General features: G+C 42.0%; 5 protein-coding genes and 1 long non-coding RNA gene across 10 annotated transcripts; 1 reads left to right on the top strand and 5 right to left on the bottom strand.

Moving 5' to 3' along the window:
• Positions 1-24,544: 24,544 nt before the first annotated feature.
• LOC116785447 lies at positions 24,545-27,413 on the bottom strand. Its single transcript, XR_004356543.1, has 3 exons — positions 27,350-27,413; positions 26,503-26,669; positions 24,545-25,366 (listed from the first exon to the last, which is right to left on the bottom strand). It is a non-coding gene; the product is annotated as an uncharacterized LOC116785447 (long non-coding RNA).
• Positions 27,414-27,768: 355 nt separating this feature from the next.
• On the bottom strand, positions 27,769-69,714 carry ANXA5 (annexin A5). 3 transcript variants are annotated; one of them, XM_032684972.1, is made up of 14 exons: positions 69,620-69,714; positions 50,189-50,269; positions 46,833-46,874; positions 40,105-40,189; positions 38,983-39,077; positions 38,491-38,604; positions 36,302-36,392; positions 35,285-35,364; positions 34,819-34,875; positions 32,526-32,619; positions 32,115-32,210; positions 31,563-31,621; positions 29,384-29,506; positions 27,769-28,303 (listed from the first exon to the last, which is right to left on the bottom strand). In XM_032684972.1, the coding sequence occupies exons 3-14, from the start codon at positions 46,839-46,841 to the stop codon at positions 28,241-28,243; spliced, it is 966 nt and encodes a 321-aa protein (XP_032540863.1). In that variant the 5' UTR covers positions 46,842-46,874; positions 50,189-50,269; positions 69,620-69,714; the 3' UTR covers positions 27,769-28,240. The 3 variants fall into 3 exon arrangements, with proteins under 3 accessions (XP_032540863.1, XP_032540861.1, XP_032540862.1); XM_032684970.1 differs by lacking the exon at positions 69,620-69,714 and adding an exon at positions 65,408-65,452; XM_032684971.1 differs by lacking the exons at positions 50,189-50,269; positions 69,620-69,714 and adding an exon at positions 46,978-47,090.
• Positions 69,715-70,320: 606 nt separating this feature from the next.
• Positions 70,321-75,426, top strand: EXOSC9 (exosome component 9). Of its 2 annotated transcripts, none has more exons than XM_032686566.1 (12): positions 70,321-70,489; positions 70,674-70,768; positions 71,384-71,503; positions 71,596-71,698; positions 72,135-72,272; positions 72,377-72,459; positions 72,772-72,904; positions 73,337-73,425; positions 73,615-73,761; positions 74,120-74,310; positions 74,630-74,708; positions 75,172-75,426. In XM_032686566.1, exons 1-12 carry the CDS (start codon positions 70,424-70,426, stop codon positions 75,251-75,253), a joined length of 1,326 nt encoding a protein of 441 aa, XP_032542457.1. In that variant the 5' UTR covers positions 70,321-70,423; the 3' UTR covers positions 75,254-75,426. The 2 variants fall into 2 exon arrangements, with proteins under 2 accessions (XP_032542457.1, XP_032542458.1); XM_032686567.1 differs by lacking the exon at positions 70,321-70,489 and adding an exon at positions 71,200-71,299 and having other exon boundaries at positions 70,672-70,768.
• A 1,643-nt stretch (positions 75,427-77,069) lies between these two features.
• CCNA2 (cyclin A2) lies at positions 77,070-83,300 on the bottom strand. The gene is made up of 8 exons (XM_032686568.1): positions 83,127-83,300; positions 82,812-83,031; positions 81,802-81,917; positions 81,261-81,484; positions 80,518-80,722; positions 79,684-79,797; positions 79,285-79,418; positions 77,070-78,852 (listed from the first exon to the last, which is right to left on the bottom strand). The coding sequence occupies exons 1-8, from the start codon at positions 83,253-83,255 to the stop codon at positions 78,801-78,803; spliced, it is 1,194 nt and encodes a 397-aa protein (XP_032542459.1). The 5' UTR covers positions 83,256-83,300; the 3' UTR covers positions 77,070-78,800.
• A 1,107-nt stretch (positions 83,301-84,407) lies between these two features.
• On the bottom strand, positions 84,408-101,871 carry BBS7 (Bardet-Biedl syndrome 7). Its single transcript, XM_032686579.1, has 19 exons — positions 101,764-101,871; positions 101,533-101,598; positions 100,298-100,360; positions 99,286-99,461; positions 98,524-98,710; positions 97,804-97,876; positions 96,800-96,916; positions 95,807-95,937; positions 95,002-95,086; positions 93,506-93,608; positions 92,756-92,948; positions 91,818-91,892; positions 90,709-90,774; positions 89,315-89,454; positions 88,283-88,447; positions 87,734-87,843; positions 87,526-87,629; positions 85,935-86,058; positions 84,408-85,099 (listed from the first exon to the last, which is right to left on the bottom strand). The coding sequence occupies exons 1-19, from the start codon at positions 101,797-101,799 to the stop codon at positions 84,963-84,965; spliced, it is 2,151 nt and encodes a 716-aa protein (XP_032542470.1). The 5' UTR covers positions 101,800-101,871; the 3' UTR covers positions 84,408-84,962.
• A 636-nt stretch (positions 101,872-102,507) lies between these two features.
• TRPC3 (transient receptor potential cation channel subfamily C member 3) lies at positions 102,508-139,314 on the bottom strand. Of its 2 annotated transcripts, none has more exons than XM_032686848.1 (12): positions 139,269-139,314; positions 129,209-129,980; positions 119,621-119,806; positions 114,951-115,115; positions 112,662-112,878; positions 111,754-111,987; positions 110,153-110,417; positions 109,250-109,445; positions 107,259-107,468; positions 105,932-106,015; positions 105,381-105,456; positions 102,508-103,065 (listed from the first exon to the last, which is right to left on the bottom strand). In XM_032686848.1, exons 2-12 carry the CDS (start codon positions 129,947-129,949, stop codon positions 102,923-102,925), a joined length of 2,517 nt encoding a protein of 838 aa, XP_032542739.1. In that variant the 5' UTR covers positions 129,950-129,980; positions 139,269-139,314; the 3' UTR covers positions 102,508-102,922. The 2 variants fall into 2 exon arrangements, with proteins under 2 accessions (XP_032542739.1, XP_032542738.1); XM_032686847.1 differs by lacking the exon at positions 139,269-139,314 and adding an exon at positions 138,170-138,843.
• Between the last annotated feature and the right edge of the window lie 4,111 nt (positions 139,315-143,425).

Raw genomic sequence — 143,425 nt, 5'->3', positions numbered from 1 at the left:
ACCAATTAGCTGCATCAGACAGCAAGCAATTTATTCCCATTGATATCCATGTGACACTCCAAGTCTCAATTCATGTTTCATGGGTTTCTCTGCCTCTTCTGCTCTGCTGTGTTTCAGAAATAAATAGCTTTTAAGTGTCAGGCAGGAAATTACAAAGCCACGCCACCGTAATGAGAGACAATTTCAGCTTCCCTTGATTGGAATTGCAGCCACCAGCCCTGGTAGCACCAGTTTCACTGCTCCCATGGTGAAAGTCTGCGAGCAGGACAGTAAATTCCCAGTGTTACAGCACAGTTTCTAGGCTATATTCCTCTCATCCTGAAGCACATGTGCATAACACACAAAGTCATGCCCTAAACATGCCTGTTTCTCAGGGTGATGTGCTCAGGTAAAGCCATTCCGAGTCACACCGGGGTGAAGGACTCACACAAGAGCTGACAAGCAACAAGCATCAATATTGATGGACAAATCTGAAGCAAATGCCTCCCTTGACTAAAACTAAGGGGAAAAAAAAAAAAGGCCAAGGTGTATAAAGGCAAAAGGAAGGTTTCTTCAGAACTCTGTATAAAAATCTACACAGTGGACAAGGGAAAAAAAAACCCACAGGAGAGAAGATGAAACACACTCCCCCTAAGAAAGATAATTGTAAACATTGTTCTCTCTGCAATTATTTCTCTCAGCACCTGCTACCCATTTAAAAAGTGCCTTTCATTTTTTATTCCTACTACTGCATTTTCAAGAACAACCAAACATATTTACAGGAAGCAGCCTGGTCTCATGGTTGGTTCTCTAATGTCTCAGAAGTACCTTTTTCTACCTCTGGTTACTGAATTCTGGACATAGAAACATCAGCCCAGAAACCAGTCACTCCAGCAAATTATTTTCTTCTTTCTTTTTTTTTTTTTTTTTTTTAATTCCAAGTGGATAACTGTCTCTGACTTCAGGCAAACTAAAATTTGAGTATCTAATTAAAGTGATAACATTGCACAACCATACCATGAAGACAGGGCAAGGAAGTTGTGATACACCTTCCTTTAGTGCTTAATGGTTTGGGGTAATACAGAAGGTTTCTGCTGGTCTCTAGCTCTGACTGGAGCTCCACTTTTACAGAAACAGAAACCCAAACACATAATTCCTATACAATGCCAAGGCTTTTCGAAGCTTTGACAGGATTTTGACTTCCAACTCTGCACGCCAGAACACTTCAATCTCATAAAAGTGCCTTCAGTTTACTATTAAAAAAAAATCCAAACCCTGTACAAAATTGAGACAAGAAGTGGCAGAAATCTATCCTGTGTCTGACTGTGTTTTATGGCAACTGACAGTCTGGCTGGAAATCAATTCCTTGAAATTGGATGCTGCATCTGAATTATTACTTATGAATCTCTCGCATAACTTGAAATTGAGAATTTTGTTTTATCTTCTTGCAAACATTAAAACATGTCAGGAGAATGAGATTTGATTGTACTGAAATGTATAGTTCATCTCACTTTGCACCTTCCAGCTCTTCATTCTCAGAAGCAATGCTAGTTTTTCATGCTACTGAAAGCCTTACATAGTGCTTCCATCATTCAACACTACTTTTTAGAAAGCAAAAATGAGGTGACTGGAGTTAATTCTGGAGATGCATCACTTTATCCAGAGAAAGCAGATGAAATTACATATATAAAACATGTTTCAGTGGCCGTTCCTTAGTTCTTTGGGAAGATGAATCTCTTATTCCTCATTATCTCAGAAGTTAAATGACAGAGCCTGCCATTTCCAAGGTTGCCTTTAAGTGATAAACACAAGGCTGTCAGTAAACAGTAGCTGGAGATGCTTGCAGTTACCACAGGCTGCTGCTCACATAGTTATCACAGGCTACTAAATTAATATCAGCAACCTAGAATGATTTCTAATCTATCAGAATTTACACACGATCTTTCTTACTAGAGCTAGACAAAAACTTTTTAAGTGTTCTCCAGAGTAGGCATAGAGTTTGCATTAAGTTCTTAAAAAGAGATTTTAGGCTAAACAATAACAAACATAAGATACAATTACACTTAGAAATCTCTCTGGGGCCTGCAAATTGATTTCTGTCTTTTCTTGCATTCCTTCCACTTGGCCCCAAAGCTCAGAAGGAGCAGTAGGTTGCCATTACTCTGCACTCTGAAAATCTTCATGCACCCATGTCCAAGGCACTGGATTGAGTCAGAAGAGCCAATTCCCTCTTCTGCAGCCCACTCAGGACCACATTTGTGCAGATGCACGTTGAGAACACAGTTACTGAGATCCCAATCCCACGCTTTTCGCTGGAAGGAGGCTCGCTGCTCACCTCTGCATGGAGCTGAACTGGGCCACCTCAAGGAACCAAGGCATTACACTGAACCAGGCAGGAAGGAACAGCCAAGAATTCCTGGTATCGCTCCCTCCTGCACCTCCATACCCACAAAGCCTCAGGAATGCAAACCCACAGAAAATAATTAGGAACTCCTGTTTATTGTGTAGCACTAGGGATGCTACATCCAGAAGTTACCCTGCTGTGCTGAGCAATGGGGTTTTTCTGTCAGACCACTGTCCCTGCTTGAAATACCAGCCTTCGCTGACAAAAATGACTTTTTAAGACAGGTATCACTTTAATTTGAACCACCAGGAGACAGGTAACAACATGAAATCAAACCCTGGGAGCCACATAGCCCCTGTTTTCACAGCCTCTGCCAACACCCCCACATTTATCTCCAGGTTTAGCCACAACCCTGCAGCCCACTCATACTGTGGGCATTTTGCTCTCCAGCTTCCACTCCTCGAAAGCTAATTCCAGCTCTTGGCAGCACTGGGACTGGGGGCTGCTGGACCCCCTGATGAGCAAAACGTGAGCTCTGTGTCAGCCAAGCACACGGTGCACATCCTCTGAAAAGTGGCATCCTGCCACTGGAGTAAATCGTTCAGTGTCTTTAAAGCTGAGAGTTAATAATGCAAAATGTAAATTGAGACTAAACCAGCCTACCTACAGGGTGTAAACGGGAAATACAGATATTAACATCAAATTCCTGCACATCTTAGTGACAGAACTACACCAGAGGGGGGAGAGAGCGAGCTGTGGGCTGACAAATAGTAATTAGCGAATGAAAACCAACCATCCCAGTCCCCGGGTGGGACCAGCAGCATTTCCAGCAGCTGGTTCTGTGGTACACAGAGCAGGCAGAGATGCCAAGGCCTGGGAGACTGGGGTAGAACTTCCCTCTAAAACTCCCTCAGTGGTTAAACACTCACTTCTGCTCAGCCCAGTGTTCCCACCAATTCCCACTGCCTGTGCATTAACTGCCACAAGAAACCATTTCTCCCTTGGAAACATGTCATCAGAAAATATCTCCCTGCTGAAGACAGTACTTAATTTTCCTCCAAGAAATTAATGCCAGTGAAAAGAACAGGCTAGTAGCGTGGAATTACAAAAGCTAAGGGAAAGGAACTTTGTATTTCCAACACCACAGACTAACAGATCACACAGAAAGCACAGAAGAGACTCATCTTACAGAAGATTAGTAGCAAAACTAGAACCGAAAATGGTAATGTTGACCTCAATCATTAAGTATCTAGTTAAATACTTAATGAGCAACTTTTAGCATTAATATTGGTTATACTAATATTGATTTCCAATATACTATATTAATACTGATTACAGTAGGCACTCCAGCCTACTGCTGTTAAATCCTGCAATACTTGCATGTCACTGAAGGCAAAGCTTGAACGTGCTGTAAAGAAAAAGCACCACATAACATTAAAGCATTTAGGTTGTAAGTATTTTTATATTTTTATATTTGTATTTAAATAGCACATCAGCTATTTATATTTATGCCAAAATTACAGAACCCACTACATGTGTATTAGGCAGCATTTTACTGCCTCTTTTTGAAAATATAAACAATTGCATGATGCAAAATGATGAACTAGTAGATGAGACTCCCCAGCCCTTCTGTGGGGCTACACCTTTTCTAAATAAGATGTTCCAGTTGGAATAAGATATTCTGCTCAGAATAAAATAATGAAGGCGGGGGGGGGGGGGGGGGGGAAAGGCTCTATAAAGAAAACAATGAAGATTTGAAATAGCAAGAAGTAAAGACTTCAGCATACGGAGAAAAAACCTGAAAGCAATGGCAGAGCAGCCCCTGCTGTGCCATGAGAGGACTCTGCCATCCCTCAGCAGTTTGTCACCTCCCGCTAATGGGTTTCACTGCTTTCCTTGCCAAAGCACCTGCTAACCTGGATTTGGCTCTGAGCAAATGGCAGCCTTGGGGAGGGTACTTAATTGTGCCTTCATGTAGGGGCTTCCAAAGAAATTTCAATTAAAATGTGACTGAGAGGATCCACATGATCCATTTTTAAAAAACATACACCACCATCAAAGCTGAGCTTTGCAATTGATACCTACAGCAATCCAAGAGTCTGAACTGGAAGGCTGACTAGTTGAGCTGTTTAAAAGGCTGGATCTTCTGCCAGATGGGAAATCTCAATAGCAATTTTTTTTTTCCTATTTTGAATGAAAATGTCAACAACAGCAGCCAAATAAACAAACAAAAAACTCCATCTCAAAACAAACAAAAAGGAAAAACCCTAGACTTTTTTTCAGAAGTACTGAACTACTAGTTCAGTTCAGAACTGCAAATGGCTTTCAATTTACTAGCGAGGAAAAAATGGTTTATTGAAGTGGATACAAAGTCATTGAAAACTATTTAAGGTTAAATAGAATAGAAACAATAAAACAGAAAAAGGCTATTTCAACATAATTTAAATGGGACCAGGTTGTATTAAGCTGCTTCTGAGACTGACAGGTTCCACAAAATATTTTGCTTGTTTTTACAACACTAAGAGTTAGCACAGAATCTGTTCCACTGATTTATTTTTCCATCGTGTTTCACTACAAATGCAGGACAAAAAGCAATAAAAGCAGAGACAGAAGTATAGCAATTAAATTCAGAGGAAGACTACAAGTACCAAAGTCTGGGTTAACTATGACAGAGGTGAAAGGTCTTATTCCTACACTCACAAATGTTTCCCTCAGGTTTCTCTCCCTAACTTTGTAGCACCAGCACAGCGGGAGGAAGAACACTCATTTTGTCCCAGTTCCCCACTGCTCTGTACCCTGTGGAATTACTTGCAAGTGCACAACTACACACCATAAAGAGCTGAGGTATTTTACAGCCACACTGCACAAGTGTAAATCAGTGCACAAACTACGGAGCGGTGACTAATGGGGCCCAGAGTGATACCCAAGGCACAGAACATGAGAGCTGTATTTTTGGGTGATGTCAGCTCAGAGAGGCAGAGCACTGGGATGCGGCGGTTGCCCAGCTCTCAGCAGGGCACTCAGGGCAGCACTGGTGTGTGCCCTCAGCCAGCCCTGCTTCTGCCACCTGCCGAGCTTAACTCTTGCTCTCCTAAGATATACAGCAGATCCAAGTCTTTAATAATTCTAAAAAGATAAGAAAACCCATAAACTGCAGCCTCTGGAGCAGATCCTGCTCTGTGTCAGTCAAATCCTGACAGATGGTGAGCCATTAGATTCCCATCCCTGGAAGTTCAGCAGCCCCTGGAACAAGCCCTGACTGAGCACCAGAGGCTTTAAGTGAACATGCATTCAATACTTTTTATTTAACTGAACTCATTGCTAATGAAGGAACATTTAGGGAATGAGCTAATTTATATGTTTATTGCAGCACTGAGCAGAGCGAAAAGCCCGGGATTTATCACAGCAACCCATGAGTTCATTTGAACTAAGAGAACAAAACCTAAACAGCTGTTTTGAAACCAGGGTAAATCTAACCCCATGCCTGCTTTCCTGAATGCTCATTAGCTTCCTTTCTTTAGTCTAACACAGTGTAGGTAAAGCTTGCTCTCCTCCCCTGCCTCCTGTGTGAAAGCTCTGGAAAAGGAACTGCCTCTCACTTGCAGGGAAAGTATATCTGTTCCTGTCTTACTGTAAAACCAGGCTGCTCTGAAATCCCTTGTACATCCCCCACAAAACCCAAATATTCTCTGCCACTTAAGCTGCCATCCCAACTCAGTAGGCAGCCTCGAACACACCCAGAGAGGTTTTTGAGGAATTTTTAGCCACTGGAAGAAAACACCCAATTTGTTTCTTTTCACATAAATTATGTATTATTTATCTAAATATTTCAATCACCCACACTCCTAAAACTCCCCCCTTCTTCCACAGCTCACCATTCCCACTCAAAAATTGGTGATTACATTTTCCCTACTTTAAATTCTCTCCCTGTTCTCAGTGAGCACCATCTCTTGCTTCCCCTTCAAGCACTCTCAGGCAGAATTGTTAATGCCCCATGACAACATCCCATGCCAGAAGCAGCACTGGGGTTTTGTACATATCCCAACACCTGGCTCCATCAGCTTGATGGAAGGATATAACAATTTACAAACTCCCTATAACTAATCAAATCCTGTAAGGCAGATTGAATCTGCTGAGAAATGCTCATCAGGAAGCCCCTCTCCTTCCTGTGTATTTGGCACATCAGTAGGAGGGCTAAACCTGAGGAGATGAATGAGTGTCATGTAGCTATTTTGCATTCCATATTCAGGCTTCCTGTACACAGGAGATACTCCTGAAGTCTGACCTGAAGGCAGCAGGGGTCACACACTTCCCTTTCCCATTCCAGATCTGGCTTTAGCAGGGTCACACTTCCCTTTCCCATCCCAGATCTGGCTTTAGCAGGGTCCATAACCTTTAACGTGGGGTCTGTAACTCCAGCACTGACTGAGGGAAATGCTGTTCATCCCACTGTGAGAAAACTCTCTGTTACCTGTCTGAACAGGGCAGAAAAGTGCTGGGACAAAGCTGCATGGCAGGATCCGGGTCAGCTCCAGCCACAGTGTGTCCTTGGGGCTGGGTAAAGTCCTCACATAAACAGTCTTGGTTAATCCCTTATCAGACCGTTACAGCAATGCCAAAGAAGAGCTCCCTATGGCTTCCAGAAAAATGCTTTAATTATCTTTGGCTTGTACCTTTGAATGCCTTTTGGGCAATCACTAAAAGTTTGTGGCCCCCTTCAGGTGAGGTCCATGTGCCGAACCACGGCAGCCGTCCCTAACCCCTAACGAGGGAGAGCTGAGCAGGCCTTCCTCTGCTCATCCTCCCTCAGTATTTACAGCAGAGGGGACAAAAGGGACACTTGCTCTGTGAGATGCACATTGACACTGGAGGGAAGTCCAAGCCAGGAAAGCTACCCTGTGGCAGCTGGACAGGCAGAAATCCCTGCCTGGTGCAGGCTCCACGCCACAGTGATTCACTCTCTCCACTCCTGTCAGCAGGATGGGATGCCCAAGGCACAACTATGCCCCAGTCAGATCCACCTCTTCCTTCTGTGGCTCATGCAGATCACAAACCAAGCTTAACTATTACAAACTAATGAGCTGTTTCTTTTGCTATATCCAAATCCCTCTACTCTGCTGTGGTGAGACTCTGCCTGGAGTGCTGTATCCTGCTCTGGTGTCCCCAGCACAGGAAGGGCACTGACTGTTGGAGTGAGTCCGGAGGAGGGTCACCAAGATAATCAGAGGGAGCACCTTTACAATGAGGAAAGGCTGAGAGAATTGGGATTATTCAACTTGGAGAAGTCTCCAGGATGACTCAATTGTGGCCTTCCAGTACCTGAAAGGAACCTACAAGAAAGATGGAGAGAGACTGTTTACAAGGACTTGACTGACAGAACATAGGGGAATGGCTTAAAATTGAAAAAGAGTAGGTTTAGATAGATATTAGTGAGAAATGCTTCCCTGTGAGGGTGGTGAGGCCCTGGCACATGTTGCCCAGAGAAGCTGTGGTTGCACCATCCTTGGGAGTGTCCAAGGCCAGGCTGGATGGGGCTCTGAGCAACCTGGTCTAGTGGAAGGTGTCCCTGCCCACAGGGGCTGGAACAAGCTGATCTTCAAGGTCTCGACCAACCCAAACCAACCTATGATTCAAGTGTATCAAAGATGACATCAGAGAAAAAACAGAAGAGAGGGATAGGCAGGGCAAGAATACCAAACCTATGCCTAGAACTGCTGTTTGAAAAAGAAAACCAGAGATTCACTTTATTTTTAAGTTTGCAAGCTGGTATGCCCACTATTAAATTAAACATGGACTTGAATTAAAAATACACTTCTTTGAGTGTGTTCCTTCTCAAAAATAGAATATCCCAGAGTAAGTATACAAGTAAGTATACAAGTATATAAGATTATACAAACAGTTTTCTGCAAAGCAAAACAAGTATAACGTATTCAGCAAAATGCTGTAAGATGCAATAGGAGCTATGTTCAGAGATTCCTGGATCTTCCCAAGTGGGGCGAGAAAGGAAAAGGAGAAGTACATAACATCCTAATGACTGCTCACATCACACCCCTGCAGCACTGTGAGAACATCCCAGCTTACAGAACTGAAGCAGAGGGGCTGTTTACATTCCTGCATCAGGTACAGGCTGATGGATAGTCAGAACAAAGGAAAATATTGTTTCTGTGAAAGAGAATAACCCTTCAGCATGCTGGGAACAAAATCCCGGTTTGGAAGGACTGTCACTTCACCCTAGGGCAAAGCTGTTTGTGAGGTTCAAGTCAGCTCTGTAAAATTCCATATAATTAAGCATAGGATTGATTTAATTGGTGGAATAGCCACTTGTCCCTACCAGCAGAGCTTGCCAGGGGGAAACTTACCCCATGGCCATGTTCACTGGATGTTAAACACAGGCTTTCAAGTAACAGTATAATAAGCACAATCACGAGTTTGAAGTGAAATCCAGTAACGAGGGTACAAATTTTAATGACAGTCCTTTTTAGAGCTGCATAAAGAAGCTTCACCTGTTGAGATGTCCAGCAGTCCCTGTTAGTTTGGCCTTAGGCTGCTGGCACCTCCCAGGGCTCTTCCTCAGGTGTTCTGGTAGCTCCAGAGCTGTCACTGCTTGTGGTTTTCCTGCTACAGACTTCTCCAAAAAGGAAGGGATGGAGCAATGAAGGAATAAGACTGAAGCAGTAAAGCACTCCTTGTTTAGGCTACTGGAAAGCTCCTCACTGGTCCTAAGCAGGGGAAAGTCCTCACAATGGAGCTACAGCATCTCTCTCTCTATACAAAGGTTGGTTTTCTTTATTGTACTTTATCAGCTTTTCATCCCTATGGGTTCTAAATTGCCCAGCAAAGAGTTCAGTGCTTCCCAGGAATCCATTTACAGAGACAGTAGTTCTCACCATGAGCAAATTTTATCCAAAATGCTGTACCTGGCTTGATTTCATCCCATTATTTTGGCTGTAGCCAAATAAATCAATCCTTTATCTCTATTCCACACATAGGTTCTTTCATTACCTTCCAATTTGTGTCAGACTCCACCCTGTTTGCAAAAAATCTGTCTTAATGACATCTGCAATCCAGTCTTCTAAATTATAAAGATGTACCAGTAGAAAAAGAGGTTAGTAACTTGTCCCTGTTCAGTAACAAGGATCTCAGACTACCCAGAACAGCTTTTGTTGCTGTGACAAGACACTGTACCTGCCATCTACTCCCCTGTCCTTGAGTTTTTATTTTACAAGTCTCTGCCCCAAATCAATCTCCTCACTTGGATTATTTTTTTTTTTCTTTTCACGTGGTAGTTTGCACTTTCCCAAGTTAATATAAAGTTTTCTGACCACATAGCCAGACCTCCGGCCCTGAGCTATTACTCTTGTCTCTAGCAGTGACTCTCTTACACATAAATTAGCTTTGCAAACTGGCAGTCCCCCCAGGGCCACAAGCATATACACATCTCTTATCAGTAAGCAGTAAATTAGACAGTCAAAAGTTTCGTATTTTTAATATCAAAAGTAGAGTTTTTTATATTTCACTGAGTCAACCAAATAGAGACGATGATTCTTTCTCATTAAAAAAGTGAAGTACTTCTTGCTGAGACAACGTCTTTCATTTCAAAGTTCCTCACGTTTCTCTAACACATTAAATGAGACAGTAAAGTAGGATAAGAAGATCCCAACATGTAAGGAAATACTGAATATTGTACATCTCACTGCAATTTAAGCATGTGTGAGTGGGTACTAGAGGACTCCTTACCTGCTCCCCAAATCATTCCTCCAAACCAAGAACACACTCACTCTGACTCAGTGACATGGCAGCAGGCTGCTCTCTAGTCACAAAGGACTTCATTATTTCTTTTCACTAAAGAAAATCCCCCCATCCCATCTGAATTCAGAAAGCCTGGGAGATCCTGAGGAACCTGTATTTATCCACTCTGATAATCAGAGACGTTTTCTTGCAAGAGCAGAACAGCTGAGGAGAATAAACTCAATTGTCCCTCCAGCCCTTATGACAGCTGGGAGCCTGAAATAATTGCTAAACATGATCAAATGCCTTTAGATATACAAAACCAAAAGAAAATCCACCAGCCTCCTGCAGCCTGATAACAGTAGGGAAATTAAGCTTCTTTACACTTACACCTTTCTTCCATGCACTACACAGTTTATTCACTCTCAGGACACATTAGCTGTTCTGTGTGGATACACCAGTCATTTATCATAATCACTGAATTCAGAGATTATGAAAATAATCCTGAAAAAGATCTTACGAAGCCAACTGGTCCATTCCCCAGCTTCAGGGCAGGACCAGCTAAAATGTCTCATTTCTGATATATTTTAAGCTATTGTTAAAAACCCTCAGTCATGCAGGCTGGGCCCACGACCTTCCTGTTGGTCACATATGCCAGTAGGTTCTCCCTCCCACCACCAGTAGGGCTTAGACAGCCCAGTTAAAAACAGAACTGGCTTTCTACTGGAAATAGAGTGAGATCTGCAGTTCAAGGAAACATAAAATGCATTGGGGAAGAAGAGTAACACACTCTGGTAGAAAGTGTCAGTTCAATTTCTTTGTTGTAAGTCACAGCACAATGTTCCTTTAAAACACTGTCAATGGGCAGCAAAATAAGCTGTGCTTTGCCCAGCCCTGGCTAAAGCTGTGGATCCTCCAGAAGGAACTGGGATTACACACATGGCTTTTGGCGGCATCTGGGAAAGTACTGGAGAGAAAAGGTTGTAAAGACCAGAACAGGCTGGGAAAGAGACTGAAATCCAGCCATCAGCACAAGTGGAACCTGGGAAACAGAGAGGCACACACAGGATCAGGGTCTGAAGGGACAGAGGTTACAGGGAGCAGAAGGGGACTGGGTGGGGTTTGTCAGCAAAAAAGGCTCAGAGCAAGCCCAGAACCGCCACTGTGGTAGGACACAGGGAAGACTGTACTGTAATTCTTGTTCTGTTCTGTTTTACCTGCCACTGAACTTTTCCAGGTCTCATTCCACATGCACAAACACAGCCCCAGAGCACACTGTGATGTGCCAGCACTACATCCAAGCAATCATTCCAGTACGGCAGAACATGGCTGCAAGAAAAGCTGTTTGTTGTGCAGAGCCTGTAACTCCAGGGCTGCACGTCCACTTGAGCAGCAGTGATCACTCGGCTCCCTCCACCCAGATCCTCAGTGTGCTGCACTTGGTTTCCCAAAGGCTGGAGGAAAACTTGCTGTGTTTTCCTATTGTTCTCCAAAGGGATGGCAGCCCGGAGGTCACAAACCAGAATGAAAACCGAAGCCCACTTCAGAGTGTTACACAGGAGGACATCTTGCAGCTCAGCTTCCAGGTGTATCGTTGCAGAGCTTTCCTGAGGCTCAAACATTAGATCCCAAATCCTGCTAAGTGACACTCACCAGAGTGCCAAGGGTCACTGATCCCTGAGCAGCTGCTGGAGGAATGGCAAAGGAGCAGGTTAAAGGATATGTAGATCATGACAATCTAACACTTTGGCCAGGCCAGGTAATTCCAGAGCAGACAGCTGCTAGGGATGGCATGGCAACAAGTTACCCAGAGCACATTCATGCCAAGCTCATTTAAACCTGCACAGGCACAAGAGAGAGAGTGATGCAGATCATAAAGCTGAAAAGGGACCTGCATCCATATTCTGATTGCCACTGTACATGAAAATCTGTAATGTACCTTCTCTTGCTTTGTGGGCATCCCTTAATAGGATGGGTTACTGGGTACGGCTTTAGTGCCACACTGACATTCAGGTGGGAGAGAAATCTCACCTCTAACTAAGATACACAGGTAGGAACAGTTGGGATTATTTTTCTTTATGTAAGCCAGTCTAAAATGGCACCACTGCTTTACACCAAAGCACTTTTGCTCCATTGTGCATGACAACAGATAATTAGAGCCACAGGGCAAGAAACAAAATCTTTGTTTACAATACAAAGCATCTGCAGCTTAAATCACACCCAGGGGACAGTGATTTGTGCAATCATTAGGATTTTGAATGTTGCTCTGACAGATGTTTCAAGGACAATAGTTTGAAAAATCCTGGAAAGATGTTTAAGCAATAAAGCTTATGCCCATTTTTTTCCCACCTTATAACTGTTCCTTGAAGGCATAAGAACTTGTCTCCATGAGCCTGGAGCTTGGCCTCTAATGCCATGCTTCACTGCCAGGGCCTTTAAAGAGTAATAAACACGCAAAATACTCCAAAATTCAGACTTTCCATTAGGTTAATCTCTCATGAGCCCAAGTTTCATCCTATTTTGCAAAGTTTTATGCCTGGAGTGTTTTTAAACAAGCAATCTCATAACCAACCCTGTGACTTTGTTCTCATTAGACCATGGATCTCCACGATGCTGGTGTCATTGGGAAAGGGATCTCAGCCAGGGTATGACCTTCTAAAATGTGCAGAGTTACATTTTTGTATTGCTCCTGGTCTGCACTGCTTTCTCTAAGGCACAGAGCAGTTGAGAACTGCTGTACTAGACCTCTGTAGGACAATACAGTTTCTGGTACAAATAATTCCTTAGTTTTGACTGCTTTTGTTCAGATCTTTGCTTGTTCTTAATACCTTCAAATACCCCATTTCTCTGCAACATTTCTCACTGTCTCTCAATCCCTTGATCCTCACAAGATTAAACAGAGACAGGTAACACTGTGAGATTATTCCAGCCAATGTCCCCAGGAGCCAGAAGGTCATTTTGCCAGACGCCAGGTGTTTCCATGCAGAGAAGCTCAGTCTCCTGGAGCCACTTCCCTGAACACAGCAAGCTGACATCATTTATCCTTTCAGAAACCAGCAGTTCCCACCTATGGATGTCTGCCTGCTTCCAACGTTCTGCTCTCCTTCAGAGATTTACTCAGACTGTTCCGGGAGGTAACTGAGCCATGTAAGTCATTTATCAAATTACAGAAGGAGCTCAGGAGTGCTCTGATGCAAACTCCAGGGGCCCACTTAAACTGCAGAGCCACTCTCCTTTCCTTCTGTGGTGCTGACAAACCAGTTGTCTTTGTAACGTTTGATCACAGCTTACTAAAGGCTCAGGAAATACCCTCACTTTATAATGCAGCCAGTAAATCATTTATTGCAGTCTTATTTTTAACCATATACAAAACAGAGGCCTGCCAGAGATCCAAAAGTCTCTTCTTTCCATGTTAGAAAGCAAGATTAGGATACAGAAAGCATCTAAATTATCAAGAGGCAGTTGACTCCCCAGTAGTTTCACACCAGCTGGGGTGACATTTTCAGTAAGCCAGCAAGGCCAACAGAACATGCTCTCCAGAAAATCGCTTTGCTTAAATAACTCTGTTCCACATCATCTTTCTTTAAAATCATGCCCCAGAATACAAATGCCAGGGAAAACAAAAACCCCCGTGTATATTGGGGTTTGCTGATTGAGAATCAAAGAAATGCACACGGTGTGTAGGACTTAAGCCAATGTTGTCTTTGTGCAAAACTGAAACAGCTTCTACCCAAAGCCTGTGGCACGGGACAGGAGCAGCAGAGAAAACCTGCACTTCTCCCAGCAGGTGTGAGCACACAGATAACTGCTCAGGCTGCTCCTTGCTCTGGGGAATGTTGGGAGTTTGTGTGACATCCTTTCATGACATTAAATCCTGCAGACTCCCCCAGACCTCTTCTGTTCTCAGCCTGTCCTACGCCAGCCATCGAATTCCAAAATTAATTCCCTACAGTGTCTTCCTGAACTGAACCACCAAAACAGCTGCCTTTACACAAAGATGTCTTTGCCTGGAATTTAATTTTGGATTATTCATTACAATCCAGGCAGGAGTTGCCAGCAGCATGCCAAGGGAAAAGAGAACTGGGCATGGCATGGCATGACATGCTGCTGGGGGACACCTACAGAAAAGAAAACCAGCGGGTAGCTCTTTTGCAGCTGTCCTTGGAATTTGAGTGATACAGGTTTGAAAGGACAGCTCGAGAAATAACCTGGAATTCCAAAAATTGTTGTTAGGGCACAGTGTCTGTCTGTTAGAGCCATATGGTGGTTACTGCCCTTACACCCTCCACATTGGCAGCCTGCATTATGATCCCTAAGAATTTGGGTTCAGTTTCATTATAGGAATCAGCACAAATCTGTGAAAAGTTGTTTAATGAAACTTGAGTGGAAAAAAATAAAATAAAATGCTCCCCATTATTTACAATCTGCTTTGGACACACACCAAGCAGGAAGTCATGTCTCCCTATTCATCAGGAAGGCTCACTGAAGCTTGGCTTAGAACTAGCGGTGACATGAGGCAATAGAAACAACTTACTGACATTCATGTGTTTGACATCTTTGTTCACACAGATTAAAATAAAGAGACAGCCAGGCCTTTTTGAAGATGGCAAAAACACAGCTTTTTCCCTTCTTACAGTGAGAGCTTTTTCAGAATTCACATTAAATTGTTACCACCATACCTCTCAGCACTTTCTCCTACTCTGCCATTACCACAATATTACTCATTCCTTTATGTGGCATCCCTGATGCTGAGACAGCTGAGAAACCCAGGGGTAGGTTATTACAGTAAAGAGTATAGAGTGCTTTGTCTTCCTCTAAGCATTTACAAAAAAAAACTCCTCACAGCAGCAGGGAGAACACTGGAGAAATGGGATGGATTCCCTTTTCTTCAGTTTTAAGCTCTCCCTGTTTCAAAATTCAGAATTACCCGGCCTGATTATCTTAAACTTTTGCCAGAATCCATTCTCTTTCAGAAACCTTGGAGTCAAAACCACCTTGAAGACAACTCAAAGCTACCATTTAAAGTGACTTTAGATGTAAATTATTTGAAGACTATGCATCATAACCCAACCCAAAGGGCCAGAGATGAGAGCAGTGGAGACAGAGCGTGTAAATGTGAGTACAGGATGGTACCTCACAGACCTCATCCCAGTTTTACAGCCTCATTTCCTACTCTTCCTTAATCAAATCTATCTGCTTATGCATTTTTAAGCAAAACACTCAGATTGTTTCACTTTTGACTAGAAACAAGCCATTTTTTTTCTGAGCATTTGCTCACAGCCAATGAAGTATTTTTACGTTCCTATTTGTCATTGCATAATAAAGAATCCAAAGTTAGAGCTGGCTCTCCTGCCCTTCATCTGTTTCTGCTTGGAATGTAATTACGGGTTTGGGAGTAAAAGAGATTAATAGTAATTGGCACAAGCTGCAGAGAGGAAATCTTTGACTAGCAATAAGAAAAGGAAATATTTACAGCAACAGCAGCTCAGCACTGGGACAGACTGTTCAGCAAAGCTGTAGGATATTCCTGGAGATACTCAAAACTCAGCTGGACAAGTCACTTATCAACTGGACCTAACTTTAAAGCTAGTATTGAGTTCGACTATGACCTCCACTACAACAGTATTTCTAAATGTTTCAAAATAAATACAAACATTGACACACACAGAGCAGTCCCACAGCTGGAAGCAACCAGGGCACACAGTTTGTAGATGGCTCTGCCATCAAACATTTTACAGCATTCCTCGCTCCCTGCCTGAGGGCTCCATCCCGAATGAAAAGCAGCCATAAAGGGACTGGCAGAGCAAGTCGGCTGCAGCACTGAGGGGAAATGTGAGACAAAGAGGGTAAGAGTTTACCTGAGTGTGTCAAAGGAGTCCAAGGGAAAATATGAGGCAGAAGAAGGTGGATTTAGTCCATGTATATATGCTGATTTGAATCCTCACGTGTCAACTTCCCTTACGACTCCCTATGTTTCGGTAAAGCCTAATATTTTATAAAACAGAAAAAAAACACTTTAGAAAGAGCCCTTCCCAATGGAATAAGAAAAACAAATAACTCTGCAATGCACCTACGACCTGTCAGCAGGACAGGTCCCTCCTCATCATCAGGAGGGTCACACCTGGTGGGCTATTGCTGATTTTCTGTGTGCTCCAGACTGGAGACAGAAACAGTACTTCAAACAAGATGTCTAAAAGGAAGTCTTCAGGGTTCCTGCTCCTTCGTGAGACACTCATTCATTCAATAGGGGGCCACAGTGCAGGTCACTGAAACAGCAACTGAAAAGCAGCTCGGGAGCACATTAGAGATGCAAGGAGCACAGACAAAAGGCATTTACTGTGCCTCTGCTTTTAAAGCTCCAAAACCTGAAGTGTTTCTGATGTTGCGTCCAACAGCCAATTTTTTTTACAGAATATACTGTCAGAATGCAAAAGCTTCAGGAGTCTTTAGCCCACATGTAGCTGCAGGAAGCATTTTCCACAGGAAACAAGAGAGTCCCACATAAATCAAACAGCCAGACCCTTTTCACTGCTGTTGAGAAGAGAGATGCTCTGGGGTTCACACCTTACAAAACAAATATATCTGCACAAACAAGAAACTGAGCAAAGGTTTGCCTTCTGCTGCACAAAATTTTTAAGTACTTCAAGGTCATATAAATGAGAAATCTTCTTTCAAACACAGGGATTTGTCTGGTTTTCAACAAAACTGTGACTGGAGTCCCCACTTGAAAGGGGGGTTCCAAGGTGTGCGTGGTACTTCAGTGGTGAGATGTGGGCAATTTTAGATGCATTTTCTCCTGGTTTTTCTGCTTAATTATTCCATTTTCAGCATTTTGGACTCTCAAATCATAATCTTGTGAACCAGCTGGTATGGAATAGCTCTGCTAAAGGTCATAAAGTCATTTTGCATTTATGCCATTACCACAAGCAAGTTCTTACTGTGCAAAATGATTGCCTGAAGTCTTCTTTTACAGAGACTGTGAGCTCAGCCTTCAGCAAGTGTTAACAACTAATTAACTCGGCAGTAGTTTACCAAACAGTCAGGTCAAAAATATCTAGGAATTGTCCGTTCAGATATATGCAAACTAACAAACTAATTTGCTCTGGTCTACTGAGTGCCTAATTCACCAGTTACATTCTGCTTCAGACTAATTTGAGCCAGCAACAGAGTTCTGGTTTTATTTCCATGTGACTTCTATTTGTCTCATCTAAACTGAGGGAAGAAAAAAACATCACCCTCCAACATCCAGCCCCACAAAACATCCCCACCACTTTCTTTAAGGAATGTAAATTAAGACAGGCCAAAAAAATGGCAAACAAAAAAAAAGGTCTTTTCTCAAACCTCAGTAGAAAGAAGAAATTAAATAGCCCAAGGATACCATGTTCTGTCTTTTTTTAACATTATGAAAGAAAATTTCAGTTCTTGATTTCCAGGGGCTTTCTTAATATATACTGCATTAATTCATCCAAGTTTAATCACAAAATCTAATTTAATCTCACTTATTATACCAGCATGTTAGCATTTCACTTTCTGAGTGCTTGTTTCAGCTGGTTTTATGAAACCATCTAGAAAAACCAATACCTCCTAACATTTTCCTAACACTTCTCATTCAAAACACCATCACATTTCCTTAGTCCCCCACTGAAGTCTCCCTCTCAATTTTCTCTGGACTTATTTATTGAGCCAGGCTAAATATCTGTCACTCATTAAATCATTTATTTTTTTTTCAAAGTTCCAGAGGGTTGTGAGCTAAAGAGTGTAAGTCTCTTGTGGTACCACCACACAGCCTCATGTATTTCACTGGGACTTGTAGAGATTACTAGGGTGGAAAATATATTACAAATATCAAAACAAACAAACAAAAGACAATTTTAATTTATTGCTCCACCATGTCATGTAAACGCATTAAGGTTTTGCTACCTGTTCACCAGAAAGCTTTTTACCTCTGCTCTCAAAATAATTCAACCACCAGCCAAGAAAGGCCTCACTGATTATCTGCATTTACCTTTTCAAGAAAAGCCAGCCTTGCATTTCATGGGATTATTTAAATGTAAATTCACCATGATGAGGGTCTCTCAGGCTAAATCAGGAGGAACTGCACCTGCTACAGGCTAAATTCCTGCCCTAAGTTACTGTGAGGAAGCCACTGGTGCAAACAGCCACAGATTCACACAGATCTTAAAACTCGTCATCGCTTTTGAGATCATTTGTCTGGCTGTTCAGTGCTCTGATACCAAAAACTACCCAAAGCAGGAAGTACTGTCCCTGAACTCACAGTAGGCAAAGTAAAATAGAGAGTGCGATTCTGGGCAGAGAGGAAGGTCCCACATACCCTACAGAGCAGAGATGGCTCCAGAGTGGGAAGGACAAGGCTGGGAGACTCAGTGCAGCCCTGAAGGAGGAGCCAAGAGGCAACCCCTGGGTGGGACTGAGTGGAAGAAGTAGAAGGAAAGCGGCAGGTATTTTTAATTCTGGAACAAAATCCATACCCAAATGGCCACACTATCTAATGACAGAGTAATTCTAAGACAGTTTGCAAAAAGGCTTTACTGAAGTGGCCTGTTCAAGCCTGTTAGAAGCCACACATTTATCCCACACGATCCCAAGGTCCCAGCAATCTCCATGCCATTAAAAGGGTGCATAATCTTGTTAGATGGGATCTCTCAGAGTCCACACCTGAACAGGTCCCTGTGTAACGCACAGTATTCATATAAGGCATCTGGTGCTCTGTCCAGGTCTGATTTCCAGCTGTCAGTGCACAACTGAAATCTCCTGGGAGATCTTCTGGCAATTTCTGAAGCCTGAAAAGTTGAAGTGCCAGATTTCTTGTTGGACCACACCTGTCTTACAGCTTCAGAGCTCACTATCAATCCCAAATCCAAGAGAACCTTTACCCTCCGTGCAGGCAGTGACCCTGCAGTGGTGCAGGTCCAAGGAAGGCTCTTCTCTGCCTCTCTGCTATTTCGCCACATTAAGCACAGAGGGACTTCTACCAATCAGCAATTCCCTAAGGAAACTGTCACTATGCCAGTGCCCTGTTTTCAATACCCCCCTCTGAAAATGTGAGCATGTACAGAATTTGCTGTTGGGGGATTTGAGTCTATTCAACACTCAGCTAAGATCTCTCTCCAGTTGTACTCAGCTGAGATCCATAAAGCACAGTATCCATTTAGCTTTATCAAGTACATTACACGGAAGGAGCTAAATTACATATAATAATAAAGCCAGATGAACTGATGACAAAAGTGAGTCAGTAGCTCAATTTGGCTTCATGGAGAAAAATTATCAGTTCATTGTATTTTCCAGCTCAGTAGGTTTGGTTTTTTTCTCAACTATGTATAAGTGTTGCCATTAAAATGATGGATAAGACAACAAAACTTTCCATCTTCCATATATCCAATCAGAATTCCCACGTGGCACATGACCTTCAGCAAGTCACAGGCAATACTGGCATGCCAGGAGTCAGCAATTAACATTCCTGGAGCTCTCTGAGCATTCTGTTGGTTTAATAACAGTGATGCCAGAAAAGGAGAAACCATCACTGACTTGCTGTGTTGAACCTGGGCAAGATACTTCAGCTTTTGCTTCCACTTTCACACCCTCAAAAATGTCAAAATTCAATTTTCATTTGTGAAAGGCTGGCTCATGGGTTATGCAGGCGGATAATGAACCAGCTCAGAATCTTGGCTGCCTATTCCATCTGGGTTTTGGTGGGAGAGCTAACAGCTCTGACAGTGCCTTCCTGGGCATGCTCTAACTCAGATATTAAGCACACCAGTAAACCAGTACTTTTCCAAAGGATTGACATTTGGGAATGGATGTTGTTTCTCTCTGTTCCCATCTGTGAACTTCTATAACATACCCTCTGTTACTATGACTCATGCTAGGAAAAAAAAAACAAGATGAGGAAAAAAAAATAAGCTTGCACAGTCTGAGACTGAAAGCAATTTTTTTAGGTCAGCCATGGAGTTCTGCAAGGTTTTCCTTACATGAGCATTGAATGAGACTGAAAGGCAATCAAAAACTGCTCTGAAAGTGCTACAAAGTCTTGATTTGCTCCCAAGGAACTTGCCCACACTGCAGTTTTTAGTGGTTGACTTGACACTGTTTAACGCTAATCACATTTCTCTCCCTGTAAGCCCTTTGCCACAACACTTTCCCCAGGACCAACAGCGTGTTTATGGAATAAAACCCACCTCCCTTCATCTGACCCAGCTCTCCATGCAAACCAGCAAGGAATGGTCACACTGCTCCTTGGAGTGGAGACATCAGGGAAGGAATGAAATGTCACCAAGTCAGTGTTCCCCAGGACAACTTCAGGGCACCACAATACCCTGAATACCTTGATTGCTCTAAGGTCCAAATCAAATCATACCCCTAGAATTTAGAGACGGATAATCCTTTACTACATATTGCTCTGTTCATTCAACTTCTCACAAATAGCTGGTCAACCACTGACAGTATTGGAAGTGATGTTCTTTTTATATATAAAACCTCATCTCCCAGGAAATGTTAGGGGAAAAAAGAGTGTAGTTAAGCATGTTCAAAGGTCCTTTCATGGACAAAGGCCACTTCTGAATCTGCAGAAAAGGTTTAGACTTTCCTATTGCCAGAGGAGCAAAGAGCAAAATTTCTGAAAAGCAAATTGGCAAGTCACTTCTTTCTTGCCTCCCCACCTGTAACTGCTGTGAAAGCCAGTTACACTTGCACTCAGGGAATGCAGAGCCTACAGCTCCCATGGAAAAGAACATCCAGACATTTTCAAATGGAATAAATGTAACAATTACAGTCTCTCTCTGTAGAGGTCATCAATCGATTGCAGTTGCACTCAGAGTCTCCAGAGCCTCTCTGGCAGAGTGCTCTCACCAAAGCTCAAACTGGTCCATGCTATATGTTTCATCCTAACTACTATTTCTAATATGGGACTCTCTAACAAGGTGCCTTAAAGCCTAAACCACATCCAAGTCTTCCAGTGTAGTTCTTGTGTGCTTAAATCCACCAGGACTACAAGCCAGACAGCATAAGTACAGGTTTTGTGAAAGTTCCCTCAGCCAGTGTTACTCCTCTTACACGAGTCTCATGTGTGGCAGTTTAATGTCCCCATTTTAAAAAGAACAACTCCTCCAATGAGGTTTGGAAAGCTCTGTGCTGGGGACTATCTGACCTTTCCCTCACTGTTGCTGGGGAAGTTGAGTTGACAAACTTGAAGAAGGGAGTTCAAAACCCAAACTGTTCAATTGTCAGGCCTTCAAAAAAAGGAAATTTGTCCCGAGCAAGCAACCTCTGGAGAAAGAAGGGAATGCAGCTGGAGAGGAGGAGTTGCAGCTTTTTGCATGTCTGGACAGAACTAAATGCAGCTGTTCCCATTGGCAGCTGCAAATAGAATTTAGCCTGCTCATTTCTCACCCCAATGTGGTTGGTACAGGTCAGCCCACGAGATGCTGGGCAGGTTCAGTGTTGGGCACTGAGAGCTGTGGGCACCCTGAAATGTGTTAACAGGAACAAAGGGACAGACCTGCTTCTCTCATGTCAGATCTTCGTCCGTTGGCTTGGCATTGCTCCAGGCAAGTGCAAGCCTGGGAAACCTCTCCTCATCCATCATTTCCAAGACTAGGAACTGGCAGGAATCTGCTGAAAACAAAACTCCTTAAGAACACAGTCTAACAAACCATTTCAAGCACTTACTACAAAGGTCTTGTTCACCTACATACACACACAAACCTCATGCGAATAAATGAAACGAAAGAGGATCAGGGAAAAACAGGTGCATGTTCCAAGCTTTCCTTCATTTTTGTTAATTTGTTTTTCAAATAGGTTTAGGTGAGTCTTCAACTAAAATAGGTTGAGAAACACTGTCCTCTCTTCTCCCCTCCCCAAGGCAGGAACAGCCACATCTCCAGCACTCCTTCCAAACTGTTGTCTCCTGAATCGCTTCAGCTCAGCTCAGAATTCATCAAGGTCACTCCCCAGAGGCTATAAATTAACAACCTCATAATGCAGCACTTTCTTGTGTGGAGAAAGTCTTATAGGAATATTTTAACATTTTTAACACATGACTTAGCAGGCAGTCAAGGGGAAGATAAATTAATTGCTAGCCAAGCATTAAGAGGGGAAAAATAAAACCTGGTACCTGTCTCAGAGGGTGGGCAATTTAATCCAAGAACTGGCTGTCAGCAGCGACAGGGCTCCCTGCTACATCCCAGAAAAAGCAGCTGGGAACAGTGTGAGCTACACACTGTATCTGCTGTAAAACCCACCAAAGGACCTGTTTGCATGAACTGGTCTTTTTATCTTATCAGTGTCACTTGTAGTCACTGTCTCCATAGTGCCATGTAACAGCAGGGTCTATAATTTAATCACGTCGTGACGCACTTTTCCTTTCATTTTGTTTCCAAGCTTCCTACCTGGCAGTGTTGCTGGGGGGTCCTGGTTTTTCTAGTCTGAGAGCAGTAAATTACTCTCCTCTTCTCCTGGTTATTCATCAATTCCAAGCCTTCTCTCCTCCCTTCTTCCTACCAGTCAACTCCCCGTCCCTGAGCAGCTCATAGGTCACAGTAACACCAGGGCTCTGCCTGCACAAGGACTGAAGCAAATTGTGAGGACGGATCTTTGGTGTAAATGTGTTGTTAACCATGAGTGCTGTGAGGGCTGCTTGGATCCCACCCTGCAACACAAGAGCCCGGTAAGACAGACTGAGACAAACAGCAAGAGGCTTCAGATAAGTCCACATCATGATCCATCAGCCTCGAGTGGAGGTGACACAGTGGGTCCTGAGTCAAGGCAAACCACAAAGTAAACAGGTTAAATAATCAGGCAATCATTTTGCCTGGGTTTTGTTTCCTGTAGCCAGAGGATGTCTTTGATGGATGGCAGTGTGTTTTTACCCACTGTAAATGGCACTACAGGGTGGTTGCTGTATTATACCCTTAAGGTTAACAGATGTTTTATACCAGCTGTGTGGGAGAATCACTGTGATGCTCTTCATGGAGCAGCAAGTTACATTACCTGGAGATAAGATTTTAAAACATTTTATAGATCCTGTTAACATAAAGCATGAAGGAAAAGGAGAGGGAGTGTACGTAAAAAAACCCCACAGGAGCAAAAAAACCAGTCTCATTCTTCCTTCCAAGTCTGTATCATCTGGTACCATGTCTGTATCATCATTAAAAGAAAATTTTGGCTGTGTCCAGTAAGGAACAACCTGGGAGAGACCTGTTCCAAGTGAAGCCCACATGGGGGTCTGCATGTAATATATAATGCAAGCACTGCTACTAAGATGGTGAATACAATAGAAGTGTAAGCTGTGACTGAACACTGGCTCACCTCTTTGTTAGCAGCAGTGGATGGCAACGGTGGAAAGTCTGTTTTAAACACTAAGCTACCATTGCTGAAACACACCAAAAATGAATGCACTTCTTTTCCTTTTATTTTAGCATTCATAGTCACTTGGTGCCAGCACAATCATGATCTATAAACTCTTAATTTCCTCCATTCATCCTTATCATCAGAGAATTGTTTTCTGAAAGTAAACATAAAGTGCCAGAAGGATGAGCACAGATAAACAGGCAAAATAACTAATGAAGTTTTAGAGGCATCCAGAGTAAATTCCCTGATTTAATATTTCTGCATCAAAAGACAAAGCAGTCAGCACGAAAGAACACAACATGTGCTGAATACACAGAGTAAGGCTTCTAATGACATTTTCACTGGATTTCAGAGGTACTGTTGTGCCTTTTAGGCCTCATATGCAGCTTGTAGCCTGCTATTGAAGAAGGCTTTGAGAATAGGAAGGGTAAGAGGGAAGCACATTTACTGCAAAGTGTGTGGAAATAAAAAGCCAACCAGTGTAGGTGGGACTTTTTTCCTTCATAGATGTGTGTAAAAGGAAGACCAAGACCAGGACCTCTTGTTTTACCATTGTGCTACTTACTGAAATTAAGCCTAGAAGTAGCCAAAAGTTAAAACCATGAGAGTACTCTGTGGATGGAATTCTATGTGCATATACTCTAGATCCGGGAGGATTGATGAGTCCACTTCCCACAGACACCAATGGAAGATTACTTTGGCCCTTTCCTCTTGTAGTAGCAGACTAGATTAGTGTCTTACACCATCCTTCCTCTTTCCTGCTCTCAGTTTGTTATCACATCATACACAACTGGTTGAAATAAAAAAAAAAATTAAAAATATCATCTGTCCTTTCTGCTCCATGAGAGTGATGAGTTTTTCCTGCTAATTACACAGTTACTTCCTAAAATATCAGATCCTCCACAGCCTTTCCATTTCTTTACACAGTCCAGGGCAGTCATGCTGTTGCTTGAATAATATGAAATAACCTCCCAGGCTCACTAAAATATGGCAATAATTCAGGGTCTGCAGGTGAGAAATCTCTGTATATGAAATAATACTGGCACAGAAAAATCTGTTCCACTAAACTCACAAGTTGTAAATGCATGAGTTTAACAAAAACAGATTTTCTAATTTTTCCTAACTGTGACTGGGGTGGAATACTGGAGGTTGTCTGTGCTCAGACTGCAGAAGGGAAATGCTTAACATTAATAAAAATGTCATGTGTGTAAACCCAGCTTCTGTTTCCAATAAAGTTCACTAGTCTCTCTCATTTCATAGTGCACACAAAATTATATTAAAGGATCCTGAAAATATAATAAAAAATTCAATTGTTTGACTCACGCTTTAGGTTGAGGAAAGCAATCTGAAAGAGGTGCAAAAAACCCCCAAAATATTAAGCAAGTGATTCGAGAGAGAAGGGAAATCTTGAGCAGCACCACGACCTGCACAAGGTTACTTGGAACAACAGCACCATCCCCTGCCTGCACGGCGAATGGCACAGGCACTCTCTGGAGAACGGGACTCCTGTCCCATTTGGGAAATGGGAATTCCACTCACTCTCACTCACCCCATCGACACCCAGAGGAACTCGAGCTGTAACTACAGACACTAAAAGACTGGAAGTAAACCTCTCCACTCAGCTCTTTTTGCTGATTACAGCAAAGCTTCTTGAAGGCACGACTAGAAAAAACCCTTGTGGTTTGTTTGCAGCCACTCTGTGGGGTTGCAACGTTTCTGTAGATGCTTTGTTGGACAGGGACAAAACAACTACGTGACTGGAAGCTTTACTGAGACAAAGAGATAAAGTCAGAAATGCAACATCAGGAGCAATGACCTGCAGATACCTGACAGGTGACTTACCTACAAAGTGCTTTTGAGTCACATACCCACTCCAGGCTCCAGATTCTTTTTCAACAACATCATTTTTGATACCATAGTCTTTCTGAGGAATTGTTTTTTCATTTCAAACTTGCAAGACACGGAACGGGTTAATTACAGAGGAGAAAGTTACTATTTGTGATGAAAGCCATCCAGGGCAGCTCCATGTTCTGCACCAGCCACCTCACCTCTCCTTGAATGCCAAATGGAGGCAGACCAGAGCTTGCCTGTTACAAATGTATAGCTATGGATATATGTGGATAAGTTGGCTGATGTTTGACTTTTAGATGTATTGAACACTAAATCAAAAAGGAGTTACTGCTTAGAGCTCCTCATGCATAATATTGCCTTGTTCATAAATTATTGCTTTCAAGACAGGTTTGAGTAAATAAATGCCCACAGCAATTCCAGCTGTCAGAGTGTGGAAGTGCGATAAAGAAACAATAAGAAAATAGCACTTCTCAGGAATATAAATAAAGCAAAATCATAATTTCATATGCATCAGTAGAAAACTGAGGGAAAAATCAAGTAAAGAAGTTAATAAAGATCACTTTTCCCCCCCAATACACTATGTCTGCAATAGTGCAAAGATAAAGGTGTGATGAAAGCAAATAAAGAGTTTAATATTTCTCATGGTAAAATAGTAGGTCCTAAAACACTTTCTCCTGTGGGAGGAAGAAGGACAAAGAAGGAAGGGCAGCAGGCTCTTCAGGTAAAACAATATTTGATTTACTGAAGTTTGCTTTAAAACAGATTCTTCATGGATAGCAAGGGCTGATTTTAGTGCTCATGCTCCAATTGGCTCCTGACTTAGCAAAGAGCTTGATAGGATTTCTCAACACAAAGTTGTGCCAGAAACCAACAGAACACAGATTTTCATGAATCAAAATCAGAAGATGGAGAGGGAAAAAAAACCCCAAACACACCAATGATTAACTATTGCCAAAGGAAGTAATTAATTAATTGGCAGCTGTAGCTTAAAGCTCTCTTAGGAATGTGCTGTACTGGAAATACCAAATTCTGTATTCATAAAAGGGTGTGACATACTAGATACTAGAAATATTATAATTCAATAACATTCCTTCCATTGTAATTAGACTTGTTAAAGAAAGTTTAATTACTTCAAAAGGGAATTTCAAACACTTCTGCCCACTTGCATCCTAAAACTTTCTGCAGATGTCTGATATTATACTGACCCCAACAACTTCTGTTCAGTTACTACTTACAAATTCTGGTAGTAATTCAGATCATTCCATTCAAGCTGTAAGCATCAGGTTTGTGACAATGTTCAACCCTTGCTGGAAGAGCTTCACCAAAATCTACAAGAGGACTGATAACAAATCATGAAGATCAGATGCTACCTTCCTAAGACTTCCATAGGACCTGAAAGAAGCTGAAAAAATAAATACAGTGCCTAATCTCTGAAGCAGTAGAAAGCAGTGCCTTAGCAAAGATTTCTGTGCATGATTTTGCCTTGGCAAATATTAAATCACTTTAAAAAATTACTAAAAAAAAGTAACCCACAAAACCCCAAATCCATAAGTCTTGAATTTGGACAAAAAGAAGCAGGGTGGAGAAAGAATGAAAGTGAGAGTGCATGAGCAGGAAAGAGGGAGTGCATGTCTGTGACAGAATGGAAAACAGAGAAACTTTGGCCTTGGTTGACATATTTACTTCTAAAAAGAGCTTTCATATTATACATTGAAAACCAAGTACTTCAGTAGCAGGAGATCATGACAGTACTAATTCAGAATTACAATACAAAAATTAAAACTTTAAGTTTATTCAATAGGAAAGTTTTAAAGGCCTTAATAACCTGTGAAGAATCAATTTGAACAGGACTATTAGAACGTGCAGTTTTCACAGCTGATGTATGGGACTAACTGATAAGCTGTTTAGAACCAGGGTGTTCAGCCCTTATAAAGCATGAGACAGAAGCCTCTTTCTTCTCCTTCACACGTGTCAATTTAATTTTCAGTGCCAGTCACAGACGACGAACTAAAGCAGAGAATTTAAGGCAGCCCATGTCACAGGCTGGTGCTTCTCTGAGCCTGTGCTTTGCTCCCTGCTAACCTGATGAGAGTGGTGCTGCAGCCATCCTCTTGTCATCTAAGATCCCTGAAGGACTCATCACTATCTTCCCATCTCTTCTTCACTTGCTTCCATCCCAGAAATCTTTGGCTGGTCCTACAATGCAGCATCTGCTCTACTCTGGCACTGCGCAACAGCTTCCCTTTCTTCCCCCAGCTTCAGAGAAGAGAGAGACAAAGCAGCACAAAATGAGAACGCAATGACCAGCAAGCACCAGTAATTTGGTTTCCCAGCTACACTGAACAGCAGCACCACCATATACTAGGCTAGACAGGAAGATGAAGAGCTGCAAAACATCATATATGTCCTTAGAAGCCTGAAAAACAGTAGGAAATACTTACCAACAATTTGTAGCAGTGATATCATATGAAAGGGAAAATAGATTCAAAACCACATACAACTGTGATAAGAGGGGAAAAATTTATTGGTCCTTTAGATTTCCAATGATTGCTCGTATTATGTTCAGCAAACTCATTCAGACATTACATACAAAGGATATTTTTGCTTTGTTTGTCATGTTAGAACCGGCTTAACATTTGGTGGAAATGTATGCAAAAAAGGATAATCTTCAAACGATTAGTGCAATACATGATTACTTTTTCCTATTTCAGCAAAAACACTTGCAAAGAACTTGGTCCTCAGCATCCATCTTCCATGAAGATGACTCTCATATCACCGAAGGCACTTGAAACTCCTGTAACTTGGGATGTGGGGAAGAAGAAGGGATCACTTGGCTAACAATATGCTCATTCCTAATAAGTGCAATGCCAGTATAAATTCAAGCAGCCACAAAGCATTAAGGTATAAAAACTTAGGTAGACATGCCAACTATGGGGTACAAAGCTGGAGTACAAGAGATCCTGGGTGTCCCCGTTACTCATCGTCGCCACCACAGAGCAGCAGCAGGGCTTTTCTGTAGTCCCCAGACGTGTCTTTCTGTGAACACACAGAGCAGTCACTGTGAGTCATCAACACACACACCAGCCAAGGAGGGCCCCAGCACAGCACACCCACAGGAAATCCACAGGGATGACTCCCCACTCAGGAATGACACGAGGAAATCCTCTGCCTCTTGTACATTTACACAGACGGACTTTCAGAAACATAAAAACCTCCAAAAGCTTTACTGTGATTGAGCTGCCCAGGGTTTATTCAAATACATTTATCTGCAGGGAGGAAGTCCAAAGGAGAAGCCTCAAAGCAGCACCAAAAGCAACACATTTGATGAGCAAAGTGCACCTGCCACGGCTTCGAAAGGTCCCAGCCCTGCTCCCGGCAATCAGTTGGAAGCTCTGATACAAAATCCACAGGACAGCTGTGTGGGCAGGACTGGCAGTGCCAAAAGCAACTCCACCCAGCCTAATCAAGGGAGCATAATGTCAGGAATGATAACAGAAAATTGTAAAAAGTAGCATTTAAACATAAAACAAGAAGAAAATCCTAGGGGAAAAATAGCATTTTGGCTTCAACTGTGCAGCAACAGCTGGCTCTGGACTCCTCGCTGGCTCTTTCCCTTCCTGCCCCTTTCCATCATTCAAAGGAGATTATGATTCAGACTGGTTCCACAGTGAAATGCTTTCCACTTTGAAATGGTGTCAAAGGTTCCACACCACAACCCAAGATTTTAACTTCAACCTCACAATAATTCAGACTCCCAGCCCCAGTGCCATTTCTCTGGAGCCAGCACCCTCTCTGAAGCACTGACTACAAGGCACCCATGCAAGAAAAAGGAAGTGAAGCAGTAGCTAAAAAGGGTGTATGAATAATTGTCATTTCAGAAACCCACAGCATCTGTCCTAGTGAACACTGGAAGGAAACCTTTAGCTTCCCATAGGAAGTGTCCCCTGCTTAAACAATGCAATGCAGTGCTTGCCAAAAGTGCAGACCCACCACATCACTCCGAGTTTAATGTCATCCAGCTCTACTCAAATCCACCTCCTCCCAAGAAAATACACTGTGACAACAATGCCACCTCAATCACCCCTGTGTTCCCTGACAACAGAACAGTCATTTTACCTGAATCATTTGATACAAGGATTTTGCAAAGTTCTTCCTGAATTCCCGCCTAATATCCAACAGATCGATTTCACTCCTGGAAACCATGACTCTGATCAGGGTGTCATCATCAGTGCCAGCCCCCTGCAGAGAAGAGATTCAAGAAGATTCAAATATGAGTTTGCTCTGGACAGCGGCTGCAACAAAACAACAAATACAAACAACCAGGGTACAACAAGAAAGCAACAAGTGGCATCTCAAATCAAACCTGTATTACATTCCAACTCCAAAACAGAGAATACTGGGACAGTATCACAAGACATTCACACTGCAATGTGGAGAACAGAGGACTGACCCTGCAGGGTGCTCTAATCCCTGCACTTCTGTCAAGTGCCATGTGGTCAGACCTCTCATTTCATGTTTCATCTCACAGGTTTCAACTGTGAATGCTCAGATACATGCCAAATAACCCAGTTCCACGGTTACACAGCAGGAGAACTGATCACCACAATCAGCATCACATAAATCAGCCTTCCAATGTACTCTGAGACTGCAGAACCACAGCCAGTTCTGCAGTGGGGCACAGAAATCCTAACAGTGACTAATGCAAAACATGTAGCATTGTACAGCAAGACACAGCAGAGCAACTTGTTCCACGGACCATTCAGCTGTTTATTATGAAGGCAAACTTTATAAACCTTTTCCAACCACACAAACATGCTCCACTCTTTTATTCATCTTGATTACTTCAAGCATTTGAAGTTCCTGTGCTGGCAGTCTGGGCAGACTAAAGCCTGACCTCTGTGCTCAGACAAGGCAGACTCCACACAAGCTGAAGCGATACAAATGTCCATGTGCTGACCTGCTCATGCACCTCAGGGAAGGACCTGGCAGAGCCCCCACGATCATCTTCAGGGTCACTCAATCCTTGGACTGGGTGCAACATTCTTGGATTACACCTAAAAATGCCCTAAGGCTGCTCAGAAGTTATGCCATGAGTCCAGTGGTTTCTGAGTAGGATTTGACATTAGAATCCTGTAAAAGCCGAGCTCTGCCCCACCTAATCATGAAAGCAAACTCTGCTCAGTGTTGAACTTTGTCATGCCAAACCGATAAATTAGAAGTGCAAATCCTCCGCCAAAGTAATAATTGATGAAGAGCTTTCTTATCTGAAGTGCTTAATGATTTTTATTCATTTTAAAAAAATTAATTGGGGATCTCACCAGCACACGTTCTTCAGGCTCCTCATAATAAAAGTGTACAAAAATCTAAACCCTCCAGAAAAATAGCATTCTTTAAAAAATAAAAATTAATAAATAAGAAAAAAGCAATCCTCCTCATACAGTTCAGCATACTGGTATAATAGTTTGTATTTTTCACCTGAACCCTATTTTACATTGGTATCTATAAAAGCAGTAAAGCAACTTTTAAAAATTAAGCCATCGTTTTGTGTCTTATCACTAATTCTCATGCTGACACCTCATCAGCACAACCATCTGGTGACAAACATACCTCAAGGCTTTCCAGCAAGGGGAAGGGAGGAATTCTTCAGGGGAGCTGGGAACTTGCCTGAAAACAACAGACTACCTACCTTAGCTTTAATTAATATTATCCACTAGGAGTTAAAAATACAGTTTTCCCTGCTTATCTCTTCCCACCCAAGAGAAGGCAAAGCCAACAGAAACACAGATGTGTTGCTAATGTGATTCCCCTGCATAAACTCTTGTAGCTGTTTAAGCCTCTTTCCTTTTCCCCGATGAGTTTTTTTGCCTTCTCATGTTTCAAAGCTAACTCTGCCTTCAGTCTGTAACTACCTCCAAACCAAACAGCACTAATTTGCACAGTTTACAGTTCAGGTTTTGGTTGTCTTTACTTCCTCAGTACATCCACCTGAAGACATTGTAGACTTTATTCAGCTGAAAGTGCCAGTGATGTCACCAGATATTTTCTAATGTAACAGCATCAAGTCAAGAAACAGCTGATGAGACCATAAATGATTTACAGTCTGACAAACCCATGAAGAATTCAAAGAAAACCTTATGAATTGTTTGTATCCTCTCTCAGATCTGCATGCCCTGAACCTTTTGCAGATACTTAGTTGCCAACAGCATCCTGTTGGCACTTACAGTGAAAGAAGAAGCTAAGAACAAGCAAAAGGGAGAGGAATTGTAGCTGGAGGAGATGGAAAACATGTACATACCTTCATGGAGTAATACAGAGTCTCAGCAAAATAGGCAGGCACACTTCGGATGCATTTCACTGAGAAAAAGGCAAATGATTGAATTACTGACTGTTATTCAATACAGGACAACCCTCCATTGCCAAGGCAAGGTGTGTGTTACTGGGTCATTCTCTGCAGTGTGGACAATTAAGTGTCCAGTTGTCACCTGCTCTGTTCCTCTGTTACAACTCTTTGGGTTCTGGGAGTTAGAATATACCATTTATTTGTAATGGAAAAGATACTTTCATAGTCAAATTCTACTCCCAGATACAAATTACCACCACACTGTCCTAGATGAGCTGCCAGGAATCCTAAATTTTTGTCTCACATGCAGTTCACCATCTCCTCTCCAGCCCCCCCCTCTGATAAAGGAAGAATAAAGGTCTATTCCCTAGATACCAAAATAGACGCCAGGTGATTAACTTCCAAAAGGAACCGTGTTTTCATGCCAATTCCTGTAACAACTGCCATTTAAAGAGGCCTGGCAGTAGGCAAAGAAGGCCAGTTCTAGATCTATTAAGACTTAATTACCAACTGCCAAAAGGAGCTTCTCCAAGTCACCAGAGGTTTCTCGGTCAATGGTCTCTTCAATTTGGAAGCCAGAAATAGTCATGTACTTGTCAAACACTGCAAAACACAAAGTGTCCTCAGTCAGGTGGATGGCCAGCATTCTCCCCTGTCCCTCCCCAGTGCAGGATAATGCCATCTGGGTGTCATTCTTCCCTCTGCCCCACCTTCCTACTAGATGGTTACCACGCAATACATCCCTCCACCTTTATTTCCAACGGCCTAAACATCCCAGTCAAACAGACTTATGAATGGATAAGGAGCAGGGGAAAAAAAAGTATTGTCTCTTTCTTAACAGCTAATAGAACTATGCACTTATACATGAGCTGGCTTTCAGGCAGAATTTTCCAGGCACACAGGAACCACACCACCTACCCCTCCTGAGGTGGGAAACGCTGCGGGTTCCCAAGATGGTGATGAACTTTTCTTCATCTGTTCCCCATTTCAGCTCCCCAGCTCTAAACAAGACCTGTTGGGAATCCAAGAGATCAAAACTGCAGCATTTGTCATGTGTCCACACACCCTGTGAAAAAGCTCCATTTGTCTCACTCTAAGGAGCATTAAACTTACTAACAAGCTATAGCTGGAGGGGATAAAAAACAAAATAAAATTGCCAAGCACTGAACTCATCTTAGAAATAAAAGAAATAATCTGGAATCGACTGTGAAAGCATTTACATGAGTAATGCTGCTTAAGGCCCTCAAACCGACTGCACAAAGCCCTTTCATAACCCTGAAGTTTTCTGGAATTAGCATAATACAGCAAATAAAATCTATTCCCAATACTGCTTTTTCTGCCCTTTTTTTCCTTCCCTTGTTCAAATCAGACTAGGAAAACTTTGTCACACATGGACTCTTCAATGGCAGATCCATGCTAACTTGGCCTAGGAGGAAGTTTTCCAACACAGAGGGGAAGATGGATTTAGAAACAGATTCGTGGGCTGATAATTCTTAGTCATATGAAGCCAGATTTTTATCATTTAATCATTTTAGCACGTTCATTGCTCTGCAGGCAAGTAATTCTTGATGCAAAGACCAACCCTATTCAAACCACATTTGTGACTCTCCATGCTCTTTTTAATACTGATTGTACAGAGTAAAATACGGTTGGAGAGGAAAAAGCTATTAAAGCCCTCACTGCAAGGATGTTTAATTAAAAAAAATATGTGCTAAGTTCTCCAAATGAATACCAGCACTCTCCATCCAGTAGCAAATGAGCAGTCCCAGCACAGCATTTAGAAATGTCAGGAAAACATTTATTTAGAGATACTACAAGTTGTAAATGATATTTTATGCGAGCTTTAGGTTTTTACCTGCCTTGCTGCTGGGCAATACCCAAAGGGTACCTCAACTGCATAACTTTAAAGAAGTTATGGAAAATCTTTTCCAAAAAGTTAAACTTTCTCCTTCAGGCATTCTCAGAAAAGTCCCCCAACTGCTTTGAATTAATATTTATTAATCACAGATCCAAAAAATTAAAAATCATCACTGAGCAAAAATTTTGCCTTCTAATGTATCAATCCTTTCCAGAATATCACGTGAGTCAAGAAAAACACTGGAAAGTCAAAAACAGTCTAACATTTGCATAGTCAAGCACCTCAATTCTGACCATCTGTACCAACAGTAATTATAAAAGTACTGAACTCGTTCCAGCTCTGTTGGATGGTGAATGTAAAGTCCATTGACTCAAGGTCTCAGCTCAAGCCAAATGTACACAGCAAACCACAGAGACCTTTTAGAAACCCAGGACTTTTTCAACATTTAGGTGTGGTGCTCCCTAAATTTAGATGCTCATTTCAACTCAGTTAAAGAGGCCAAAAGGAATCTGCCTCCCAAGACTGACACTTTCATGAAGCAGTCTAGTTCATGATTCAAACACTTGCCCCACTAATTTTCAAGCTGCAATTTCCACAAGAAATTAACTTTAATAGCAGGAGAACAAGGCTTTCTGAATTTAAGTAACAAAGGACAGGCCTGTGCCAGCTCCATCTTGCTGTGCTATCAGGGGAATGCTTTATTGATCTGATATTCTGCTTTTACTCCTTGTCACCTTGAATAACCTGCGTATTTTCTTCCACTTCAACAGTCAATCTATGAGAGCAAAATGTCCACCCCAGAAATAACTGAGAAGAAATGTGCATTAAGGGAGTTGTAACCAAATGGGTGAAATATTGACCATCACTACAACTAACAATAAACCAAGTGGCACCCAGCAAGAGACTGCACCAAGGACACCAATTAGCTGCTGATGTTCCTTTTCATCCAGAGCACAGGTTTGGAGAGCAGTCATGGACAGTGGATTAAATTCAGAGAGCAGCTCAAGTCAGATACTAAGGAATGAGCTGTTCATGGCTCTGAGTTTTCCAGCAGTGGATCCCTCAGCATCACAAAAGCTCAGCAGTTATAACTCTCCCTTTCCAGTGACATAATCACTGTTTCATTCAGGTATCTCTTTAAATAGTAAGCAGAACAAGATGTGCCAAAAATTTTGACCCCATTGTTTCAGATTTTCACACTTCTTTTATCCAGAACTTATAAAAGCACAGGAAAACATATTAACAAACACACACAGAGAACCTTAATTTCTCTCTCACATTTGAATTCTAGTTGTATACCCTCTTTGCAAGATAACTTGTACAAATGCCCCAAAATTGAAGTCATTCACCCACCTGAGCATCCTGCTCAACAAGACTCTCATCAACTCCAACATCAGGATCTCTGTTTGCCTGAAGAGAAATTTTAAAAGGTGTTAAACTGAGGAATTGAAAGTTAAGTCAGAAGCACACTTATCTGTTATATCCAAACTGTAAGAGTTACTGTGAGAAGCCAACCCCTAATCCAAAATCCTCTTATTTCTCCCTTCTGCGTGCAAATGGGTCTGTATGGAATAAATGTTCTCTTCCCATTTTGCCTTCAAAACCCCACGTAGCAGCGTCTGCTACACCCGTGGGCATCAGTTCAATTCTGTGGCATGGAAATGACTCATAACAGAGCTCAAGACTGACGCTGCGAGTCAGAGGAAGTGACTCAGCTCCAACCCTGCCTATCACCAGGCCTATCTAGAACCCAGCTTAGAAAGCACAAAGTGACATGTGTCCACACAAGTGACAGTCACACACACAGCAAGACACTGACCTGCAGCAGGACCACCAGCATCCTCTGGAAATGGCCTGATGTTTCTCCTGTGATCTTGTCCTCCAGGTTGGCCTCATACTCTGCAAAAGAGCAATACCCATTCACCACCTCACAGGCTTCCTCGCTGTTTTGAGGAGACAGCAAGGAAAACCAAAAAGTTCATCTGACTCACAGCTTGTAGAATCATCTATCAGAAACATCTTTAACAGCCAGGACATATTCTGCTTTCACCTACAACCTTACTGTATCAGAGGTGAAAATAGAGCACCGTAGCCCTAGTATCAGGAGCAGATTACTCAAAATATTTTAAAGTACAAGGTGACATGCATAGATTCAGCTCTTGAGGATACAGATCTGAATTTAGGTCAATATATGGCTGTCTCAACTGTACAAAAACCATGAGCCCAGACAAGTCTAGTACTAATAAATTTTGCCCTCAGAGATTCTGAGTTTGGGCTCAAAATTTGTTAAGAGATGAGAATTTCTTGTGTGGCAGGAATCTGCATAAAGGTAAAAGAAATACATTGAACTAAGCACTGTCTTAAAAAAAACAACTCCACAAACACAGGGTAAAAGCACTCCTGTGGGCAGCCAAATAGTTGCACCTGCTTCTGCACAAATGCATTTGAACAGAACACTGAGAAAAAGGCAAAAAAATCACTTCTTTGTTTTATATAATCACACTTTTCTCGTTTCCAATTACTAAAAATCACCTTTCAGTCAAAGGGATGGAAATGATGGGTAGAAGAAATGCATTTGAAAGAATTTAAACTATAAAGCACAAAACACCATAACCTGCGCTCAAAGCCCTGAAATAAAAACTATTTCAGTTTTACAATTTAATTTCTTTTAGTTTTCTCCTTAGTTTCTTTCAATATGAAGTTCTGCAACACAGCAGGAAGAATTCCCTCTTATTCAACACATCCATCTGTTCACAGATAGAACTTATGTGAAAGATGAGCTAAAATCATATTAGAAGGACTGAAGGGAGACTCTTTATTTTATACAGAAAATTACCTTGCAGATAAACCTGTTTAATCTGCTGCACTTCTGCGGGTGTTCTGGAGGCAAGAATTTCAGTCAACACTTTCTCATTGGTTCCTGCTCCCTGCAGGGGTGTAAGTATCAATCAGTTGATGGAATAGCAAAAGGGAAACAAGAATTCCCTTTGGCAATCAAAAGCAAGCACCAGTTCATGCACTTGGACCAAATAAAGAAAAAAATATTTTCTTCTTTCTGGTATATTGTGGGGGTATTGAAAAGAATTTCTTCTAGTTCTGACTTGACTGTTTTCAAAGCCAACCCAACAATTAGCAAAGGCTCCCTGCTGCAGGACTCAGATGGGCCCTTCCATGTTCAAGCACGGCCTCAGTTCTTTGCTGCCAGTCAATGAGATCCAGAGAAGTGAGTGAAGAGAGTTAAGTTTCCATCTCAGCTCTAGTTCCTGTGCTGTCTCTCATCAGGCATCTGTCATCAGGCGGTACAGATACACACAGAGCCACCCAGCAATGGTCTCCACCCTTCTGTGAACTGTGCTGTTAAACAAACCCTCTCTTCCACTGCAAACACACAGAATTGCTAATCCAGATAGTTTAGGCTGCTGCACTCCAATTACAGCAGACACAACAGACTCTCACTTTTACAAGGATAAAATCTACAAAAGCCAAGCCAATATCTTCTTTCCACAAGTCTGACTCTACTTTGTATGAATAAGCCATTGCTCTTTTGCTTACAAAGGAGTCATTTCACAAAAGCAACACTGAAATGCATTACCGGGCATTTTTTTGCTTCAGTGCATTATTTACAACCTTTCCGGTAAAAAAAAAGCATCAAATACTAACTGCATGCAAAGATATGTAACTGCACACAAAGCTATCCAAAACACAAACCTGGCAGGTTACATGGAATCATTTCCAAAACACAGAGTGTTTCAAGAACGTGCCTACTCACCAGGTGAGGCAGGCACAGTTACATCAGCTCTAATCTAAGGAGCAGCAGTGAAAATTGACGGGACAACCTTCAGCACAGAGTTAATGCTCACAGTTATCCTGTACAAAAGTCCTCTATCACATCTCCTTTTCTGTTATCCCCCCTTTGTTGAACTGCAGCCAGTATTGACATCCTTTCCTGTGCAGGTACATTCTCTGAAATTGTGTGATCCTGTTTAATATCTTTTTTTGCAAGTGACGAGAACAAAACCACTCTTGTTTCACTATCTCTATTCTCCCTCCTATGCCCATCTATTCTGTCATTTCCCGCTCAGTCTTTGACTCCCAAATCAATAAGAGGAACTTGGAAATACAGGTTTTTTTCTTTTAATCGACAAGGCCCTTATCGGTTTCTTTGTCAGGTGTCATCCCCCCTTCCCCCAATGCACATAAAGACATTACAGAAACGTCCAGGATTGAAGCTTCTGTTGTCTGAGCTACTATTTGCTGGGTCACAGGTTCATGAGCACTTGCTTGCACAGTTGACTAAAGCCTACATATTAACCAGCTGGGCATCAAGGATCTTTGGAGTTTACGTGCAAGTGTCATTCAACAAAGCACTACCTTACACTAGTCAAGTTCAATGGCCTCTACTTGGATTAATTCTGTGAATAATCCATGGACATGCAATTCCTGAAATTCCACAGGCTGATATCAGACAGGGGAAAAGAAAAAGAAAAGGCGCATGGAAGAAAATTTCTAAACATCCATATTGTAAATTGTTTGTTTACCCTGGCCTGCACAGAAAGGCACTAAAGGCATTCAGTCAAAGAGAAGTGTTAGAAGGGTAACACTGACAGGGCTATCAACTCTTCCCTCTGTATTACTGAAGGCAGCTTTTAAAGCACATTCAATACTACAGAGAATAACTGCTCATAATTTTGGTGGACACCAGTTTACACAAGTACACTGGCCCATCAATTTTGGAGTTGTGCTGCAATCCACTGGGGCAAAACACTCTCTAGCTCTAAACTACCTCTGAGTTGTTAGGATGAAAAAGAAACCAGGCCAACCCATGGCATTAGCAGATGTTGGCATAACTTTCCTAATTTTTTTTAAAAAGCTACTTCTATTAGCACTCCCCTTAGCAGTCAGAAGTTCCCCCCCAAAAAACCCCACAAACAAACAAACAAAAAAAACCCCCACCAAACTCCCTCCAAAAAACCCAGAAGAGCAACAAGCATTTCATGTAACATTAACTCCCCTCCCTCCTCTTACCTTGATGGCATGCTTCAGTGCATGAGCATCAAAAATATATGCTGGTCTCATCAAAGACACCATCAACGTTTCAAATTTGCCAGTAAGTTCCTTTTTCAGGTCATCTACGAGATCCTAGAGCAGAGCAAACAGTGCTGTAATGAACAAGGACCAACCGTTTTAAATTGGTGCACGTGAGTCTGCAAGCTAAGAGACTCTGGAGACACAGCAAAAATAGTACAGTGGACACATTTTTGTTTTAATTGGTACCACAACTGAAACAAATAAAGCAGAAGAAAAGGATACATGGGCATGGGGAAAACCCAAAACACACTGTGATTTTTTAAGGATATGGCAGGGTAGAAGAGAGGGGGAGACAGAAGCAAAACTATATTTGCTTTCAAGGAATGTTTTACAGTGTTACACATTCACGTGATGAATGTGCCTCATAGTTTTAAGTTATCATCTTAAGCCACAACCAGCTCATTTCCAGAGGTATTTTCTTCATCTTACCCTGCCAAACAAGGTTTTAAAGGCAGATGCAATTTCTTGTCGCTGAGCATTGTTTCTGCTGGTCAGGATCTTCAGCACAGTTTCTTCATCAGTCCCTGAAGTTAAAAAGAACAAAGAGTTACAAACACATTCTAAAAAACAAACAGCAGTGGCACAAACTCGAAAGGCAACGAAAGATGCTGTGAAAGCAACAGCCTACTGACAAACAGCAGAAGCATTTAAAGTAACAAATGTCACCATAACCCAAGCTGAACCACCAGGTTGGGTGTTCTGCTGTTGCAAAAATATGACTGGAGGACCTATGTGGTGTTTGTTCTCCATCGGTCTCTGTGTCAGACTGTGCTCCAGGCACTAATAGCAACATTTAGTCACAGTCTGTATTCCACATAGAAGCTTTGGGCTCACCAACAATCTGTCAGCTCCCAGCAAAACTCAGTCCAGTAACCCCAAACAGCCCAGAGCACAGAAGTGTGGAGCTATTACCCATTTTATATACAACAGCTTGCAAGGTAGTCCTCACTTTCGCCTGTAGGCTGAGGTGTATCACATGTATCTTCTTCCCTTCCTTCCACTTCCTTCCAGACGTGGCTCCAAAGAAAGCAGTAAATCAGGATTTGTTCTCACAGGGGAGTTCGGGGCCAGAAAGCTACAGTGTGAGTTTACAGACCAGTGGTTAGTCTGCATTCCTGCTGTGTGCTTGTATTCTTTTTCCCGGGATCTGTAATGTGCTCACACACTTCCAGACCGAGGAGGCTGTTGCAGATTTTCCAAGCAGTTTCTACCATACTGCCATAATTCTCCACAGCTGTTGCCTGTAAATCCACAGTCGAGCTACTGTGCTGTAAAACTCTGAGCTGAAAAGCCTATGGAGTATCCATTTTTTAACGGGGAATGTGCAAACCACCTTTTTTCCCCTCATTCTAAGCTAAAAATAAACATCCTTGAGAGCAGCACAGTCAAAACCAGGACACGCCCAGACCAGTGTGCTCCTGGGGTTGTCATTCCATGGCGTGTAGACACAGGCCTTACTCTCATCTACTAAGATCAAAAAATGAATTCAGAAAGGATTTTTTTGGAGGAGAAAGAGCCTTTTCCTTTTTGTAAAACGCAAATTATCCTTACCCATTCCCTTCATGGCCTTACGAAGAGCTTCTGCATCAGCTCTGGCATCAAAAGGAGAGAAGGCTGTCACCGTGCCTCTCGTGTACTAGAGGGGGGAAAAGGGGTCAAGGGGAGAGAGAAAAAGCCATGAAATAAAATATCACATCTTGCAGTTCTCCATACATGAGCTCAGACCAAATTTGAATCCACAGTCCAAAGCTGATAGCATTTTTCTTGCAATTATCTGGCCAAATTGCAGTCTGTGGGTATTTAAACACAGCTCCCTCAAAAGGTCCTACTACAGTTTTGCTCAGTGGTACCCCAGTTAAATTTGGGTATATTTACATGACAGTAGTTTGCAGAATTGGTATTTACAGCACTGGAAACTGCATGCAGGAAAATTACTAAGAAGTTATCATTTGCTGAAGTAGCTTGAAAAATTAGTTGCACAAATCACATATGCTAGGAAAGCTGCACAAAGATCCAAGGCAGGTTTGGAAACAAGAACTTCCTGTCCACAAGAAAAACCTACTGGAACTTTCAAGTAGCATCACACTGATTTTTTTCTGCCACCTTGCAAATGAGACCTACTGAACTCTGCAGTGGCTTTCAATTTTTCATCATGTTGCTTTTGACACAAGCAACTTCTTATACAAGTGACTCAGCCACATTAGTTTACAGCTAAAGAGAAATAACAGTTCAAACATAAGGATCAGTTTGTCCAAACAAAAATAATTCCACTTGGTTTCCATGGAACATGGCTCCTCAGGGATTTTCTCTTTGGATTAAACACAAAAGGATACTCATCACCCTTATGGAAAAGTTTTGCCTTTATTTAAACATGATAGTTTAGGAATCTATATACCATATATATGTATATAGCATAGTAGTTAATTTATAAAATATATAGAGTCAAAAGGGGAAACAGCTGGGCTTGGAGAACAGGAAGGTTTTTCCAACAGCTAAAGAAGGGAAATCTCCTGTAAGCATTTCTGTCCAAATGTAACAATCAGTACAGGCAGGGCACTTTTCCACTCTCTAGAAAGAGCATGAAAAGAAGTGCCAAGACACCTCCTGAGCCTGGCATCAGATCACTCCACAGGCAGTAGAGCCATGTGGCCTCTGGGCTACAGCCCTTCCTGAAGTCAGCAATTCCAGGCACTCCCTGCCCTGCTCTCCAGTCAATGTACTCAGACAGGTCAGACAGAGGAGCAGAGAGAACAGAGCAGGGAGCACGAACCAGAAACTGCCCCGAGGTGCTCCTGCCTCATGCCACCTCTCTGTCACTGCCAGCAGACTCCCCACCCCTCCCACTGCAGCAGAGTAACGAGTTACCTTTATTTCTGATGTATTTTGGCAGATCAGAACACAAAGTATTACAGTGTTTAACAGCAACAAGTTTCTTTTCGGTAGATGCTTTCCAATACCCAGCTTAATTCAGAGCGCAGCAATCCCACTGAAACATTCTGCTTTTCCCATTACAAGTAAGTTTTTACGCAGCACTTCGAATTTAGGCAGAGCAATAAGTATTAATTGCCATCTTCCTAGCTAATTCCAAAGGTTACCGTGAAAAAAATCTCAAGGATGCAGTTTTATAAATCAAATTTAATTTAGTAAATCAGCTAAAGACTGAAAAGCCTCTCCCTCCTCCTCCCTTATCACCACACCAGCCAGCATGGGGTTATTTACAAATGGATTTCCCACTGTTTTGTTTCATATCATCTTTACATAACTAATATTACAGAACTACCACGATTCTCCTTTGGAAATCACCAGTATCAACAAGCCTCAGAGGATGCAGTTATTGATCCTTAACTTAAAGTTTTCCTTTGCTTATCTTGTTCCAAGCAAGTGGAATTCCTCTTCACAATTCCTAAGTCTTGTGACAACGGTCCAACATTCCTCTGTGGCTGCTGTAGACAATGGATGTGTGAACACTAAATGCTACACTAAATCTACCTCTGCACTACCATTCCCAATCCTTCATAACTCTCTTTTCCAAAGCACTGCATGGAAAGCCTCAACATACACCAAGCCTGATGAACAGCTCCTGAAAATCTTCTGGTGCAGCTGAAGTGTGAAAGACTTTCCTTGGTGCCTGAGCACCATTTGCGTTCCGGGCATTCCCTTCTGATGAACAGCACTCAGCTGGTTTTGGCTCCCTACCTGCCACAGTCACCCTCAATCAGAACCTGAATCACACCTCTCTTGCAAGCCAGAAGTAGTGCTACAGCCCTGCCATCCAGCATAACAAGAATCCACATCACCGGGGTACCAGGAGGGAAGAGCTGTCCCCTTCTTCCCAGTCCCCTTCTTCCCAAACGTGGCACTTTTGGGCCAGAGAAAGAGAGGGCAAGCACCTGTTCTACACCACCATCACTGACTGAACCACTGAAGGCAACTTGCAGTCACAGCAAATCTGAAACAGGAGCTACAAACCAGACATTTCTAGCAAAATAACAGATCCATACAAAAGAGTTTCTGACAAAAGCCAGACACTCATTTATCAAGACAACTCAGCCACAGCTTCAACACTAAGTACAATATAAACTTTTCTTGAAGCAAACTGGTTCTTGCAGATGGATTGCAGCATCACAACTGCTATGCCATCAAACCCAATATGAAAAATGATGAAATGAAAGACAACCATTTAACATTTATTTACAAACTTCGTATTTTATTTGCCTCTATAAAAATCCATCTAGTTTTAGTATATCTAAAAATGCTCCTTGCCACCTATGTAAATAGATACACAATAGGTCCCTTTTCCTTTGGTTACCAAGTTTGCCATCCAAAAGAACCCAAAGCACATCAATGAAATGCAGAAAACACAAACAGTCTGATATAAATCCGTTTGTAATCGGGAGCCATCCTTTAATAAATCACAACACCCTACACTGGGCAGTTAAATACAAAGAGAAGCACAACACACAAGATCTCCACAGAAAGTGTATAACAAGACTTTAACACCCAAAACTGACCTACATTCTTTTCTTTCTACATTCCCCGATACACTGACTGTTGTTAAAGAATCATGTGTAGTGCAAGTGCAAATTGTGATTTCACAGTAGAAATAAACAGCAGCTTATATATTCTCCAGATACCTCCCAATGAGGCCAACAAAGCCTCTAGACATGCCAAATTAGCATGAAGAACAAAGGCGGGGGGGGGGAAAAGAAGGAAAAGAAGACTTCAAAGCAAGAGATGACCTTGCTTTAGAATTTATGCCCCTTCAAATGAGTATATTCACTTTCTCTAGTATTTTTGTTTAATTCTATTCTAGCAAAAGTTTGCAGAAGGAGAAGATACCTCATCAGGTGAACTGTTTCTAAGGAGCTCAGAGCTAGGTGAACTTCTCCCAAGAGACAATTTGATATGGTCACATAACCTGGCAACAGCATTATCTGCAAGATCAACAATAGCCACTTAACGAGGCTCCTTTTAATTTTTCTCACCAAGCACACAAAATATTTCCCACCCACAGGATTCCACATTTAGCCACTGTTCAATACAAAGCATTCATACCAGCAAACAAAAGGCCATACTAGAACTGATTCAGACTTCTTCCTCTATCCTTGCTCTGTACCCATCACAGCAAGATCTTATCAGTCAGACTTCCCACAGATAAAGAGCTGCCTCCTTTCACAAGGCTGCTCTGCAGCAACAAAAGCAGCATCTGAAAAATTTGCTGCTGCAAAGCCCAGTGTTTAGTGCAGAGAACGTGTTAGGAGAGTTTTGTGGGGTTTTTTAAAGCAACTATCTGTTTACAAGATGGCACAGGAAAACTGTGGAGTGGCAAGAAAGGAAAGGGAGAATATTTACCAGCACACAGGTTGACAAAGAGAGAAGGTGTGCTATTTTCAGCAGACAGAAGAGCCCACAAGGTCACATGCTAGAAGAAATGGAAGCTTGTCCCAAGATCTCTTGCACAAGAAGAGCCACCTTGCAGATAAACACAACACAGTGCTCACTGCTGAGCTGAAAGCCTTTGCGGCCATTGGAGACCACACAGAGACCCCAGTTCAATTTGTGCTTTAAAACTCACATCACAAAAGAAATATCCCATTATTTCATTATATTCTCACCCAAATTTCAAGGGCAGTACAATGCAAATTACATTGTGAGTGGATGCAAATGCACAGCTCTAATGACATCTCTACAAAACACCTCTCTAAGACCAGCAATGCTTCAGATTGTCCACTGAAACAGGAGGAGTAAGCTCTAGTCAACAGACTATACTCACATCTGCCCCACTAAATTTAAACTCCTGAGAAAAAACGTAATTACACAACATCTGTGTTGAACTCTGAGTCAGTACACCATGGAGATACCACAGACAGGGAGGAGAGACGCCAAAAACAAAAAAAGAAGAGAGGGGTGGGAGAGGGGGAAAAGAGAAGAGCAAGCAGCAGCAAGGTAGGAACTAATGGAGGGACATTTGCAAAACCACTCAAAGAACCTGTCCTCACAAGTAACCTCAACAGAGCCAGAGAGCCTCTTCGGGCCCAGGGTTGAAAAAGTGTTTGTACTTTGGAATGTGAGACAATCCCCTGGAACACTACTGGAGCTGGCAATACTATTCCTGTGCTCCCAAGTCACACGTGCACATCGGCAGAACAGGAACTCCAGATTTAGCACAGAGCGGCCACACCTTCACCAGCAGTACGGGATCCTTTCCTGGCAGTTCACAAATGGATACACAAAATACTCCCAAGTCCACAGTCAGGAAAAAAAAATTGGGAGTAGCAGACCAAAACAGATCAGCCCCCAGCACGCAAGCAGAAAATACGCTTGTTGCTCTTTTTCCAGATTTCTGAACTAGCAAACACAGGGTAGATTTCCCAGCTTTTCACTGAGCAGGAAGGGATGGTACCATGCTCATCTATACAGTAACAGAGCACTGCACATACAGATGTGAGAGAAAAGGCAGCTTGCTAGTGTTCCTTCAAAGAAAGCAGATAAACACGGCCATGGAGAGACCAGTCTGTGCAGCATAGCACGGTATGCTGTAGTTTTCCTACAAAATGAATGATCCTTTTTGTTCTGGACATGGAACACACAAAGTTCCTCAGGTCTTTGGGGAAAAAAAAAAATCTTCCCAGAACTGAGCAAGAACAAGGACTTCAGTGACCAAGACTCCAAATATAACTCACCTTCTTCAAAGATTTTATTCTTCAGTGATGTACCTGGACTAAATTGGATTTCACTACATCGTGCTGTGCAGCCCTTTGTGAACTCTGAACCTTTAGTTGTGCACATAAAGGGCTTCTGTCAATTGACACTCAACATTTCATGATTAACGGGCATTTTCATTCTTGCCACTATTTCATGACGCAACAACATTTAGAAAGACACCTGCCATGAGGAGTAGAGTTTACTCTTCACTTTGGCTTTTATTTTTATAAAATTAGGCTAAAAAGCTTTAATACTCCCAGTCTTTCATGGTTGCCTAACTGCACAGGCAAAGAATACTACTGAAGTGGAAAACATCTCTGAACGTGAAATTGGAGAACAAGGCCCACCTAGTACAAGACCTCATGGTTCCAATGACTTTAACCTACCACCATCCACCACAGCTAAAAACCCAGCCTCAGGTGTCACCTCAGGCAACAGAAAATTCTGCAATGTGAAGACAAGATTAACTGGTTTGCACTACTGCAGAATGAAATATTCTTTTTAAAAAGATTCAGAGTTCAAGTTGGAGTCTCTGTGGAACAGACAAGAGTATTGTAAATTTTCATGCTTTTACTAAAAAGAAGTTACTTTCAAGCCTATAAGCAATGCTACATATTCTGTAATAAAAGGCTTATTGTCCAAGTATATCCATCTGGTCAGGTGTCCCGCCCTGGTATGGGTAGGGGTCCCTGTCCTCCTAAGAGGTATCCTACAAACCAGGACTATTGTTTAAACAAAGAAAAATCCCTTCCTTGTCCCTCAAAAAAAAAAAAAATTCACCAAAACTAAAACTTAAGGATTTAGAAGAATACTATTTAAAGCTTTTTTTTTCTCTAGCAGTACCCTTTCTTTCTTCAAAACTATATCCAGAGTATGAGTAAACAATCATGGGGGCATTAAAACACCACTAATCACTCCACTCATTAAGTGCAATTATCCTGACCTTTGTGAAAGCACTCATACACTTTGCTTTCACTTCCTACAGCCATCCTAAACCCGCAAACAAGCCATTAAACTCCTAATTTACTTTCCAGAGCGTATGCATTTGATGCAACTATAGAAACAAACACTGGAGTCCGCCTCATTTTCCATGCCTTCATCCAAGCTCAAACCACAGCAACGAAAGGGCTGCAGAGAGGAAAAAAAATATCAAACGAAGAACTGCACGAGAGCTCCAAGGCTTCCGGAAAAATTAATGTTAGGTATGGGAAAACTGGGGACGGGAATACCGAGCCCCGAGCCTCCGCTAGGCACTGCCACGGCAGTATTTTTTTCTCCTTCCTCTTTCAGTGGAAGGAGCCTCCACCCAGGCGCGCTATAAACACAGGGTACCGAAAACTTGGCCAAATTAGTGGAAACTGGCGGAAAAAAAAAAAAAAAAAAAAAAAGTTGTGTCTGACGCGCGCCTCACATGATCCACGGCCCCCGCCCGCGTCTGCCCAGCTCGGGGATGGAGTGTTCAAGCGAGCCTGAAAATTCAATCCGTGAGGAGTAAAAGGAGACGGATAAGACGAGGATGTCCCGGGAGCGGCAGGGCAGGGGCCGCGTTAGCCCGGGGCTGCCGCCCTCCTCACCTTCGCCATCTCTGGGATCCTCCGGGTGGGGCCGATCCGAGTCTGCAAAGAGAGATGCGACAGTGAGGGACAGGGCGCGACAGGGAGGGCCAGCGAGGGGCAGTGGGCGCCCGCCCGCCTCGCCTCCCCCGCCGGCGCCCCTCACCTCCTGCCGCTGCTTGAGCCGCTCCGAGCCAGCGGGAGCACCGAGTGAAGGAGGAGGGAGCAGGACCCGCTCCAGCCCCGGCTCTTGCCTCACCCGGGGGCCGGGCCAGGCCCCACCCGGGGCGGGAGCCGAGGCACGGCCGCCTCCCCGGGACCGCCTGGAGGCCGGGCAGCGGCACCCTGCACGGCCCCGGGGCTTGCTCCTCCATCCCTGCTATGCCGTGGGCGGGTGTAATTACTGCTGCGTTTCTTAGTCGTCATAAACCTTTTAATAGAAAAATTACAATATGGATAGATAGGCTTCAGCAGGTCCTCGAGGCCCCTCCTGATGAAATGGATATAGAAATGAGTTAATCTGAAGGGGATCATATCCCGGCACTAAAGGGCAACTCTGAAAAGAAGACATTTAGTAAAAAAAGCAGGCATTTCATTAGCTGACCTGGGTTAGCCTCCAAGTAAGCCAGGTTAGCAAAACAAGCACAGTGCTGGAACAGAGTGTAAGGGCTGTAGCTCCAGACTATCAACATGGCAAGAGTTTGGGGTGATGACAACGTTTACTTTATGTCTTCCAGCGGGACCATTTCACCAGCCCAGGTACAGAGAAGATATCCAGCTTGGCAGAGCAAGGAGGATCAGTCTGCATGGCCAGTCAATGAGCTGTTTCATCTAAAGCCACAGACCTGCTCCCTCAGTCATACGAGCACAATCCAGCTGCGTGTCAGATGAGAGGAGGAAAAGTAACTGCAACACAAATGGAATTTACTGTCTGTGCCAAAATAAAACAGGAACATAATCCTGCTGTGTCAGCACTTTAACATGTAACAGTCACTTCTGTCTTACAGTGAGTTGTGTCTACCTCAGAAAACACCGAAAGAAATGCAAGTGGTGGCATAAATCTAAATATTTTGTCCAGCATTTCTTATTGTCCCAGAAGTGCACATTCAGTTCAGCAAAAACACGGGATCCACCCAGCTGGCTTCCTTTGCAGGACTGAGAATCAAATGGTTTGCTAAAATGTCCCGATTTATTTACTAAAGTCTGATTTGAATCTAATCCATTGAGGTAGCATTCCACACATGCTCAAAGGTGCATGAAGGGAATAGTGAGCTGCTCATAACACGCATGTGGAAATGCACCTATGGAGTAATGTAGAATAACAATATTAAAGAAAACATTAAGGATTATGCAGTGGTTTTAAAAAAAGAGCAGTTGACATTGAAATGGGTTGCTTTTAGTTTAAGCATAATCTTGCTCAGACACACCCACCTCTTTCTGCAAAATTAAGTCTTTTTTTCCCCTTACACATTATATCCAGAGCTAGACACAGGCCACACTGGATCATATTCCAAGCTTTACCATCTAGAAAGTGCACACATAAGGAAATGCAGTGGGATCTGACTCTGCCCTGTTTAACACACTCCAAAATGCTGTCAACCAGAATGAGGCACATAAACATGGCGATAACAAGGCCTCCAGTGTCACAGGTGTGAGCACAGCCAACGGAAGCCAAGCCTCCTCAGTGACTCAGATGCCAGATAAGGAAAAGTTATTGGGTAATGTGAAAATTTAAAAAAAGCTGTACCAGTATCACATGAACAATTAATAAGACTCTAGAAACTAATAAAGCTGTAGTCATTGCCACTTGGAAATAGGTAAATAGAATCTCTACTATAGTAAGTAGGTTACTTTTCCTGATACAAATGTGTTTATTGAACTTCACAAATGAAACAAACCCTTGCATAATTTGGAAAAAGGTGTCTATTTGTCTAACACTATTTAGCAGCTAGCATGTGACCACATGGAATGTACCTGTACTGCCTCAGGAAGACAGCAGGCCTATCTCCCTCCCCTCCCTTCTCCTTGCTGCACCAAGCCCCTCCTGGATCCCAGCACTGCAATCCAAGCTTGGAACCCCTGGCCCCCTGTAATACCAAGTATAGTTTAAAGCAGGTACTGCAACACACAATTTCTGCTGTCCCAATGAAAATGCTGTGTGTCATAATAGCACATTAAGAGGTAAGGGGGAAAAGCTTGTTCTCTCTTGTTATACCTTCTGATTTAGGATGGGTTCGTCTGGATTGCAGGATTTTTGCCTCCAATGCCTTATTTAGCATCCTTCCTATTTTATAGCAACTCTTAAATTTTAGGAAATGGTCAAACAGATGTATTGAATTCCATTTTTCCCTTTAAACTTTGTGTTGGGGGTTGTGGATTTGTAATCAAATTAACACACGCCTTCTATTCCACAGTAAGTGTCCCTGTGTACACTTTGCTTCCCATTTCCAGTGGCAGAAGTCTACCTTATTTCAATTCAAGGTATTTGAAATGGTTTTCCACTCTTTTACCTTTGACCATCTTACACACAATAACTCATCATTTTAATCTCTGTGCACAGTCTTACTCTTAGCCAAGCATGAGGTAATGTTCAGTCAGTGGAAGATAACCTCGGGATTTCTAATCAGTGAAGGACAGAGGAAACAGTCTTGGATGTGAGAACACAGAATATTTTCCTGCTCTGGAAGGGGTCTGAAACACATGATCCAAGATGAATTGCAACAGTAGGAAAAGGTTAATCAGATCTTCTTGCCAACAGATGACGCTAGGAGTAAAAATCTACTCCAGTCAATATAAAATGTTATCAATGTGTGTTTAAGCAAGGAAATATTTGCATAACTTCCTGAAGCAAGAAGGCCTGGGGGAGCAGGGGGAAATGCTGGAGTGAAATCATGGGAAAGATTTACCAGAGCATTTGGGAAGAGCAGAGGTTTGAAAAGAAAACAAATCTGATCATCACAGCATTTCAGCCTTTGCATTGATTTGAGCACAAAGAGAAGAGGCAGGAGTAGCTCATGAGCAAATCCAGAATGAACCTGAAGACATGAACAAAACTAGAGGGAAATCCATTTTGCACTGACTGCCTTCAGTGGAAATAATTCAAGTTCAGCTAAAACAGTTAGAGATGGTGAGTCATAAGCACCAGATGATATGCTGCAAGTATTTAACCCGACAGCAGCTCTAGTGCTCAATAGTGTTCAACCACAAGCCAAAAGTTAGCCTTCTAGATTTAGTATAATTCTTTTTCTTGGTTTTGGGGGTTTTTTTAAATGAAAATAAATTTCCACACAAGGAAAAAACCCCCAAAACATATCAGTCTTTTCACCTTCCAAGCCCCTCCCTGCTCTTTGTATCTTCAAACACTACTAAAATCATACCAGGATATAACAGTCTGCTTCCCAGGGCTGCTGCTGGCACAGTGCACTTCCAATTCTTCTGTGACACAGAGCTGCAAACACCTGGAATGAGAAATAGCAATAAAATATGAGAAACAAAGTGGCAGTGCCTTGATGATGTATTTTACTCTGGCACACACACTGACTTTGCAAGTAGGGCCCTGTCAGTTCCCAGTCCACTTCAAGGCAAACTTCTTATCCAAACAGAATGAAATTCTGGGGTTGGTCCCAAAGTTACACTTTCAAAGGGAAAGGAAATGCCGAATGCAGGCTGAACGAGCCTGGATTAAGAGAGCAGGAAGTGTTCAGCAACCAGAAAAAGCTGAAAAGCCCAAAATCCCAAACCTCAGTATATCCCGCACCTCTTGGCCTTGGTTCAAGAGCCTGTGGGCAGGACTGCACGTTACAGAGGACAGAACGAGTGTGCTCGTGCTGCCCAAAGCACCATGAGCCCAGCAAACCTTCTCACTGCTGTATGAAACTCAGATATGCAAGCAGGTCTAGGCATATTTCTTTAAAGTAAACAAGCAAGTAAGTTTTCCCTGAGTGCTGATCATATTAGAGAGTCCAGAAGTGCCATCACACAACAGTTACCCGACGCAGTTGTTACAGTTGGAACTGCACAGATATATGAAATAATTAACTTGATCTGGGCTTTCTAACGAGAGGCCGGAAAATGTTTTCAAAGTCTGGTTGTAGCACTAAAACACATCTGCACGTTTTTCCAGAAACAACAAAAAATTTTGGGGGCTGAAAAGTTAGCACAGGAGCAGTCCATTTCAAAAGCATGCCCTCTTGCAGTTGCTGTCAGCAGCAGGCTGCCAGATCATGGAAAGACCAATAACTTCAGGGTTTTTTAATAAATAGAGATGGATGGTTTCCTGTATCAAAACAGTCTTCCAGTGGGTGTGCTCATCTCCTGCCCAAATGCACCATACCTCATGTTGCTATCAATACTATCTCAGAGCCATTATATGACTCTACATCAGCCACCTTTAAATGCATTACAGAAGAGAATAAAGGAGCAAGGCCCATTTAAAGGCAACTTTGCTCTGCTGTGTAGCCACTGGCTGCTGAAAAGGGAAAGGCCCTTCAATTCATCTGACAGAGTTGGAGCACAGGAATCAAGTTAGAGCACTTTTCACACGATATAGAAAGGCCAAGGCCTGTTGGTATCCTACTTAAAATATTTTCTCTTAAAGGAAATTCTACTGCAAAATATTTTAAAAGCCTATTGTAGAAGCACTGAAGTGCAATAGGCTTACCGAGGGAGATTTTCAGGCTTGGGAAATTTCATGGAGCAGACAGTTTCCATATGGAATTATAACTGAAGATCAATCTGAAACGCTTTTCCACACTTTAATGTCTCTTTGGAAGTGAAACAGTCAGAACTGCTTGATGAGCCACGAGTCAGAAGCAAAGGTGAGGGAGGGGAAAATAAAGCAATTTCAAGTTCATGCTTTGATTAACACTGACAGAGGAGAAATGGCTTTTGTTCCAGCCTGGTGCCAGTAGATGGCAATTTCCCAGTGCCTCGTTTCCCTCTGCTCCTACTCAAGGAGAGCAAACAGTTCAGCAGAAATGGAGAGCTTTGTGCTGCACTCCAGCACCTTGAGTGGAAGGTATGAGGAGAACAATAAGCAGTAACACTATTAAAATAAGAGAGGAGAGGGGAGGGTTTTGCTGCTTTACAGGCAGGGTAAAAAGTTCAGATTTTAATGCTGACAGAAAGTTTAGAAAACTCTTTCCATGCTGCACGTTCTGGCATCAGGGAGCTGCTGAAGGACAGGCCAAGAGTACAAAGTAGAAGATTTTCTTGTTTGGGTTTTTTTTAAAGCACTTTGAGAGTTGCTTTGGAGACTAAATATTGGTTTATATTCCAGCAAAGACAACTTCCTGTAAGTGATTCATTACTTCTAATCCACAACCCATTACAGAGCAGCGCTCTGTCAGATTCTTGATTTCTCCTGGGACACCAGTGCAATGTGGAAAGGTTAATAGGAGGTAAGAGCATTCGTACCAGTTACAGCATCAGGCAGCTGAATTCGTCTTACTGGAAAACAGTGTTATTTTCATTTAGTCAGAGGAGGTGAAGGTTTCTTTGAAATTGTCTTTAGACTAAGACACATCACAAGGATGTTCTCAATGCAATAATCTCAATTCAAGCAAAGACAAATCACTTGAGCCAGATTCTAGTCCATGCCTTAGGCCCTGGATCCTAATCTTGATTACCAGGACAGCTCTGCAACACTACACTAAAGCAGGGCTTGATCTCCAGGCTGCCTAATCCGGCCTGAGAAACACAATTTACATCCCTAATGACCAGTGATAGGGACTCCTCCTCTGGGGCAAGGGGACAGAAAACGAGCCAGGAGCTTTAGTTATTTTTCTGCACTTCCAGCTGTTCTGCACCACAGTTTATCTTGACCACATCACTTAGGGTTTGTGCTCTACACACCTCCACACAGCGATGGTGTATGAGGGCACAGCCCACCAATAATAGCAGAACACTTGTCCCCCATCCAGGAACTTGTGTGCAGATTTTAAGAGCGATTGCAAATCTCTGGGGGAGCACTAAGTAACTATCCAGAGTAAGAAATGCAAGTTCAGAAAGTAATTTCCTTTAAGCATTAGGCCATTACTTCTATTTAGGGAAGAGGAGCAGAGAGAAAAATAATTATGTTAGCTTAATGGAAATTTGAAAAATCTGAGGGAAGAAAATAAAAATCATCCATGAGTGGTTGTCTCCCTCTCTGTCGAGGAGAGAAATAAGTTTAGCTGAAATACTAAATACTGAATTCCTAAAATACTTCTAAGTGAGGTCCTGTAACAAGACCTTTCTCATGAAGGGGCCTCCCATTAGCACCCCCACGAGAGTCTTGAGATACAGGAACACCATTATCTTAATTTCCAAATGGAGAATCCAGGTAAGCTGAGGCTCAGTGGTTTCCCCAAGGTCAGAGCAGGTGCTGGTAACTGAGCCCAGGTTTCAAGTCACAAGCTACTGACTTTGCACTGTTTTGTTCTTTCGCCCTTTCCTTTGCCAAAGGACCTCAGTGTCACTGAAAACTGACTCCTTGGTTTACATATTGACTGATGAAGAAGAAAAGAACCCATAAATTATTCTAGAGGTGCCAGGAGAAGAAGCACCTCCACACTCTGCACGGCTGTTCTTATCTGAAACAGCACAAGGCTTGATGCCCATAAGTAAGAGCAGAATCAGACCCACAAAATTTGAGTTTGATTAAGAGGAAATAACCAAACACAGCCTATATGGACTTGTTTTCTCTTCAGCCTTTCATTAAATTTCTAAAACATGTTGATCTCAACCTTGCAAGCAACTAATTCAGCAAAACCCTGAATAACAGAGTGCTTAGATTGCAGACTGTGTGGAGCCCACACCACCACCTAGGTAACCCAAAGTTTTATCAGGAGGCACTAGTGTCTTTACAGAGCTTTAATGATTTGTCTGTGAACATAATATCATTCTTTCTGTCCATAACTTCCCATATATCCCCCAACACTGGATGCTCAGTGCTCCTGTAAACACAAGAAACACTTCCAGCACTTAGCTCGAGACCTCTAAAGCCCCTTTCCTGGTTTCTGTGACATGTTTTGATACCTGAACTAGGACAAATCTACCTAAACTGCCAGCACATGAAGTGTGTTTTACTTGCTCCTGATAAGTCACTGCTAATGCACACCCAGACAGAGACATTCCAGATTAAAATTGCTCCATTTCTTTATTTCATTTTGAAAGTTTCAAAGGTGAGCAAGCCACTCAAAGGCTTAGGCATGGTCAAAGCCACGTGAACATGAGACTTTGGGCATAATCCTGTATAGGAAAATATTCCACAAACCTTCTCTCACTCGCTGCCACACAAGGTTGAAGGGCCTGCCACAGTCTGATCCCCAACCCTTGCCTCAAGAAAATGTTCAGAGACATTTTAATTAGCATTTCTTAGCATTCTCCTGTTCCCACTTTGATCACTGCCAGGCACAAGGTGTTTTTTTTTTTTCTCCATGGATTGCTGGTCCTACTGTTCAAAACATAGGACACTGCCAGTAGTTTAAATTTCTCACCCCCATCATATTTTTAAGAGTTTGCTGTATGTCAAAATTTTTCTATTTTTCATAAACTAGCTATTTGCCTGAAAATAAGCTATAAGTTTGGGAGAAATGTCTGTGGCACCATTCCTCTAAAAAGCCTCTGCATCTCCTCTTTTGGTGGAGCTTTTGTTACCTTAATTCACATTTTCAAGCCTAAAATGACTTATAGCATCCCAAGAACTTTAAGCAGTGGTAATCACAGCAGAGCTTTAGGTGAACTAGAGCCAGGTTAGGGCCCAGGAACACAGCAACAAATGACATCCTGATGCAAACTGCAATTCCATTTACTGAAAGGCATTCCCACTCCCCACCCCCAGCAATAACTTTTATTTAGCTGTTATTCAGGTATTCATAAAGGAAAACCTGGTTTTCTTGATCATATTGACAGCTTTTTGTAATGCTATTTCTTCCAGAGTAGAGGGATGAATTGATAGTCAGGGGCTGTGGGTCCTTATCAAGATTCACTATTAGGCTGCTATGAAACCCCAAATCTCTTTTTCCAGGAGTGATACAGTTAAAATAATATTTATTCTTCATAAAAGTGTCCTGACACAAATCTCTACAGAAGACCTAATAACAAGCAGTAAATCCTACGCTATAGATTGAAATTGCCACGTGTCCCCAACCCGTTACCAGACCAAAAACCAGAATGGTTTTCAGCATTCAGATGCAACAGGATAAGCACATTTGCAAGGGCAACCAGAGACTGCCTGATGTTAAATGTCATTCCCTGCCTCCTGCTTGCATGTCTTCAGCTCATCCTTTTGTTGTATCTGTTTCCAGTCAGTGGATTGAATGACTTCTCACGGATTGCCTACTCACTTGACCATATCCCAGGTAATCAGAACACTAAAAATAAGATTTGCTCAAAAAAGACAACACCCAAATGCAAACATGGAGATAAGAAGGAATGAGATGTCACAAGTGAGCCATTCAAATCATCTTCCCAGAAGGAGAAAAGAGAAATATCCAGACCTCAACTATCCCCTGTAGCATCAGATCAGTGAAACTGAGGTTGGAGAGCGCTAAAGTTGTGACACAGCTTTTCTAAACACAGCAGTTCTTGCTCCTCTCTAGCTGCACACCTCCCAGTTCTGGACTGGGGAGAGGGAAGAAAAGGGGAGAAATTCCTGCCCTCATCCCTCCAACACTGTTAAAACCTCCAGGCCCTGCAGTGGCAGGATCTGCAGCAGCAGGCTGTGGGCTGTAGGAAAAGGTGGCACAGTCACATCTGTGCAATGGCACCTGGCAAATCAGCACCTTTAAACTTGGCATCCAAACTACCAAACAGGAGCAGATGCATTTTATTCCTTTAATGGCTAACCTTTTTGCTTCTCAGTGTTCTATTATTTGCTGAAGACAGCTGCAGACTTAAATTGCCTTTTCTGCCTTCAGCCAAAATAAATAAATATTTATGGCTAATTAGGACTTCCTTTTCAGGGTTGTGAGTGTTCACCTGGCCGAGCTGCTGCAATAAGAGGCAACACCTTAGGTGCCAGAAGTGATCCCAGCTGCTGTGCCCCCAACACAGGGGGAAACCAGGAAACACAGACTTCACAGCACCACCAGCCTCCATCTGCACCATCTGTGAGGGCAGGAGTCCCATCCTGCCCCACATCATGGCTCTGGGGGGCAGAGCTGCAGACACAGCTTCAGCACGAACAACAAGGGCTCTCAGGACAAAATTCCAGGGGCTCTTGGCAAAAGGATCAAGAAACAGTCCTTTGGTTTGTGCTGCCTATTTTTGGAGCCCTAGTGTATATAATCTGCATGAAGGCAGCACTGAGTGTCACCACCTGGTGGTATTTCACAGCACAATTCCCAAGCCCCCTGCTCAGACCTGCACAGAGACATGACATACGGCACGATTCAAGCATAGCTTTGCCTCAAAATTATTTTTAAACCAAAGGAACCCACGAAAAAGCACTTTACACCAAACACCTCCCACTGTTAGTAGCTACAGAGCCAAGGGCTTGGGTTTTGTACAAGATTTCATTAAGATGTGTATCCCAGTACAGCAGCCGTGCTATACAGCAGTTCAAGACCAACTCACCGCAAGTTATTCTGCTGAGTACAGCGACTGAGAAGGACGGATGCCTGCAGTTCGTCAGACTCCCATTCCCAGTCACCGTAGGAATTTTAGTTAAACCATGTTAAACCAGTCTTAGTAGCAAATTTTTCCAAAAGAGTTACGGTAATAGTCAAAGGGGAAATGAAAACGTGAATAATGCAAATGCTGACTTGCTGAAATCCCGTATTTCAAACACGAAATAGTTCGGGGATTCTGAAAGCAGTATAAATCTTGTAGAAAAAGGGACATCTAGTGGCATTATCCGGGAGTTGCAGGGGGAGAGACGGGTCAAACACTCCGTGAACACTGTGACAAATCAGAGGGATAACAGTAACTGCACATAAGAGTCCTCCAAAATCCTGACACAGGATACAATTTTAATCCAGGAGTTCATGCAAAAATTACCCTTTCTAAGTAGTTTAAAAATACCATCAAGTGATCAGGCAGATATTCCACTTGGTGGGTTGTTCTTTTATCACACTCTTGCACTTTCTTTCCCTTTTTCCCTCAAAACCAGCCAAAAAGTTTACATTATGCCATCCTGCTGCATCTGAATTATGGATTCACACTTGGAAACACGATGGTTTTGCAATTACTTTTAGTAAGTCAAAGGAGAGAGTTCTGGCATTGGGAAAATTTTTTATTTGATCCCAGAATACTTTTGCTAACTAAGCATTCCCAGCAGCTGGAGGCAGATCCCCCACCAGCTCTGTTCTGTGCAGGACGAAACTGTGAGCAGGTTTCTGCAAGTAGAATGCTCCATACTGATGGATAATCTCATGCCAAGAGTTTGTCTTTAATGATGAGGAAAGCTCAGCACTGAGCTGGAATCCAACACAGATGCAGTAGGATCAATAGGGGGGAAAAAAAAGGTCCTGGAGTTTTTTGATATTTTTTTTGTCATCAATCCTTATTAAGATTTGCATTTAATTTTGGGTTAGGTGTTACTGTTGAGGAAATCAATTTCATGCCCAAGACACTGCAAATCCTACAGTTGTGATGAACAAATAAAGAGAAAAGAGATCAGTCAGATTATTTTGGTGGAACTGCAATCAAAACCATCACAATTCCTAGAAGCATTTTGTTTCGTCCTCTATACCAGCACTGAATAGAGTTTCAGTACTTTCTAGTACTCAAATAACTCCTTTCAAAGGAAAGCTGAAAGGGGAAGGATTTTCACAACAGTGAACTATCTGTACAATCAAAGCCGATTTTGGTCAGGCAAACTCTTTTTAAAAAATTTGATATTCAAAAAAGATATCAAGCAAACAGCTTTCAATTAGTGAATGGGAAATCCAGCCAGGCCTTGACTGTGCTCGAAGGATTGGACCCAAATGAAGATATCAGACTTTTAAAAAAGAAAAAAATTACAATTTTTAACATAATTTCTCTTCAAATTAACAGTGCACAGTTCTGTGACTGTACATTTACTTTAAAACTTGAAGGGATGATGAGTTAGGTAAACAAGATTTTGCCAAAAACAGCTGCCAGGAGAGGAGCAGCAGTGCCCACACCGACCAGGTGCAGCACATCTCAGAGCTGGAATGAGTTACGTGAATGCAGGACTGGTGTAGAGCAGCAGTGAATCATCTTTTCCTTCGTGCTTATTCCGTGCACAATAACGTATTGCAGAGCTCTAATTCCTCTGCTAAACATCCACAATCTTCTGCCAGCTGATGAGTCTCCAGGGATTACATATTTGAATCAGGAGAACTGACACAGACAAGTCCATTAAAGCAGACTTCAGTAAATCAGAGTTAAAAAATTTAAAGACTTCTAATTCAGCCAAACAGTGGATTTTAACAAAGAAGTGGTTTATATAACCTCAACTACTGACAGATTACCATGTCACTGTTAACAAGATCATTTCATCATGGGTTTGTGAAAAGACCAAAAAGATATATTGTCTTTTTTGCCCAGTTTTAAAGCAGAAGAGAGCACCTGTCCCCGAGAGAAGATACAGCACCCTCAGGCAAGAGGGTGCCAAGCTGTGCTCACAGACAGACACTGACACCCCTGAGGAAGTGCTGGGGAGTGTGTTAAGAGACCCCTCCATGGCTCCCCATGGCTTGGGCTGTCCTTGCTACATATGGGGGTGTCAAGGGCCTCCCTTTCATTCCTGGCACATGGTTACTGATCCCCCTTTGAGGGTCCGGAGGGGAAGATGAAGGCAGCAAGTCCCCTGTGTAGGCCCAGGGTCTGTCTCATGCCCGGCTTTGACAAAGCATGAGAGGTCTCATCATCCACTGCCTTGTCAAATGTCACCATTCTCCTGGAAAGTATTTGGCTGAAGAAGGCAAAAAAAGCCCCATAAACATATTTCTTTTCCCTCTATAGGGAAAGGATTTCTATGCAGGGCCTCTCCTCTTTCCTACACAACAGAAACCAAGTATAGCAAAATACATAACCATGCCATCTGCTTTTCCTGGGGCCCTCCATCTCTCTGCTTCTTTACCTGCTTCTCTCGAGACACCCACCAAGTTGCTCCAGAGGGTATTGCTACTGCCCAGGTCAGCAGGCAAGACCTGGGACATCCTTCCCCAGCCCTTACCTCTCTCCAGAAAACCCATGCAGCTGCCTGTCCCACTCCTCTTAACCTCTCTGTTTCCACCCCCTCCTGCAAGTAAACCAGGCTCTACTGGCCACACCTGTGTGTTGTTCTGCTCCCTCTCCACCTCCTGCCCACCCCTTGCTCCCCACACAACTCCTGACTGGCAGAATCTGACAGGGCTCACAGAAGAAGCCTGAGTCTATCCCAAAGAATCAGCAAGCCAGCAACACTGTCCTAATATGAAGATCTGAGCTGGATTTGGGGAGGCTTTTATCAAATTCAGTATGGGAATATCAAGTTTTCATCACACGTCCGATGTTACATGGCATTCTCATCATGTGGAAAGGAACTGGTTTGAGTACATCAATCACCCCAAAGGAAGAGAAAACAAAAGAGGAAAAGTATACTCCAGTGATCCTTTCTTGCCAAGCAGAATAGTTAAACTTGTCTTCAGCAATCAATCAAGGCTTCAGCAAAACCAAAGACAGATGATCTTTTGTGAAAGAACAGATACCTCTGAAAACTTCATTACCATTCATTAAGACAAAGAGTTGCCTCTTGACAAGTGTCCTTAATGCAGCATAAATTTTAATAAGGCGTGCACAAACAGCTACAGTGCAGCTCACAGGCTCTGCTGAGCCTTAGGAAAACAGTTCTCTATGGCTCCTTTTCACCTCCTGTCCCAGGCCAGACACACTCTGGGGTCAGAAAAGCTAAAGATGAGAGAAAGACCCTTGGGTGAGACCAGTCCAAAGCACCAAGCAGGTGGTGGGAGACAGGCAATGAAAGAAGTCCTCATCTCATGCTTACTGTTATTGTCTTTTAACAACCTTTCCAGTTCATATTCTGACTCCTGGATTCGCTGTTGAAAGTGAAATCAAAGGCAACTGAGTACTTTTCACTCTACATCCTTTTATCCTAAACAGAGCATTCCTTGCTGACATGGGAACACAACGAGCTCGTGTTTGCAGCAGTCTAGAGAGAAAGGTTGTGTTAGGAGGTATTTCACTAACTGCTCTGGAAAACAAAAGCACAAAGCAAATAATATTTACAGCAAGGAAAGTGAGATTTCATGCTCAGCAGGAGATGCACGTTAGCACACACCACTTCCCAGGTGTTAAATAGGTGTGAGTTTGCCCTGGTGATCGCAGCAGACTCACAGTTCATTCAGCATTTAAAGATACTGAAAACATTATATTGAGTCTTCCCCAAAGAGCAGAAGGACCACTTACTAACATAGATTAAGTAAAGCCTTGTGTACAAAGGCTGGAATGAAAATTAATTTGTTTTTCTCTATCATCTGCCATCTCCAGCAAGCAGGGACTTGTCTTTTAACCCTTTTTGCAGAGTACTGTTTCTGTCAACACAGCATCAGAAAAAGTACAAAACTGAATCCTAAAAAGAACACCCTAGACAGAAATAATGAACTAAGTGGACTGAGGATGTACATTTTATGTCTGATTATTAAAAAAATGATCCAGAAAAAGTGGAATATCATTTGAAGACCGTTGCTATTGCCATGATCTCTTCTGAAGACGTTTATTTTTCTGAAATCAAAAATAAAGTACATGCATTTCCACAGAAAAGTCAGCTGGAGCATATGTTGTGGAATTTCACTAAAAGTCACACTGAAAACATGGAACATTCTGATTTGTGAGGCTTTCCATAAACAATTCCTCCAATCATTATCTAGGTCTCTCATAGATCTGAATCATACCTCAATTTTCATAACTGCATCAAGCAATATATTCCCCAGGTTCTAAAACTTTCAGTCACTACCATGTGGGAAGCTAAAACATCAATAATTTAAAAAAAATTCTTCTGCAAGCCCAAATCAGGTGGACCATCACATTCTGCACTGAAAGCTTTGTCAGCTCAGATGTGCCTGTGCATCTGAACAGAAAACCTGTTTGGCTGAAGTCCCCCCAAGGCACCTCAAAAGAGATCTTAAACAACTGTCAGAGTTTTGACAGCCCTCCATGGCGGTGGATTTTCAAAGTAAGATTTGAGAGATGTAACAACATTTGAAGGGAACCAAAACAGTAAAGAGTTTCTGGGGAATGTCAAGAAATTAAAGGTACTGAGCAGGTCTTGAACAGCTGTGGCTGTGAGTGGAGCTACACTGTCACTGTGAAAATACTGCAGGTGAACCATGAGAAAAGTAAAATGTTGCTACATTTGTTTTAGAGTATTTTCAAATGCCCAAATTAGGACATTTCTGGCACAGTTCTTCAGGCCTCACTGGAAACTATTTTGGTCCACTGAGCCTTTGTGTCTTTTAACCTGGAGATGGGAAAAGCAGTGATTACATAGTTAGTGCCTTTTCATAAAAGCACAGCATTATTCCCTCTTATGCACTGATTTTCAACATACAAACATTGAGCTTTGTGCATTTTCCTTGGGAGATTATTTCTTGATTTAACACACCGTGTTGTCAAGTACTTTCTCCTGCTTTTCTTTTGAGTAGTCTCTGTCTGTACTCTGTAGTTATGCCTAGTTACAGGTTATGCTAAAAAAGTCATCTTCTCTCTCAGTGCTCATGTTTTTCAAGTATTGGCAGATAGTTGCATTCCCCTATAGCTGCCAGGTAGCAAAACCATACATATTTAACCGTTTTGTTCTTTCCTTCTGAATTCCCCAAAGGCTTTTCACGGCTCTGATCTGAATTCCCTGTGGTTGCCAGCAATGGCCTAGTAATGAGGTGCTCTAGCAGGTGCCCCAACACCTCAGTGCTGAACAGGAGGAAAACTTCCCAGGACAGGATACCCTCAGCAACACACAGGACTCGGGATTAATTGACTACTAATGATTCCATCTTGTATTTCTCTCACCCTGCAGTTTGTTTTGATCTGGCTAATCTTTTAGAGTTTTGGCTTACTTCTGACTGCTTAAACGAAAGGATGCACACTTTTTGTTGTGCAGTTGGACATCGGGAATTTAGAAACTTCCTAGAAGATCTCTGAACAGTGGGAAGGGCACTCTTTGCACAAGGGGCCTGCCCTCCTCTGGACAAGGGGCTATTGACAGCATCGATCTTTATTTGGGAAAACAATCAGATACAACATCAGCACAGAAGAGCCATCTTCCTCCATCTCCTCCCACCTTCCTGCCCTGTGACAATACCAGCAGAGGGGAAGGTGCTGCCTCCACAGCTGTGCCCTAAAATACTTATCAAGAAATGGAAATCTATTTGAACAGTGCACGTGTTTGATGCCACTTGGGGGTGTGATGCCAAAAAACTCCTCTGCTTGTCCTTCAAATTGTGCTGCTGGTGACAGCCATTGAAACATGGAACTTACGTAAAAGGAGCGCTCATCTTGGTCATTTGGGGCATTTATTCCTACACTGCAGGTCTTTGTGAAATTAGAACATTTGAGATGCATTACTAGTACCAAAACAAGACAAAGAGATTATTATCCTCTGACTTCCAGATATTTCACTGAGTAGCCCCCCCAAAACTTTCTATTGTAGTGTTGGTGTAAAATGCGTATTACATCAGAGAAAAATCATGGTTTAGTTTTCATTTTCTAGAGAAAGGTAACTCAGCCTGTCAGTCACGCTTGTAAAGTCATTACAAAAACTGTTCCACACAATAAAGTAAGTATGAACTGCTTCTGCAAAGCAAGTTATTAAAGTGCCCCAACCATTCACAAGATTTTAAGCTCTTCAGGGCTACTTATCTGTGAAGTCAGCTGGGTCTAAAGATAATCTCTTTGTGCTCATGCAGAATATGCTTTGTAGTTTTATGGCTACTTATATTAATTGAGCAAAACCATTAGTCACCTTCTTTCTAATCACCGATGGGAGGCCAAAGTCACTCCCACCATTTCCACGGAGAAAGAACAAGAAAACCATATAGATAAGAGGCTGATGGGTTGCTGGCAGGGAAACCTGTGCTGTATTGTTTTCTCATCATTTCCCCCTGACTTTGAAAATAAACAACCAAGAGTGCAGAAGGGCAATTGAGGCACCAGGAGGAGGCATGGCAGGAATAGAGAGAATTGGGGCTCTGGCTCTCACCTGTGCACCCACCTTCTGGGAATTTGACAGATACAGTTTCCTTCAACCGATCTGAATTTGTCACTGTCACCCTGTGCACTGAGCTCCCCCTGGTGCAGGAGCACGCTGGCTGTGGGGGAGCACAACTGTTCCTGGGCAGTTATGGCCCCAGGATCCAAGAACCCCAGAAGGGCTGCCATGGGCAGTGGAAGCCACAGTCCTGACTTCACCAGCTCCTGCCAGCTGGCTACAGACCCCAAATCCTCACGTCCTGAGGTATGTGAGGCAGGATGGCCAAATGTCCTATGTCTTGCAAAGCCTCTGGAAAGCAGGACTGTGTGTTTGGACAGTTTGTATAAGAGATGACCGGGTCTATAATGACCAAATAAAAGACTGACACAAATCACAGAGTGTGCACCGATTTCAAAAGCTTGCAATAAAAAGCCACAGTGAGCCATCCATGGGGAGAGGTCAGCCATGGGATGTTGCCAGGTCTGTTTCCACCTACAGGGAGTGAAGCCTGCTTAGCATTTTAGCTACATGAGGGAATAACTCCTGCAGAAGAAAACTTAAGATGTGTTAGATGTGAGTTAGATGTGGTTAAAGTTAAGAAAAAAGAGTTCTTTTAAAAGGTATCTTCTTCTGCACTGGAAAATGCTAAATTTAAAAATGCTCTACTAGTGTCAAATTCAGATATTTGTATGCCAAAGCAAAGCCAACATAAATCCTCTCGGCAAAGAGGGACTGAGGGGAGTTCATAATACTTTGCTACAGAGTAAAAGCTGCAGGGCGAGCGCACCTTCAAATTTCCCCTGAATTTCTCAAGGCAAAGGTAGCCTCTCTAGAGGGAGCGGGGGACCGGAGCGCGGTCGCGGGCAGCGCTCGAGCGGGGACGCTGGCGGAGCAGGAGCCGATGCCCTTCCGGGGGTAGCCCCCCGGCCCTCCCTACCTCCCGCGGACTCACCTGGAAGCGATGGGCGGCTCAGGGCTCCCGGCTCCCCGCAGGCAGCCCAGGGCTGGCGCGGCGGCGCGGGGCTGCTCCGGGGGCGCTGCCCGCCGAACCCCGCAGCTGCCGGAGGAGCAGGCACAGCAGGAGCAGCAGCAGCAGCAGCAGCAGGAGGAACAGCGCCAGGTAGAGGAGCAGGTTGAGCTCCCACTCCATGCCGCCCTCGGCTCGGCTCCCCGCGGACCGCCCGGTGCCGGAGCCGCCGCTGCTCTGGCCGGCCGCAGCCTCCTGCGGCAGGGCGGCGGAGAGGGGCACCGGGAGCCCGCGGAGCCAGACCTCCTGCAACCCCCGCCTCTGCCGCACCTCCCGGCCCGGGGCAGCCCCGGCCCGAGCTGGGGGGCCTTGGCCGCGCTCCTTGGGCACAGGTGCCCTGTCACAGAGCTGATGCTCCCGGACCACCCGTCACCGCCAAGAGAAGTTCGCCGGGCTGGCTCACTGCGAGACCGAGCCTCCCATCCAAACTGAAGTGCCCATAGAGCGGTACCCGCAGGCGGCACCCACCCTCCTGCCTCCCCACCCCACATTTCACACAGGCCAACCAGCTCTGAACTCCATGGCTGCCAGAAAATCTCTCTTCCCTTGAAGACATTTGAGAACCATCCCCTGGACCAGAAGCACAAACACTTGCCAGATATTGCCACGGCAATAGAAAAGTTACTTAAGTTTTCGGCCACTTGACTCAGATTTTGGTGAATGATACAACTGTAGTGGACCCACCATGACTTCAGCTTCGAAGGGGATGGAAAAATAGACTTTTAAAATCCCAGCTGCCTTTTGTTGTACCATAGCACTCAGATCTGGCTAACTCAGTCAGCTAACTGAGCCAAGGGACACACTGGGGTGGATCTGGCATGGCCTGGTGGCTCCCACAGGTGCCTTTGGAAACACTCTGCTAAATGCACGAGCCTCCAGCCTTAACAGCCAGGTTACTGAGAAGCACAGTCATATTTCACACTGTCAGACTATTGCACCTGATCTCCCTGCTCCCCAAGGAGCACTAATGCAATGGGGCTGTGGCAGAGCAGATGAGGTGAAGGGGTGGAGGGATGTCACCTTGCTGCCATCCTCAGGAAAAACCCTGCTTGTACTTTCATCTGTCCACTTGCCCACATGATTTGTCTCTGCTCAAGTCACATCCCAAATGCCTCCATGGATTTATAAGCAAGGGAAGTGAAATTTTACAGAGGAAACACAAGCCACTGATGCGTGTCTTGCAAATTTTGTCAAAGCCATACAAAGTGTGTTACTTCCTGAAGAAATACATCCAAAAATGCATAAATTCTACTTCATCAAGCCTCCCAAATTCTTAACATAAGCATCACTGCAAATCTGAGATAAGGAGACAACTACATATTGGGTTATTATTTCACACAGAATCTTCTTTCCTTATTGAACCTCTGAATAATACCTCATAATAATGCTCAGTGTAACAACTGGAGGCAATTTGGGAGAGTGATCATTCACCTTTTCTTGAAGTAATAAAACCGAAATCATTCTGACAACTCCATCAATACTAAGGAAGACATTATCCGGTGGAAAAAGGAAAGGCCAGCATCCATCATTCTCCAGAGCCCACATATTCCATCCTGGTTCTGTGTTCTCTTGACACAATAATTGGCACTTTCCTACTTTGCTTGTATTAATACGAGGAATTCAACTCCTCATAACGCAGTTTTCTTACAAGCATTTCTTGACAAGGAATGAAGAACTGGGCTCTTTGAGAAATATGGAGAGATTAGCACCTGCATGGGATACACACAGAATTTGGCTCAGAAGCTCCATGGGAGACAGTCTGCTCTTGTGCATGAGACCCCGTGATAAGACACCTTGTGAGTGGCTGTTGTACACAACAGGAGGCACTTCTAAACCAGGCTTTTAACTCCTAACAATGCCTGTGTTTTAAAATACAACTGTAGATGGGAAATTGCATTTAAAAGCAGCTGAATCAACAAAAAGATACATTGTTTGGGGGGTTGTTTGTGTTTTTTATGACAGAATTCTGAAATTTCTTAAAGCTGCACAGAAGAGAAATCGTTCATCTTCTTTTATTATTTAAATGTTTTGCTTTATCCTATAACTAAATAATGCAGGAAAGAACAATCCACAACCTAAGTAAGCAGGTATCCTAGAATTCCTCCTCCATCCTTACTCCTCATATCAAGCAGCAGTCAGGCTCCACAGAACAATGTCAATAGAATTACTCAGAAGAGGCATAAGCAGAAATTTTCTAAATTGTATCTCCTGATTTAAAAGAAGCATTTTAGTATCAAGATTTATTGGCCTCAAAAGAGATTGTCCATGCAGAACAACAAAAAGACTTGATTGGAAAAGATTATGACTTTCAGCACTTCAAGGCAGTCAAGATTAATTTCAGCTCTGCAACAGAAGCTTGGAAGCTGAATAAGCCGGAGAAATAATTGAAAAAAGCCGTTCAGATTTAATGGTTTAACTCGATTTTCTGGTTTTTATCCTGCTTATCCTGGGGCTGATACCACTTTTGCTGTGCTTGTATCTTGACACACTGCTCTAAGGTGATGGCAGCAGCTCGTGCTGCACGTGCATAGTCAGCTTTTCCTCGCATGTTTGTAACCAAACACTCAGGTGTCACTCCTGGATTTCCTCTGAGTTGTAGGAGTACCAATACGTGGTATCAGCAAACATTTTCTGTCACCTTTTCCAGTAGAAAAGAAACAGATATTCACTTCATTTTCACATTCCTGAGTCCTTGTATCAAGCCAGTATTTAACATGTCCGCTAAGTAATATTTAAAACTAGGACATGAGAAAGTGCCTTTTTTTTTTTTTACAACAATTTTGGTTTATTTTTGCCTATGCTACATGAGAGGAAGCATAGTTTCTACTCTGACGTGGACATTTGTTACTTCTGAAGAGAATTTGAAGATGCTTCTAAAAGGTTTGAAAATCTTAACACTAAAATCTGAACCCAGACATTGGTTTTGTGTGTTTAGAGCCTTCAACTGTAGCTGTAACTATTTTTGCTTAATGTGACACTTAACTCAGCAACTGGTTGCAATTGAATCAATAGAAATCATGGGCACAGTTTGCCTGGACACAGAGAAACTGGAGCTCTTGGGTTTTAGCTATTGTGCTGCAGATGCTGCAGGGCAGCTCTGGCCAGTTCAGTAGCTCTTGGGAAGACTACAGGGTAAAACAGGCAGCAGCAGCAAAAAAGGAAGGAGTGTAATTTCTCTCCCCCTGACTTTGTTGCTTGTCTAGAATCCAGCCTTGCAAATACTTCCCACTTGCCCAAAACGATTGCTGAGAGCTGAGACAGCGCTGAATGCAGCACTCCCTACAGGGTTAGAACTTTTGGCAGGACTCTTTGGTGCAAAAAACTTGTTTCACAAGAGCAGTAAACCCCAAGAGATGATGTGAAGACTAGACATGGGTGGAAACAGCAAGAATATTTTGGGGTTTACTCAGAAATCTAGCCTATGAAAGATGATTAAGAAAACATCCAACAAGTAGATGAACCAGAAGTTATTACCAACTTTCCTTAAGCTGGTGTTTGGATGATTTGCTGGCAGCTCTGGATCCCTTTTTTTGGAATGAAATTATTCATACATATATGAATATATATGTATATATATATGAGCATATACACACCAGGAAACTACTTCCCTAAATTTTAGCCATGTAAGCTGTGACACCTTTCTTCTAATAAGTAAGGGACAAAGGTGCTTTATCTGTGCTTCAGGTAAGGAGCTTGTTTAAGTGCTTCCCTGGATCCAGGCTGGAATACCCCGTGCCTCACTACAGCAATGCCTTGCTTGTGCCAGCAGCATTGCTTCCAAGGATTACCTGCCCTCCCACCCCTGTGGAACGGTACCTGCAGATGATAAATGAGATTATTACACCTATGCATGAACCTTTCTTCCCAAGCAACCTTATAAGCTGAAACACATATAAGTGTACACATCATGCCATGCCTAGGTGTGTAAATGGGTGCACTGGAGGCACCAGAGAGCAGGATGTTCAGCTGAACAGCAAAGGCACACTGCAGTCAAGGCTGCCATGAAAGGAGGAGGTCCTTTTTAAAATTATTTTTATTAGGCCATAAAACCTGTTTGCTGGAAGGTTGCTGTCAAGATTCTGAGATTCTGAGGCAGTTTGGTTTTCTTTTTCAGTCCCCCAAATGCGATTTTCCCTCATTTCTCAGTTAGGGAAGATAATCCAATTCATGCATTTCAGCCTACAGAGCATTCAACTCAAATGAAGAAACGCTCCTATGTGGGCACAATAGATCATTAGGACCTTCCTTCTGATGATTCCTGATTTAGCCTGTGATTTATTCACTCATTTATTCACTCTGCCCTGTACTACACTCGCTACTTCTGAACGCACAATTTCCATTATTTGATTACTACTGTAACTCTGCCTTTCACTGTACAGAAACGGAGCAATTGCTCAACTTCTATTTGGTTGACCTTTTATATTGACCTCCTTTGCCACGTGCCCTCCTCCTACAGATTTCCAGTGCTGTGATTTTAGGCCTCCTTAATTTGTGTATGAAATTCTTTACCCTTCCTGGCACACGTGCACACACAAAAGCTGCAAAGTAGACTTTGGATCAAAGGACACAGCTGATTTCCAGTCCCAACACATGACTCAGTTCTCCTGGAATCACATCCAGCTCCTCCTGAATTTCACCATCAACTTCTCTGTCTTGAATAGGACCAGTATCAGAAGCAAAAATCCAGACTCTCCAGCAAAAAAGGGTATAATTAACACCTCTGGAAGTGCTTCTGACAGAACACGTGTTAATACAAGAAAACGCTATGCAAATGAATGACAGGACTGTTGGATGTTCTGGCCTGGTTTAAAAAATGTGATTCCTTTGAAAGTACTATGTCATTGAAGCAGTTATAAAACAGTTCACCAGGACAGCAGGTACAGGAATTTTTCCCACTCTACCCCAAGCAGAAATCTCAGCATATGCCCAAGATGACATTTTTTGTAACTGTTGGAGACTAACATCGTTTGGAAGGCTCCCACAAACAACACAAACCTTTCCAAGGTTGCTGATAGCAGCTGAAGAGTTTCAGAATTTAACCCCTTCACTAATAATATTATCACTGAATTTACACAATTAAAAAAATTAAAAATTGGACAGAATTTCTACCTAAAGACTGCCAGTAAGACTCCAAGGAAAATATCCAATCCACATATCCCCACAGCTGTGACGAGAGAGAATGTTATACCAAATGTTATCCTATTTATGGCTAAAGTTGCAAGTGTTACATAATTTTGTTTCTTATTGATGCTTCACACTTAGTGTCATTTGGGAAAACTATTTCCTTGCTTTTGTCCCTAGAGGAAGAGGGTCTTTTGTAATCTCATCAATACCATTTACACTGAATATTTGTGATTCTATTTATTTATCCCAACCTGAAAACATAAAACCAGCATGGGAAAATCACATGGTGTTTATCCTCACTTGCACAAAATTGGCAGTTTCCGAAACAGGACTCACTTTTTAGTTTGCACAAGAACTGAAGTGTGTTAGCAAGGTTTAAAAAGACAGCGTGAGATACTTGCAGTTTTGTGTGAGGCAAGCCCGAGTACCTGGGGTTTAATGCTGGTGAGCAGATACAGTAAACGACCTTTTAAACTTACACTAAGCATAAAAGCCACTTGTAAGGGCCTTTTTACTTACGGCAACATCTCAGAATCTCAGGGAGGGGCGTTCTTCTGACAGATTTGACGCCGTAGCTCCGTTTTTGCCTGCACTGTTTGTGCACCACAACAGCGTCAACCACTGGATAGGTCTGGGATACGGGTTTTTTTGTTGTTGTTTTGTTTTTTTTTTAATTAAGCTATTACAGAGCGTCCAAAAGAGAGCGTGGTGAAGGGTCTGGAGGGGGATCCCTGTGAGGAGCGGCTGAGGGCACTTGCTTTGCTCTGCCTGCAGGAGAATGAGGGGAGACTTCATCGAGGTCTTCAACATCCTTGTGAGGGGAAGAGGAGGGGCAGGCACTGCTCACTCTCATGACAGGACTCGGGGGAACGGCATGAGGCTGAGTCGGGGGAGGTTTAGGTTGGACATGAGGAAAAGGTTCTTCCGACAGGGGGTGGTCAGGCACTGGAAGGGGCTCCGCAAGGCAGTGGTCACAGTATGGAGCCTGAGAGCCCAAGAAGCGTGTGGACAACGCTCTCAGGCACACGGTGTGACTCCTGGGGTGTCCTGCGCAGCGCCAGGAGCCGCGCTGGATGCTCCCGATGGCTGCCTCCCATCCCGGGACACCCCTTCGCTCCGCGGCGCTCCCTGAGGGGGGGGGGGGGGGGGGGCGGGGGAAGGACCCTCCCGTGCTCGAGCTCCCTGCGCGTGCGCGCTGAGCGCCGGCCGCCGCCGCGCGCCGATGACGCACGGGCGCGGCGCGCGGCACCCCTGCTCCCTCCCACCCCCCCCGTCCGGCCTTCCCCCCTCCGCCGCCGCGCGCTGCTCCCTCACGGCGCCGCCATGAAGGCGACGCCGCTCTCCAACTGCGAGCGCCGCTTCCTCCTCCGCGCCATCCAGGAGAGGAAGGTGCGGCGCCGGCACCCCCTGCCCTGGACCTTCCCCTCAACTCCCCTTTCCCCGCACCCGGGCGGCGGGGACTGGCGTGGCTGTACCCCAGCGCCGCCCCGCCGCATCCCGTCGCATGCCGGGCGCGGCGCGTTAACCCCGTGTGTGTCTGTGTGTCTGTGTGCCTGTCTGTGTGTCCCCGCAGCGCCTGGACGGGCGGCAGTGCTACGACTACCGGAACATCCGCGTGTCCTTCGACGCCGACCGCGGCTGCTGCATCGTGGAGCTGGGCAAGACCAGGTGGGCGCGGGGGCTCGGCCGGGCCGCGGCTCCCGCGGGGCGATGGAACCCCAGGTTCCCAAACCTGCCCGGGGGGAACGGGGAATGTCTCTCCCGCCCGTGAGAGCCCGCGGGGATCGCTGCGCATGGATTTTAACTCCCGAAGCCCGAAAGTGGTTGTAATTCAAGGGGAGGGCCATAGAGGAGTAGTGGTTTCCGTGTGGGTTGTGATTACAAATGATTTACAAATTGCAGAATTGCTCCAGTTTTTCATCCCCTTGTTCGCTGATTTTGCGTTCTTCCACAAATCAGACGACTCCTTTTTTGCATGTGGAAAAGTGAAATATATCCCCTTATATAAGTATTTCGTTACAGTTTCTCATGTGTTGGGAGTCAGTTTTTAATCCTAAAGGACAGGACTGTGTTCTAATTCCTACATTTGGTTCTTCCAGTTGTTGACCAGAGTTCAAATATGCATGAAAAGCTTTGAATGAGAAACTGTCAGGACCGAGAATTACAAACTAACACCCTAATTGCGTGCTTTTTTTCCAAGTATGCCGTTTTGCTTCTAGTGGTAAGAGATTTTTTTTTTTCCCTGGTAAGTTCCGTGACCTGATGGTTTATTTACATTTGCAGGGTTCTTGCACAGGTCTCATGTGAACTCGTTTCCCCCAAGCCAAACCGGCCCACAGAAGGTGTGCTCTTCTTTAATCTGGAGCTCTCCCCCATGGCTGCACCCGGGCTGGAGCCTGGCAGGTAGGGAGCTGTCTTAAAATGACTAAACACGGATGATAGAAGAGCCACTGTTTTGAAGCATGATCATATTTAACTTAATTTTGTTTTAACAGGCAATCTGAGTTACTGGTGTCACTGAACAGACTACTAGAGCGATGCCTGAGAGATTCCAAATGTATAGATACCGAATCTCTCTGTGTTGTTGCTGGTGAAAAGGTAGGAAAACCACGAATGTAAAGTGTTTTTAAACTAATAGGTGCATGTAGCCCGATTTTTAAGGCGATTTCTGTCTTGTTTTGGAAAGTAGAAATGCTGATTTTAGGTTGATGTAAAGTTCCACACACCTGACTTGACAGGTATTTTTAGCTTGCATATCTGCACAGGTTTTCTGAAGTGGTTGGGACCCTGCACACTCGAACATTTCTTTGCAGAATAAGGTGTAAATTGTACTTAAGTGTTACCTATTTTGTCATAATTAAATCTGGCGCACTGGGTATCTTGGGATATACCGAGGTCTTTCATCTTCTTAAGCAAAGACCTGAGCAACGTATGCTGGTTCTTTTCATGGCACAGAGAATGAACTTGTTTTGAAAAACAGCAGCTTGTGTAGAATAACGTCTCGGATGGCCAAGCAGTTCTGTACTCTTCCCAGGTTTGGCAAATTCGCCTGGACATGCACCTGTTAAACCACGATGGGAACATCACTGATGCTGCCAGCATAGCAGGAATTGTAGCTCTGTGCCATTTTCGCAGACCAGATGTGTCTGTGCAAGGAGAGGAAGTAACTGTGGTAAGTTTTTTATTTAATTTCTTTCAATATCTTTGTACAGTGTGACCTTTTAAAATTAAATGAGTTTCATAAATAACTGTATTCTGGGCCGATTCCTTTCAAAGTACACTCCTGAGGAACGTGATCCTGTCCCCCTGAGTATCCACCACATGCCCATTTGTGTCACTTTTGCCTTCTTCCATCAAGGGTAAGATTTTGAAGTCTTTTGACCCCAACAGCTTACTGTTAATTAAGCAGAATTTATTTCAAAGATAGAAAAGTCCTTAGAATACTTATATTGACAAGCTGATTTCTTAAAAGATTTTATCTGAGGTGAAATGCCAGGGGGAGATATTTCTGTGCTCTGCACAGTGTAACTAACCAGCAGCTTTCCACAGGTGACGTAGAAAACTTTCAGGGGGAGTATACCCATAGTTACTAATACATAAACCAACTTCTGTGTTTAATCAGTAGCAACTTGCCTCAAACTTTTACTGTTGCCTTCTGTTCCTGATTGTAGGACCTATTTGTTGGTGGATCCAAGTGAACGCGAGGAGCGTGTGATGGATGGGCTCCTTGTGATTGCCATGAACAAACACCGGGAAATTTGTACCATCCAGTCCAGTGGAGTGGTTATGCTGGTGCAGGACCAGGTAATCCTTTGCCTTGAGCAGTTCCTGTGCTGCAGTCTTGATATGGAAATATCCCTGACATTTGGAAGCTGAGAAATCAGTCTTCTATCGGAAAAGATTATTTATTTTTAGTCCTAGTGGAAGAGCATAGCACTGTGTACCATGCTGTGGAAGAAGTGTAGAAAAGGCATAGTTTTTGGTCAGATTTGCATCTTCCCCCTCCTCCCCCGTGATTTGGCTGAGAGAATGTGTAAATTATTTCCCACTGCACTCTGAGGAAAGGCTGCAGGGTGTGTATTAATCTTTTGCATAACCTCATGCTAAGGTGCCATATTTTAGGTGTTTTTGATTCCCGTGATTTAAGTGTTCGTGATTCCTATGATGTTCTACAGTTTTAGTCAAAAACACCTTGCTTTCACAGTCTTAAACTGTTGTTGTGTGTATAACAAACAGATTCTGAGATGCAGTAAAATAACAGCTGTTAAGGTCGCAGAAATAACAGAACTCATTCAGAAAGCCTTGGAAAACGACCACAAAGCCAGGTGAGTGTTTTGGGAAGGGATGGAAAATGGGTATTTTTAAGAAATGCACTAAAAAGTAACCTGTAGTTTGAACAGCAAATCGTTTACACTTGCCTTTGATTTAAATAGCAAGTATATTTGGATTTGAAAATCAGAAACCATTTTTAGGTGTGGAACATCCTGAAATAATGCCTGTCCCTGAATGACTAGGAAAGAAGGTGGGAAGTTTGGCTTCGCGGAATCTATCCCGAACCAAAGGATCACTGCCTTCAAAATGGAGAGTGCTGCTGTTGACACCAACAACGTGGAAGAACAAGCAGGAGAGATCATTGCTCAAGCTGACCCTCCTTCTGAAGTGTATCTTTTCCGGGGTATTATCCAGGGGAAAACCAGGCTTCCCCTCCCCTGTATTAACACTGCTACAAGCTAAACACACATCTGAGATTCCTCACAGATTAGGGAGCCTTCAGAGGAAACATCCTCAGCATCTTGGGTTTGGTTCTGACTGCTTTTAGGTACCTTAATTCCTTGTATAAAGTGTAAAACTGTGGTTGGAATTGTGATTATTACAATAACTGGAGAAGTGGCACTCTTAACTGCCTATTAAGGCTGTTCTCCCCCAGGGAGAAAAGATACGCCTTAAAAACCAAACTGGTTTGTTTTCAGAATACAGAGTTTTACCAGCAAACACCAAGATTTTCCTTGACTCCTGCAGTTTTGCCAATCCAATATTGCACACTCCTGGGACAGCCCAGATTGGGGAAGGAATAGAGAACTCCTGGGGAGACCTTGAAGAATCTGAGAAGGAAGAAGCAGCCGAAGAGGAAGGTGAAAGTGAAGCAGCTGCTTTTGAATGTCAGAAGACAGAAACTGAGGATACAAGTATGATGAGGGAAACTAAGAAGGGTAAGTATTTATTGATCTCAATATCAGACATGCCTGTTATATCACTGTAAAAGTCTAGAATTAAAATGTTAAGATTAAAATGCTAAGAGGTTCTTAGCAAGAAAAAGCCATTGTAACCGCTTCAAACATTTGCTGTTTCTATTTCACCTGGTCACTTCTCTTCAAAACTTGATTCCTCTAGTATAGGGAGGGCTCCAAATGAATCAGTAAGCCAGTCTGAATGTTTGTTACTTTAAAAATGCTGTAGTTATTAGTTACAGAAGTTGTTTGTACAAAACTGATCAGCAGTTTGTTGTTGATTGGGTTGTTTGTTTTTTAGATGAACCTATTTTGCTGTCTGACAGCGAGGAGGAAGAAGTTGTCATTCTGGAACCACAGGAAGTACCAAGGAAAACAAGGTAACCATCCTGTGAAATTAGGAGGGAAGAGGAGTTTGTAAGGAGTATTTCCAGGAAGGACAGGATTTTGGCAAGGTCAGGGAAGGTTTCAGTTGATCAATGGGACAACAGAGATAGCTGAGAGCGAGGAGGTTTAAATCTAGGCTAGTTCACTCCTGTCTGGGGAGGCCAGAGCCTGGCTGGAATAGTTATAGACAGACTAATCTTAATCATTCCAAAGAGATGCTTCAGAGATTCTACATGCTACACTAGAGCTAATGGTAAGTTTAATCTCCCAGAAGTGAGGTTTGCTGCTGTATCCCTGCACTAGCCATTGTTGTGTGCAGTGCACTTCCCAGAAATTAACTTAGAACTTGGCTCCGAGCGTGGTGGGTGGTTGCCCAGTTCTGGATGATCATCGTGTTTTCTTTTGAAATAGTAAAACTATTCAGTACATTGCTTTGATACAAATGTTTGCTCACAGAACACAGACCAGCACGAAACCAGAAAATACAAGTAAGAAAGCATTTAACAAAAGGAGAAGAAAGAAGAGAACTTCTCGATAAAGCCATCATCCCTCCTGCAGAAATGCTGTACAATATGGAATTTGGTGTATTATTACTGAGATTATTTTTGTAGATAATTTTATTTTCTCCCCCCCCCATCTCTGGTTCTGCTTTTATGTTTATGTTAAAACTATTGTACACAACTTTAAATAAAAAATTGCCTGTAACTGAAATTGCATGGTTGGCATCCAGCTGCAGTAAAAACTCTCCAGTTATCTTGAACTAACTTCCACAGCCTGAAGGGCAGATACAAGACGCATTATTTTCTTAACAAAACAGCCTGTGCACAGTCAGAGTTCAGGTGGTAAAAGGAAAAGTTTCATATCAAGGTAAAGTTTCTCTTAAGGTAGCTATTGCCACTCCTTGGGAGTTTGTCATGCTTTAGAACATTCTTCACTGGGGTAGGTGATGTGCTGTGACTGAGATCTTCTTGCCCATTTCACTGCACGTGTTACCTTTTACTCAAACTGCTTTGTATAAAAAGCAATATAAATCCGTGTACTTAAACTAGCACAGAACTTCTGCAAGATAACAGAGAAGCAACTCATACTTCAGCAGTGGAGTTTCTTAAAAAGTTTAATTAAATATTACATGCAACAGACAGGAATGCTTCTTGAACTTATAGGCAAAGAATTATGCTCTGAACTTAGAATTGGGCAAAACAAAGAGATGAGGAAGGTTCCAAAATATCTGATCTGGGTGCTTTGTTTGAAAACAAGTCACACTGGAAACACACACGTATTTACAAGAGCAAAGTAGGGCTATTTTACATGTGACCTCAGTGTTACATGAGCTGTGAACAGAAGTTACTGTTGCAGATGCTGCATTCCCCAAATGAAGTTAAGAATTTAATGTAAAAGAAAATATATAAAATTGCTCCCAGCCATGCAAAGCTTTAGTCAAGTTGTGCTCTTTTAGAATGGGACCAACACACAAAACCTTTTCTCCTTCCTTGTTGCTAAACCAGTGCATTTTCTTAATGTTAGTTCTTCCAACCCAAAGTCACTGTCCTGAGTACAAAAATGTGTGAAGAGGCAGTTTCTTCTTAATTCCATGGTACCACCGGACTGTAAACTTCTTCAGAAAAAAGAACAGCCTTTGCACTGCTCTTTCTCTCTTCACACATAACATCTCATCTCTACATTCCTTAGAGCCTTCTGTTTGAAAGGACTAGAAGTTAATGATTAGGCTTAACAGTAGTACAGTACAATTTGTTCAAAGCTTAGTAGCAAAAGCTGGAATTGTCCCGTATTAACTTCAGAAAATGAGGCGGTGGAAAAAAGATAGTACTTACTGCAGCAGCAAGAGCTGCCAGCGAGGAAGGAGGAACCACAGTCATGCTGGGCAGAGGTGCCAGCCCAGGACTGATGCTTTTTTGTTAGGCTGTAGAGGAGGGCATGTTGATATGGCAAAAGTAAAGCTGAGGGAGCATGGAAGAATTTTTCTCTGTGTTATCGGAACAGTAACGGAACAACTTCCTGGAAACTAGAGCAAAGGTGTTTCACTAAGCAGTAAATTAACACTGAAACCCCCTGAAGTCCTTTCACCTCAGTACTGCTACTTGCTCTGTTCTGGGGAAAATAATTCAAAACCTTCCTTTAAGTGACCCTCTTTCCAATGCTGATATTTCTCAGTAGTCTTGGAATACACCACTAAAAGGAAAGGGAAGACAGAACCCAGTTTCTCAGGAAGAGTGCCATGGCCTGTTGTCTTCAAGTAATAATTGCCAGTCAGCATTGTGAGTTATCTTTCCAAGGTCATGAGCCTGGAAAACACATCCCTGTATATACAAACTCTCACCCCTGCAAGGTTAGAGTGTTTCCAATCCTAAGCACCAGACATGATACACTGTGCAGGCTGCCCCCAGATAGTTTCAGCTTTTACAGTGGCAACCTACTGAAATTAGGCTAAATAAAGGCTAGTGACCAATGAAATACTGTTCTCCCATTAAACATTAGAACCTGCATAAAAGTCCAAGTGCATCTTAAGAAGCTCATATTGGCCAAAAAGGCCTCCTCTGCTGCATATTTTTGACAGGATAAGCACCACTCATAGTTTTGTAACTGAGGTGGTTCACGGAGGGCTCAGACTGCAGGGGTGGGGGGCAGAACAGTACGTTTGTAGTTACTGAGATGAGACCTGTGAGTTGTCTCACATTAATGTGCTTGCCAGCTTGACAGAGGGCTGATGATTTAAAAAAATTTAAATAGCTCCCACCCTGACAGCTGTTGGACATCTGTGGAGAGTTTATACTGCTCACTACTGGGTGCCCAGATAAGCAGACAGACAGCGTTGAATCAGCTTCAAGTCAGGGGCACAGGTTTCACCTTGCCAAAAAGCTTTAGAAATGAATGCCAGTTTAAGATGGCAGTACTTCTCCTCAGTGGTTTTAAGGTGTTAGCAAGACTACTAACATCAGATACAAAAACTGTTTATTGGCCAACCTGGAAATGGCTTAATTCAACCCCACTTCTGTGCAGTCACTGCTTTACATGCAGAGAACAGCAGGTACAGGGCAGCATCACTCCATTTACACAGGCTGAAGGTAAACATCCATTGGATCTAATGCTGATTATGTTTGCTCATGTAACAGAGTTCCAGAACTAAGGAAAAATACAACCAGTTGGTCTACATTTTTGCTGCGGAGGAACTCTCTCCAAGCATGAGGGGTGTACAGAATCCATACAGTTCTGCACGTAGCCCATCCATGCCAGAAGACATTTCCTTCCCTTGAGGGCACAGAGCAGTAGTTCACCCTCCTGCAGTTTAATCCCTCCACCACCCTTAAAGAGGTACAAGGTAAGCAGACTGAAGACTCTTTTTTTTTTTAGTAGGTATTGATGGGCTTTGGGGACAGCTAACATGTCCCTGGGAACTCCATGGGTTTATTAGTATCAGTTTTACACATGCACAAGAAAATACCTGTAGCAAGACCATTTTCTATGTAGTGGCAGTGAGAAGTATGAACTGGTGTAGGAGTTTTAACCGTGCAGCCCCTGCAGGAGAGCATGCAGCCTGATGAAGCTCTGGCACTAAATCACAAGGCACATCCTAAGAGAGGCTCACGAGTCCATTCCAGCAAGGTGTTCCCCTCACAGCCATATAGTTTCTTCCGGTGTAATAGACATGAAGCCACACTTTGGATCTATGCTAAGTCTCAGTTTAAACTAGACAGTATAAAAATGCTACAAATACTGCTGTGGAGTCCAAGTCTTTCTTACCCAGAAGGAGAAAAAGCCCCACTATAATAGTGCACCCCTAATATTAACGTTTAGGCTATAAGTAGTTAGGCAGTCTCAGACCTCACACAGTCTGCATGGTTAATTCTGTGCCTGAAGAAAACGTTTGGATAAAAACACGGTTAAAACTCTTTAACAAGATTGCATGTACAAAAGATTTACATTAAACCCTCATAAAACTAACTTCATAATTAAAGTCATCAAAGCCTGTATTCTGAGTGATCACACCTAGAATTCTGAACCATGTTTAAAACTGTACATCATTTCCTGGTAATATACATCTCTTGAAAAGATCAGTCTCTTGATTATTACAATAAGTTTAGTGTGTCTGGCGGGTCAATAAGCGATACTTCATGGTACCTAGAGAGGGGGAAAAAAAGACGCAGGATGTCATCTTGCTCCAGTGCTGTCTGCCACAAAGAGCAGCACATGCACTGCAGCAAAGCACATTGCCCACAAGGCAGGAAACACTTTGGGGCTTGTTGGTTGCCGTGCCCACAGAGATTTTTAAGAGCATCAGGTATCACCAACTGTAGGAACATCAAGAAAATTCCTCCAGTTTCCACCTGACGGTTCTGGCAGAGACAGAACACCAAGTATTGCTCAACAAACCACTGTGCAAAAACCTGGGGAAGTCTCATCACCATTTCACTGAGGTGGTGGGTTTGGTGAGTGGAGTCTGCCTGAAGGCTCAAGGTGCACCCCACACCCACACCCTGACAAGCAGTTACGTGTTAGCACAACTCAGGTGTAACACCCCTGGCTTCTCCCAGCATCTCTAGAGATACTCACTTTGTACTCTTGTACTTTTCCCTTATGGACTGTTGTGTGTGCTGGGCTGCTTTGAGGTAGGTGTTGTGTAGGTCCATGAGGCAAGGCTTGATGTCTTCAAGGGTGTAGCCAGTTACTTTGCACAGGGATTCAGGCTGAGGGAAAAGGAAAGGAAGAGGGATATTGGAACAGTTCTGTTCGCTTATGCTGACAACCTCCAGTGGAGTTTTTAGTTTGTTGTTGAAAACCATAATACCCCCCATCCCACTTTTCAAATACCACAGGGAGCAATCCCTAATTAACAGCCCAGGAGCACGGAGGAGCTGCAATTCCTGCAGCCCAGCCCCAGCATTCAGAACTGTGTACAAATACACTAAACACATAAAGGCACATGAAGGTTCACATCTGAGTGCTACCTACCCAAGTTCGTCCAGTGAGTGTGTAGTTTGCTAAAAGAAATGCTGCAGCAGCAATAACTGATGGCAAGTATTTCAGGTAAGGATCAGCATCAATTAGACTCAGCTCCCCAAGGTACTGCAAAGGAAACAAGAAAGGAAGTCATCTACTTCCAAAAGGAAGAGGAAGATCATTTAACAGTGGCACCAGAACCCTAACTTAAGCTTACGATCCTACCAGTTGGAGCAACAGCTTTTATTAGTTTCCACTTACTTTCTCATTTATCATCTCCTGCTAAAGTGTTCCCAACGTGTGCTTTTCCAGTACATTTTATATTTAGGGATAAATGAGAACTAGAGGAAAGAACGTAGTCAGGTCTGACCTTTGCACAATGAGACAAAGGCTGCTGTTTTAGGAGCTCTGGTAGCTACCACACAGCTAGGATTTATTAAAGCTTTAGCTGAAATGTTATCTGTGCTCTGCTTTAGAAATTACCCTCCGGATTTAGAGCTTGCTGCTTGTTGAGGGGAAAACCAAAATGAAAGCCCTTTTTAGCCAAAGTGGGTGTGTATGTGTGGCAATTTTGGATAAGAGAGAAGGAAACTTCTATCTAGCAGTGAAACAACCCCCAATTTAAAGTTCTTTAATCTCTGCCTGCTCTGAGTAAGTGTACATGCTTGAGCCAGGCCAAGTGCCAGCCTCTGATAAGAATGGAGTTATCCCAAACAGTAAGTGCAATAGGAGCATTAGCTTCCAGTAGTGTGGCACCACTTCTGGAGGAGCACACTTCCTCATGTATATATATCTCTGCAATAGAACACTCTAGTGACATGGGCTGAGCTAGTAATTCTTACTTACCATGGAGAGGCTCTCCATTTTAGCATCTGTCTGCTGATGTAAAAAGTACTGGGTGAGGAACTGGTTGATTGTTGGAGCTGCCAAGTCAAACGACAAAACCTTCAAAATTAAGTGCTCCATCCTTAGAACCTGTTTCTTGGTATAGGTGTCATCTGTGATGTAGACAAACTCGGCTACTTCGGGAGGGTAGATTTCTTCAAACTTTCTGCCAGGAGAAATAGTTATGAGTAAATAATTGAGTACTAGAAAACCAGATAACCAGCGACATTCAATGAAAGTGAGCACACTCGTTTAAATTCTGACTTGGGAAGTAGGTGGGCAGTGGCACCAAATGAGTTTCCTGCACTTGGTTCAGTAGCTCTTGAATCAGCAGAATTTGATATTAGAGAGCTACAACAGCCTCATATTTTAAGACTAAGCAGTTTGGGACTTGGAGTTACTGAAATTCCAGAAGAACCCACTGAGCTAGTAATTGGTGCAAGCCAAACTTTCTTTTCTCATGCCTTATGCATATGCATACTTCTTTAGATGCCTGCTGCTGCAGCTGGAAAGGATGAATCCTCACTCTAGGGCAATCTACAAAGATAACTGCCAAGCTTTTAGGTGGATAACTCCTGATTTTTATTCAAGTGTGAAGCCCTCCTGAGTCAGCTTGGCTATAGGCAGCAGAACAGTGATAGCCACAAGATTTCCATCCGTAGGAGAGCGGCAGGTGGAATTTGAAATGAAGTAGTTTCACTTACGATGCAAGCAGCATGGCTGCAGTACCCACAAGCTGAAGTTTTCCTCTCAAAACAGACATTGAAGAAAGAAACCTATCAATGTAATTTACAGCTAAGTGCAGGGTTTCATTCTGTAGTTTGTATTCTTCTCCAACTTCCACCAGCCAGTCCACAAGAATAGCCCGCATGTTGTTCGTGATGTCAGGTTGCTTCCTCATGTAGCCTATTCTAGGCTTGCATTTCACCTGTAGATTTAGATGACAGATGAAGCTGAGTTTGGACCAAGCACTGTTTAAGCTCAATTTACCACAGTTTAAACAAATCAGAAGTAAACAATGGTAAGTTCAGGATCAGTAAGTTATGTTTCTGTAATCTTGCTTTGCAGCTTCTGTTCAGTGCATAGCACAATAAACCGGTCTTATGCTCACAGCATCTTATTTCTCCCTTTCTAGCAAGCTTTAATTTAGTCATTATAGTAGTAACTCATGTTTAGATGCATTTCTCAAACCCAAACCCCTCCCCCATAAGCTGTAAGCAAATTAGAAAAGAGACAGCAGCTCACCTCCATTTCCCTAAGGTACGTATGGATTTCGCTGATATAGTCTGGCACATTATTGACGTTTGTTTTTGTCTCTTCGGCTTCTGAAGTTATTGAAATATCCATAATACTTGGAGAGTCTAAGCAGAGGATAACAGCCATGTTAAAATGGGTACCATCAGAACACCCCCTCACAGCACAGGGAACCTTGTGCGGGCCCTCTCAAGTAGGCTGGGAGTTGGGGAGGCTCTAGGGAAGCCAAAATGTTACGGCAACAGGGATTTTTCCCCTTCCCCTTTCTCTTCTTCCCCCTAAGAATAAAGGGATGGAAAACTCTCTTGCAATTACGTAGTGCTCAGTACATCCCGTGTTACCTTGCTACATAGATGTGGATCCTGCAACTTTAGAGTGTGGCTTGAAACAGGGCTGGAGTCCCAGAGCTTTTTGTAGACTGCAAAGTGGACCACAATGAAGTGACCCCTAAGATATTCACACAAGTCTTACAGAAGATGGATCTGGCAGTTCCCATCTTTTACGTAGTGGGAAGAAATACTTGCACCTCTACAGGGTATTTCCTGGGAGAAAAGTCTACTACACCTCAGGATCTGACTGAGTAAAGTCCCCTTCTAACTCTGTAGTGGTAGCAAAGGGTGAGGCCTTAAGGCCCGCTCTCGTCTTTAATCTGGTTTTCTCTCATGAGGTACTGATAGTTAAACTTACAGCATAAACCTAGAGTGTAAAACTTCCTGGGACAGAAGTGCAGAGGCTCAGGCAATGGACTGAAGAGCTGTTGTACCATGGTGACCAGCTCGAAGGAACCAAACCGGCTCCTGAGGCAAACCAGACCCGTCTGTGTCCCGAACTGCTCCGGGACCTGCAGCCCCCCAGTTTGCTCTGGAAACCATTCCCCGGGTAAGACCTCGGCACGACCCCCCACGCTTGCCAGGGGCAGGGCGCTGAGGAGAACGCAGGTGGGATCCCAGGGCACACCGAGGCAGCGCTGCCCTGCCCCGGGGCCGCGGGATGTCACGTACCGAAGCTCAGCTCCATGGCGTTGCCCAGGGGGGCCAGGGGCCGCCGCTCCCCCAGGGCACACACGGCCGCACGCAGCCCCAGCGCCGAGTCCTCCTTGTGCCCCGCCGGGGCGCCCCGCGGCCGCCGGTCCCGCTCCCCATCGGGCTCGTCCACATGGATGGAGAAGGGCTGGTGCCTCCCCGCCGCCGCTCCATGGCCCTCGCAGCCGCCCCGCGCCGCCTGTGGGGAGAGCGGCCGTCACTGCCCGGGCCCTGACAGCCCCCGCCGCCCCGCAGCCCCGCTCCCCCCAGCCCCTCACATCCCGGCCCCCTCACCTGCAGGGAGAGCCCCGGGCGCTCCTGCGCGCCCCGCAGCACCCCCAGCGCCACGCGGGGGCCGGCGGGCGGCGGCGCCGCTTTGCCGCCCGGCGGGGGGATGTTCTCCTGGTTCTCCTGCTCCAGCATGGCGGCGGCGGCGGCCGGAGGGGGCCGGGAGGGGCGTGCGGGGACACAGCGGGGAGAGAGAGCACGGCGGGGGGAACGCCGCGGCGGGGCCGGGGCGGCGGGGCCGGGACGGGCGCGCCTGGAGCCGCCCGCGCCGTTCAAGTAGCCCGCGACTATTGAACCGGCCAATGGGCGAGCGGGGCGTCACGGCCGCGCCGGATGGGGCGGGAGGGGCCGCGCAGGGAGGGACGGAGGGAAAGAGGGGGGGGGAAAAAAAAAAAAGGGAAGGGAGCGGCCGTGACGGGGGAAGAGCCGGGGCTGAGTCGCTCCTCTTGCCCGCAGGAGAGGGAGGGAGGGGAGGGACGGGACGGGAGCGCCTCGGCCCCGGGAAACGTGTGTGGGAAACGTGGATGTCCAGCGAAGGGCGACAAGGCTCGCGAAGGGTCTAGAGGACCGTGTCCCAGGAGGAGCGGCTGAGGGAGATGGGGGTGTTTAAGCTGGAGAAAAGGGGGCTCGGGGGGACCTTTTTGCGCTCTCTACCATTACCTAAAGGAAGGGTGTAGGGAGGTGCGGGTCGGTCTCCGCCACCGTGCCTGTGGTGAGGGTTCGAGGGGAAATGGCCTTGATCTGAGTCGCTCCGGTCTCAGCTTATCACAGGATCACGGAACACTTTGGGCTGGAAGGGGACCTTAGAGACCAAACAGTTCCACCCCCCTGCCATGGGCAGGACACCTTCCACTAGCCCTGGTTGCTCCAAGCCCCGTCCAGTCTGGCCCTGGACACTTCCAGGGATGGGGCAGCCACAGCTTCTCTGGGCAACCTGTGCCAGGGCCTCATCACACGCAGATCTTAGGATGGTCAGGCATTGGAATAGGTTGCCCAGAGAGGTGGTGGAGTTTCCATCCAAGGTGGTGTTTAGGAGGCATCTGGATCTGGCACTGGGTGACATGGCTTAGGGGTTACAGTGGTAGTGCTGGGTTGATGGTTCGGCTTGATCGAGGATCTTAAAGGTCTCTTCCAACTTTGATGATTCTGTGATTCAATGTCCCTTTAAGGAAGTTGGTCTTTTTTACTTGTGAACAGATCTCCATATTCACAGGCCCGTTCATCTCTTCTAATTTTAAATAAAACCAAGTGAGAAGTAATTGGGAGTTTTGAAAGGAACCACAGGGATGCTGGAGAAGCATAGAGGAAGTTTAATGCCATCCATCATTAAACAAGACTTAACACGTGGCTTTAAGTGGAGCTGTCTTCAGTCTAAAATTCAGAGTTCTCCCCCCTCTACATCAGCTACATCAGATCTCGTGAGATCTGAGACTCTCAGGGCAGCAGGCAAATACTATCTATCTTAGGTATAGCTTACACACACAAATTTCTTCCATTCAAGTCTCTGGAAACCAGTTTCTTCATCCATTCTTGCAGCTGGAACAGAGACTACTCCATGTTGTCTTTAACAGTAGTGAAAACATTTTTGCCAAAATGGTATTTACATCTGATTCTAAGTTTTCTTCAGCTATTAACACTGTACATGGAACCTCTGCGAGCATTTAACATACACAACAGTTTATATGAAATTTACTACTGTATCCAAAATGTAATTAAATATGAATAAAACCTAAGAGCTGACAGTACAACAAAAGAGTAAAAGTGCTTTTGTTAAAAAGTGTTTTGGACTTAATATTGAAATGCCTTGATTAAAACCAGAAAAATTACTCTGCTTTTTGCTTGTCAGGCTGCAGCATCAAAAAAAGCAATTAATCCATCTTGATCACAGCCATCCAGAATTTCCAGGAGGAGAGGGACTTTAGTTTTCACATTGGTGCCTTTAAATTTAAATTTATCTATGAAGAGATCTGTGATCATACCTGTAAAGATAAAATCCCAGGAATTACTATTTGCCTTGTTTTCAGTAAGAGATATCCCTACTGTTAACTCACTATTATGTACTAAACTATCCTAGTTGTTACAAGGCTTTTTTAACTTCATGTTTTAAATAGTGGTTTGATTTTAAACAAACACAAACCACTGTGAGCCCGGATTCCAGATTCATTCCAAAGTGTGTATTTCTGCCTTAGAACTACCCATAGCTGAAACACTAAAAAGGAAGGAACTATCACAAGACAGGTAACAAGGACTCTGCTTACACTGTACAAGCTTATTAAAGTGGGTGTCTGGCAGACATTCTCTGGGCTGAAAGATGTATGGGAAACAGCAGAGAATGTTACAGAATTTCCTTTACTAAACGAGATCATCTTCTGTGAGTCTCCCTTCCCACTCCTCGTGCATTTTTTTTTCCTCTGATGTTTTGCAAAACTTCACCCCTCAGAAATGCTCATTTAACTTGTACCATTCTTAAATGCCATCCTGGATTTGAACACGCTCCTTCACCATGTCCATGAAGACAAGGATCACCCAAATAAATATGAGCAGCTGTCTATTAAAAATTTAAAAAGTGGACAAGTCAGTTGCAGATAATCCTGGCATGTTCATTCTCAGTGATATGCCTGTGGGCTCCAAGCCCCATCCTTGAACACCTCCAGGAATGGGGAATCCAAAAAAACCTCTTGCTGAAGCTTCCCATGTGTACCCACTCAAAGTATTTAAACTCTGCTAATCCTGACTTCTTAACTATTCCAGCCATGCCCAGCGTGCTCTCTGGACATGAAATCACATTTAAATAAAGTAGAATTATCGACAAACCATAAAGTCTCTCCAGATGTGCAGGTTGTCTCTTGTATTCCTCGAGCAGCTGATCTGCCTCTTCCAAAATGGTGCGGTACTTTGGGAGCAGGAAGTCCACATTCCCTTCGTGAACTTGTAATTCCTCAAAGACATTTTAAAATCGTAAGAACTAACAGCAGATAAGTATCATAAGAGCATAAAAGTAAGAAGAAATTAAGCTTGGGTCTGACAGGAGGAAGTACTTCAAAGGGAACATAATCTCCTTTTACACTAGCAAAAGTTATTTTCAGAGTGTCTCATTTGCTAGTCTTCTAATGAAGTGTCAGATGTTACTTGTCACTTCATAGACTAGATTCTCAAAATCCTGTGTATTACAGCTTCCAGCTCCAAGTCCTGCCAGAATAGGATCGTGCCACAGCCCTGCCACTGACTCAAACCTTGACCATATCTTCATTTTTAGAATAAGTAAACTCCTAAAAAGTGTAGCACATGCTGAAGTCTGAAGGTAAAAGTGGACTCTGAAAGTATCGCTCAATCATGACAGCAAAAAGTTTTGAAGATGCTCTAAAATGCCTCAGTTTACCATCAGACCAATCTCAGGTGGTCGATAGTATAGATCTTTTTATCCTCCACAGAAAGACTCTTCTAGAGAAAAGTAATTATGTTGTGCATTGTGAGTCTGCTGGGATAACAGCTTTCATCAATCACTAGATTATTTTACTGCCTATCAATAAGTTATCATCCAAAAAAATGAGTGATTAAAAAAGTCGAGGATCTGCTGTCTAAAAAAAGCCTAAAATAAGCAAGATACGCTTGTTATTATTGCACAAACACGATATGCTTTAAGAATAAAGTCTCTATTATTGTTTACATCCCTGGTTTGCCAAACCCAGCCCAAGTAAAACACTTTCAGTGATAACTAAGATACACATTATTTTCATTGGTAGTCAGCTTTTCTACTAAGTAGAGAGTTCTGACAACAAGTAGTTGATCCCCCCGAAAGGACAAGAGAGAATTGGCTGCCCACTTTCATCTCCTCTCCACCTAAATAAAAAATACCCAATTGATGATAGCAAGTTTTTGACAGTAAAGTTCTGGTTGTTCGAAAAAAGTCCAAGAACTGAGACAAGCTGACTAACTGTTGAGGAGGGTATTAAGCAAAAGACTGAAAAGCAGATAATGCAGAAATTATGAGACACTGGGATGAAGTTCCAAAGCCAGGAAGTCGCTTCTGGCCTGGACAATCAGCCCCAGATCTAAAAAACTTTTAAAGGTTTGTGGAAAGAGACACAGAAGGAACTGGAAAATAACAGCAGGCTAGAAGAGGACATCAGATGATAAAGCTGGCTGCCTTCTACTGTCCCATTTCAGCCTTCTCAACATCAGTCAGTAATCCTACGTGTTAATCACTAGTTATATAACAAAAATGGGAATTTTCCTTGAAAGAAACCTGTCCCCTGGACATTTAAAACATACGATTTAATTTAATTCAGGGGAACAGCAGTGGAACAGATCCCCACATGACACACATCTGACTTGAGCCACACAACTTGGTATCTGACAGCATAATCCCCCATAAAAACCAAACCATGACAGTTCAGATACTTACTCTCAAAGCATCTATTAAGTGAACCTTCTTGGCCAGCAGCTGCTGATACTCTAATTTAGGGTGGATGAGCTTTAGAGTGTGCCTCACAGATTCTTCACTGACATCTAGCAGGGAGTGAAAAGAACCCCAACAAGCAAATGAATACTCTTTCTTCCACTTACAGGAATATCAAATGAACTCAAGGACTAAACAGAGAGGAAATTTTTACCATATGATATGTTGAGATTAATCTTTCTTTTAGTGGCTTCTTTGGAAAGCACATCTTTGAGGATGGATATTGTAGAAATGTTGTCAGACTTAAAATATCCCTCACCTTTTCTAAAAAGGAAGAAAAACTTCAAATGAACAAACTTATAGATTTGTCCCTATGTTAAAAAATAAGGTCTGTAAATTAATGCCCGTTTTTGTTTGCATGAGCATTAAATGCCTTTGAAGTTATTTCTGCTCCTCAATACAAAAAAATGGAAGTTGGAAAACAATAATTTCACTATATTAGCCAGCCTTGTCCTTTATATTCTAAAAGCAAGCCTTTCCTACCTGGTAATTTTGGTTTTTTTGGACTAATTTCAAGAGAAACCATATTCAGGTTACAGACTGCATCATTACTGGATAGTTCTCACCTCTGGTAATGTCTGAAAATCCTTTTTAAGAAAGATTCTTGCTCACTTTAGGGGGAGTTTTGAAGGAGCTGGGGGTGGAAGGGTGAACAGTAGGATGAGTGTGAAGTGTCACACTGTGCTTTAGCAGTTGTATATACCTGTAAGTACTTTCAAGCTGTGTTCCCAGGAAGGTGTTCTGAAAATAAAAGGTGATACTCTCTCCAGCAGGAGTCTTTTCAGGCACCTCAGGCAAGCAAAACACAACCCAGGAGTGAATTTCAGCAAAGCTGAACTGGCCTTTGAGCATCAGGGTGTTCATGGGTCTGTGATATTATGAAATTAAAAGAAAAAGAGGACAGTCAATAGTTAAAGAGGAGGGACACTGTCTGTATAAAATAGTTCCACGTGGTGGTTTCCTTTTAATCAAGACCTGTAAAATCAGATATCTCACCAAGCAGAGATTGATATTGCAGATTACAGCTACCAAGTTTTTGACAAGTTTCACGTTGTTAAACCTGAGATTTAGGACAATGGTAAACAACTGACAACACAGCAAATATGACTAAGAGAGAGCCTCAACAGTCTCTAATGCTGTAAACCACCTTTATATCAAGAACAAGGCATAATGGAACTCATTTGCACATTGAAGCCTTTGGTATCATCCCTTCAGTCTTCCGGGTTTGGTTTGAACAAGCAATTCCTTGGAGACAACACAAGATGTTGACTGAGGGTGGGCAAACATCAATTAGAAATTGCATGAAATGCAAATTTCCTAACAGAAGGATAAGGGTAAAAAAAGTCTTGGCTCAGTTTCGGGGCCAAGTCAGCTATGAGAAAAAAATTAGATGAAAAGGGTGGAGGGGAAAATTGGGCTGAAACTGAAAAGACTGTGGTTACTAAGACAGCAGAGTTTCCTTTCTACCACACCCTCAGGTCTACTAACACACGGGGCTGCACTATAACCCAGGGAGAAAAATGAGAAATAACCTGAAAACAGGAATAAAGAATGGCAAGGAACCCATTTGATTCACATTTTCTATTAAGAAACCCATAAAACGGAACTACAGGCTCAAAACTGTAGGTTAGGGGGTCCGAAATTACATATTTAAGTTTACAGCGCAAATATTTCAACCGGATTGTGTCCTTTTTTCAAAAGAAAAAAAAAAGCATTGATTTTTCTTCACAAATACCTGTCATGGTCGATAGAATGAGTTCTCTGATGAAGGGAAAGTGGTTTAATTTGATATTGATGAACCTGGCAGGTTTTTGGTTGAATTCTTGGCGTTACGTACGCTTGAAGTGTCCCGTACTGACCTTCAATGGAGCGAACCTGCAGAGAGGCACAACCCACAAACAAAGAAAAGGGAAAAGATTAATTCACCACAATTCGGTGAATATTCAACATATATTAAGGAACTGAAGGGATTTAATCAAGGAGTTCAAATACAGGTTTGCTTTATGACCTTGATTATCTCTCTTATCTTATAGGGCCTCAGAACTCAAAAAGCAATGTCTTGCAGGCCGACATCCATTTCAATATTTTTAATAAAAAAAAGTTAGTGAAGAGTTCTCTTTGGAAATAGAATCACCAAGACTTACATTGTCCGCATGTGCATAGACAAGATAAAAAAGAAAATAAACTCCAGTGACAGGTGTAAGTCACTGGAGATCTTGAATGTACTGCAGCAAGGTGGCAGCAGAACCTGTGCAGATCAAATCCACCACACTGGGATCCAAATAAGAGTGATAATAGAGTGTTTTGATGACACACAACAGCAAGTTTATAAGTGTTTTTGGTGAGAGAGTAAAAAACTCCTCTTTCTGTCTACTATGAATGCATTTGGTTAATTTTTCTTGTGTTATTTATTCTTTACCTGGTATTTTCAGTATTAAAGGTGGCCAGGGTCGTATCCCTCACCAAAAACCACATAACCACCCCCAACCTTCCTGCATGGGGTGCACCTTATACAGGCTTAAATTTCTGATGATCATCTTTTGACTGGGAGTTTTACACAAACACATTATCAGATTAGGAGGCTGCAGTGAGAAAGAGAAAACTTAATGCCTGTGTGCACATTGAGGATTTTCCTAATCATGATTTCCTTCATTATTTCCCCTGGTGGTTGCCATAAAATGTGTGAATTTGGTGGATCATTAAAAATAAACTCCAAAACACCCACATGCCTTTAGTAAAATAAGCATGGAATGATCGTATTTGCTTCCTCTCTGAAATACAAATCCAATCTATATTCCCTGGTTAGTTCCCAGTGGAACTGCCTTCAAATGGAGGATTATCAGTGCCAGAGCTTTAAGATCCACACACTGCCTCCAGAATCCAGTACTTTCCTGATTTGTGATGTCCCCACTGCTTTCATCTGAGGGACACTCAAGGAGGACCTCTGAGGTAACACGTTTTTATAAAGAAATATAAACCCCATATTAGAAGGTTCTCCTGAAACAACCAGCAGCAGACATTGGACTGATCGCTTCCTTAGGCTGAACACTCAGTCCAGGTAGAGAACTCTCCACTCCTAAGCAGAAATAACCATTAATTTATTGTGGAAAATATTTTGGAGCATTTTACCTTAAGTTCAAGTCTTGTGGTGTTTGCTTGGCATCGGTAAGTTGCAAGAAGAAAGTTGCTATTTGGCTGTAAACAGAAGAAAAATAATACAAAACAGGTCTGTGGACTCACAAAATTTCCAACTGGCCTGTTGACTGTAGACTTGTACAGTAAAGTTTTTGATTATGTATGTACAGCTATTTCCAACAATGAAATTAAAAAAGTCATCTTTGGTTCCCCTGAATATTCTAATAATTTTAAGTATGGCAGAGTTAAAAAAAAGTTCTTTATATAAGGAGAAAACAACCAAAGCCTTTTATATTCTTTAATATCACCATAAAGATTACCACATATACCTTCCTTTCATCTAAAAAATGCATGTCAGCCTTCCCCTGCAATATTAGCTCAACTTTCAAAAACTAAAGCAAGATCAGTAAGAAAACACACCAAAAAAGTGCTAAATTGATCACCATAAATGACCAGAAACTTAAAATTAAAAGTTGATATCTAAAAACCTCAGGGAAGACCAGAGATGGGCAAATTTAGTTCTTTAAAACAGAGGAATGTTACAAGGAAAAAGATTTCACAGAAGATTTTCATAATCCTAAAATGGTTTCTGGATTTTTTTCCCCAGAAAATCCCTCAGCATCATTAGTAATTCTATAACTACTTAAGTCTGTAATTATTATATAAAAAAATGCACTAAACATTTGACTCTCCACACAGAGGAACTTTCGCATTCTAAAGAGATTTTTAAGAAATGAACCAAGGAAGAAATATAACATTCTTCACCTAAATTACCTTGAAGTAAATATTTGATTTGATGACACCCAGAAAAGAGAGCAATAGTGAATGTGTCCCTCATCAGGCTGGGAAAAAAAGCAAGAGGGCAGCTGCTCCTGGATCCTTTTGCACATATTTAGCTGTGCCTTATGTCAGGACCTGCCACTAACTCCTAAATTCTGCAGTATCTCTAATGAAGCTGAGCTTTCCAAAATTACCACATGAGTAGTTAAAATCAATATATTTGAAATCACAAATATCTAAATCCAAATCCTATTTTTATTACTCAATATTAAGAGCTTTCATCAGGTGATCCCTATAAATATCATCTCTTCTGTTTCACTTACCTCAGAATCACAGCTGCTAAAACTAACAACGGCAGAATTTTTATCCACATCCAGCAAGTCTATTGGGACATCACTCTGCAGAGCACAGGGGGAAGGAAAAATAAAGAGCTTAAGTTCCCGAGGAGCTTCTAGTGCATTTATCCTCTAACTGTCACCAATCTTTTTAATAGGCAGAGGCAATGATTGCTTCATCCAAGGGGTAAAAGCCTAACAGACATGCAGCTTACTACTTAATCCTGGAGTAACATCATGATCTTCCTCTTATTCTCTTACAGAGTCCTGAACTCTTGTGGGGTTAGCCTACAACAACGTCAGTGTAAGGTATATAACTGTCTTTCAGACAGAAAGGGTAGATTAAACAATTTATTTAAACTAATTTATTCCTCACTTAGCTATGGAAACATCAGATAATACAGAGCTGCAAATCAGCTGCATTGTTCTGTAACATCCTTAATAAAAGTAAGATTTTCATTAAGAAGTGAAAAATAAAATCCTGCAGTAGTTCTCTCACCTCACAAATCTCTCACCTTGTCACATTTTTCTCCCCAAGCATGTCCCAAAAGAAGGTAATTCAGTACCACCACTCTTTCTGAGTCATCTACCAAAGATGCCATTAATTTCAGCTGATGCAGTAGGAGGAACAATTAATTAAGGTTGCTCTACTGGGCAGCAGTATTTATCCCCAGTTGCACACAAATCAGATGCTGTTCCACTCTGAAAGTGCACAGGTGGCCCATAACATTCTAAAATTAATTTTCCACTACAGAGGGTACTTAACTGGTAAATAATAATCTGCACCTCACTGAAGATTTAACTGGTGTTTAAATAAGGACGTGCAAAAGCAAACACAAAGTTGCAAAGACCAAGCAGGCACTTTGGGCTGTTTTGGCAATGTAATGCTGCTCTGCTCAAGCCACCAAGAACAAACCCACACCCACCTGCACCAGGACATTATCTATGGCTGTCTGCACCTCCAAGATGAGGCTGTAGCTGGCATCGTCCTTGTTCAGTGTGAACTTCTCATTCACACTGAATGCAGGTACTGAGGAAACAGCAGTGCTGGACTGAGAGGACTGCTGGTATTTTTCCCTTTCCTGAAGTACTTTCATCTGTAGGTGTTCCAGTTCATTCCTAGAAAAGGGAAACAATTTATAATGTCTTTAAAACGGCAGCTAGAAAAGCTACCATAGAAATTATGCAGATTAAGCTTGCAAGGCAATCATGTTTATCTCATGTCCTCAGTTTTTCAGCCAGAAGTGACTGGTGACTCCCCTTCCACATACTGAACAAAGACAAAATATAAACTATATCACATGGACATGTAGATTGTACAGTTCCTTGTCAAAAGGGATTTCTCTGAGACACAGGAAAGGACAATTTTTTTTCCTTCAAGAGTGCAATGCATTTTGAATAATATGCTACTTTCCTGCCATCATTTAGGAGCTGTAAGGCAGCAGAGAAGAAGGGAATCTTATTTTGCTGATGCTGAGGAAGAAGGCATTAAGACATCATCATCACATTCATGACTGTGAAATGAGGCTGCTATTCATTTCTACTTTGAAAAGGCCTGATTCCACTTCTAGATATATTAATGGTACAGAAACTCCAGCGAGATAGGAAGGAAAAAATGACATTTCAGCTTTTAACATTTCAATTCTTCCATTTAAATTTCTTTCTAGTGCAATTACCTTAAGGATGAAATCTTGTTCTGCATTTCTTGGCTTAATTTTAGTTCTTCACCTGATCCACCTTCTCTATGGACAGGTTCTGTAGTCAGTCCTGTCAGCCAGCCTAAACCAATATATGAAATTTATATTCCTTATAAGCTAAAAGGAAATTCTACACTCAGCTATTGTACATGTGGAGCTATGTTTGTTCCAGATATTGGGTAGAGAGAATAGAGCCTAATTTAATCCTTTTCTGGAGGATTAATCTAGACCCTGAGCATGATTTTTTATGGGTTTCATTCTTAAAGTGGAAAACATTACTTATTCTTTTTCATTAAGTGCTTTGAGCAATAAATCCCTCTGTGACAGTTTTTAACTGAGCACTTGAATTTTTTCCCACCTCTGGTTTTCTGACAAAACCTCAAATAATTGTCAGGGCTACAGCTGGAAACAAAACAAAAGCTGTGCAGCATGTTTACAGCAAACTGTACCCTGCACAGTGGGCTTAGAGATTAAATGCTGCTGGTTGAAGTGAAAAAAAATTATCTTTTTGCTCACTAAATTACATTTATTTATAAAAGCAAATGCCAATTGATTACATTCTGACACCTCAGGCATGATATGCAGACTTGAATGGGTGTTTATAGCTCTAAATACCTGCCAAAATCAGTCTAGTGCACATCCTACAAGAGTTTACCTTCGAAAACCAACAGGTGAATATGGGTTTGCCCTTTTTTCTATCTCCTATGATTCATGGATCTTTATAACATTCCCACTGAAAGAAGCCTCAGATTACTTTGGCCACAGTACTGTTGCAGCCCATCATACCCAAACAATTCATATGAGGTCAGGTAGAAGAGTCTTTTGATCACCCAGAGACCACTTAAAAGAGGCACTTGAACACCATTACTTGGCAATAACTAACTGAGAATTATATCTTGCCAAAGTACATGATTTTGAATACAAGAAGTTTCAGCAGGCTAAATTTTAGCCCTGAAGGCAACCCAAGATAGAGAATTAGCAATATTTTAGCTCCAGCAGTTGACATATGCAGCCTGTTTACCATGACCTCTGTGACAGTCAGGCCAATGGTTCAAACCCTACAGAGGAGCTGCTGAGATGCTTCATGTTTTCTACTTTATTTTCTACTGAAAGCAAAATCAACCCCATTTAAAGCCCCGTGAAACTGCAAAGGAACGAAATTTTGTAAAAGACGGGGTAAAAAAAGAAAGCACATCTATCACTATTTTTAATTTAAAGAACTCATAAATAGTTCCTTTGGACATAACATATTCATTATTTCATCATAGTTAGGCAACAGCCTGCACCAAAAAAAATTGCCAGCCAGAACACATGAAGAATATCTTAAAAGTGTAAAACCCTCATAGTTTAATATTATTCTGGTTCCAATCAGAACAAAAAATTTCAGAGCTCTGAGCTGCACTAAAAACATAGCCTGCTTCATTTTATCACATCACCACACATGGAATTTATTGAGTAAACAATAAGAAGCTTACCTGAGTATGTGGCTGCTAAAATTTCATCATAGCCATCTTTTCCTACACAGCCACCCTGGATTGAGGCAATGCTCTCCAATAAAGCCTTCAAGGAAACACATTCAGGCAGAGGGAAATATCACTGCACTCAGTTTAGAAGTCTGGAGGGGGGTTTTGTGGGGGTTTTAAGGGTTGTGCTCCTCCTTCTACCTGCATTCCAAAATATCTACAGAGATGCACAATATCTAGACCTACAAAAGAGTAGCTGATGACTATCACAGCTAAATCTTGGTGTTTTAATAAATACATTCCAATTCTACTCCACTTAAGAAATATATTAGAAAGTTTAAAGCAAAACACTGATAGACAATATTTTTCCATCAGGAATTAGCAATCTGACTGAAGGCTGAAATGATCTCTGTGGGTCCAATCTGCTCCTTCAAACAATTGATAACCAAAGTCATTATGGTCAGTAAAGTCCTGACAGCTGACATTTATTATTTTGCACGTAAAACAAATTATACACAACATGGGGTTGTTTTTTCACTGAATACTGTATTAGGTTACACCAGGAGAGACTTCAGCAGTCAGTAGAGCCAGACCTTCAACATACCCTCTTCACTATTTTGATCTGTGCTCATATCAGGACTATTTCACTGTCTGGTTCTTAAGTATCAGAATACTGATTTCAAATTCATATTGTCAACATTTTCAAATTAAAAACAAACCACATATTTTAGTGGTAATGATCATGTAAATTTTGAAGCACAGATAACATTTTAAAAATTAATTCTTTGCCAGCAGAGTACGAGCAATGTGGGCTCACATAATCATGTCGAAGGACAGGCTCATCCGCGCTCTCAAAGGCATAGATTTCTATCATTCCATCATCTCGCCCAACAAGCAATTCCTTAACTCCATCTCCCAGAATGTCAAAGCTGTCAAGGCATAAGATACCTAAAGAAGAAGAAAACAAAGCTGTTTGCTTCATCTTTATTTGTTTACGACACAGTAACACACAGGCCACGCTCTGTTACAGGGTAAGAGACTCTCCGTCGGCTTTTGAGGTGTAATTAAAGATATTTCTGGACGAGTCCTCTAGAGGGCTCAAGTCCCTCACCTGTGCCAGGCTGTACAGTGGATCTTACAGCAACCAATTCCAAACAGAAACTGCTGAACAGACACTCCTTCTGATGTTCAGATCACTTATTTATGAGGGGTTTAACCCTCCCTCATCAAACATTTCCCCAGACGAACTATTTGTCTGCCCTCACTGCTGTAACTTTGCCAGTTGAAGAAGCAAGTATTTTTTGTTTCCTAGAATTGATTTAAAACTACTGGTAAATGGAATATGAATTCTGGGTAAGATGACAGAAAGAGGGTTCTGACTGTGCCAGGCCTGGACTAGGTACTACTGCTTGACACGTACTTGCACATGTGGAGGCAGCCTATGACAACTAATCATCTCTGGACAGGAAAGAGAGTTAGGGTCTGGAAAAAGGAAAAAGCACTGAGAGAGTCTGTACAAGAATTAATATGAAAACAGAGATGGAATTTAACTTTCAGGACTCCTTCGTATTTCATAGAAGAGTGAGGACATACTAGAAAGCATGAAACTAAAAAGCTGTGAAAACAAAAGCACGTTAAAGTACTGAAAATAAAATGGACACAAAACAGAAAGCAAGACAAACTCATCGGAATAATGTGTAGGAAAATCAGAAAAATGAAAGAGACCTTAGTCATATTTCTTGAGTTTTCTACTTGTAATAAGGCCTCAAATATGCTGGAAAGCTAAAGAGTGAGAGATTGAGACACGTACCTCCTCTCTTTTTTTCATTTCCAATTTCCCACTTGTGTACAGGCTTGGTACCAGTGATCTGGGTAACACCCAGTTTACCATCAGAAGTTCCATACACAATTTCTTCCCCAGAATCACCTAAACACAAACTGAACTTAGAATCAACACAATCAAGCACACCAATTTAAAAAGGCTGTGTAGTTACACTCTACAGCCCAAGGGAAAATACTAAATTAGTGTTGTGTAACAGAACTGTTAGGCTTCCAAACAAAAATCAAATACATGAAAACTGAACCCATTCTGCTAATTTCTTCATGACCATCACTACTGTGCCATGACTGCCCACCCTGCACTGGAATTCTGCCTAAAAACCATTCAGAATCCAATACTTCAAATTTCAGCAAAGGTAGGCTACTCAGTTGTTTTTACAGAAGAGAAACAGAGAGATCCATTGGGAACACACCTCCAATGCTCAGTGTTGTGCCAAAACTTCAGTAATTAGGAATTATTTTTCCAAACAGCTCTCAGTGTTGTTGTCACACAATCTAACAAACTAAATTAAGCACCAGATTAACACACTAAAGCGATTTCTGTTAGGTTAGAACAGATTAGCAAGAAGGATGATCAAACTATTTTAAGCTTGATCCTTCCAGTCTCAGTTCAATATTCCTAGCCATCCATGGATTCCAGCTACGGAATTCCATGTGTTAGAGAAACCCAAACCCAAAATTTTGACAAGGCCCCTGAAAATCCAGTTTGTATTTACACAATGAGACCACTTAATATCTCACTGCTCCTCTAAATGGCTTTCAATTAAATGTGAATATCATTTAAAACTGTCTAAAACACTTGTGTGTGTGTATTTAGTTGTCTGTAAGAAATGACTTCACACAGTTAATTTTATGCTGCATTTTTTACATCAGCTTAAAATCATGACAAAATAATCCATTAATACAAGCAATAAAAACTTTTAAATGTAGTAAAATAGCATTAGTTAGTTATGTTTGTATTCAAAATCTTGTTACCCCCATTTCCATTGTTCAGAGCAAGAACAGTAGGTGGTCCAGGAACTTCTATTTCATACAGTAGATCAGATCCCTAAAGACAAAGAGAACTATCTTGAATGAATTTGTTAAAAAAAACCCAAAACCAAAATTAAGAACAACCCCAAAACACCAACCACAAACCAAACCCTGCAAGGATAAACTTACTATGGATCATAGTAACATAAGCTTCACTTCTACAAACTCCCACTACCTGCGGGAGAACCATTTCCAAGCCAAAACAGAGTAAAGTTTACAGAAATAAAACCTATGACTCTTGAAATGTATTATTATTAACAACAATTTAGCATATAAATTTATCTAAGCACTTAATATCATTCAGACTTGTCACAACAGTAATTTGTGAGAGCAAGAATTTCCAAACTGATAAAGATTTGAAGAAATTAAATGTTTATGTGAGCATGTTTAGTTAGAAGGGACTAATTTGTCATCTACTTCCACCTATAAATTCCAAAGCCTATTTATAGTGGTTTTATCGATCCTCATGCAGCAAGTTTATAACCATGATTTTCTTTTAAAATAAAAGGAATGTTACCAGCATTACAGCCAGCAACACTGCCAAGTAAGACACAATACACTTATCCTTCTGGTGTTTAAAACATGCTGATTACTGATTCCCTTAAGAATTAGCAGAATTCTGCAGCATCAACACATAAAATGTAAAGAAACAAGTAAATTAACCTGTAAAACCCTGAGCAGTCTATCCTGACATGCAAGCACCGGTGTAATGCACTTCACTTTGTCCACAGGAAGGCAGAGAACATCATTGATCTTATCTCCTGATAGGAAGTAGTGCTGGTCCTTGCAGTCACAGTAATGGTTATAGATGTAGCTTGCACAGAGGAAGAGATCTGCTCCTGAAATATGCCTGAGGAAAAGAAAACACTTCCTGGAGCATTTTCCCAGTACAGCTGCAGTGAGAGTCTCTTAGCCTTACTACATGCTTGTAGCTTCAAGGTATTATGGGGCCCTGCAAGCTGTTCCAGTTTGAAAAGTTCCCTGTAAATGTTAAAACCACATGATTTCTGTAGCTGTCAAATTTCCTGTTTTGTCTTCAGGTCTCCTTATAAAAATTTCATCACTCTATTTTTTATACATTCATTCTTCTCCAGCTGATTTATCTATGGCAGCATCTTACAATGTGATCGAAAGAGAAAAACAAAAACATTGTTCCTGTTCTGCTACAGGAAGGCTATAAGGACATGACACACTGTGGCAACAACCCCAGCCCTGCTCATCTGCATTTGCACTGTGTGAGTGCCTCCAGACCCATCCCAATACCTCTCCCAAGCCCCTCTAAACTTCCTAAACTTCACCATGATTTTCCAAGTTCATTCCTACATGTCAGTGTTACCTACAAGTACACAATAACAGCGAAAAATAACTTAATACAATCATAAACTAACAATCTGCTATGAAAAAAATGCAAAGTATCATACATACATAGCTTTGATGCTTTCAGTAAGGTTAGTTTCAAAGGAAAGAAACTGCTTCCCTCTTTTTGTGAAACCTCTAACTTCAGGTCCTATAGCCACAAAAATTTTCTCCTGTGGTGTGTTAAGAGCTCCTCCCAGCTCCAATCTTGCAATTTTTTGGCCTGGTAGTGTCTTGAACACTGGCTGTAAATAGAACAGCAATTTTCATCATCGTCAAATTGTATTTATGGTAATCTTTTAACACAATGGATAATGAATTTGCTTTACAATTTCTGTAAAAACTAAGATACTATGGATTATGTGCAGAGGAAAAACAATCTGCACAACTGCCTTTGGAATCCCAGAGCAATCAAGCATTTTATAAATCAATAAATATAAAAATCTTTAATAAATTAAGACTTCATTACCTCAGTGTTATTCATCCACATAAAAAATTCACTGCTGTCAGCTGATTTTGTTTGTGAATCTTTTTTTTTTAAAGAAAAACCTACACACACATTCCCTCTTAACATATTGCATTTTTATGCCACAGTACTACACAGATTTATTTGTATGGCTGTAGAACCCTTATGAGCTAACCATGAACTTCCTAAAGGAGAAAATAAAACTCATAAAACAAAATAATAATTTTTATTATAATAATAATAATTTTTTTAAGCAATCCATTTTTTAAAAAGCAATCAGTTTGTCAAAATCCCTAATGTGGTTTAATGACTCTCTACAGGTTTTTGTCCCAGCACAGTAACTGTGTTAGTGTACAGGCCTGAGCCCAACTTAACTGCAGAAGGTGTGGAACTGACTTTCTTTGTGATGATCCACATGTAGTGTCTGACTCCAAAACTGTGGATGTGCTTGACCAGCCATGAAATCCTCATGCCCCCACCACAGTATCAGTCCACAGCTCTACCTTGACACCTTCCACAGGTATCTTATTTGTCATGTCAGTAAAAAGAGACTTTCAAAGTTCACTGGAAAGAATACTTCAAAAATAAAATTTTAAATGGAACAGTCCCACTTACCACAGCTTCCCCTTTTTTTATGCCGAAGCATGTAACGACCCCATCCTGATCTCCAACAACCACCTTCAAAAGTATAATACACAGTTATTTTTTTATTACACACACAACTACGTTCTTAAATAATGCTTTTTCTCTGTTCACAGAATGCTATGGGTTGGAAAGGAACTTAAAGATCCTCTCATTCTGACCCCCCTGCCCTGGGCAGGACACCTTCCACTATCCCAGGTTGCTCAGAGCCCCATCCAGCCTGGCCTTGAACACTTCCAGGGATGGGGCAGCCACAGCTTCTCTGGGCAACCTGTGCCAGGGCCTCACCACCCTCACAGGGAAGAATTTTTTTCTAGTATCTAATCTATTCTTTATCAGTTTGAAGCCATTCCCTCTTGTCCTGTCACTACATGCCCTTGTAAATAATCTATTATGACACTAATGATATTTCCATATACTTAAGGACTTAAAATTCTAGAGTACTTAATTCCACAGCCACAGGGGAGTGTGCTTTAGAAATCCATATGAAGTGCTCTGGATGGGACACTGAAGCCTAAGAACAGTAGCTCAAGGAAAAGCATTTAATATCCTTTTCCTGCTTCTAAGCCAGCAACCACGAGGTGATGATGTATTAGGGAAGAGCTGTATTTTCACACTGAGACTTTACTATTGAAGCAAAAAAATACACTGTTGTTTTTATTGAGTTTTCCTAACCAGGTTTCCTTAATTTGAACTTATGTTAAGGAAAACTTAAAAAGAAATATTTCACAGAATCATCAAGGTTGGAAGAGAACTTTAAGGTTACCAAGTCCAACCACCAACCCAGCGCTGCCACGGTAACCCTTAAAGCACATCACCCAGCGTCAGATCCAGATGCCCATTAAACACCTCCAGGGATGGTGACTCCACCACCTCCCGGGGCAACCAATTCCTGACCATTCTCACCGTGAAAAAGCCTTTTCTAATATCTAATCTCAATCTCCCCTGTCTCAATTTAAGGCCGTTATAAACGCAGAAATAAGAGAAGTATGCAAGAACTAACTCCCTTGTGGTTTCAGCAATGCCTTCCTCATTCTGAAATCTTTCCAAGCACCAACTTAGGTATTTTTTTTCCAAATAAAAGTTTTCCAAAACTGGGTTCCGCAGTCGTTCCCCAAGGAAACCCGGGGGGATGATTAAGGATATTATCGGGACGCACTCCCCAGCCAGAAAAGCCTTGAGCTGGAGCCCGCAGCCCCGCGCGGTACCTTCTGCGTGGCCTTTTTCCCCGAGGCGGGCAGGAGCCTCATGGTCTTCTGCGCCGTGACTCCCACCTGTGGAAGAGACGCTCCTGAGCGGGTACGGCCGCCACCGGGACCCGCCAGCGGGACGCGGCACCGGGCACCTCGCAGGCCCCGCCGCACGGCTCCCCCCTCCCCGCCCAGGCCACCCTCGCTCGCCCGGGGCCCTGCTCGCTGCCGGGAAGATCCCGAGCCCACCTGCAGGTAATCCACGCGCGCCAGGCCCGGCTCCATCGCTCCCGTGAGATGCGCGTCCACCCGCCCCTCCCGCGGGCACAGTGCGCCCCGCGCCCCGTCACCGCGGCAACCCCCGCGCCCAGCCCGCCTCCCATTGGCTGGGCGGGAGGCCGGGGGGCGGGGCCGCGCCAGGCCGGGCGCTGCGATTGGCCAGAACGCGTGGGGGTGGGCGGGGCCCACGCCCAATGGGCGGAGCGTCCCTCCGGGGAGCGGAGCCGGGGTCGTATCCGTGCGGATTGTCCAGGCTGCGGGTGTCAAACCACGGACGGAGCGGTAGAGTAGGAATGTTTTATTTTAACAACGAAGCGTCGGTAGGAACGGTGTAACAAAATGCCAGCCCCGCACGGAGTACCGAGTTGTTTGTTGGTTTTGTTTTTGGTTTTGTTTGTTGTTTTTTTTTTTTAAATCATTTCACCCACGTAACGAGGAGCTTTGGACCGAGTTCACGTGAGCTCCACATGGCGGGGTTTGTAAAAAAAAAAAAAAGAAATAAAAAAGGTCTAGTCCTTACTCTGCTAAGTAAATACGCTGAGTTAAGAAACGTAGCTGTGGGTACGTGTATCTACAGACACGTCGAACAGTGCTACTACAATTAACATCCACACTTACCTGGCTTTTATTAACTCCTTGCGGTCATACCACGAGTTCTGGGCTTACACACATTGCTAATAAAGAACAAATATTTCAAGTAATCCTCCACTGATCTCTAGTTGGTTTATTGTATGATGAAAAATTCCTATTTGTACCTGGTCACTGCAAGGAACAGAGTATTACGCTGCATCTGTTAATTTTTTTCTCGCAAATTTAGTGCAAAGAATTCTCCATATGTACTCATAAACCTGTTAAAATATCAGCAAATCGATACCATTATACCTTTTTTAAATGCATAAATGCAAAAAAAAAATATTATGATAGTTCTTGCTTTTAGACAAGTAAAATGAAGAGAGCAATCCTTTTGTGGTGAGTTAATAAAATTTCCTAAGACTAAATTCCATAGAAGCTGTACATAAAGTTATTTAGTGCTAAAAATCTACAATACATTTTTTCAAGTATAAGATACTGAAATATTATTGCCAATAAATAGTTGTGCTGTAGTCAAAGCCACGGTTCCTTTGTTGCATCATTCACATCTCAACATATTAGGGTTTAGTTTCTCACTGAGTTTATGTATTAAAATTGCCAACTCTTCTGTTGCTTGGGATTTATCCTCCAAAAGTTCGTAGCGAAGACTGGAGATGTCCTGTTTGATTTCCTTTAATTCACCTGTATTAGTAATGGAAAGAAGCATTTGTTAACAAAGTTTAACATTCATTCAATACTCTTCTGTTAAGTCCCATCAGCATCTGTTTCAGATTATTATCCCAAAATGTTTGTGAGAGCAGATATACAATGGGGCGGGAGGATTTACCTCATCTTCATTTTCAGTGAGATGTAGATGTCCCCCCAACCCTAAACAGCACCAAAGGTATTTTAAAAGTCCATTGAACATTAATGTTATGCTCCAGGTGTACACACAACACCAAATATTCACAAAGTGCTGTACACAGGTTAATGAATTAATCACAGCAACACTGCTGAACAGCTGGTAAATATTAGTATCCTCTTTTTAGAGAGAAAAGGCAGAGATTTTTTTTTTCTGAAGGAATGTGCTAAGATCACACAGGAAAAGTGTGGCAGAGCTGGCAGTGAAACTCACAGCTTCTGAATCTCTCTCCTCTTCCTTACCAACATCCTTGGAATTAGAAAAAGTCAACCAATTTAAAATTACATTACAAATTTGGCACAAATATAAAAAACACATTTAAAAGAAACCAACTGTCAAGGCCAGGCTCATAACAGCATGTTTTCCATCGCAGGGTGTTCAGTTCAAGAGCAGAAGCTTTTTAAAACTTTCAAGTACTGTTCTTCCATCAAGTGTGAGGCCTGTGAATTCTTACACAGTATCTGCCTCAGGAAATTATTTGTCATGTGTGAAATAAAAGACTCTGAAAATGCACCTGAATTCTCTAGTGATGCAAACCAGGGGAGAGTCCCTAGATATGTTAACATAGCTGCAGTACATAACAATTCAGATGTTTCCTATTTAGAATGTAGCAGACTTCAAAAATTGTGTCTTCAAAGGTTGGATCTGTCCTTTGGGTACCAATGAGATGCTCACAACACAGAGCATTAGCTTTGCTGTGCAGCTCAAGAGTGAGATTCAGGGGTTGCCTGCCTTGCTCAAAGTGGACCTTCCTCTACAAAAATGGGTGACAAAACATGAACCATCATGTCAGTAAACCCTGATTCTTCTGCACTGTCTTCCTTATCTAGACACACATATATACCCCTAGCAAAGTGGCATCAGGGCATTGGAAAGACCTGCACGTCCCTGGTGCTCTTGGGGAGAGAACACTTTTCATCACTCACTTGGGTAGATGATTTCCCACATCACAGAGCTGGAACAGGAGGAAAGCAATGGGAATCAGGAGAAGGGCACACTGAAAGGAAGACACTTTAGGAGCTTCTCTGCTTTTGCCACTCACAAGCACAGCTCTGTGCAGCCAACATAGGATGGGGACTCATCAGGATAACAGTCTGCACAGTACTGCCTTTTGAAGGCACAGAGTGGGATTTAATTTAATCCTTTTTTGCTCCCTGCTTCTCACTGCAGAGAGCAACTGAGAAGCAAAATAGAAGCTATGCTGTCCTAGCTGAGGGAGCAGCCCATTCAGGTCCCTCACATCACATATGCACACAGCTGCCTGATGCTTCCATGTAAAAGCTCTTCTGATGCCAAGTTGTCCATCACTGCATCACTCTATTGCCTGGTATTTAGCTAGAGTGCAGAGTAAATACACTCCTCCATGTTGCACACATCTCTTTTGTTTTGTTTAGGGAACTGCCTAGAGCACAAGGGTTTCTTTGCTGGACTGTAGGCCTGTATTTCATTCCTGGATGGGTGGAGGAAGGAGGACAGCATTTGTCTTAACCTCATCCCAATGGGAGCTGGGGCTGTGCCTGGAGCACACACCCCTCACATCTACCAGGGAAGTTGTGCACTGTCAACAGACACCAAGCTCAGATCCATCACTTCTCAAAAGGTCTCTGGTCACACACTAAAAGAGTGGCTACAGGTTTTCCCCACCATGCAGCTGACTATGGAGCTCTGTTTAATGATGTGCAGCTTCAGAGGTGACTATTCCTCACAGCTTTATAAAGGAAGGCAAAACAAGTGGTTCACGGTGTAAAGTGGTAAATTGTGTGTTTAACTGAATGAAACAGAGAGAAAGTTGTCCTGCAGCTCTGACTAAAAGTGTGAGCACAGTTAGTGGCTTCCTCACAGATTTCCTCTAGCTGTGCATCATGTCCATGCTCTCAATCTATACCTGTAAAAGGGGGCCCATAATATTTCTCAGTTCTACTTCTTTGGTCCACCTTTTCCATTTTTTTGACATCACAGGCATCCTTCTACTACTATCTGAGCTTCAGTGCATGTGAAATAGAAATAATCCCTCTTTTTACTTAAAACTTCCATGCATCTCTGTAATACTGGTTCCAAAATTGGCTGTGGATATTGCAAAGAGAGTCTTTCTTACCTTCATTTACTTCATCATTTTCTTTGTCCACTTGTGCTTTCAGAACGTAACGTTTTATCAGTCTTTTCATTATTTGCTGCCAGATTAAAGCAGTTATATAATCAGGTGAGCATATATAATTAAACACTATTCATTTTTCTTTCTTAACTATCTCTGTCACATCTGTGTAAGTGAAAGAATGAACAGCCCCAGATCAAGCAGTTGCCTCACATGGGCTTTTATGGTGGGACGCTGAGAAAGAAAGGGAACTAGCCAACATAGTCAACTTCCACATCCCTTCCCCAGAAACCAGTTTCAGATGTTTCATTCTCATGCTTTCCTAACTGGGACATCAAAGAAAAATTTTAAGTAATGCATGGGCTGGTTTTGAAGCACTTCAAATAACGGGGCTTCAACAATAATTGTCTTTTTTTCCAGTAGCGCCCTAGAGTTTGTTTTCTACAGGAAGTTTTCTTTATCTGGTGAAGGCAAAATGTACTTGAAACACAAAATTCTGGTAGTACCTTCACACAGTTCTGTTACTCAGAACAGTGATCACTGCATGTACTTACCTGATAGCGTGTCGGCTGATTGAGAATGCTGTTAAAACTGTGGGATTCAAAAACTCTGGAGTTGGACTGGGTGAAAAGGTTTAACTGGGGAGAAATAAGACAAAATTAATATATATGACAGATACATATACATAATATTTAATTATCTATTGAAATACATTCTATCTATTATATAATTATATTGTAATTCCCAGTTAGAATTCAGCTCCATTTTTTTTTTCTTTAGACACATTAGGGATGTTTCTATTGCCACTGTATCAGAATATTATTTTTAAAAATGAGATTGCCTTGAATTATTTCTTGGTTTTGTTTGCTGGGGTTTTTTTTCAAGCACTGATAATTTTAGGAAATAGTGAATTTGGAGGCAGGGATGTACATGCTCCAAAGCAGTTCTGCTTAGTTGAAAGGGGTTTTCCAAAGAACCATTTCCAGGAATAGCAGTACATTCTTTAAAATGGTCCTTGTTCAATGACTCAAGGATGACAAAGCCAAGAAGGTTCAACCTCCTAGTCTGCATCTGTCATCAATCTTCTGTGTGGCCAATTAAAAGTCACTGTGACATTTCTGTTAATTTACAGTATAACAAATACAAATTCTTTTCAAAGTATTGCTTTCAGACTTTGTAATACACAGGGCCTTGAGCCTGTCTTATAAAAAAAGCCACATGTGTCCTCTTTAACCCATCTGTGCCCCATTTTGCCATCAGTGAAATGAGGGGAATTGTTATTTAATTCTCACAAGGGCATTGGGACACTGCATTGCATTAATATTGGTAAAAAACAGATACCCAAACTTAGAATGTCATGGAATGCTCAAGATTATTATTACCAATGCTGCCTCTTTCCAGTTTTCTTCTGCTGAGAACAAGCTTTGACAGCAGGAAGTGAATTATCCTACTGACCACACTTTTCCTTTCCCTAAAACAGGAAAAGGATAAAGTTTTCTCTCCTCAACCCTGCCCCTTTTTTTTACCCTGAACTAAAAATTTTTCTAATGAAGGCCTAAAGCATCTTTTTTCAAGTAACTGCTTGTGGGAATTATCTGCATCTTTGAATACTCAGTAATTTTTGTTTTAATTGTGTTTTTCCAGTCATTGAATTTTGCTGTCCTAATAAAATTTATAGCTATTTTACACAGTATGTTTAGGCAGTCTGAAATACAGACTAATATTATTATACCAATAATTATATCAATATATATAATATAAATTAATAATATAAATTATTAGTTACTGTATTCTCATCAGAAGCACAGATTCTACCCTAAAACTTAAAGAAAAGCAGAATGCTGGAATGGAAACATGCAATGAAAAGAATTCAGTACCCACCCTAGATTTGGAATTGCCCATTCCCATCTCAATGTCCTTCTGCAGCCGTCTCCTCCTGCACTTAGAAAAGTTAATGATCCTCATGATGAAATAGAAAAACGATTTGGGGCTTGGTACAAGACTGAAGGGTGGAGGTAACGTTTTTCCATCATCAAAATATGACAACCAGAGTTTAGAACGAGCAAATTTCCACTCCACATCACTGTCATCCTGTGTTAAGAAACAAAACCAGGTATTTGCTTGATTTTTATGAAATCTCAAACTTTTTTCAAATGAAACTTCTTTTAAATATTGACCCTTTCTGGTTTTACATAAGATGTTATTTGCTTGCTGGTAAGACTTGCAGGAGTTCTGCAGAAATGCAACCACTTTATTGAGTTTGTTTTAACCAAATTTCACTTGTCTCTTTATGGCAACATTTCATTGATAATACTTAGTTCAAGCATGTGAAGCATTTCAACAAGCATTATATTTGCACTGAGTGCAAGCCAACATATAAACTCCTTGCTATTTAAAGTGGAACTTTTGGTGGGGTTTAAGGCTTTGTTTTTTTTATTGGAAAGGTCACATGAGTTTGGTACTCACACAAGTGTTGGAGTATTAGATTCAAGGCAGACATGGCTTAAAATGGTTGTGCTCACAGCTCTTTACATAACCATGATTAATAACTCTGATTTATAACAGAGCGCAGAAAATACAAACTTTGTTGTCATAAAGAAATCATTAAATACTGACAAACTTATTTTGTCCTAATAGATTCTTACTGCAGTATTCCAAAGCTGAACCTGGATGATTCCAAAGGTGAAATGTTTATTATAATATATATATTTATTATCATATATATATTCCTGCTGAGATCTCTGACATTTCCCAGAACTCACTGAAAGTACTGGCAATTATATATCCATTTGTACACTGTGTCTTAGTCCTTTTCCTGTTTGTGTGGGTGTGTGCCTGCATCTGTGTGAATGTAATACTCTTTGAACTCATGGTCTGGAAAGCTGGCACTATAAATATACTTTTACTTTTATTTCAGCAACTTAATTTAATTTTTAAACCCAAGGACCTTCATTACTTTAAATTTTCTGTTTGTTTGTTTTTTTTAATTGGCCTTGGATGCTAAATATACTATTTAATTATCTTTAAAAATGAACATACTTTGTCATCATACTGAAACTCAGAATATATCTCTTTTAATAAGCAATGCAGCCAATAACATTTTGTGAAATTTAAATTATTTGTTCAACTGAGCCATTTGGCAAGTTTGAAGAAATACTGTGCTTTTGAGGCATATAGCAAAGCTCAGTAAATCTAAGATCAAGTTTAAATATTGTACCTGAAGTGAAAAAAAGCACATATCACAAAGAAAGTGTGTAAGCAATAAAAAGCATGGCTCAGTCATAATGGTCCTGAAGAGGATCACCTGCATCATACTCCAGGTACAGAGGCATAGAAATGGTAATGAACTACGTCCAGTGTATCACTGCTATGCATAAGTGCCTAACTCATTTGAGGGTTAGAACTAAACCCCAGATTTCCATTAAAGAACATGTCAAAATACATTTAATCTATAACCTAATGATCTTTCAAATACTGAAGCACACTCTGTTAAAAGGAAACATGCAATAAGAACTCTAAGGAAATTAGGAACGAACCACCCACGTCCCAAATTTTACACCCAGTTCCTTTGTTTCCTACTTCCCAGCAGCTTTCATTTCAGTATTACTTCAGATTTTAAGATTTCTGAGGGGATGACATCTCCTTAGATGCATATACACGGCACAGGAACTACTTGTTTAGATCCTGTAAGGTTCTGCAGCTTGGCTGGGTTGTTAAAATCAGCCCTGTTTTATATCTCTTGTGATATCCCTTACTGAGGTAATCTCCTCTTTGTACTTTTGCATATCGAGATGTGCTCATGGAAATAATTCCTAGTAACTCTACCCCTTTTTCAACATAACAAAAGAGAACAAGTTGAGAACAGAGCCCACCTCAATTTCCTGATAGGAACTATTGATCATAGCAATGAGCATGTTGAGCAGAACTACCACCATTGTCACGTTGTATATGCCATAAAGAACATAACCGATGTTCTCTATGAACTTGTGATCGTATTTGAGGACAACAGAGGTGACTTCAGACAAGCCAAATATTGACCAAAATAAGGTCTTGAAACTTTCTTCCACTCTGTAGGGAAAAAAAAAAAACGAGGAAGGAATTATTACTAACTACACAAATAAATATAAGTTGTGTTTGCAGTGACTGATAAACAACCTCAATTAATTTGTCTGTGAATCAGGTTTGCAGAGCACTGATCAACAAGCAGGCAAGGAAGCTTTTTTCCAGTATATTCGATTTCTCCTCTGTGCTCCACCTATTCATCAGAGCTAATCTAGTTGTAACAATACATGCAGAACAACAGGCCAAGAACTAGAAAGGTATTTCATATCTAGGTTTTGAGATGAACCATAATTGCATCTCATTATTTTCCAGTCTAACTCTGCAGGGGCAGACTGTCCCTGTCCTAATAAAGTTAAAATGGGGCTGATGGGAACAAAACCACTGCTCTCCTTTCAAGAGCTTCTGATTAAACCTTGCATTAGGTCATTCAGAAGATATCAGGTAATATTTTCTTACAATTTGTTGCTCACATCTGTGTGATTAATATAGAGGTAAAAGTATTTTGGACTGCAGGAAACAAACAGGAAACAACTGGTCTTTTGTATTCTGTTTCTAAGGTCCTGAGACACCTGATTTCCTGCTGACTGTAACTGTCTTCAGTTTTATTTTACTGCTAGGAGAGAGCATACAGCATCTCACAGACTTTGCCACCTCAGTGAAGAAACCTGAAAGTCTCACACTGGCTTTTTACTTAAAATAAACTTCAGACTTACGTTGTAAAGGCCGGGTTTAGTTTAGCTCCAAGGTAGTAGGAATATAGTATGAACATCCCAATCATGAATGCAAGGAAGACCATAATGAAAAGGACCATAAACTTGAAGATGTCCTTAACAGTCCTTCCCAGTGAAATCTGCAGGGGCCCAAAGCTCTCATTTGCAGGCAGGATGTAGGCGATCCGAGAAAAGCTCAGGACGACAGCAATGGCATAAAGGCCTTCAGATATTATCTGAGGATCAGATGGGAGCCATTTATCTCTGGCTGGAAGATACAAAACACAGGGGTTACCCATTTATCACAATGTTGGGAAATAGGTCCTGACAGGATTTTTCCATTAACGTGTCTGAATTTAGCTGAGACAAATATTCGAGGAGTCTAATAGTTGCTATTCTATTCCTATTTCATTTAAGTCACAAATGATGAAAATAAGTTACATTACCTTCTGCTGGAAGAAAAAGAGACTTGAAGAAACATGACATTCTCTTCTACAGTTTGCATTTTAACTGAACTAAACAACAATAACTGATTCCTTATTGCTTTTCTCAACATGCCTGTATTATTAGCTGTCTTAATAAGCAGTATGCTAACCGGAAATTTATTCCTCTTTGATGTTTTATTGATGGGAAGTTAACAGTGTTGGTTGATGAACAATTTCCTTTAATAATCACACCAAGCCTTTGCCATTGTTACAAGTTCAGGATATAACCCTGTTCCCATAGTGATCATAAAGACTTTTGCCAATCACCTCAAAAGAAATTGGATCGTGGGTTTTACACACAATGTGCACAGAAACCACTGAGTTGTGTAGAAATTCTTAAATTACTATGTGAATTCATGCACCATCCTTAGCAAAATAACACTGTATTAAAATGTGCTTCATATCAAAATACCATGTGTTTCTAAATGTGTGTTTACATATTCACAAATTCAGATTGGTTACAAAGCAATTAACTTAAATAACAAAACCAAGTCTGCTGTTATAATATATTGAAGTTCATAAAGCACATGCTAAAATACACTGTCAGCAGCAAACACAGCATTTGCTTGTGTTGCAAATACAGATTCATCACACCTTTAATGACAATTTCTGCACTGCAATAAGTATTTAGTACTTCTATTCTATTTGAGCAGATCTTTACTTGACCTGCATCCTTCCTTCAGGAGGAAATGCCAGTGGATGTTTATGAATATGAATAACTATCAAACAACTGAACCAGGAAAAAAAATCACATCCAAATTTTATCTGTTGTGCAATAAGGCAAGAATAAAATGTGACTTGTGAATGTTTAAAATCAAGGGGGGTCAAGTTTAGCTCTAAGATAAAGAGATACAACAAAATTATGGGCAGCTACAATGGAACTGATTTTCTCCTTATGCCTATTACTTGGATTTAATATTCTAGCAAACTTATTTGTCAAGCTAGCCTCATAAAAACTGTTGTTTAAATATCACAGAAATAAAAATATTGAGGCACAAGAGGTTACACAGTGTCACAAACACAAACCCATACAGATATTAATCTTCGGGCTTCTAAATGCCAGTGCATCCATCAAGTTTTTCTACGTTCAGATCTGTTTTACAGAAAAGTTAAACTCACCATAAGTGAAATATTCTATTTCTGGAGGCAGTGTGACCTCAGAGAGATCATTCTCCTCGATGTAGTTGTCCACATACTGTTGTGCTTTCGTGGCCTGCAGGAATGCCAGAAGCCTCGCTGTGAAAGCGGCAATGAAAATGGACAGCATCCCGAAATCCAAAACGTTCCATAACTGCAGGATGTATTCCCTGGGTCCTTCCAGCCACAGCTCTTTGCATTCTGACCACATCATACCTGCAACAAGAAATTAAAAAGCACAGCAATGTTTGCCAAACTCTTTTTGTTTAAATTCTCTGCATTCTCCCATTTCATGAAACTGAGAAAAAATTCGCTCATTTTTTCTTGTCACAGCATCATCACCCACCTTGACTAAGGCTCTCTTGGTTTCAATAGGGTTGATCAAACAGAAAGATACTAATTGAGACTAATTAGTGGGGATAAAGCTCGGGCATCTCCACAAAGGGTAGCATAGAGCCATGACTTTGCAGTGGAAGTATTATGGCCTAACAACATAACTGTACTTCTAAAGGAGGAAAAATGTAAAATGTGGAAAAAAACCCTCCTCTCACTTTCTTACCATTCACACTCATAAACCACTTCTGAATCAGGTTGAATTTTTCCACAGGGACACAACTACCCAACAACACAGATGAGCAAATATACATGGCACAATTTACACTACTGATTCTCCACTTTACAGAATAAAATGCTTTTCAGCAGAGAAAATGGAATTTGGCTGGGTGTAGTTCAGATTTCTTACTCAAACATCTCCTCAGAAGTTAATTGACATGGATTTAATCCAGATCACAACCTCACAGAATCTACATTTTTTATATAATTTATATTTTAGAATTTATATCTGCATGATATAAACAATTGATATAAAGATAAAGGGGCCTTATACCTACCGAGTACCCATACCATGATCAGCATTTCTGTCCAGGTGAACTGGGTGGTCTTCACCCTAAAGATCTGCTTGGGGTAATCAGTAACAGTGACATTGGGTAGTGTTGATATACCCTCAAATCTGTCTGAAGCATTGAACACCAGCAGGCCTAGGAAAATAATGAAGGATGCTGCATGTGCCACAAATTTCATAAATGGGCTTCGAAGAATTCTTCCAAGCTGCAAAGGCAGAATGAAAGCAGTCACTCAGTTTTCTCAAAGGAACATCAGGCATTCCAGAAGCATAAACGGGCTCAGGACCATCAGCAAGCTCATTTTTAAAGGATACTCTTCCAAGTGCACTGAGCTGTGATGCTTCACTGTTTCAGAAGAAAGCCTCCCACAGGGAGCCTCATGGAATACGCTGTCCTGTTACTGAGCGTGCACGTCATTCCATACACTCTAGATGGCAATGTTTGAGGGGAAACACTCCAAGGAATTACAGATGTACAACGGCAGTGACCAGAAGGAGTTTGTAAAGCAAGGCCAGGGAAAGATAAATTATTAAAATCTTCAAGTAGCAAAATGTTTTCCCTACCAACAAGAGTGTACTATGAGCTTGTCTGTGACTATAGCTCTAGGAAAAATTACAGTTGTCTGTCTCTGGCTATTGTACTCCATCCTCAGAACATATGTTCAGATATAGAAGTGCCAAATAAGTACCTGTACCTACTAAAAATAATTAATTGTTCCACAAAATGGACTAAGAAAAATAAGGTCAGAAATATTAATGATTTTCAAATAAATTCAACAGGTTCAGTTCACATCTGCACCTGGTAAAAGAACAGAGCAGCAGCAGCAGGGGCAGTCTGTCTGTACCGAAGGAGAAGACCTGCAGAATATCAGACTCTTACTTCAAGGAATGGTTTTCCTGGAATTTGGGTCAGATGCTGGGAACTAGGCAGACCAGCACACACTAAACTGCATTTACTACCTGTGCAAACAGTCCCAGGTTCCTTTCCTGCTCCTGACCTTTAGAAAGCCTTCTGTAATTGCAGTATCAACTGACCTGAATGTATAGCAGTTTATTTGACATGAGCACTAGGAAAAACATCAGGTGTTTCTGGCACTGGGAATTAAAGCTCAAGGACAAATGTCACTTTGCCATGTTGGACACCAGCTAAAAATATACTAATGTGTTTCTATGATATGGAGCTGTGAGTGAGGGATATATTTACTGAAGATATTAATGGAAAGTGACATTTCAGAGAATAATGAGAGTAACAATTACACTATTTCCATAAAGGTTTATCTTTAAAGCAAATAAATATTTAACCCAGAGAAAAGATCGGGTTCCCTTCAAATATGTAGAAGCGGAGGAAAATTGTATCCTTCTTGAGATGAATTACAAGAGTAAAATAGAAATGAAACTCACATTTCTTTGCTGTACACTTGTTAAGGAAATAAAATTGAAGGACCACATTCAGCACAGAAGTAAATTCACATTACATTTCAAAAAAAATTTAAGTAACAGAGAAATCTTCCTCCATCTGATTTACCAAAGATCTACCAAATGTACTTCATTTGCAAACTATTCACGTGCCACAGACTACCAGGATTCCAAAGAAACTACTGCTATTACTTTCCTTGGGAGATCATCAGGAAAGCTGAAAGCACCCTTACACTTTCACATCATTTTAAGAAGCTAAGAGTTTACACTTATGCTCTTTTACAAATATATCCTATCACGTGGTTGGAATACTGCATTTAGTTTAATTTCTGCTCTATGGTTCAGCTGGTAAACAGACCTCCTAGGGCAGGAATAACAAATATTTTACTTAAGATTAAGTTCTGCATCAGTGAAGTCAACAGATGTTCTGCTAATGGTTTATGTGGGAACAGCATGAGACCTTAAGATGCCATCAGAGGAGACTTAACAAAAAATTTGAGTGGTGACTTTCAAAAAACCCACGTTACTACTACAGATATAATTACATAGCAGAGACTGTGAGGTGAGCACGTTCTGCAGAAATTTAAAAAAGAAAAAAAAAAGCTCTCAGAGAAGGTTATTTTTCTTTCTTTAAACTTAACATCAGTTTATTTTCATGCTTCATCACTGTGGTCCCCTCTTCACAGTGCAAATAAAACAAGTAGCATCTTTTGGCTCAAGATTAGAGAACGCTAAAAATATCATTAATTAATTAAAATTTGGAAGCAGCAGAATTGGAGGTACAATACTGCATGTTAACTGCCAGAAATTGAAAACCAGCTCCCAGAACGTTACAAGAGAGGTAATTTATAAAATTCAGTACCCTGCTACACGGCGCGATCCAATAACCAATGGCTAGAAATGGAAGGCCCAGTGCCACAACCAGCACAACCAGACACTTGATAGCAATGGTCTGCTCCCGTAATCCTGAGAGGTTTTCATACCAGATAGTCAGGAGCTGTTGCTGACAGTTTGGATGGGCCACAAACTGCAAGGAAAAAGAAACAAAACATGTTATCAATAAGAAGAGTTATGTAACTGCTACGTACACAGCCACGATCACCATGCTAGGTGTTACACAGAAAGGATTAGAAAATAATCCTGGTAACGCTGATAATTTGGGTTAAGAGTGAGATTTGGTATCAGCTGGTTATACTTTCGAAAAAATAATTAAAATACTGTAAATCTTGGATACCCATTTTATTATCCCTTGTACTCAGTAGAGATCATTACGTACTATACACACTGTTGTTTGCCAGGTCTTGCCTGCAAAACTCCATTAATATTCCAAATCTCATTAAAAAGTGCATAGAGTAGTACAACAGGACCGACTTCTTAAAGAAAATCAAATTAAATCATTGGCAATGAAAACAGGGAACTTTAAAGCTCTCAAGAAGAGAAATCTGAAGCTGTTGCATGAACTTTAAAAGGAGAAGCAATCTTCATACTTTAATCTACTTTGCTCTAAAATTAAAGTCCCTAAGCATTTTGGTGTGTGATTCATTAGCCAGTTCACATATTAATGCGGCTTGTACATAGAGTGGATTGGCCAACAGAAATAAATAAAAAGATTGTAAAAGTCTTTTAAGAAATTAACGTCAACTCAAACTATATTTCTATTCTTTTTTCCTAGGCTGTCACCTTTGAAGCTTATGCAGCATAAAACCTGCCAGCCTGGCCCATTTGAGAAGAAGAGATTGGTTTTTTGTGTGCTTGTGCATTCTGACATATGCCCCCAGTCTCTTCTTTCAGTAAGATAAATTTCATTGTCAACTCAGGACATCAAAGGGACAAATCCCACAGCAGATTAACTGCGGACAAAGGCAGGAAAGTAAATAATTATTTCAAATTACAAAGACATTTTTAAAATCAGGCTTAAAACCGTAGGGAAGAGGGGAGAAGAAACACCCACGTCATTCCTTCTAGTACCAGAGGGAACGGGAAGAAACAGTAAAGGAGCTTTAAAGGAGCTCTGGCATCTCACCCAGAGCTCTGTGCTGGTTTATTCCTCCTGTTCTATCAACATTTGGATCTGACACTAAGAGGAGATCTGCCTGGCTATAATTTTCCCCAGAAAAGGGAAGATTTAGTGAATAAGATGCCAAGAGTTATGGGCAAGTTCTTCTCGGGCAGTGAGTCTGAGGGCTCTCGAGAAGATCTCAGTGACTCATTTAACTGTTGGCAACTGCACAACGTGCAGCACATCCAAGCCCTCGGAGCAAGTTCTGTCACTTCTCAGCCATAAAAGCTCTGAAACTCATCCTTCTTCTCTCTGTGTCTACTGAAATATTTCAATTTATGATTGCGTTGGTTTTATTTTCAGCAACTGTAAACCCTTCTATGCCCATCCATCTTCTGTGTGTGTGTGTTCCTGTATTATCTGTCTCCCGTCACAGCTTCATCTCCTCCAAGGACAGTAGGTCCCCATCACATTTTAAGTACTTTTTTTTACCTATTGATCACATCATCCTACAACCTTTCTGCATTTCTCTTCTCTCATTTTACTTTCCATGCAGCATCATACTTTCCATTACATATGTTGATCTATTATCAACATATATTATCACATTGATCTAATATTTTCAGATTCAGTCCAAACCCCAGTGAACAAAAAAGATGCCTGAGGACAGTAGCTGGTAACTAAAAGAAATTAAAAAACACCAATTTTAATGTAGCTGCTTTTCTGAGCACAATTGACTGTAACATTTCTGATGTTTTCAGTTTCATGACCACGAACCAAGTCATCAGTATGTAAATATTTTTCTCTATGACTAAGAGTGATTATAATGTTATTTATTCCTACCATCCTAATGGCTGAGTTTAGACGTAGCAAGAGCAGATCCTGGCACGGTCTGATACACAAGCACACAACACACAAAGAGAATTTTGTATCTTCTTTCTTATCTATCGATTCAAAACTTCAGCGTTTGAAAATTAAATCCTGTGATTTCACTCCAACCTTTATTGATTTCACTCAGAAATTCCGTTCTGATTTTTTATCCTGGCAAGAACTGCAGAACTTGGTCCAGTGTCAGCTCTTCTCTGAAATTTTATTGGCAATCTAAAGACAGAGTTGAGACACAAAACTAAAAGCACTACTGCAGCAGCAATTCAGCATACAAAGCAAGACTACTTGTTCTAACTCCTTTTTTTTTCTCTCCCCTTAATTCCCTCAGTCCTTCACTATTGGGGCTGCAGTTTCAGTCTGAACCTTACCTTTGAAATAATATCATGTTTAAAAGATGGGCTAAACTCTGATGCAGTACCTGGGGTATTAAGTGCAAGAGTTTCATTACTAATAGAATTAAAACCTCCATTTCCCTGGCAGTGAACTTCTGAGCACATTTGCTCACTTGTCATATGCTTTTTCCTCCCTCTGAAAAGGGCATATGGCTCATTAACTATTTCATGGACCTGTAGTTCTGTGTGCACCAGGGAACTGACCTTAATGTAACTGACCCAGAAGCACAGCTAGAAATATGGAAAGCTAAGGAACACAGCCACAGCCTTGTCTGCTTCCTGCAGTTAGAGGGCTGAAATAATCCCGTGTGGAGTTCCCACATCTGAATCCCTTCCAGTCAGAATATCACTGTCATCTGTCCCATCTGTGATGGAGCAAAGCCCAGCAAATCAAAGGACCACCATGGCAGAGACATTTCCTGGCTCAATCCTTGTCATGCCCTCTGTAATGGCCACTTACAGGGAACATGTATCAATATGGTAACAACTCTGCAGCATCTATTTCCTTTCACCAAGATCATTAGTCTTGTAGGTCTTGAACTGTATTTGTCATTTGTCAACACTTTGAGTTTCTCTCTTGCAAGAGAACAAGTTTGCTATGTGGAATTGCCTTTTTTTTCTTCCCCACTATGCAGATCTTTGTTATTCTTAACAGATCTGTGTGGCCCTTTGCTCAGCAATGAATTTCATCAGTGACAATAACCTCTTAAAAGAAAACCACAGTCTACAGCAAGAAAGCTGAGACACGAGTCTCAACGTTTGTACACATTAAAATGCAACAGCATAAAGAATTTATGTGATACTTAGACACTTAACATGCTCATGCACTTTGATTTTTTCCCCCCTGTTCCATTCTTTTTAATTAATTTAGTGCTTGTATATATTTACCTTGAATTTTGGTAATTAATGTGCATTTATCTGCTGTAGATCAATTCTACATTGGAAATGGTGATTTGCTGCTTGGGATCTGTGTTTAGAATTTTTGTTAGCAATCTTTTGGGGACATGATAAACACCAGCATTTCCCAGTTGTTCTGGCAGGGTGCTCACAACCCATTTTATGTGGCAGATTGGCTCGAGAGGTTGCCACAGAATACAGGGTTATTTATTCTGAGAAACACAAGGCTTCTTGTGGAGATGATGAAACCATAATGGCTGTAAAGAATGGAAATTATGCTAATCATGTAAATAGGTAGCTGTAAATAATACATAGGCACTGCTGTATTTCCTGGGTCCTCTCACAGCAGGACTCAGTATGAACTAGTCTCTGCACTAGAGTAGTGTGGGATCTTGAGGAGAACAACACAGCAATACAATAAAAGCTGCTATGGATATGTATTATGTCAAATTGGTGATACACAGCTCCATTTTTCAGTGCATAACATTCATTCACAACATAACTGTTCATTAAAAATTTCTTTGAGAGGGGCATCAACTGAAAACACATTGTACTCTCCAAAACACTAATCAACCCAAGTGCAAAGATGAACTGATTAACCAGCCACAGACATATTCCATACATTTTCAGGGCTGAATTTTAAAATATTTTTAAAGGAACGCACAGAGTAGATTTCTCACTACAACTCACATCGTTGCAGATGAGCTGATTTACTGTCATACTTTGAAATAAATTCATAAATAATACACTTAATGTCAGCTTAAATGTTCTCTCTCCTTTTTTTGAAGTAGTGAAAGGGAGACTTTTTAAAAAAAAAAAATCAACAAAAAAACCCCCATGTGTTGATAGGAACACTATTAGAAGGCTGCAAGACTTACTTCCCAGAATTTTCTTGCTGAATCGAGTTACTTAACGTAGGAAGTAAAAGTAATAAAAATAAATAATGAACAGAACAGATATTTTCATGGGTTGTCACCAACAGTTTCACCTAGACAGCCTTTGGATTAGATATTATCACAGAAACTGGCATAAAGACACATCCTTACTTTTTCCTGAGTGAAAATCTGGCTCCACTGAAATGTCTGCTTTTGGATTAATCGGGAGAAGGATCTGACCGACTGTCACAGCCTTGCCAGCACACCTGATCTATGTCATTAAAACCTCCTGCCACTTCTCAGCTGTGGGAAGTAGATTAAACTAAACTCCTTCATTACAGTCCCCTTCTGCCAGCTCCTGCCTTGTGAGAGTCTTGATTGCACACACCCTGTCTCAGTAAGCGATCCGACCGAGGGTTCATAAAACCTGCGGAATGATGGGATGGCACCTCTCCCGCAAGCACCGGCTGGGAGGAGTTACCTTTTTGACCTCGTACTTGATGGCCAGTTTGACACGGCTCAGGGAGGCTCTGTGTCTCTGCGCTTCCACCGGCTCCGAGGTTAAATCCCCGTTCAGGATGGCCTCCACTTCCTCCGAGTCCCGGCAGAGATCGAGGACACCGACCACAAAGTCCTTGCACTGCATGGACAGCTTGCGATAGTCATTCTGAAACGGGAGGGGTACAGAAGACGGCCCGTGACAAACACTTAGGAGCCAGCGGGGAGGAAAGAAGAACCTGTACAAGTCACTGAAAATTAACAGTGTCTGACTTTCACCACGTCGGGGTGGGAGCGTATTACAGAATCTTCGTACGGCAGAACCAATTATTCTGTGACACGAGGTGGACATCGAACAGCAGATGGTGGCAGCTGTTTAACAGAGCATGGGAACACGACACAATAGAGTAATAAAATAAGCTGGATGGGCAACAAGGGAAAGCTGAATGGACAAATAAGTATTGCACAGACAAACCAGGACTTACTTGAAAAAGTAATCTCACTGTTGCAAAAATTTTGCAGACAACTAATGAAATCATTCTTACAGTGTTGCCTCCCAGGCTATGAATACATTTCAGCTCTTTCTACGCTGCTGAAATGGTTGCTTACTCTTTACTCTGATGTATCCTGGATTCATTTCCCTTTTTTGCCCCCCCCCTCTCTGCTTTGGACTTACCCTTGGAACAGCTCACACCCAACAATGTGCACAGTGGATTACAAAGTAACTGCACAGAACAACTGTGGCACGAATTTGGACACCAATATTGTGGGCAAAATACCCTAAAATTCCTGTTTAGGCAGTACAGAAACCAGCTTCTTCAAAGGACAGCTCAAAGGTATCAGGCTCCTCGATCATTCTCTAAGAGACAACCTTTCCTCTGACAACACTGCTGAACTAGAGACATTTCTGAAAACCTCAACCCTTTTATCTAAGAGCTCTGTCCACCTTTCCCTTCCTCCCCTTCACTTCCCTGTCTATACCTCTCACACACCATTCCTTTTATGACTATTTCTTTAATCTCCATCGTGTTTTCTCTCGCTCCATCAGCTTTTCCTTCCATTACTGCTGGAATTGACAGCTCTTCTTGCATTACCTTCTGAGAGTATATGAAGCCAACGCTTTCTTTCTGTTATTAAAAACATCTCCCTCCTCCAATTCAGAGTCTTTTCATAACCCCTCAGCACTCAACATAGCTTATGTCTTATTCTTGAGGTGCTACCTTTAAACTTCTCAGTTGCTCCTGTATGGCAACATCACAAAGATTTGCTTCTTTTTCATCTCCTCCCTCTTCTGACAACAACATCTGTGGCTCCATTTCAAAATTTTTAGATTAGCTCTGTAAGGTACGTCTGAATCTTTGCTTGCACTTTGGTTTATATTTGTATATGTCTCCCACCATCTCTGTGACATCACCTATAAGGTCTCATCTGATCTCTACTTCAGCAGAAACCTTGGTCTTCGTTTTTGTGTCCACATCCTCTCAGATAGATTTCCAGAGCTTCCAGATCTGAGATGTAGCCTCTGATTTCCTCAAGTGAGCTGGAGAAGGAAACTTGACTGAACCTGCCAATTTTACCTTGTTGTATCAAGTGCTTCAGTGCCCAACTGGAAACAGCACAGCCTTCTTTTTCAATGACTTCACAGTTTTTCTTCTCTCTATTTTTTTCCCCACTAGGCCATCAAAACACTAGTTTGAGTCCTCTGTTTCTTCATTTGTGTGTGTTTACTGTTCATTTCCAGATGCTGCCTTTTTAAAATCACTTTTTGGGGGTATAGATTTTCCCTTTGAGGTGCCTATCTCCTAAAAAATGCTTCCTTATTGCTTCCACCCTCATAATTTTCTCATTTAATCTCAATTTTTTTCCTAAAATCCTCACCTTTCCCTCCTTTCCTAAGTAATTTTACTTCCTTCTACTGCTAGTTTTGCTAAATTCTCAACTTAGGATCTATATAATGGGACAAACTAATGTACTCTCAGTAGTTTCAAATTATTTTGGGAAATGATGGGAAAAGAGACTGCATAGGATAACTGCAAGAATCAGCCATTGATCCCATAGGTCAGATTCAGATATGAATCAAAATGAAACACTACTGGAGACAAACAAATACTACTAGGAATTGTGTTATTGCATAAGACTAACATCCCAGATACAGATTTGGAAACAACCAGTCCTAATCATAGACCTAAACAGGAGCCAGTTATTTCCTTTGGTCATAGAGGACAAATTAATTCAGTTGTCAGGGAACCAACAGGATGTAAGGTTATTTTAGATTTGTTTTTGGTAACCAAGGAGAACAGTACAGAAGAGCCAATTATAAAAATAATACTGGGATGCTTGATTAAACTCAGGGAAGGGATCCTACAAAGATAAAATACGTGCAAAGGAAGACTCCAGGATGGTGGCTAGAACAGTGGCAGTCATTAAAAAAAAAAAAAAGATAAAAGAGGAACAGTCTTTCTTGACAGTCTGGTCAAGGAAGAGTTTCATCACAGGGGCCAAAAACTGTAAGTATGAACTGCTAGAATTCAGGTTACAGAGGATATTCAGCAAAGCACAAAGAGGTAAGACAATGTAAAAAGAAGATGGGGATTTTCTTAACTGAACACAAAGGAGTGACTAAAGTCAATCTAGGAAAGCCAAAACCAAAACCAAGCCTTCAGTTTACTGAAACCCTGTGTTCTTAAAACTCTTTATATTGTTTTTACAACAGAGTTATTATGTATCTGTGAGAACCTGAACATCCTTAAACATCCAATTTCAAGCAAGAGTTGCTTACACTTTCCACTACAGCTGAAGGCAGGCATTTACAGAGATGGCTGAGCAAAAACCATACTAATCATCAGATACAGCTTAACATGAATCCAACCGCAATAAAACTGGTAATCACATTTTCTTTAACACTATGAAGTAGCTGTATGCAGTGCATGGGAAGATACACTAATGTTTCACTGATTTCAGTAGTAGGTACAATATGGCTAAAAGAGAAACTACATTCTTTCTGCCTGACTTTGCAGGCACCTGTAGCTTTTTTATTATTTTAAAGTACTTGTTTTGGTGTTATTTCTACCTACCCTATACTTCAAGGTGGCATCTCATTATGGTTTAATACAGTGTAGTTTAGCTGGTTTTGTATTATTCAAGCGCTTTATAACCAAATTTTGTTCTTGTATGAATGAACATGGGCTGTCCAGTTGCAGGGAGAGGCTTCATTTACAAAGTCTTTTCTCAATCCTTTGTTAAATGTGAAGAGAAAGGAGAAATAATGGGCTTCTAATAGTTAGGAAATAACAGTAGTTATTCTTGCTAAAGGTTCACTCCTTTTTCTTTACTATTTAACTCTTTTTCCTTAAAATAACACAAATGTAAAGCCAAAAGGTACATTACTGAGAAGTTACTTTCTCAGTTAGCACAGACCAAGCAAGAACATATTTTCACTTGCAATTACAATTGTGAAACCTTGCCTACAAATGGCAAAAGGGGGACAAACTGCAGCTGCAGTAGTATCTCATGAAGACTGTTAATTCAATAGACCACAGATGGTTTCATTTTGCTGTTCTCTCATGGATGGAGACTCATCCCCTCAAGTGTGTCAGAGCTCCTGCCTGATCCTGGCAGAGGGTGCAAAGCTTCTGCTCTCACAGCTCACACCGTGTTAACTGGTATCCCAAAAAAATACACTCATCCAGTCTAGAATAGCCCTGCTGGCTCCAGAAGGACAGACTGCTTTGCATGGGCTATTTGCCTACCATGCATATTTACCCACATTTCTACTGAATAACAGTGCTACGTTTTTCTTTGATAGGTGGATAGGCCACCTGCTTATAAAAGTTATGCTTATTGCCAGATAAGATTAAAGATAGGATGGATTAAGTTTTATTGTGTCAAATTTAGGGATTAAATACAGGCTATGTTACTTACAAATGCTGTTATGAGAACTGAAAACCAGTATGTGCATTCCTAATACCCAACTCCGGCTTTGAATCTTACGCTAGGAAAACTTGTCAGATTTCCCTCTCCAGGTCTTTACTTACTTATGTATTAGCAAATCAAATTTATCCCAGTCTATTTGATTGCTTTACAGAATTAAACAGACAAACACTACCCACATTGTGACCGTGGGATCCAATTCTTAAACAATCTTCTACCTCCGGGGTATTGTGTGAATATCAGAAACCTGCATCTGTGGTCTCAGTCATACACATCCACTTGTGTTTACTCTTCAGAACATACAAACGCAGCCACCAGATCACTCACCCCTTTCATGTCCTAAACAAGGCTACGAGAACTCCCTGTGTGGAGGTGAAAGGACCTGTGCAAGCTGACAGCTTGGTGACATGAAGCTGATCTTCAGGAGAACACCAAACAGAGTAGGCACCGATATTATACAGCAGGGCTCTTGGCCTAATTTCCATCATAACACAGGGACTCTGATTCCTTAATCAACAAAGTGCTTCTCCAATTAATTCACAGCCTAATTCAGCTGGTTTTACTAGTTATAGCATCTTAAATGTTATCTCTCGCAAAAAAAAAATAAATTAACAATTACATGAAGATCTTTGTAACATCAGAAATATCAGCCTACAATCACAGACACTGTGGGTGATATTGGTATGTATAAAGGACAACTGATGATGACTGGGATTGCAGAGCTGTGTCTCATGAGCAATTTTGGAGGACTCTGGCCCACATCAACGTTTGGATCTCAGGCTGCCCAACTCTCTGCCTGTTCTGTTCTCACTCCTCACATCAAAAACTACCTCCTAAATTCATCTAGAATTTTTACAAAGAACACATCAATGTATGCAAAGAACGAAGGACATGAACATGGGCTGATTTCACCCAGGATTTTTTAAACTATTCCAAAGAAACTGTACACTGAGCAATCCCATGCAGTCAGAGATGTAGAGATGCTTTCTGTTACATTCCTCTAAGCACCACATTTCACAAGTATTCACAACCACATAACTAGTTCACACAGCCATTATATGCAATCATAAATTTATGCTATTAAATGTGTTGTGTATTAAATGGCCACTTTGAGATCACATCTATACTCAGTTTGCACACACAACTGTATATGCAAATCAAGCACATAATTGCACTGCCGATTATGGATCTGGGCCCTGTCCTTCCAAAAGCTGGACCTAAACGTAGATCAAGCTTGAATATTCTTTGTTAGTTCAGCTGAGATAACACTATGTAAATTTACTTGGAACAGGGACAGATTCCGCTTTTGGATGCACGTCCACATCTTCCGTCAGTTCCAGGAGGAGCTTTTAGCAGAACTGGGAACAGGGATTTATCCTATATAAAGCAGGATTATGATCTTTTTGATCCTTGCTAGAGCAATTCCAGCTGGGAGAATCGAGCTTGCTTACACAGGACGGTATTTAGTTGAAAGCTGGTAAAAAGAGATTATCTGTGATTTTTAGCTACCTTGTCCTTTTTTCCTATGGTGACTCCAAAGGAAAGTTCCATCAGCTGTTCTGACTACTACGAATTCTCCCATCCCTGTGCAGTAACAGTTTTAAAGTTCTCAGGGAAGAGGGTAAATATCAATTAACTTTAGTAACCCACAGCAGCCACAGTGGCCAGGGGCTGCTAAAAATAGAAGAACAAGAAAACATAAAAATTGGGAATATTTTGTATTGCAAAGTGCTACTGGGACCAGAAAACACAATCCTCCAGCTATGGTAATGAACACTTATTTACATTAAGACAAGATACAGTTCCAGACTGAGCTTCCCTGGACAGTCTGTCAGGTACAAAGCAATGCACCTCAGAGATCTCCAACCACTCATAAAGACAGATGCCATTAGAACAGCCTTCCATAACTTTCTCTACCTTAAACAGGTATTGTCCTTTTCAACAAAAGAAAGGAATTGGACCAGCAAATTTGATATCCTTGGAAAACACTTTCTGATCAGGTACATTGGTAATAAAAGTCCTTATAAATATCAGAATTGGTGAATGAGCCCAGAGCAAAGCAGAATTCTGGTTTTGCATCTCACACCCAGAACTTAGTCAACAAGGTTGCTTTCTCTCTAATTATGTAGTAGAAACTCAGGTGAGCACTTAGAAGGGAGGCAAGAAAAAAGAAAATCCAGAGAGGGAACAGAATAGAAGAAAGTAAGGGAAGAAGACAAATGGATGCAAAAAACAAAAAGAAGTAAAAGCACCAAGAAGAAACTAAACAAACAAAATACAGGAAGAAGAGCAAAAGGACCAACAGCAGCTTGGAACAAGGATTTCACAAACGAGTAGGAAGTAAGGAGGCTTGAAGATGGAAGAAGTGGAGTGCAATGGTCTTTAGGGCTTCAGTTTCCTCATCTATTGTTACTCATTTTCAGTCCTTATTTTTGGCTACGTGTCTTGTATCTCCCAAGAAAAATGAGTGTTCACTGGTTTCTTTGAATCCTTTCTCCTTTCTTCTGAAGAGAAAATGAAAAAAAAAACAAACAAACAAAATCAGGGTAATTAATCAGGTTTTCTTTAATATTCTCAGGGAGCTGACTATCATGAGTGAATGTTCTAAGCCACCTTCCCACATTTCTAATACTGTTGTGCAAACCCCAGTTTGTTCATTAGAATTTGTTAGTATAAATCATAAGCGACAGAGGCAGACGGGACTTTGCATATGCAAAAGATACAAGGTTCAATTTAACAAGCATTTACCAGGAAACTTTACCCTCAGGTGTTTTTAAACAGGTTCAACCCATATTCTTTGTCTGTGAAAAAACCACCTAGAACAGTATTTTTTTGTATGACTGCTCTGAGTCCTAGAAGCGGAGCATGTATAGGAAACTTTGTGGGACTTAACGGATCACAGATATTAAGAATAAACCATGAATATTATCAAAAGTCCCTTTAAACAGATTTGTCCTTTTTTTTTTTTTTTTGTGGGAGACAAACTGTTCTGCCCATTTTTCTTCACCCTGAAACAAAGGCACTCAGTGTTGTGCTACAGATTGAATTTGATGGGAATACTTGAGCATTTCCCAGTGCTGATCCTAGAGGAGAACGCAGCAGAAGTCTATCGGTCATTCCGCTTCACGGGGAGGGTGAATGTTGGACTAGAAGTCTTTTCCTCTGGGACATGAGCACGTTCAGATGACATATCTATGGGAAAGAAAGCCTTGAACACACAGTCACAGATGGGACCCCAGGCAAAGAGTCAACTCTCCTGCCAGGCTTGGTAGAAACAGAAAAAAACCGCCCTGAGATGCGTAGGAATCAGAAGGGAAAAAAGAGACAGATGTGATGTCAATGAGGAGAGTCATTATTTCACTGGAATGTTTTGATGTTGATGAGAAGCTGGAAATTCCATGCTAGCAAGGAGCCAGGAACAACTTCTACTATAGGTACCTAAACTGAATTATCTTATACACCTGGCAAGGTCAGCAGCCATGTCAGTGCTATCCAACAATACCGAAAACTGTGAGAATAGTGAATTTCTTGGGGTTTTAGGCATCCCAAAATATCAGGGAATTAACATTTTAAAAACTGAAGTAACTTTTTTAAGTTCTGGTTTGAAATGAGAAGCCCCATCAAAAAAATATTGCTTTTTCCTCCTCCAAAATTTCAAGCTGATTTATTTTTCTAATGCAACTTTTATTCATGGTATTAGTACTTATGATATGGGAGCCTCCCATGAATTTCTATTTTTACTGAAATTTTTCCATGCAGTTCTAATCATTTGCATCCTCACCTAACAAAAACATGATGCAGCTTAATTTAGCTTTTGGTGACACAGATTGTATTTTAGGTTCTTGGAAAGTTGTATAATGCTTACATTGAATCCCTAAGACCACCAGTGAGCACAGGTATAATAACAAAATTTGTATGCAGTATCACACAGATAAAGATGGATGGTAGAGTTTCTGAGGAGCCAACCCAGAAGAAAAGTTCTAAAAAACTACAGGAGAAAAAGGAGGGAAAAAAAAAAAAGGTTTGTATCCATAACCACCAAAGCATTTTTCAGAAAACCCATAAATCTCCATCTTGGGCACACGATTCTGGAGCCCCTGTGGCTCTCAGGTTGTTGGCCTGGTTGAAAAGGAATCAGTGATAAACAGAGTAAATTACACACATCAGAGATTTAACCCTCTAGAATGCTCTCTAAATGAGGCACATAACTAATTCATTGTGTGCAGCACACAAGCTGACAGGCTCTGTGCACATGATGAAATCCTCTAATTCTTCAGGTTTTTGTTCACAAAGAGCTTGCCCAGATTTCAGTACCTCTTCAGCAGAGGGAAAAAGAACTAGCATTTTCCCTATATCCCTGAATAAATACATAGAGGAAGTACTCAATTAATTTGCCAGATTATACAATACACAGCATGGTATGAGTGGGTTCCTTCAGCAAAGGAAGGAAAGGTTGAAGCTGAATTTTACACTTTATTAGTGCGTGGTATAATACATGAATTCTTCTCACCCCTGAAAACTTTATTTTTAAATGATGTTTTAACTCACTAAGCTATATCTGGAGCTATTCATTCTCAGCAGTCTAAAATGGTTTCTTCCTCTTCTGGCAGAGTTCACTTGATTAATTTCTGCCTGTTTTTCTCCAGGTTGTTATATATTCCTTCTGAGCACTCCACAGTGATAACAGTGTTTGCTGTTGTTTGGGAAGGTTATTGGTTATTTTTGTCTCTCTCAGATCGTTTTTGAAGGTACTAAACAAACAAGTGGTACCCAACACTGACCTTGCAGAACCCAAATGAACTCGTTATTAAAACTAGAGGCAATGCTGTTAACATCACTTCTCAGTGAGAACAATCTGTCATCCCCTAAGTTAAGCTTTTCTGGTAGCACAGTCTAGCAGGGTTGGATGTTTTGGTGGGGGAAGAGGAGGGCAGGCAAGAGGGGAGGTGGGTGTTACTGTACTTTTCAGGGAAAAATCATTAAGAAAAGCAGTGTGCAACAGTTAATTAAGTCATTAATTGCCTGATGGAGGAGCTGAAACATATAAGAAAGCCGAGGCACTGAGAAACAAAAGCAGATACAGCTCAAAATGAGGCAACAGGACCTACATCTGTGATTAGTCTAGCAGCTGGTTTTGAAGAAGTGACATTTCTAAAAGGTGTGTCAAAAAAATTACCCACTTCCGGTATTCTTAACAATTTGGATACATCAGTCACAATTAGTACAAATTAAAAAGAGGGAATAAGGTCAATGCTACAGTTGCTCAAGAAAAGCATAACATTTCTGCTTTTTGGACTTACTTCACTCAGAATTTGTAATTAAAACGAATCCTTGTCTGCTACTGCAACCAAAATTGTTTTCCATCTGCTGCAAGGTTATCAGAACACACACTTTTTCCAGTTCCCAATTTTCTCTGTACACAGGAGGTGCAAAAGCAATTTCGTTTCATTAAAAATTCCTATTAAAGGTTTATGTATTGAAAACTCAAAAACAAGAATAAAAGAGACAATAAATAACATGAAGGTATTTGTTATTGAAAAAAGTGAAGACACGGGAAATAATTTCAGCATCCAAGGACAGCATGAAGTAGCAGCAACTTTAAAACAATAACAAAGACAGAGAAACACAAAACCACCATTACCTTGAATTCTTTTTCAATGTTGGCCAACTTGGCAAGTTCATTGCTGAGTTCTAGAGCAGTGAGTACTGGATCTTCACTGGAGAGGGAGAGATAGGCCGGGCTCGCCAGTCCCTTGTACGCGTTTATCCTCGACCTAGAGTGACTGAAAGAATCATGTTTTTGCTTCTCTGTACAGTCATTACATTTGCAGAAATAATCGTGAGGTCTCTCTATCCTCGCTCCTTTCATCAACAGCATGTGCACGACTTCGTATTTTTGGCAGTGGGCAGCTAAAATGATGGGAGTGATGTCTGGAGAAAAGCGGGTTCCATCTTCGTCATAGGAATAAAAATCATCATCCTGGAGCTCCTGCTCGCAAGGGCTCAGGGTCAGTCGCTTGTTTACCGAAAACCCAGGATGATTCAGGATTGCTTCCACTATCCTGATGTAGCCCTTGCTGATTGCGAGCAGCAGGGCATCTCCAATCCGTGCCAAGTTCTCTTTTTTTAACAGGAGTTCTGTCACCTCCAAATGTTCGTTCCCCACAGCAAGCTGCAAGGCGTTTTGGCCCATGTAGTCAACACAGTTGACATTCAGGGTTTTGGACTCCTCCAGCATTTTGCGCACCACGGGGATGTTCCCGTACTCGGCCGCATCCAGGAAACGCTCCTCCTCAGCCGTCAGACTGGTGCCCCTGTTGTTGAACATGAAGGCCGGGCCTCGGATGGCCTGGCGCCTTCCCTTTTCCCTCATCATGGTCATACGTCTCAGGGATGGACTTTCCTCAACGTACCTAAATGAAAAAAAAAACAACCAAACAAAAAGTAACAGAAATTCACTGTGTTGGTTATTTGCAGCTTCCACCTCTCCTGTGGCTAAAACAGTGGCAACTAATTTGCCCTTGTCATTTGTCCATCTATTGACAACCGGTGCCCTGTATTGTGATCACTCTGCCTTCCTTCTTGCTTGTCTGCAACCTACAGGTTCAATGCCACAGGCTATTTGTGTTTTCTCAGGATGGTCAAAAATTATTAATATTTTTTATTTTATGTAAGACATCTCTTCGGAAACCCCTCTCAGCTCAGTGCATATATAAAATGAAAACACATCTACTACACTACTTTCAGTAGTAATTAAAACTATCCATCACAGGCATTCAAGCTGATGGTATAAGGCAGGCAACATTTGTGCTTACTGTATTGTAGATCACACAAAAGGGAGGTGAAAACACATTTTCTTCACGATGTCTTGCCAAGCAACACATAATGAAGCTGATCTCACGCCTACTGTTACTACTAGAAACATTTAAACCTGGAAGCTTCTACTCACAAGTCAATTTGATCAAACTACAAGCCTTTGAAAAACCAGAGTACATACACATTCAGTAGACTTTCTAACTAAACTGCTTACAGACTCCAGACTTCAGGAGTCATCCAGCATAGACTGGGAGCAGCTCTCACTCCACTTAGGACTCCTGCAATGTTGTGGATTTTATTCATCCTATTTCTACATCTACCATTACAGCACCTGAGAGAAAAAAGAGAGCTAAAATCATTACATGAGTGTGTGTATATATTTAGTTAGTTACAGAAGTTCCCATGAATTCTTGCAATATAATCAAGAAAAATGGGAAAGTCAAAGAGCTAATGAATGAAAATGAAAACTGGGATGAGAGGCTGCACTGGGAAGAGAAAACCTGAGTGTAGGAAAGTGAGATTGTTTAGAAAACGACACTGAGAACCAGGGAGCCTGTGAACTCTCTGCAAAAAATGGTTGCAAAAGCAGAAAGAGGGAGAAAAGGAAGACAAACAGAAGAAAAGAAAGGGTGAGCAAGCTAATTTGTAAAACACAGAAACTGGAATTATGAACCAGAGAAGGTATTGGCTGGGAGTACTGGGGAGCAAACAGGGCTGAGAGAACAGCCCTGGGATGCTGAGCTGGATCTAGCTAGGTAAGGAAGCTAGAGATGGGACAGGAGGTTCAGAGCACTGAGACCAGATAGGAATTACAAAGAAAATGGGCTAAAGGATGAGAATTTGAGGAGCAGACGCTGCCTAACTGGAGAAAACAACAGGAAACAACTGCCTGGCAAGGTCTGAAACAACAGAATAGATGGAATCAGGCTAAAGAGGTCACAGCTGGGGGAAGAACAGAAGCATTTACACCTGCCAGAGCAGAGGCCAAAGGCCTGGAAAGGTGCTCAGGATACTGCAACCTTCCTTCACCACCATCTGCAAACAAACGTGAAACCCATCAGCAATCTCCCTTTGCTTTCTAGTGCAGCTCAATAGTGAGAAAGACAGTCTCCAGCTGCTATCAGCTAATCCACTGATACACATTCCTATGAAGGGACAGGGATCATTTGAGATGATCTGATGGGCACAGGAACACCAAATGCAGCTGATAAACAATGGAAGAGTTAATGGAGGGTGTGCTTTGAATACACATAACACTATGTACATATATATATATGCTACATAAAGAAAAACAGGCCTTATAATTCCAAATTTGGTCCTTAAGTCCTGTGTGCCTCTGTTTCTCATCTTTAGAAAAAGAACAGTTGGCTTCTATTTTGCAGGAGCATTGTGAAAATTAATTTATTCACTTTGGTGAAAAACTCAGATACAGGAGTAAAAGGCCAGACAGAAAAACCGAAGAGGAAATTAATCCTGCTACCCTCAGTGCATGAGAAGAGATGTGGGTCCATGTAATGAATGCTGAGGGCAAACCAAAATATTAAACTGCCCTTTTTAAGCAAACCCCGTCAGTCTGAGAAAGGACAGAACCAAGGGAAAAATGCCACATGCACCTTTGGGCACACAAAGATTACCCATTGAAGTGGGCAAAGTGGAACCTGCATGGGCAGTTGCAAAAGCTAAATATCCTGATGACCTCAAGTTCATACTCACAGCCAGAGGAACATTGAGCTTTGCTGTATTAATACCCCACAGAATATACCCCCTGACATCACTGGATGCAGCAATGTCAGCCCTAAGAGTTGTCATTGGGCATAACTAATTCCATTCAGGTTGGGAGAATATGTCTGGCCTTCCAGCTGTCTGCATCAGCTGCAATAAATTCAGCAAAATGTAAAATCTTAATCACTTTATCACAGCTACAAATATCCTAAAACCCAGTTAAACAAATGGGCAGCTCCACTGCACATCAAGTGAAGAGATTGTGATGCTCACTATGAAGGGCAGGTCTCTCGTGGGATGAAGTGTTTGATTTTTCACATTTTCAGCTGTGGTTGGTATTTTTGGACTACCTGAAACGGCCTGAGTGGCACTGCTGTACAAGCAATGCTAACTGCTATTTACTTTTTGAAATATGTGGCAAAAGTGCTTTGGCAAACATGACAGGATCTATTTTTTTGTTTTCTTTCTCTTCTGTACCACTTTCTTTAAATCTATGAAAAAGGCAGCATAACAGAGAGGATTTGTGACTCTTAAACATAGAATTGATTTAATGTCTTAAAGCTCAGGCATATTTCCAATTTAGGAGTACTCAGACAAAGATTTGAGTGCACATGGTGAACAGCCACACTATGCTATTACCTTATTCCCCAACAAAATCAGAAGTAAAATCACTTTTTTTTTCCTCATAGTTTCCTTTTAAAAAAGATCTTATTGCCTGCTATGCTGTTACATTTCTATTCTTCCTCCCCATCCAAAAACATATAGGAATAGAAATGTAGCTGTTTACTGCAATGTCATGAAGAAAAAAATTAAAAACGTAAAAAAGACAAATAGACTCGTGCTCACTTCTTGATTTAAGATTCTAAACTGCCACTCCAAATCTCATTTATCTTTCATGAAATACATAACAATAGATTTTCCCCTATATATTCTGTTTAATTTTTCAGCATATTTTGAAATATGACATTTAGTTTCATTTTATCTTTCTTTCAAAACCCACTGTCAGACTGAGGTGATTCATCTGACTTCCATAAAGAGAGATATATCCTTTCAAAAGTGTTGTATCAGAGTATCTTCCCAATAAGGAAGATATCCTTAACTATAAATCTTGTGACAGAAATGATATATTTGAAGTGACTGCAATATCTTCTCGAAATCAAGATGAACGTTGCTTGGTATTTCAATGACTAAAATATTGCCAAGACATCCCCCCCCCAGAAAAAAAAATAAAAAGCAAAAAATCTTGTACAGCACCACGCAGCCAGAAGGCTTTTAGGTTCATCCACACCTCTCTCCTTCCACTTTTCCCTCAGCAAATTCAAAGACTTCAAAGCCAGCACAGCTCTGGTCAGAGTACTGTATGCAAGAAGCATCAGGTAGAAGGTCTCCTATTCCATTTTCTGCTTTCCTCTTCATCATCTAATATTTTTAAGCTATCTAAAAGCATTAAGAAAATACTTAAAATTTTAATTTTAAGTGTTTAATCATTTTCAGAGAATTTTATATGTAATATTTGCCAACTGAAATAATCAAACCAACAAAATCTCAAGTTGTGTCTCTGAATATCATTAGACTGGCTTAAAAATATGATTAAAATAGAACTAAGTGTGCATTAATTACTCGTGTTCTATTTCCAAAGCCTTTTAAGTTAAGATTGTCAACCCTGTCTCTGTAAGGAGCTGGCAAGTGACATTAAAGGAAAGAAGGAGAGATGGAAATCATGATGCTTCTCTTCCCAACTGTTCCAAATAGTTGAAAGAACGCACACAAAAAATACATCTGTAGGATGCATGGCAAAAACCCCACGAAAACACCAAGTAAGAAAAATGCCCAGTTATTCTATTTTAATTATTCAGTAGAGATAAGGAAGGATGGAACCAGAGATCAGTCATGTTAACTGACCTGTTTCACCACATCTGGACATGTGTTACTTGGACTTATTTCCTAAAGGATCATATCACCTTTCAAGACCTTCACCTAAAAAGTGTCACAAGCTCTCAGACAGAGCAACATTACGTACACTCTGAACAACCAACTGGTTCATTACACAGCAGGCAAATAAGACACAAAGAGCTATCCTACATTATAACACATTTCTGTTTACCTTAAATATTTTCATCTAAAACGTGTGACCTTCGTACGGGAAATAAAAAAATTACTTTAAAGAATTTTCCGCTGAACAAGCAATGCCCCCTCGCCTCTTGTGCTTTGAACAAATCACATTTACTATGAACTTACATTGCATCATATCATTGCCTACGTACAGGGCAAGGTATTTGAGCAACACAGCAACTGCAAAAGGCTGGAGAAAGCCTGACGATCCCTCTGCTTCTTCCATGGGCTGTTTCAATGAAAGAATCCTTCTCTGTTCCCTGCCTACCCCTTTTCATGTTCAAACTTCTAGAACTGCAGCAGAACAGAAAAGTGGGACAAATAAATGACACGATAGTTCCTTACTCCTTATCCTGCTCATTATCTCATCTACAGCAATCCAAAAGATTTATAATCTTGTTTCTAAGTCTATTCTTTGAACACTGCAAACCACATAAGTAATTCTAAAAGAAAAGGAGAGTAGCTGGAGAAACAGGAGGTTTCATTCTGGGCCTTCCCAGATCTATAGAGCAATTTTCTAACATTTGTGCTGAAGAACAGGCTGTTATTCCCCCTGAACTATTAAATGCAATAAAAGATGGCATCAACAATTTACAAGCAGTTTACCCCACTGCTGAACTACAGTACATTAGTGATCCTGATTCTACTCTATCTCTGAAAAGGAAATGCAGTCCAGTGATTACAGAAAGATCAGATAAGTCCATCATGCCCACAGCGCTTAAAAGCAACACCACTGGAGTCAGCCACAAAGGAGATGAGGATTGTGACTCCTGGTCTGCTAAAAGTAACCTCTAAGGTCCCAGCTTTAAAATTAAAGATAATTGCCTTAAAAAGTGAGTGCTCAGACATGCACATACATAAGAGCAGCATTGTAGCTCGTGATGTCTGAGATCGCTTAAACTAAGTGACTTCAAAAGTCTTGTTACTAACCCAGGAAAAGACTGTGCAGTTCCATGTGAGGAAGCAGCTCCTTGCTCAGTGCAGGGCCACAGGCAGTGTTGGAGGGGCAATCCCCCAGCCTCATTCCCTCTCCCAAACAGAGGCTTTCCCATCCCTCCAAGCTCTGCTACAGCCATGTGCCAGAAGAGGCCGCTGGTTAAATTTGTTTCTTCACCAGTAAAAACGGTGTCACCTTCATCTCTGTTTGCATGGAAGCTTGCACTTGTTCCACACAATTTGGGAGTCCCTGCAGCAAATCCAAAATGCATTAAATGAGAGGTTCCTTCTCCCTTCTGTGAACTACTGCCTGGGCTTTTCAGAAGAGGGAGGTGAATTGAGCTGAACAGCAGAACATAAATCAGACCAGCTGCAAGATCTGACTTAGGTCTATACTCTCCCACTGGTCTGAAACGACACAATCTATCATCCAAAATGCCCTCGTGTCAGCTCACAGAAGTTCTGGCTCCAAAATGGAAAGAATTAGTCAAAAAACAAATGGAACAAAATACAGTGAGATATCAGGAGGAGGTGTACACACACTTAGTTTGTTCCATCCCCTCCCGCCCCACAAACTATGCAGAGCTTTTTCCTACCATTACTCTTCACTAACTCCTCAAGGGAAAATACCATCCATCTGAATTCCTGTGGGAAAAGAGGAGTAGATCTTGATGACAGGAGGGCATCTATATACACACAGAGCAAGGAAAATATCTCATCAGGAAAGAACCAAGTTAACAGGGCTGCAGCAACAAAGAATTTTAAAGCTCCTTTGGAACTCAGTCCTTTATTTGTGTTCTGTTGTTCCAGTCACAAAACTCTGCTGTGATTTTCAGAGATACTCAGAATATAATTCAGATACTCAGAAAATCAGGCATCTAATGCCTAGAACATTTAATGTACAGTTTTCATCCACTTTTTTCCCACTAGGACATATAGTACCTCGTGAAACAAGGAAACAAGTATTACATCCAGTCTGCAATCTTGGTGGGAATCTGAGGTTAATTACTTTTTTCCAGCAATATTTGGCACAGGAGGGAGCCAGTTGTACACCGACAGGTACCTTGCACAGGTTGCAGCTTCCAGAAAGAAGACACTTCAAACACCAGCTAAGTCTGTCTGCTTGTGCAAGCTACTTCACATCTTCCTGCCTCTTTCCCCTCATACCTTGAACTGAATATTTAGACTACAAATTCTTCCAGGTAAGGATTCTCACACTGGCTTTGTGCACACTAAAGCTTTACATATGTCAATATGAGTGCATTTTGAGCAAACTCATACTCAGAAATAAACTCATCTTTATTTCATTAGCACACCTGCTGATTTTAGGCACTAGCACCAAATACCAAATGTTACCCCAGGAGAAAAATCCCAGTGCCATACTGAGGATGACCACGGGCACATAACAGGGAAAACGGTAGTTCTGGGTCTTTACCTCTGTGCCCCAATAGTTCAATACACTCCTACTCCATAAATCAATGTCAGCCCTTCTGCCAGTCCATCTGAAGCACTGCTCTAACAGACTCCCAGGACAGGACCACAAGAATTAGACACCAGGAAGCAATTCCAAGAGATGGAGCTCGCTCCAGGCTCAAATACCTATAGCTGTGTGAAGTGAATTCCAGTTTGATCCCTTGGTAGCATAATACCTGTTTCTTAAAGAAAGGAATGTGCCAACTGTTCTAGAAGGACACTGGGGATCCAGGAGTTTAGGACTCATACCTTATAATTCATCTCAGCTAGCTTCAACTGTCTAAAAATAAAGTGTCCAAGTCTAAACTAATCCTCCAGGTTCTTTTTATGGTGGATAAAGACAGGCACCTCAAGAAAGAAGACAAATGACTATGCTGCCTTTCCCACTGCTATTTCCTCTCCCATTCCATCAACTATAAGGGAGCCTAGACAAGCAACTCAAGCACAACTAACTTTCTGACAGGCAAAGACACGCAAAAGGTCAATTCACTTGAAATCCAGATTGCTGGGCACAGGGTACTTGTGAAGAATTTCTGCACTGGGATGGTAAAAATCACTTTTATTTGTGATTATCCTATTGTATGCACTACCCTAATTATTTCTGTACTTTACAGTTGTCTCTAGGGTGATTTTAATTAAGGCTTCTTCTATAAATGCTGAATATCTTATCTTAAAACTCAGCGTGTTTGCTATCTGGCAATTAAAGTATTTAATTAAAAACTAAATATTGTCCTGAAAGCATAAAATACTCAAGTAATCCTCAGAGGTATATCTATCTAAACTGCAGCATGCTATAAAAATAAGTGAATAATTCATGGACAACCTACATTTTACAAGCCAAGGAAAAGAAAGTTAACATCCCTACTAGTAAAATTGAATATACTTGTCTTGCAGTAAATGTAGTCATGGTCAAGATCTTTATATATATATATGGATATATATATATATATGACTGCATCTCAGAAAATGAACTTAAATTTTGGAAGAGCACATCAAACAGGATAAAACAGGATAAGATGCATCTCAAGAAGCAAGGATTTTCTGCACAGGTGTCCTAGATTTCCGTAGGGAATCTCTCTTTACCACAGCACAGACTTGCAACAAATACACAGGTATAAAAGGGATGTATTAGCACCGCGAATACAAAAGGGCGCAATGGGTTCGCTAGACCTCAGTTGAGCCAATAATCAGGCAATTTCTCGGCGGCTACACTTGTATCCAGGGGAAGGGGAAGAAAAGAAAGAGATGGAATCTCTTGTGCCCAGGCACACGGGGCAAAGGCAAAGCCCAGGGGCTGAGGGAGGGCGCCGAGGGCAGGCAGGGAGCGGGCGATGCCCCGAGGGCACTTTTCCCGGTGTCCCGGCGGTCGGACGGCGCGGTCCAGCCCCTCTCCCGGACCGCGGGGCCGGGCGGGACGGGGCCGGCGGCGCCTCCCGGCCCCGAGCGCCGCAACTTCCCGGGAGCCGCATCCCCGCGGCCGCTCCGGGGAAGTTGCCGGCCGGCACCCTGCGAACACCCCCCCCCCCCCCCGGGCCCCACTTACATGGTGCTGGCAAAAGGGGGGGGCGGGTAGTAGCCGTAGGGCTCTCGGAGGGTTTTGACAGCCCTTTGGGGTGGCGGAGGGGGCTCCGGCCCCCCATTGACGCCTCTCCAGCCGCGGCGCCGGCGCTGCTGCTCCTCTTCCTCTGCCCCCTCCTCCTCCTCCTCCTGCTGCGGGGGGAAGGTCACTCTCCCCTGCTCCTTGCTCTTCCTGCTCTTGCTCGACATGGTCAGGGTCTCCTCAGGCGGCGGTGCTGGCGGCGGCTGCTCCCGCTCCCGGCCGGCCTCGTCCTGCGGCGTGTGCGGCGGGGAAGGAGGCGGGAGAAAGAGGAGAAGGAGGAGGAGGAGGAGGAGGAGGCGGCAAGCCCTGCCCGGTGGGGGACAGAGCACCTGGAGAGGACAAACTCCTCGCCACAAAGCCGCGGCCGCCCCTCCGCCCTGTGCTCCCGCCGCCCGTCGGGAAGGCGGCGCGATGCGCAGCCCGGCAGCGGGAGCCGGGAAGTGGTGCCGGGGAGGCGAGCGAGACACAGGGCTCCCGGCGGCGGCGGCGGCTCTGCCCCGCTCCTCCTCTCCCTGTCATCATCCCTCGCTAGGACAGCATCGTCACAGAGGCAGCGGGGCCGGGGACGGCACGGCCGCCTCCCGCAGCGGGCGCTCCGGAGAGGAGGGGACGCCCCCACCCCACCCCCATCACGGCTCAGGGGGCGTGAGGGGGAGGCGCGTTATCCCGGGACCGCTACAAATGTCCCTCGGCCGCCCCCGCCTTCCCGCCCACCTGAGGTACATCCTTTTCCCGCCACGCCCGGGCTGCAGGTGTCGGCATTGCTGGTGTGGGGAGCCCTCAGGGTGTTCCCGCCGGCGGAGGGTCCCTGCAAAGCCGGCACCGAATCCTGAGGGGGCCGGGGCTGCTCGGCTCCGGTAACAACGTGAGGCGGTGGGGTGCCGGCAGCAAGGTAACTTTTATTAAAATGGCCCGAAAGCTGTGCCCAGCCCGATCAAACCCTCACAAAGCTCGGTCGTTACTTAGAGAAATACTCAGCCCCACGGTGGAAACAGTGAAGTTGAAATTTTCGGGTAAAAAGACATACTTTTGACTGACTTACCGAGGGTAAAAGCGAGCCAAGGTTCCCAAGGTGCTCCAGATGTCTCTGCCTTAGACTTGACTGATTTGCGTGGTGCCAAGCTGGAAAACAGTGGGAGGATGCTGAGACACCCATGGCATGTAATCAGAGATAATTATGCTCTATAGATACCAGTCACAAACATTCCTGCTGTACAGCGATGTACTACCTCTTCTCTTCTTATGAGGGGGGTTTTGGTGTGTTATGCCATGGGGAAAATTATTCTGTGACAAAACTGCAACCCCGTTAAAATCAAGGCAGAGAATGTGTGTTTTTATACCCAGAGCATCCAGAACAGTACATACACAGAGACCACATGTGTCAAATTATGTATAATAAAGATATTTCTTTGTCTATGCACTACTGAGATGCCATTTTTCTCTTGCTTTAAACTTTTTTGCAGCATTATGTGGCTATCAGTATAAATTTGCATGTATCTGCATTCAAATCCTGTATTCAGGTCCTGCTGAAATTGATATCTAGATGACTTTTCCAATAGCTTCAGAGAAAGTAGACTTTAAATCCACATATGGCTGCTTAGATGGAATTCTCACCTGCAAGCATCATCAAGTCTCTTAGCATAATTAAATAATAACTCATTAGTTCACACTGCTATCAGTATCATCCATGGGTTTATCTTTGTTGTTTCCCCGTGTATGAAAGTTGTCCTCGTGAGACACAGGAAAAGCCAAACAAGAGTTTCACGGAGATAATTTGCTCAGCTACAGCTTTGAAGAAAGAACTGGGGTTTTTTGTTTTCGGTTTAATTAATTTGCATCTTGAACTGCTTGGGGAAGTGGCTTTTTATGTCTTTTGTCACATGCAAAAGCCCTTTGAGGCCTTTGAGTGGGATTATGTACATGATAGAGCAAATTTTGCTCTCTAAGAAACTAATGTATTGTGTAGCTACTGTAACTTTGAAGTGCTTGGGGTTATTCATTTAGGACAGTCTAGGTGTCTAACCTAATTATACACACTGTATCGGTGTTATACATTTCAGAGCAAAGCCATGCAGCAGTCTGCATCAAACCTTGCATTCTTCCAGGGTCTTACGATAGTGCCCATATCCTTTTTTTAAAAAAAAATCCCCTGTTATTACAGTGGGCTACAGGAATGGACTTCCAATTGCCTTGAGAATTTCCCTTGAGAACAGAACACAGAAGTGCAGATGAAAGTCAATGAGAAATGCTCTTGCTTCCCAAATGTATGCTTAGAGCAAGGGTTCCACATATCAAGATTTATTTTCTTTTTGGAAGTAGACAGAAAAGGGGTTTAATATTGGTTCTTTGTTTTAAGAAAGTCATGGTTTTGCTTTTTCCACTATGCTTCCCACCAATAGTTTGACTTATGTGTTCTGTGGCCTGTGTTTTCCATAATCTGAGTATTGTGTACGTAGAGATTAGTTTGCTGTTTCTACAAGGAAAGGTAATGTCCACTATCTATTCTGTTGTCCAAGTGTCACTGATAACACTTGACTTGGAAGTCATCCTTGCAGAAGCCTTCATGACACATCCCTCCATTTCAAGGGGTAAAATGATGATATATCCCTAAGTAATTACGATGCTAGACATTACAGTCTGTATTTCACACCACAGAACATTCACCTGAACTGTTTCTGTATTTTAGTTCTGAGAATGCCCTGTGAGATAGTGGCAAAAAACCTTGTTCAAGTCATGGTATATATTCCTTCATCCTGCTCTTCCTGCTTTACTTGCAGGAAATTACCAGAGGTCAATTTTGGCCAGCACTTGTTTGCGTTTCAACTCTACAGCAAAATAATAGTGGAGAAATTTTCCGGAGATCCGACCTGAAAAACAGCCAGGATGGCAACAAAACAATCCATTACAAATCTCAAATGAGCTTTGTACTGTTACAGTCTTGGACCATTTTGTATTTCTAGTTGAAATGGGCAGGGTAACAATCTCAGTCACTGTAAAATGATGTCTAGAAAATTCACCCCAGTTTGAAGTATCAGTCTGCTACCAAAACACAGTATGGGAACAGGGATCAAAGAATCTTTGTGAGGTCAAACTTCAGCCATCACTGCCTTACCTGACAGTAAGAATTTAAAAATCATCGCTATTTGGCCAATTTCTAACATGCCAATGCTCCAAATCATGATTCTTCTCAAAAATATCTAGTGTAATCAAAGTATCAGGTAGATGTCAACATATCCCAGCTGCAGAAAGAGAGGGAGAAAGGATGAGTGGATTGGAAATAGCAAGCAGAGCGATGCAGGCAATCTTGTGCTGGCTGTTGATTCAGGTGGGCAAAGACTTCACAAAGGCTGCCAATCTGGTACATTTTGTGAAAGCTGACTTGACTTTACAGGGTTTGGAAGTGATGTCATTTTAATTTTGAAAACTGCTTCCTGGAAGTTGCTTAGACAGGAGTAAAATAATGAAAGGAGTACTACTTTGAGGACAGACACTGAACAGAAAAGCCCAAAAGATTTACAGCAAACAGTGAAACATATGGTATTATATTACTGAAGGTGCTAGACTATTCATCATACTCTTTGTCTTTTAGAACATGGATTTAATGCCATAACTGTCCTATGTTTGAATTGGAATTGCAGTAAGAGTACAATCCCTCTTTTTTTTTTTTTTTTTCACCAGACTGACTTGACCAAGACAGGGTGGAATTAGAGTGGAATAGGGTTTTGTTTTTATGGATCAACTACTCTCTGGCAATATTTTTCTGTCCTCTTCAAAATGATGAGAATTATACAATTCAGATTTTAAAATTGCTATTGGCATTATTCTTCAGCTGGAAGGGAGTGATCGAAAAATTGCTTTTCTAAACTGAAATAAAGTCCCTCTTAAGAACCCCCAGCAACAAATCTCCTTGAAATATTGTCAAAAACATGAGTTCTGTATTTCTCTCTCCATTTTTCTTTCAGCATTCAGAATGAATGAAGTAAAGATCTGAAATATGAAAACAAATAATACAGCTGGCATTCAGTATAATGAAATACCAGGAAATATATTCAGATTCTCAGACTGAACTAGCACAGCAGTAAGGCCTTCCAGGTCTATGAAGCACCTAAAAGAGTGGATATGCACTTCAGTAAGACTGGGAAAAGTGATGGGGAAAACAAAATAATTTAGTGAATTGTGCCCTGGGGTTTGTGCCCTTCTCTGAGAGCTACATTAACAGTGTTAATTTGAAAATAAATCTAACATCCTTGTTGAAATTTGGGTTGTCAACACTAAGACCTTCTGTTGAAACTAAGTGATTTAGAATTAAGAATGAGCAAGATCCAAGAAACTTCTAGTAACAGTTTCCCTTGCAGAACAACTTTGTATGTCATGTATGCCAAATTATTATTTTCCTGCTTTATTAAAAAAAAAACCAAAACAGTAAGAGTATCTTCCCTCAAGAAACAAAACTGGTTTTTATTTGCTTGAAGTGATGGGTGAAGAGAAGCAAAAAGACACTCCTGGTAATGCTAGAAATAGAATCCAGGTCGTGCAGTACATTGAACCCTTCTCTAAGTGTGTGTGCACTACTTTCATAAAAATTGGGAAGTTGGTGGGAATAGCAACAGTGTAATGAAAGCAAAATTGGCCTTCTTTGCCTCATACTGGGAATTTGCCTACTTGCCAAGAACCCAGTGTTTTCAAGGACATTTAGCTCCTACATCAAGGACTTCTATGAAAGTCTAAACAGGTTAATCAGCGTGAAGAAAAAAGAAGGAGTGATGTGATGTCACTGCTCTGTAAGCAGATCTCAGCCTCAGAACTAATATTATGGTTTAAGGCTTTAAAATGAGATGAAAAGACACATTCCCGAGACTCGAGCCTGTAATTCCAGGCACACTGTGCAGCCATTCAGGCCCATGTGAAGTGAGTGGGTACAAAAATCACCTACTGCAAACCAGGCCCTCAGAGCTGTGTGCTGCACTTGTATTATGTGGTCTACTTTATGGTATTAAAAGGCTACTGAAGTCTCCTGCCAATGAAGCCATTAGACAGACAGCCACATTTTCAAAGGGCTGCAAAATATCTACCAGACAAAACAGACGTAGTCCTCTTTCTTTTTGGCATTAAGTGGCAAAATGTACATTTACATATTTGCATCTCTTAGCTCTTTTTTTTTTTCCTAAGGCAAGCCAGGTATGTCTTTGGACAAACCCA

This window comes from Chiroxiphia lanceolata, chromosome 4 (assembly GCF_009829145.1).
Source record: "Chiroxiphia lanceolata isolate bChiLan1 chromosome 4, bChiLan1.pri, whole genome shotgun sequence".
NCBI lineage: Eukaryota > Metazoa > Chordata > Aves > Passeriformes > Pipridae > Chiroxiphia > Chiroxiphia lanceolata.
The sequence above is the reverse complement of the archived record's forward strand: the minus strand, read 5'-3'. Positions and strand labels throughout refer to the sequence as shown.

Coding starts and splice junctions, on each gene's coding strand:
- CCNA2 (XM_032686568.1), bottom strand. CDS start 83,255: ATGCTGGAGCAGGAGAACCAGGAGAACATCCCCCCGCCGGGCGGCAAA. Junction 81,918..82,811: donor CGCCATGGAGCTGAGCTTCG/GTACGTGACATC, acceptor TCCTCTGCTTAG/ACTCTCCAAGTATTATGGAT. Junction 79,798..80,517: donor AAATGGAGAGCCTCTCCATG/GTAAGTAAGAAT, acceptor TTTCCTTTGCAG/TACCTTGGGGAGCTGAGTCT.
- TRPC3 (XM_032686847.1), bottom strand. CDS start 138,393: ATGTCGAGCAAGAGCAGGAAGAGCAAGGAGCAGGGGAGAGTGACCTTC. Junction 129,981..138,169: donor CCCCCTTTTGCCAGCACCAT/GTAAGTGGGGCC, acceptor TTTTTCATTTAG/GTACGTTGAGGAAAGTCCAT. Junction 110,418..111,753: donor AATAGAATATTTCACTTATG/GTGAGTTTAACT, acceptor TGTATCTTCCAG/CCAGAGATAAATGGCTCCCA.
- ANXA5 (XM_032684970.1), bottom strand. CDS start 65,437: ATGATTTCGGTTTTATTACTTCAAGAAAAG. Junction 50,270..65,407: donor TTTTATTACTTCAAGAAAAG/GTGAATGATCAC, acceptor TTCTCATTCCAG/GTGTTTGCAGCTCTGTGTCA. Junction 35,365..36,301: donor TAAACAGGTTTATCTGCAAG/GTAATTTTCTGT, acceptor GCTCTTTTGCAG/AGTATGAGGCCAACCTGGAG.
- EXOSC9 (XM_032686566.1), top strand. CDS start 70,424: ATGAAGGCGACGCCGCTCTCCAACTGCGAGCGCCGCTTCCTCCTCCGC. Junction 72,273..72,376: donor AAGGAGAGGAAGTAACTGTG/GTAAGTTTTTTA, acceptor TTCCTTTCAAAG/TACACTCCTGAGGAACGTGA. Junction 73,762..74,119: donor GCTGACCCTCCTTCTGAAGT/GTATCTTTTCCG, acceptor TGACTCCTGCAG/TTTTGCCAATCCAATATTGC.
- BBS7 (XM_032686579.1), bottom strand. CDS start 101,799: ATGGAGCCGGGCCTGGCGCGCGTGGATTACCTGCAG. Junction 90,775..91,817: donor TTAGCAGCTGTGATTCTGAG/GTAAGTGAAACA, acceptor TTCTGTTTACAG/CCAAATAGCAACTTTCTTCT. Junction 87,630..87,733: donor TAATCTCAACATATCATATG/GTAAAAATTTCC, acceptor ACTCCCTGCTAG/ATGTCAGTGAAGAATCTGTG.